The following is a 144,179-nucleotide window of genomic DNA, read 5'->3' as shown; positions in this document are numbered from 1 at the left end:
ATCCATTCAGAGATTGCAGTGACAGCAGGGCAACCCTTAGAGAAGGCAGGGACAGTGCCCAGGTGTCCCTACCTTCTAGATCGCTGTATACACAGCGCTCACCTGATCTGTCCGGACCTGCTGGAACTCTATGAGGAGTGGTGGAGGGTAGGATGCCCCCATCGTTGAGGGAAGGAATGATCACGATCCTGTATAAGCAGAAGGGGGAGAAATGCGACCTGAAAAACTGCCGTCCCGTCTCTCTCCTGAACGTGGACTACAAGATCTTCGCAAAGGTGCTAGCCAACCGGCTGAAGGTCGTCATCGGCGGAATCATCCAACCGGATCAGACTGGCCGCAGGATCGCAGACAGTCTCGCTCTCGTGAGAGACACGGTGCACTACATCCAGGACCGCCGTGTTCATGCCGCCCTGGTCAGCCTGGACCAGGAGAAGGCATTCGACCGGGTCTCTCATGAGTTTATGGGCAAGGCGCTGCGCAGGCTGGGTCTAGGCAGGAGGTTCTGTTCCTTTGTTGACCTAATGTACCTTGACATTTGCAGCACGGTGTTGGTGAACGGTTGGAAGACTGACCCCTTCCCTGTCCTCTCTGGGGTCAGGCAGGGCTGCCCTCCTTCACCTCTCCTGTTTGTTTGTGTTATAGAATCCTTTGCGGAGGCTATCCGGCAGAATGGGGTGATCAGAGGGATCACCGCACCAGGACCAGGACATTACGAGGTCAAGTGCTCACTGTACATGGACAACATGACCGTCTTCTGCGCTGACCGGCGTTCGGTGACTGCACTCGTCCAGACCTGCGAAGAGTTCGGACAAGCTTCAGGGGCCAAAGTCAACTGCGGCAAGTCAGAAGCCATGCTCTTCGGGGACTGGCAACTGGCTTCTTCTGCCCCCTTTCCATTTAACATCAAATCAGACTTCATCAAAATCCTCGGAGTCTGGTTCGGGAAGGAAGGCGCAGCCCTCAAGTCTTGGGAAGAACGCTTGGCCAAAGTGAACCAAAGGATCGGACTGTGGAGCCTCAGACTCCTCACGATCGAAGGGAAAGCACTCGTCCTGCGTAATGAAGTTTTGCCTGAGCTACAATACACCGCACAGACATGGCCCCCTCTTGTCACTGTTTCCAGGGCCATCACCAGGACCGTGTTTCACTTCATCTTGGGATCTAAGATGGACAGAGTGAAGCGAGCCATCATGTACAAAGAGCCCCGCAAGGACGGAAAGGGCATACCGGACCTGCGCACCTTACTGCGAATCGCCTTTGTTTGTGACAGCGTTCGTCGGACTCTGAGAACTGCCAACGGCTCTGCGGGCAAGGCTATGTCTCGCTTTTTCCTCCTGCCCCTCTGGAGGGGTCTGGGCTGGGAAAAGTGGGACAGCTCCATCCCTTACAACTGGCACGCTCTCTGGTTCTACGGGGAAGTCGTCAGGTTTGTGAGGGAACACCAGCTGGAGGGCCTCAAACCCAACTTGTGGAAGCCAAAAACGATCCACAAACTCATCAGAGCAAAGGACGTGGTGGAGTCAATTCCAGGGATCCATGACGACACCGTAGAGACAGTTTGGACTAATGTATCGTCAAACAGGTTGACCAATGGGCATAAGGACTTATCTTGGATGGCCATTCAGGGCGGACTGCCAATCCGGTCATTCATGTATGCCCGCAATCTGTGCAAAACCCGGTACTGTCCCAGGTGCCCTTTCGTGGAGGAAACATTTTATCACCTGTTTTGGGAGTGCCCCTTTGCACAGCGCCTCACCTAGAGAGAGTGGAAATCCACACTGCACTATAGGAAATGTGGAAAATCAGAAGGATAACAATATCTATGCTAACCTCGTTTACCCCTACGCTAACAGCAAGTACATTTACGGCGCTGGAGCCATGTGTAAACATGGCGCCTGCTCGCACGTGCAGTGGGCGCCATGGCCGGCAGATCTCTGCTGTTTCAAACAGCAGAAACCTGCCGCTAATTACGTGACTGGCAATAATGCTGATCGCAGTAATTAAATGCCTTAGATGCCGTGACCAAGTGTGGTAATGGCATCTAAATGAGCTTGCTACCGATGCCCCTGGTGGCCAATGTGGGCATCGGTAGTTGCGCTGAATACTTTCAGCCTCACTGACGAGGCTGAAAGCATTCATGCTGCAATTATTATTTTGGCCACCAGGTGGCAGGCCAGGATAAGAAATGAGCAAAATGGGGTTTCAATGTAAAATTTAAAATCCCTGATAGAATAAAATCTAAATTTAAAAAACATTGTTTATAGGCTCATATAAGACCTTCAAAATGATCAAAAATACAATACAAAAAAAAATAAGTTTCTGTATAATTAAAAAATAAATGCATAAATAACAATAAATATAAACATCATGGGTAGAGATGAGCGGACACCTGGACGTTTGGGTTCGACCGAACTTCACAAAGAAGTTCGAGTTAGGGACTCGAACTTGACCTCGAACTTTTGAGCACTAAAATGGCTGTTAAAAATGTCATGGAAAGGGCTGGAGGGCTGCAAATGGCAGCAACATGTGGTTAAGAGCATGGCAAGTGCTCTGCAAACAAATGTGGATAGGGAAAGGACTTAAAATAACATAAAATACGTAAAAATAAAAAATAACAATCTTGATCTAGGAGTATGAGGTTGAGGAGGCAGTGGATGTGGAGGTGGAAGCGGTGGTGGAGGAGGAGGTAGCCAACACTGGTTTTTGGTTTTGTTTTTTATTTTATTTTTATTTTAAATTTGGGTAGACCCCAAAACACTGGGAAATATAACCTGTTATAACCCCCTCCAGCCGTGCTAAACACACGTTCAGACAATACACTTGCTGCAGGGCAGGCCAGCACCTCCAAGGGGTAAAGGCTAAGCTCAGGCCATGTGCCCAATTTGGAGACCCAGAAGTTGAAGGGGGCAGACCCGTCATTCAGTACGTGTAGGTGTGTGCACACATACTGCTCCACCATGTTGCACGTCCCCGTGACGTCCACGATCCAATTGGATATCTTCTCTATCAACTTTCGATGTTCTTTTCTGCGCCTACCATGGTGGTCACCGGAGAGGGAGTCTGAGAAAGAGAGACCACATCCAAGGGAGGCCAATGGATGAAATTAAATGTGATCGACAAATGTGGGACAAAGTATTGAAGCCGAAGCTTCCAAGTAAAGGAGGGGGCGCGCGCCAATTACCCACTCCCGACTCGGGGAGGTAGTGACGATAAATAACAATACAGGACTCTTCAGATGCCCTGGTATTGGAATGATTAATGAAAAATTACAGGGAATGTCACTGCGGTATTTTGGATTTGGAAACGTTAGACAGGAGAGGCCCTGCTGCCGCTTTGTTGACTCTAGATAACGTCTGCCTGATCGCACGTCCCTGTGACGTCCACCATCCATTTGGATATCTTCTCTATCAACTTTCGATGTTCTTTTCTGCGCCTACCATGTTTATCACAGTTAGCGGCGAATCAGGGTTCCACGCCGGAGAGGGAGCGTGAGAAAGACAGAGACCACATCACAGGGAGGGGTTATTAAAGTGGAAGAATCAAATAAAAAAAAGGAGGGGGCGCGCGTCAATTAAAGACGAATTTTAGAAATTTAAGTCCCTGTCACCTATGCAGAGCAGGGGTTTTTCATCCGCAAAAATGGGCTAATGTCACCCACCAATGGAACAGATGATTTTGCAAAAATTAGGTCCCTGTCACCTATGCAGAGCAGGGGTTTGTATACGGCAAAATTTGTAAAATGTCACCTGACAATGTAACAGACAATTTGTTTAAATTTATGTCCCTGTCACCTATGCAGAGCAGGGTTTTTTTCACGGCAAAAATGTCTCCCAAGAATGTAACAAACACTTTTGCACCCTGCTCCCTCTTTTGCTGTGCTGGTGCCTCTGTGCGACCATCGCCTTTTCCTCCGAACTAGACAGGTCACTCGCATGACCTTGATTCCATGTGGGGTCTAGTATCTCATCATCCTCCACATCATCTTACACGCACTCTTCACCCCTGACCTCCTTGTCAGTCAGCACACTGCAGAAAGCCCCAGCAGTTGGCACCTGTGTTTCGTCATCATCTGACGTGCTGCGATGGTCCTCCCATGTACTCATCCTGAAACATAAGTGGTTGGGCATCGGTGCCCTCAATCTCTTCCACTTCTGGGGCAGGGCTAGGTGGATGGCCCTGGGAAACCCTGCTAGCAGAGTCATCAAAAAGCATAACAGACTGCTGCATAACTTGGGGCTCAGGCTGCTTGGCTGATTGGCAAGGGGGTGAGGTGAAAGACAGATTGCCATGGGCTGTAGGTGCCAACGCTGATCTTTCAGCAGGGGACTCGGTGGGAGACAATGTGAAGGAACTGGAGGCACTGTCAGCAACCCAATCTACTATCGCCTGTACTTGTTCTGGCCTCACCATTCGTACTGTCCTAAATGCAGTGTAGGCCGCAAATGTATTTTCTAGCGCAAAAGATGAGCATTTGTCATCCAACAACGTAACAGACGAATTAGTAAAATTTACTTCCCTGTCCACTAGGTATAGCAGGGGTATATCACAGCCAAAAATTTGGGAATTTCACCCGACAAGGTAACAGACAAATTAGTGAAATGTATTTCCCTATCTACTAGGTAGAGCAGGGGTATATCACAGCCAAAAATTGGGGAGATGTAACCCAACAATGTATCAGACAAATTAGTGAAATGACTTTAAATAAAATACGTAAAAATTAAAAATTATAATCTTGATCTATGAGGTGGAGGTCCATATGGAGTAGGAGTTTGACGTAGCGGTGTAGGTGGAAGCGGCGGTGGAGGAGGATGAGGCAGCCAACATTGGTTTTTGTTTTTAATAATTTTTTTGTTTAAATTAGGGTACACCCAAAAAGAGTAGGAAATATCAAAAATACAACAATGAGCAATTGCGCTGGAGTATAACAATGGCTGCTTAGTGCCGGTATACATGTCTATTCTGCACAAGGTAAGGACAAGTCCTGTGGAATCCATGCTTGGTTCATTTTAATGAACGTGAGCTTGTCCACATTGGCTTTGGACAGGCGGCTGCGCTTGTCTGTGATGACGCCCCCTGCCGGGCTAAACACACGTTCAGATAATACACGGGCTGCAGGGCAGGCCAGCACCTCAAGGCGTAAAGGGCAAGATCAGGCCATGTGCCCAATTTGGAGACCCAGAAGTTGAAGGCGTGCTGACAAAGCTTTTCCACATTCCAAATGTGCCTTCTGAGGTGCTGGTGGTACCCTAGCTGCGTTGGCGACATCTTCTTCCTCCTCTACCTTCGCCTTGTGCTTCCACTGTGCCCCTGCTGTCAGGTGGGAATGCCACTATCAGTGCGTCTACCAGCGTGCACTTGTACTCGTGCATCTTACGATCTCGCTCCAGTGACGGAATTAAGGGCCAGGGATCGCGGGTGGGTAGGGGGGTACTTTCTCTTTCGCTCCAGTGTTTGGGAGATAGACAGCTGAACGCTTCCGTGGGACATTGTGGAGATGCTTGGTGACCTAGGTGTTGGTGTTGCTGGCAGATCCTCTGTTTGTGGGGTGGCAGGTGGCACTGTCACTCTAGAGGTGGATGAAGAGGCCGCGACTGCAGCAGAAGAGGAAGCAGGAGGAGCCAGAGACCTTTCTTGGTTTTTGAGGTGTCTACTCCACTGCAGCTCGTGCTTTGCACTTAGATGCCCGGTCATGCAGGTTGTGCTCAGGTTGAGAACATTTATGCCTCTCTTCAGGCTCTGATTGCACAGAGTGCAAACCACTCGTGTCTTGTCATCAGCACATTGTCTGAAGAACTGCCACGCCAGGGAACTCCTTGGAGCTGGTTCTGGTGTGCTCGGTCCCTTGCTGCGGTGGGCAGTAGCAGGCGTACTGGCTAGGGGAAGGCCGCTCCACTTTTGCACCCTGCTCCCTCTTCTGCTGTGCTGGAGGCTCTATGCGACCACCGCCTTTTCCTCCGAACTAGTCAGTTCACTCGCAAGACCTTGATTCCATGTGGGGTCGAGGACCTCATCGTCCTCCACATCATCTTCCACCCAGTCTTCACCCCTGCCCTCATTGTCGGTCTGCACACTGCAGAAAGCCCCAGCAGTTGGCACCTGTGTTTCGTCCTCATCCGAGACGTGCTGCGATGGTCCTCCCATGTACTCATCTTGAAAGATAAGTGGTTGGGCATCGGTGCACTCAATCTCTTCCACTTCTGGGGCAGGGCTAGGTGGATGGCCCTGGGAAACCCTGCTAGCAGAGTCATCAAAAATCAGAAGAGACTGCTGCATGACTTGGGGCTCAGACTGCTTGGCTGATTTGCAAGGGGGTGAGGTGAAAGACTGATGGACATCGGCTGCAGGTGCCAACTGTGGTCTTTAAGCAGGAGACTGGGTGGAGACAATGTGAAGGAACTGGATCCACTGTCAGCAACCCAATCTACTATCGCCTGTACTTGTTCAGGCCTCACCATTCGTAGAGCCGCATTAGGCCCGACCAGATACCGCTGCAGGTTCTGTCGCCTACTCGCACCTGAGGAAGGGGTTTCAATTGTGCGTGTAGCTGGCACAGATCGACCACGTCCTCTCCATGCAACAGGAGCTCCACCAGCAGCACCACGACCAGGGCCACGTCCCTTATTTGACACTCTCCTCATTCTTTGCGTTCACCCACCAAACTAACAGTTGGTTTATGTCAGGCGACAATGTAACCGTCAATAGTCAACAATTAAGTTTACTGAGAACGGTGTCATAAAGAGGAAAAAATTCTTGAGGTCACACAACGAATTTTATACAATGACTTCACGGTCACAACATTTTTTAATTTGTCAACCAACAATGTAACAGAAGTATTGACTGGTTGTATTTTACTGTGACAAATGCAACAAAGGCCCCAGATGTAGGGTTTTGCAAAAAATAGGTGTTTTTTAAAATACCAGAATATAACAGCAGTATCTAACGCTTGTATTGGACTGTCAGAAATGCAGCAAAGGCCGCAAATGTATTATCTTGCCCAAAATGGGTGGGTTTTTTAAATACCAGAATATAACAGCAGTATCTAACACTTGTATTTGACTGTGACAAATGCAGCAAAGGCCCCAGATGTAGGGTTTTGGAAAAAAAAAAAGGGTGTGTTTTTTAAACCCAGAATATAACTGCAGTATTTAAACCTTGTATTTCACAAATGCACATACACTGTGCTGGTGCACTGAACTTGCACAAAATGGCCGCCGACGCCCACCTAACTAACAGACGGATAAAAGTTATTTTTCTCTGTCACTGGGCTCAGGGCAGGGTAAAAAAAAATCACTGCACCAGGGCCGATCCTAGGGTCACAGGCGCCTGGGTGCAGAAATATTTCTGGCGCCCCCACATGGGCGTGGTTATCTTACTAACTCCTCCCCTTTACAATGTTTCTATGGCAACAACTTCAGCCCCACCCCCTTGCAGTCTAGGGGCGGAGCCAAACCCGGAAGCACAATTGAGGGGCAGGGCCAGCCACCAGTAAGATAGGAAGGCTTCAGCCAACACACAAGCTTTGCAACAATATAGGAAGCTACAGAAAAGTCTTATAATATCCTCAGTGGATCTCAACCTCCCAATCCTCCACACCCTGTACAGGTCAGTGCCCCCGAAATTGCACTCACAGTTCTCCAGCAACTCTGGCAAATACCACCTATTCCGTACAGGGTGGGTTTACATCTGCGTTATGCCATTCCGTTATAGGTTCCGTTTCAAACGGAATATAACAGAATGGCCAGATGGAATGCAAAACGGAAACCTTTAAGGGTCCATTCACACGTCCGTTGTTTCTTTCCTGATCTGTTCCGTTTTTTGCGGAACAGATCTGGACCAGTTCTGTACCCATTCATTTTCAATGGGTCCTGAAAAAAAATCTGAAATTGAGCTGTCCGATTTTTTTCAGGACCCATTGAAAATGAATGGGTCCAGATCTGTTCCGCAAAAAACGTAACAGATCAGGAAAGAAACAACGGACGTGTGAATGGACCCTAAGAGGCATTCCGTTTTACTCTGTCCTAATAGAAGTTTATGAGAAAGCATAACGGAGCCGTCTGGGTCCCCTTATGCAAGACGGACTTTGTTTTCAGTCTTGCATAACAGGAACCAGATGGATCCGTTTTGATTCCCATAGACTTTTAAGAGGACGGAGAGCAAACGGAAAGCCTCTTGCAGAGTCCGCACTGTACGAGAGAGAGAGAGCAGTGGCTGTGAAGGGAAAAGTACCAGAGCACAATGACAGCCCCAGAGCCTCTCTGCTGCCTGACCGACCGTATGCTGCCACAGCGCCAGCCCGGCCTGCAGGACATCAGAGAGGCCGGGGGTCCACATTATAGCACCACTACATTTACTTATTATCAAAAAGCATCATACATAACCAAGCAAAAGCCAGAATATAATAAAAGACAAAAACATTAAACTACATTTATAATAAAACAATTTACTTACAAAAGAAACGATTCAGTCGTCTGCTGTACCGTCCTCTGCTTGCTTCCACTGATTATGTGCCCTCCTTTCTGTCTCTCCTCAGTGCGCAGGCGCACTGTTATGGGGGATCTGTGGATGACAGTATGACACACTGTTATGGGGGATCTGTGGATGACGCACTGTTATGGGGGATCTGTGGATGACAGTATGACACACTGTTATGGGGGATCTGTGGATGACAGTATGACGCACTGTTATGGGGGATCTGTGGATGACGCACTGTTATGGGGGATCTGTGGATGACAGTATGACACACTGTTATGGGGGATCTGTGGATGACAGTATGACACACTGTTATGGGGGATCTGTGGATGACAGTATGACACACTGTTATGGGGGATCTGTGGATGACAGTATGACGCACTGTTATGGGGGATCTGTGGATGACACACTGTTATGGGGGATCTGTGGATGACGCACTGTTAGGGGGCATCTGTGGATGACGCACTGTTAGGGGGCATCTGTGGATGACGCACTGTTATGGGGGATCTGTGGATGACACACTGTTATGGGCATCAGTGGATGACGCACTGTTATGGGGGATCTGTGTATGACGCACTGTTAGGGGGCATCTGTGGATGACGCACTGTTATGGGGGATCTGTGGATGACACACTGTTATGGGCATCAGTGGATTACACACGGTTATGGGGGCATCTGTGGATGACACTGTTATGGAACTTATGGGGACATCTGTGGGTGACACACTGTTATGGGGCATCTGTGGATGACACTGTTATAGGTGGCCGGGGGGATCTGTGGATGACACACATATATGGCAGGCAGCGCAAGCATCTTGTGCTATATAAATGTGTCATCATCCACATATCACTTCTCCTCCCCCCCCCCCCCCATAACAGTGTCCCACCCTATTGTAAGACGTCCGTTCCTTTATGTAAGTGAGCTATTGAGCTTGTAAATAAACTTGTGCAAAGTATATGAGTAGTTAGTAACTACTCATATAGTTTGCAGTTTGCACAAGTTTATTTACAAGCTCAATAGCTCACTTAGGGCTCTTTCACACCTGCGTTATAGTCTTCCGGCATAGAGTTCCGTCGTCGGGGCTCTATGCCTGAAGAATACTGATCAGGATTTTCCTAATGCATTCTGAATGGACAGTCCGTCCTTCAGGATGCATCAGGATGTCTTCCGTTCCGGAACGGAACGTTTTTTGGCCGCAGCAAATAGCGCAGCATGCTGCGCTTTTTGCTCCGGCCAAAAATCCGGAACACTTGCCGCAAGGCCGGATCCGGAATGAATGCCCATTGAAAGGCATTGATCCGGATCCGGCCTTAAGCTAAACGTCGTTTCGGCGCATTGCCGGATGCGACGTTTAGCTTTTTCTCAATGGTTACCATGGCTGCCGGGACGCTAAAGTCCTGGCAGCCATGGTAAAGTGTAGTGGGGAGCGGGGAGCAGCATACTTACCGTCCGTGCGGCTCCCGGGGCGCTCCAGAGTGACGTCAGGGCGCCCCAAGCGCATGGATCACGTGATCGCATGTACACGTCATCCGTGCGCCTGGGGCGCTCTGACGTCATTCTGGAGCGCCCCGGGAGCCGCACGGATGGTAAGTATGCCGCTCCCCCGCTCCCCACTACTACTATGGCAACCAGGACTTTAATAGCGTCCTGGCTGCCATAGTAACACTGAAAGCATTTTGAAGACGGATCCGTCTTCAAATGCTTTCAGTACACTTGCGTTTTTCCGGATCCGGCGTGTAATTCCGGCAAGTGGAGTACACGCCGGATCCGGACAACGCAAGTGTGAAAGAGCCCTTACATAAGTTACTATCTTATCTAATATAATCTATCACTAATCATCACTATTCAGTATTCACTAACTTACTGCCTGGGACAGTCAGGAGTCAGGACTCAGTCAGGAGGACTCCAAATGTATTCTCATCACAACTTAGTACAAGCCAGTTGGCACTACTAGGGCGCAGGGGCGGGCACTGGCAGGCAGAAGCTGGTGGCGTGACTGGCGTGGCACTGGCAGCAGTGCTCCAGTCCCGCTCTTCAATATTCAAAATTGGCGGCCGGCGGCAGTGTAACTGTAACGTGACGTGACGTCACTCACTACGTTACGTCGCAGTGAGCGACGTTACGCTGCCGGCCGCCGGAAGATGGGAGGCAGTCAGGCAGAGCACGGAGGCGGAGCACAGGAGGCGGAGCACGGAGGCGGAGCACAGGAGGCAGAGCACAGGAGGCGGAGCACAGGAGGCAGAGCACAGGAGGCAGAGCACAGGAGGCAGAGCACAGGAGGCAGAGCACAGGAGGCGGACTACAGGAGGCGGTCTCAGTCTCACACGTGAGTCACGTCAGTATATGTGTCGTGTGTCTGTTCTTTGTGTCACAGTGGGCTGGCAGGAGGCGGAGCGGAGCAGTCACAGACAGTGACAGGGGTGTGATGTGAATTGATTAGGCCATACCCGGCCGGCCGGCGGCACACACCCGGCCCCACTCGAACCCTGAGGCTGAGGCGGCCCGGCCCACCGGGCGGTCTGGAGGTGGTTAAAAAAAAAAAAAAAGTCAAAAAAAAAAAAAGTCCCGGCGGCTCGCTCGGCGCCTTTCGGGTGACAGCGCTGGGGTGCGGGGCACCCACTGCACCCCGTGTAGGATCGGCCCTGCACTGCACCCACACAACTAAATGTATGTATGTAGTTAACAAGCACTTCTGGTAACAGATTCTGTCCTATTCTCTCCCTCACAGCAGCAGCATCCTCTCCCTACACTAGTAACAGCAGAGTGACGTGCGGCGCTACCTGACTCCAGCTTATATAGAGGCCGGGTCACATGCTGCACTGGCCAATCACAGCCATGCCATTAGTAGGCATGGCTGTGATGGCTTCTAAGGGCACACGAGTTAAACGCTTGTTGATTGGCTGCTCTGCAGCCTTTCAAAAAGCGCCACTAACTCGCCGAACACCGAATTCGGGTTTGCTCAACCCTAGAGAAGTTACATTGACTTACGTGCTGTTCTCAGGATTTCCCCTCAGTGACTACATTCTGGTCAGTGCCCCTGAACCAGGGCCTCCAGGCCGGTCAGCAGCTGAGGTCAGCCTTTTAAGGAATTCAGCATTCCCTTAGAAATTCAGGTGCCTGTGCTCCTACAGGTGATGAGACTGAGGAGATGCTTAGAATTGGTGCAATTAGGGAAACTGACCATATAGTAAGGGTATGGCGGATACTACCAGCTACTATACGCTCTCATTAACTATAATGTGGTCCACGCCATCTGGCCATGTTCCGGCATACATGCTGGGTATCATCCAAACAAAATAAGCTACTTGAAGTTTTTTTTTTTTGTCTGTCCAAAACTCAGCTGTAACAAGGCCGGACCCCGTTACAGTCAATCGGCGCAGCAGCCGGCAGTATCCAGCTATACCCGATCCAGTACATTCTGGCCGGCTGTTCTTCTGACAGAATGGACATTGCAGCTGTGAAAGAAACCTTATGGGTGTGCAATTATTTGCTATACCACTGTAAGAAATAAAAATATTGTTTTTATAAAGCAATGTTATTTTAAGAATGCTTTTCTTATTAGAGTACTCAATTAATCGTTGGAATACTTGATTACTAAAATAATCGATAGCTGCAGCCCTAATTCCGTCCATGAGCTCTTCTGTGGCGGACTACTGCACAGAGAAGATGGTTAGGCTCATCAAGTGTACACCCGCTGGTTGGGAGCATGCGCTTGGAGCTTTTCCAGCTCCTGTGGCCTCTCCTTGTCCACACTAGGACAGTGATGCTTGGCAGAGACTTCAACTGCCCCATCAAAGAAGATGGGCGCACCTCAGCAACAGTGGCGTCGCCAGGGGGGGGCCAGAGGGGGCCAGGGCCCCCCCTACATCACGCTGTGCCCCCCCAACTAAAAGGCCCCCCTCCCAAGTGAGCCGCCGCCGCCGCACTGCTGCAGCCTGGCACAGGGAGATGAGCGCTTCCATTGCGCTCATCTCCATTGTAATCTGCCTGTGCCAGCGGAGGTGCAGGGGAGGGAGAGGTGTGTCCCTTCCCCTTCCTCTGATAGGCTGCAGGCACTAGGCCGGCAGCCTATCAGAGGCCGGCGCAGGCGGCGCGATGACGTCATCGCGCCGCCTGAGCCATACAGAGCGGGACACAGGCCGGAAGAGGCTGCATCGCTGACATGGAGGTAAGTATAAGTTTTTTTTTTTGTTTTTTTGTTACAGGCACAATAAGGGGGGCTCTTGTTACAGGCACAATAAGGGGGGCTCGTTACTGGCACAATAAGGGGGGCTCATTACTGGCACAATAAGGGGGGCTCATTACTGGCACAATAAGGGGGGGCTCATTACTGGCACAATAAGGGGGGCTCATTACTGGCACAATAAGGGGGCTCATTACTGGCACAATAAGGGGGGCTCATTACTGGCACAATAAGGGAGGCTCATTACTGGCACAATAAGGGGGGCTCATTACTGGCACAATAAGGGGGGCTCATTACTGGCACAATAAGGGGGGCTCATTACTGGCACAATAAGGGGGGCTCATTACTGGCACAATAAGGGGTGCTCATTACTGGCACAATAAGGGGGGCTCATTACTGGCACAATAAGGGGGGCTCATTACTGGCACAATAAGGGAGGCTCATTACTGGCACAATAAGGGGGGCTCATTACTGGCACAATTTGGGGGGCTCATTACTGGCACAATTTGGGGGGCTCATTACTGGCACAATTTGGGGGGCTCATTACTGGCCCAATAAGGAGGGCTCATTACTGGCACAATAAGGGGGGGCTCATTACTGGCACATTGGGGGGCTCATTACTGGCACATTGGGGGGCATATTACTGGCACATGATGGGGGGCTTATTACTGGCACATGATGGGGGGCTTATTACTGGCACATGATGGGGGGTTTATTACAATACTGGCACATGATGGGGGGCTCTTATTACTGGCACGTGATGAGGGGCTGGGCTCTTATTACTGGCACGTGATGGGGGGCTCTTGTTACTGGCACGTTATTGGTGGGCACTATAGGGGCATCTACTGAGGCCACAAAGCAGGGGTATTTTATATGGGGGGCTCTGTACAGTAGCATTTTATACTGGGACACATGGTGGGTACTATGGGGAAGGGCGAGAGGAGTACTATGGAGTCATCTATGGGGGGGACTAAGAAGGGGAATTTCATACTTGCAAATTATGGTGGCACATTAGCTCAATTGGGGGTATTTTTTGCAATGTCACCTTATAAGGAGAATTATTTCTACTGGGGGGGCATAATGGTGGGCTTTATTACTCCCCCATGGTATGACCCCCTAGTAGCAGCACCAGCCTCTCCTTGCTCTGCTATCCCTCTGCCCCTTCTCCAAATCCTTATTATGAAATCTTTTTCATTAGGATAAGGGTCCATTCACACGTCCGTTGTTTCTTTCCTGATCTGTTCCGTTTTTTGCGGAACAGATCAGGACCAGTTCTGGACCCATTCATTTTCAATGGGTCCTGGAAAAAATCAAACAACACAATGTGTGCTGTCCGTTTCTGTTGTTCCGTTCCGCATGTCCGATTAAATATAAAACTTGTCCTATTCTTTTCCGCAAAAATCGGATCCTGGTACAATACAAAGTCAATGGTTCCGCAAAAAACGGATGACATTCATATGTCATTACATATGTCATCCGTTTTATGCGGAATCCGTTCCTGGAAATTAAATCCTGCCCACAGAAATCACTTATTCACTTTTTTTTTTTTTCAATTTTTTTTCAAAGAAATCCAAACAACTTTATTTGCTTTGTGAAATTTATACATGTTTCCGTTTTTTGCGGATCCGCAAAAAACGGATGCTACACGGATGACATACGGAAACATTTTCAGGAACAACGGATCCGGAAAAAAATGACCGAAATTCGGGATATAGAAAAATACTGACGTGTGAATGTAGCCTAAAGCACAACATCAGCTCCGCAGAGCCCCCGGCCAAAGTGTTGAAGTGGCGTCCGAGATCCCCAAGGACCAAGCCTAGTAACTGTAAGTTTTCATGTAAAATATGTTTGTTATACACATATAGCCTACACTGTGCCCCACAATGTACAGTATACCTCTACACTGTGCCACACAATGTACAGTATACCGCTACACTGTGCCACACAATATACAGTATACCTCTACACTGTGCCACACAATGTACAGTATACCTCTACACTGTGCCACACAATATACAGTATACCTCTACACTGTGCCACACAATATACAGTATACCTCTACACTGTGCCACACAATATACAGTATACCTCTACACTGTGCCACACAATATACAGTATACCTCTACACTGTGCCCCACAATATACAGTATACCTCTACACTGTGCCCCACAATATACAGTATACCTCTACACTGTGCCACACAATATACAGTATACCTCTACACTGTGCCACACAATATACAGTATACCTCTACACTGTGCCACACAATATACAGTATACCTCTACACTGTGCCCCACAATATACAGTATACCTCTACACTGTGCCACACAATATACAGTATACCTCTACACTGTGCCCCACAATATACAGTATACCGCTACACTGTGCCCCACAATATACAGTATACCGCTACACTGTGCCCCACAATATACAGTATACCTCTACACTGTGCCCCACAATATACAGTATACCTCTACACTGTGCCACACAATATACAGTATACCGCTACACTGTGCCACACAATATACAGTATACCTCTACACTGTGCCACACAATATACAGTATACCGCTACACTGTGCCACACAATATACAGTATACCTCTACACTGTGCCACACAATGTACAGTATACCGCTACACTGTGCCACACAATATACAGTATACCTCTACACTGTGCCCCACAATATACAGTATACCGCTACACTGTGCCACACAATATACAGTATACCTCTACACTGTGCCACACAATGTACAGTATACCGCTACACTGTGCCCCACAATATACAGTATACCTCTACACTGTGCCCCACAATATACAGTATACCGCTACACTGTGCCACACAATATACAGTATACCTCTACACTGTGCCACACAATGTACAGTATACCGCTACACTGTGCCACACAATATACAGTATACCTCTACACTGTGCCACACAATATACAGTATACCGCTACACTGTGCCACACAATATACAGTATACCTCTACACTGTGCCACACAATGTACAGTATACCGCTACACTGTGCCACACAATATACAGTATACCTCTACACTGTGGAGTCTGTTCTATAAGCACCCTTGTTCTGTGGCGGCGGACAGAAAACAATCTGGAAGTGCCCCTCCCAAGACCAGGCTCTGGATCCGTCACAGTTTAGAAATGTTAAATGTACACTCCTGTGAGAGGCGGGGAGGGAGATCTGTGGATGACACTGTTATAGAGGGGGAAATGGGGATGACACTGTCATAGGGTGGATCTGTGGATGACACATATAGCATAAGATGGTATATACGGTATGTGGCATCCACAGATCCCCCTCCCAATAAAAGTGTCATCCACAGGCAGCTAGGACATGTTGAACTGTGAGTGATTTTTTTTTTAAACCACAGACAGCAAGACTTTTCTTCCCTGTTGCGGTTTTAGGTATTGGGTAAAGTATCGCAGCATTTCTAAGCGTACTTGTGTAAATGTATCATTGTTATAGCTGCCGCCCCCCCCCTACTTTTGTCCTGGCCCCCAGTGTGCCCCCCCAAAATTTGAAAGCTAGAGACGCCACTGCTCAGCAACAACCAACCTGGATGCTTCCTCAAAACTGCTCACGGTGATGGTGACTCGGGTATCCTTGCAGGATGCTGTGGGCTCCATGGGGGATAGCTCCATTAAATACAGTTGGAGCCGCCCAATGGCTCATAGCAGTCTTGCATCAACTTTGTGTTCACATCTCAGGTGGAGAAATACCTCAGAGATTCCATGGTCCACCGTTTCTTTCATTAGGCTACAGATGGTCCTGGGCAAAGTTTTCCTCCTGGCTTAATTGTGCCCAGCTGCAAAGAGATGAGGTGATGGAAGAACTGAGGAATGCCTACATTTGGTGAAGGATAAATGTATTTTTAATGAATCAGCTAAATTGTAGGATTATGTTAGTAATTTTTGTAGCAAAAAGGGACTTAAGGGATCTTTACAGATGCGTTCCTCGCAGGACCTCCACCGGTGCAGCTGGTACATAAGGGATGAGCAGGAGGAGACCAAGAAGGGCCTGAAAAGACCCTTTAAGAGGGAGTCTATGCACATAATTTTCAGTTCCAAAGCAGGCCCTCATTGGCCTGGATCTGTTGGAGCTATATGAGATGATGGTGGTGGTGGGCAGAATGCCTCTGTCGTTGAGGGGGGTGAATGATTGCGATCTTGTTTAAGCAGAAAGGGATTTAAAAAACTGGCGTCCCATCTCTCTCCTGAACGTGGGCTACAAGATCTTAGCCAAGGTACTGGCCAACCGGCTGAAGGTTGTTGTTGGATGGATTATCCACCCAGCTCAGTCCAGCATTCCTGGCCGCAGGATCGCAGACAGCCTCGCCCTCATTAGAGACATGTGCAATACATCAAAGCCCGCCGCATGTCCGTGGTCCTGGTCTGCCTTAACCAAGAAAAAGCATTTGATCGTGTTTCATACGTCTTTATCGGTGAGGTCCTGCGAAGTTTCGGGCTGGGGGAAATGTTTCTACTCCTATGTTAAACCTTGACATGATGTACCTTGACATTTTCAGCAAGGTGCTGATGAATGGCTGTAAGACTGACCCCTTCTCGGTCCCTTCTGTGGTCAGACAAGGCTGCCCTCTATCACACCTTCTTTTTGTTTGTGTTATAGAGCTCCTCGCAGAGTCTATCCAGCAAAATCCAGAGGTCAGAGGGATCACTGCACCAGGACCAGACCGACAAATAATCAAGTGCTTGCTGTACATGGATGACTTGACCGTCTTTTGTGCAGACAGGCGTTCGGTGACAGCGCTCGTCCAGACCTGCAAGGAATTTGACTGGGCTTCGGGAGCAAAGGTCAACTGCGGGAAGTCGGAAGATGCTGTGCGAGAAGCAGGCCCTGATATTCTGTGCCCACTTCTCTATCTAGCTGGACTTCATCAAGATCCTGGGAGTCTGGTTCAGGAAGGAAGAAGCAGCCCTGAAGTCCTGGCAAGATCGTTTGGCAAAGGTCAATCAATAGATTGGACTGTGGAGCCTCAGACAACTGACCATCAAAGGGAAGACTCTTGTGCTGCGGAACGAGTTCCTGCTGTTTTTCAGTACACGGCACAAGCCTGGCCTCCTTACATCACCTTGCGGCAGGCCATTACGAGGACTGTCTTCCGCTTCATCTGGGGCTTCAAAATGGAAAAAGTTAAATAGTCAAGGAGCCCCACAACTGCAAGGATGGCAAAGGCCTTTGTGTGCGACTGTGTTTCTTTCTCCTGCCTCTCTGGAGAAGGCTGGGTTGGGACAAGTGGGGCAGCTCCTACCTCTACAACTGGGATATCCCCTGGTATTACCAGGACCTTCTCAAGTTTGTAAGAGAACACCAGCTGGAGAGACTGAAGCTCGACTTGTGGAAACCAAAGACTATCCACAAGCTGATCCGAGCAAAGGACTTAATGGAGTCTATTCCAGGGCTTCCTGCTGCAACTGCTGAGACTGTTTGGAAGAACGTGGCTTCTAGCAGGTTAACCAACGGGCACAAAGACCTGGCATGGATGGCCATTCAGTGGGACCTGCCCCTGAGAACTTTCATGTATACCCGTGGACTATGCAACACCAGGTTCAGCCCCAGGTGCCCTTTCTAGGAAGAAACACCTTTGCACCTTTTTTGCCAGTGCCCATTCGCACAGGCCTGTTGGACGCCCTGGAAAATCAACTTGGAGACATTATTCCCAGGAGCATTACATGGGACCCATTCAGTTGAGGCTATCCAGGAGGCCTGACGCCTTATGAACTGTTTTAAGGACGCTGTGTCTTGCCAGGAAACGCCTAGTGATGAACTGGAAGAGGATGTCCATCCAGGAATGCCACAGGCTGGTTCTCAGACTGCTCAGAAACTACTCCATCGTGGACGTTCCGGACGTCCGGGGTCAGCAACCTCTGGCACACCAGCTGTTGTGAAACTACAACTCCCAGCATGCTCCATTCACTTCTATGAGAGTTCTGAGAACAGCCAAACAAGTGTGCATGCTGGGAGTCATAGTTTCTCCACACCTGGAGTGCCCAAGGCTGCTCAGCCAAACTGCTGTTCGGCTCAAGCATCGCTATGCTCGGCACATCCGAGTGCTCGGCCGAATACTGTGGGTGCTCGAGTAAAATTTTATACAATGGAAGTTAATGGGAGACCCGAGCATCAAACCAGGCACCCCCCACTCTGAAAAGGAGAGGGTGTCTGGTTCACAAAAAAAGGTTAGAAATTGATGGAAACCCCATCAAAATGGTTCGGAAACAGCATTAAGAGGATGGCTGGATGCGTCTTGGACTCCCATTATCTACTACATACAATAGACAACCACACAAAGGCTATATGCCAAAAGCAAGGTATATGCAAGCCAACAACCTATCCATGAGACAGATGACAGGCATACCTTACAATTGCAGCCTTGTGCACTACGAGACATTCCAAACCAGCTTAAATTTTTATTATAAAACTAAAAAACTTACAATCAAACTATTTAATCAAAAGTTACTCAAGAAGCACATTCTCACTCCTCTGCCAAACTCCCTGGGCTCTACCATCTTTCTCTCTCATCTCTCTTTTATTTTTATAGATAAGCTCTTTATTGGAGTTTATACACTTAAATTTCTATATAATAGCAATGTATTACAGTAATTTCCTGTACAATGTAGTACACGTTATTTAGTACAATATGATGATTGTTATACATAAATTAACAAACAGGTTAACCCCCATTAATCAACAAGAAAGTTTTCCTCCCTCCCTTAGGTGCCTATTCTGTTTGCTCGCTTTCCAATTTCCATTAGTCAACCTGTAGCCTTCCTAGCTGGTTTGCAATCTTTCTCTTCAGGTACCATTCAGAGTTTATAAATGGTGTCATTACTGCCTTCATTTCATTGTCTGTACAGACAATTCTAATAAAATCTTCCCATCTGTGAAAGAGTGTGCTTATGTGTTTTCCTTTTAATCTTTCCGCTTCTATTTTCTCCTACTCAAAACATAATTTGACCTGCGTGAACACCTCGTTTTGTGAAGGTACTCTAGAGTTTAGCCATTCTCTAAAGACTGTCAAGGTTCTCATTTATCCAGGTCATGGTATATCTGTAAAGAATAAATCAAGGCAACTGGACGTACTGTAGATTTCTTGAAAACGTTTCACTCGTTTTTAAGAAATCTACAGTAAGTCCAGTTGCCTTGATTTATTCTTTACAGATACATTCTCGAAAGAGGCACCTCTATCAGTAAATGTATTAGAGGAGAGATCTTGGACCCCTCTGGAGCCTTATGAAATAATAGAAGATCAGGATTCGGAGCTACCGACACCTTAACATGGTATTTCATTTGGTGTCTGATCGTCCTCCAATATTTCCCAGTTTCCGGACAAGACCAACTGCCATGTAATAGATCAGAGCCCTTTAAGGACATTTGTTTAATCTGTGATGGAGTGTGTGAAGTAAATTGGAACCAATAAATAGCTTTGTGTATCATCCTAAAATTAGTTTCCCTCCACATCTCATTAGGAGTTACTTGTCTTTATTTAGGATGGTATTCCTAATATCTATGGATGGAAAATCCTTCTTCGATTGGGAAAATAATTGTTCTGCAGAGTGGACATGTTTTTTGTCTCTAATTCCCACATAAAACTCTGAAAGAGATTTTTTCCTCCTATCGTGGCCTATTAGAGAGTCAAAGTCATTATTGTTCATCTCTTTAGAAAGATTTAATACTCTTTGATCGAGAAACCCCCGGACCTGAAAATATGCCAGCAAATGTTTAGCCTTCTCCAAATGGTATTTTTATGTGATCTCTGAGTAAGAGTAATATCTTTTGTCCTGTGTGTTCCACATATCACTCACCGTTTTAATCTTCCTGTTTTTTCCAATGTGTGAAATGTTTAGTGTCTATACCTGGTGGAAATTCTGGGTGTCCCCAAATGTCCATATACTTTGAAAGCATAAAAGTAATATCAAAGATTTTGCGAGTCGCCTTCCAAGCCACAACAGTAACTCTAACCAATAGACTATGTTTTACGGGAAGGGGAATTAAACTATATTTGGTATGCAGCAAAGCAGATAAGCTCCAAGGATGTACCAATTGTGCTTCTAAGGAGATATTCAAATAGTACTCCATTCCGAATATCCAATCCGAACATTGCCTCATAAGGCTGTCCAGGTTATAACATCTCAAGTCTGGGAAATTTAGCCCCCCCATATTTTTGGGCAATTGAAGCTTAGTTAGCGAGATCCTGACCTTTTTTCCACCGCATAGAAAGGACCTAAATGCTGACTCTAAAGCTGCTATGTCAGAGTGTCAGTAGGACAGGGATGGTTTGCATGGGATAAAGAAGCTTTGAAATGCTCATCATTTTTAACAATTGGCTTCTACCACCTAATGAAAGTGGAAATTTCATCCATCTTTCTATTTCAGTTAGGATTTTCTCGAACAAAGGAGGGTAAATTAACATATACAAGAATTCAGGATTTCTACCTATGTGGATGCCCAAGTATTTTATGGATTTGGAAGCAATTTGGATGGGTATTCCCAGGCTTTGTCCGGCTGATCCCGGAGTCCTCCTTTCCAGGAACAGAATCTAACACTTATCTGTGTTAACCTTAAAACTCACTACCAAACTCAGGAGTTGGAACAGGTGTTTTATATCCCTAAGTGGGCGTTCTAGAAAGACCAATAAGTCATCCGTAAAAAGAGCGTGCTTGACTTTCCGTTTCCCTATGGTTATACCTTCCATATCATTGTCTTGTTCGATCTTTCGGGATAGAGGTTCTATGGCCAAGTTAAAGATGAGTGGAGATAGTGGACTGTCTTATCCCTTTATTCATGATGATGGGGCTATAAATTAAACCAGGGGTATGCACTCTCGCTTGAGGAGTAAATTGCCTTAAGGTATTGTCTGAATGGACCTATAAATCCTATTGCATTCAATACCTCATTCATCCATGCCCAGTCTATATTATCAAAAGCTTTTTCAGCATCAATGGTGACAATATCTGGGGAAGGATGTGATTTAGGTCTCAACTTGACCTCGTCAAGTACTGCTAGGACTTTCCTTATATTGGTGACTGCTGCCCTCCCCTGAACAAAATCCACCTGAGCAGTGGATATTAGCCGCGGCAGAATGTTAGCTAATCTATCAGCTAGTATTTTGGACGCTATTTTAATATCAGTGTTGATTAGTGAAATTGGTCAGTAAGAGGCTGCCAATGTTGGATCTTTACCGGGTTTCGACAATACTTTGATATATGCTGTATTAGTAAGAGTAGGTATGTTCGAGCCTTGCATGTAACCAGAGTATAATTGGGATAGTAATGGAGCTATTTCCATTGCCAAAATGCGGAAGAATTCCCTACTGAACCCATCGGGGCCAGGACCTTTACCTAACGCCAGTTTAATAATAACACTTGTGACTTCACCCACCATAATAGGGGAGTTTAACAAAAAAATTTCCTCCTCCGTCAACACCGTTAACTGTATTGTTTTTAACCAGTCTGCTTTATTAACATCTGGTTTAGAATGGGGCTAGTATAAATTGTGATACTAGTCCCTCAGGATCTCATTTATTTATTTTGGGTGAGATTTCATCTCCTCCCTGCTTATCTTCAAGTGATAAAACGTTGGTAAGAGGTCTTTGTCCCTTAGCTAATCTAGCCAGTAATTTACCTGCTTTATTTCCATGTCTATATAGGTGTGATTCCCAAAGCGATTGGGCAAGAGCTTCCCCTTTCTGCAGCCATATCTTGTAGTCCTGTTTAGCTCGTCTCAAGATTTGTTGTAACAAAGGAGAAGGAGTTACTGGACATGACGTATAAGCTTCTCTCAGCTTCTAGCTTAAGCTAGTATATTTTTTGTTTAACAGTTTTCTTTTTATTGAACATATATGCCATTATTTTTCCCCTTAACACCGTCTTCACCGCATCCCAAAGAAGTTGTAGATTATCTGTGACCTCATTATCTTGTTTGTACTCTAACCACCATCCTCGTAACTGTTCTTTAAAATCCTCATCTTGTATATGAGTTGATGGGAATCGCCACAAGAAATCGCTTCCCCTAGGGATATTATTTGTAAATTGGATTGAGACTGGGGAGTGGTCAGATATAATCATGTCTTATATGTTAGGGTCTGAAATTCAGCCTATTCCCCCTGTATTAATAAAAATTTAATCTATGTGTGACCAAGATTGAAGCGCGTGCGAAATAAAAGTGTATTCCCTGCCTTCTGAATTAAGGGAGCACCAAGTGTCTGTTAGATTTGTGTCTTTCATATATTGTCATAGATTTAGGTCATGGTGGTCCTGTTTTATCCCTATTCCTCTTCCTCGTTTCCTATCCTCCTTCTAATCCACTACTGCATTCATATCCCCAGCTATAATTCTGTTTTCTGTGTTGTCGCTTGCTTCTGTTCCACTGAGTGTTTTAAAGAAATCTGAGATGATTCATTGGGGCCATATATGTTATAAATACTAACATCACCCCCTGGGGTGGATAAACATGTGTGAGATTCTGCCCCGAGTATCGTGTGAGTGCCCCAGTACCACAAAATGGAGGCCTCATTTTAATAACATTATTACTCCGGCTTTTTTTTCATTAGCTCCTGACCCATAAATATCCCCCACCCAACCATCTTTTAGCCTAGTGAAATCTTCTTGCGACAGGTGAGTTTCCTGTAGGAGAGCTATATCTGCCCCTAGCCGTTTCAGAACCATCCTGCGTTTGTTAGGGGATCGTAAGCTTTGGATATTCCAGGACACTATTTTTATATGGCTAGCCATTAAGGAAGACTTGTGTTGATTTATAATAGTTTGCAAACAGGACCATTAGAGCACCTAATTTTCCCCAAAACCCCAAACTTTCCCCAGTTTTAACCCCAACTACTGGAGGAATCCCTTTAACCTTAATGGTTCTGACTTCTCTTTTTTCCAACTGAGAGAAAGTCATGTTCTAAAAGCGAAAGATTCAGTTTCCCGCATTGCATTATTGAACAAATAAAACTAACTGTTAAGAATAACTTGACCTGTTATAGCGAAAGGTCTACCTTGATCAATCATTTGATACCCTCTTAGAATTCCAACATCATAAAGGATCTCTCTAATAATAGCTATACTATTATCATAAGTGTAAGATTAACTTGTTTCAACCCCATAGAGGATCTCCCCAACAATAGCCAGACCACCATCATAAGTGTAAGATTAACTTGTCTATGAAAACAACCAATAACTATCTTCGCCCTGTGGGCTATAATAAAATGCTTATCGTCCCACTAGCTTGAATAGCCTGAATGTCAACCCAATTCTTTCGTCGATGGTGACCCTTGTTCATAATTAGATGGCAGTCTCTTGCCGGGGAGGTCCGCCCCAGGCCCAATCTTCATAGATGCGACTAGATCCTCTTTGTGAGAGCTGGCAGCAAAACGAGTCTGTTTTTGAAAGAGCATGGAACAGATGGGTGTGAACGCTCTCCTGCGCTGTCACCTCCGCGGAGAAGTCTCCAAACAGTAGGACCCTGTGGTCTCTTACAGTGATTGCGTTGCCTCCTTGTTTGTAGGCTCTTAAGATTGCTGCTTTATCTGTGTAGTCTAAGTACTTGACAATGACTTGGCGCGGTCTGTTTTTGCGAGTTGGAGACGCAGATGGCCCCGGTCATCTGGAGATGGTGTCAGAGATCTTGGCAGAACCCACTCGATGCGCCCTTTCCACTTTGCAGCTCAAAGATATTCCCAGAGCAGAAGGTATTTCTTGTTCGCAGATGGAGATTAGCTCTCGAGACGGAATATTTTCCGGTAATCCCACTATGCGGAGATTGCTCCTTCCGGAGCGATTTTCCAGATCATCTAGTTTTTCCCATAATCTGGCATTTTCTTCCATAGTCGCTTTGAGACGTGAGTGCATCGATTCATTTTCCGCTTTTACTATCACAATCCTTTGTTCGAGGTCATCTAAGCGAGTGGTATAATGTGCCACCTTGGAGTGTAGTGCAGCGTAGTATTCTGCAACTGTAGAAGACAGTGCTTCTTGGAGGTCCGGGAGGATACGAGATGCCACCTCTAAAGCAAGGTGTTTGTAGTCGATGTCTCTCTTTTCCTCTCCTGTACTCTGGCTATCCGCCTTGCCCTCCGATAACGAGGAAGGGAGCTTGATTTATTCTGCTTCAGGGTTTCCCGACATATTTTCCTCCATAGGCGCCTTTCCCTGCTTCGCTGGAAGAGCCTTTGTTTTTCTCCCCATTTGTATGACAAAACGGTCCATAGACAGATGGATGTCAGTTGTATATATTGTCCCGATCCTGTACGGAGCTAGGGCAGTAGGTATACTGGAGATTTTTCTAGTGCATGCTTCGAACCATGTTGGTGCCGGAACCGGAAGTCCACCTCTCCTTTTTGTTTGTTATAGAATCCTTTTCGGAGTCTATCTGGCAGAATGGAGAGATCAGAGGGTTCACCGCACCAGGACCTGGACACTATGAGGTCAAGTGCTCGCTGTACATGGACGACGTGACCGTCTTCTGCGCTGACCGGCGTTTGGTGACTGCACTCGTCCAGAGCCAACTGCGGCAAGTCAGAAGCCATGCTCTTCGGGGACTGGCAACTGGCTTCTTATGCCCCCTTCCCATTTACCATCAAATCGGGCTTCATCAAGATTCTGGGAGTCTGGTTCAGGAAGGAAGGGGCAGCCCTCAAGTCTTGGCAAAAACGCTTGGCCAAAGTCAAAGAATTGGACTGTGGAGCCTCAGACACCTCACGATTGAAGGGAAGGTGTCTGCCCACTTTACTGTGGATCGCCTTTGTGACAGTGTTAGTCGGACTCTGAGAACTGCCAAGGGCTCTGTGGGCAAGGCTATATCTCGCTTTTTCCTCCTGCCCCTCTGGAGGGGCCTGGGCTGGGACAAATGGCACGCTCCCTGGTTCTACAGAGACGTCAGGTTTGTGGGGGAACATCATCTGGAGGGCCTCAAGCCTGACTTGTGGAAACCAAAGACTATCTACAAACTCATCCATGACGACACTGCAGAGACAGTTTGGACTAATGTGTTGTCAGACAGGTTAAACAACAGGCACAAGGACTTGTCAGGGATGGCCATACAGGGAGGACTGCCAATTCGGTCATTCATGCACGCCCGCAACCTGTGCAAAACCCAGTACTGCCCCAGGTGCCCCTTCGTGTAGGAAACATCGTGCCACCTGTTTTGGGAGTGCCCCTTTGCGCAGGGCCTGTTAGATGCCCTGGAACATGAACTCAAAGACTCTGTGCCCAGAAACAGCCTGCAAAACACGTCGGTGCTGTACGGACTATTTCCTGGGATTCATACTGTTGAGGCCATCCAGGAGGCCTGGCGCCTTATTAACTGTGCTGCCTCGTGGCCTGAGCTGTCACAGTACTAAAGTATGTCTCTATAACGCCTCGTGGCCTGAGCTGTCACAGTACTAAAGTATGTCTCTATAACGCCTCGTGGCCGGAGCTGTCACAGTACTAAAGTATGTATCTATAACGCCTCGTGGCCTGAGCTGTCACAGTACTAAAGTATGTATCTATAACGCCTCGTGGCCTGAGCTGTCACAGTACTAAAGTATGTATCTATAACGCCTCGTGGCCTGAGCTGTCACAGTACTAAAGTATGTATCTATAACGCCTCGTGGCCTGAGCTGTCACAGTACTAAAGTATGTATCTATAACAATTGATTATAATAAAGATGATTTCAATAAAATAAACTCCCAAATTAGTGGCAGCCACTATCCACAGTCAGGACCTCATAATGTCATCTCCATAGAGGTGATGGTACTGCTCCTGGTACTGCTCAGTGTAAGGCGCACAAGAAGGAATTGTTTTAGGTCTCCTATAGCAGTTGTCTAGTCTGAGTCCCTGGTCTCACCCTTAGGAGAACTGGGTGGAGTCTTGCTCCGTTAGAAGGTTATAATAGATGTTCCTTTAATCCTAATTTCCATATTTCCCATAGTGCACTGCCTGAAAGTCTCCCTAGGTTAAATGATTATTGCAGTGAAGGTACCGCTGTGTGTACAGGGTTTTACAGTGTTTTGTGCTTATGGTGTCTATGTTGGTGGAGGACTGAGCTGTTTCCCTATAATGCCCCCCCTCCCCGTGTGATAGACTTCCTGATTAATATTGGAGGCTGCCCACTATGAACAGTGTTTTATGTCTGTAGTATTTGATGATGAGTGGAGTATAGTTTAATATAAACTGTAATGAATATAGAATTTTTTTTTTTTTTGACATTTAAGTTAATTAAACTTTATGATACCCTTCAGGACCATAACATAGGGACTGAGGGGTTTGGAGGAGTACTGCTCTGCAGGATGGTTTGATAGCATTTCCCCTTTAGTCATCTGATTATTAGTCCCCACCCCTGCAGGGTTATGGTAGTTGTAGTCACACCTTCAATTTCCATATTTCCCATAGTGCACTGCCTAAAAGTCTCCTTAGGTTAAATGATCATTGCAGTGAAGGTACCGCTGTGTGTACACGGGCTTACATAATGAGTACATCTATGCTCATGAGGGCTGCTCCATGGTGGAGGCCTGAACTACTGCAGTGTGAACAGTGCACCCTGGTGAAGGCCTCAGCTACTGTAGTGGGAGGCTGACCAATGTAAACAGCGCTTCCTGGTGGAGGCCTAAGCTACTACGGTGTGTGGTGGTGGGAGTTTTACTAATTACTCAGTTTTCTACTTTATTGCATCTAAATAATTTTTTATTTATATTTCTTATAAGTAGTATCCCTCTTAAGTCTATACCGTGTGCTCCTATAGTTTAAAGATGGAGTTTTACTTTAGCCTAAATAGGATTCACCTACTTTGTCCCAAAGGTACATTTTCTACGTCCACTTTGGGATTTAATATACTCTTTCTAACTTTTATTTAACTTAGGGAGACTTTCTGCAATGCATTGTGTGTTTGTGTTCTGCTCTCCTGGAAGACAATGACTAGAGATGGCCTCATCGCTCTCTGATCTGCATATTCCCCACAGTGCATCGCTTCCTCTCCTTAGGTGTAATAGACGTCTCAGTGATGGAGGCTCCTGGGTTCTGCCATTGTGTTGTCCTATGTAGTGATAACACAGGTGGCTTGTGGCTACTGGGCAGGCCATAGTTTGTGGACATCAGGTTTATGTAGCTTTGTTTAAGCCCAGACTCCATGAAATAGGGTGAGGACGGAGTGTGATAACCCACTGTCATGTGGTCATTAGCCTCGCGCCTCCTCCCATGGTACAGATCAGGATGCTCAGAGTATAGGACCTGGGAGGGAGTATTTGTGAATCCTCCTTTATCTGCATATCTCACACAGTGCATTGCCTTCTCCTCTCCTTAGGTGTAATAGGTGACTCAGTGATGGAGGCTCCTGGGCTCTGTGGGTGTCCATGAGGTGACTAAGATGGTTGGAGGCGCCTGGGTTCTAGATGTCAGCGCTATGTACAGGGGGTTTGTCCAGAAAAGTAATGGAGACGACTTCTTCTGCTGTTCATGTGTCGCATTCAATCTATCATCTAATTATTAGCTCACAGCTGGGATTATACCTACAAATGATTCATTCGCATATTTCCCATAGTGCAATACCAGAAAGTCTCCTTAGGTTAAATGATCATTGCAGTGAAGGTTCCGCTGTGTGTACAGGGTCTTACATAGCGAGCGTGTCTGTGCTCATGATGGCCCGGGAGGTCTGCTCCCTGGTGGAGGCCTGAGCTACTGCAGTGTGTGGTGGCGGGAGGCTGACCAGTGTGCAGTGCTCCCTGGTGCAGGCCTGAGCTACTGCAGTGTGTGGTGGCAGGAGGCTGACCAGTGTGCAGTGCTCCCTGGTGGAGGCCTGAGCTACTGCAGTGTGCAGTGGTGGGAGGCTGACCAGTGTGAACACTGCTCCCTAGTGGAGGCCTGAGCTATTGCAGAGTGCGGTGGCAGGAGGCTGAACACTGCTCACTGGTGGAGGCCAGAGCTACTGCAGTGTGTGCTGGGCGGAGGCTGCCCAGTGTGAAGTGCACTCTGTGTGTGATGTTTGTTACTCCACGGAGAGAATCTTTGTTATTTACTCACTTTTCCAGTGTAGGAAATGTTCAGTCACCAAAAATTATAAAATAAACTTTATTCATGGCTTTTTTTTTTTTTTGGACCGAAACTTTTGACCCATATCTATACCGTGCATCCGGGAGCTCCTCTGTAGGGTCCGGCTGGCGCTGAAATCGTAGCCCTGATAGGCCCCGCCCACTTTGGCCTAAAAATCTGTTTTCTAACTCCAATTTTGGATTTAATATATTATTTTCGATATTCGTTTAACTTAGGGAGACTTTTTGCAATGCATTATGGGTAATTATGCAAATTAGATCCATTTCTATTGGTTGACATTTTAATTATTCAAAATGGCTGCCAAAGAGGCAGGGTTTATCTCAGGAGAAGGCAGATCAGCACCAGGAGCATGAGCTTCTCCTCACCTCAGACCCCACTGACCATCAGGAAGCCATCGACCTGTTCACCGGCCGGAGAGGAGACGTGGAGGACAGAGCGGAGGGAGGACTGATTGCAGGAATGTGATGGCACTGACCGTCGTCTGAAGAGATGAGAGGTGGATCACTTGAATCAAGATAATGCTTAAAAAAAATACGTGGTTCAGCCGCACCACAAAGAGCAAAGCAGAAGTCAAAACTTCATAAAATGACACACACACCTGTAGCAGTCAGCCCTGATCCGGAGGCTCGTGCTCCCCGCTGTTCACACTGTGCAGATCCGCAGGTGACGCAGCTTTCTCCCTCTTTACTGCACCTTTCCTGACAGCTCCCACCACCACGCTGTCTCCGCTGCATAAATAGTGCATTACGCTCACATGTGGTATAACAAATCATACCACGCCGATGCTGTTTTTGGCTCAGGCTCAGAATTTATGCACGTCACAGATGAAGACGATGAGTCTGGTAATACCACCATTAGCCTCTCTGTACCGACACAGCGCTGCACCTTTATGATAAACAGTAGCAGGCAGATTTACTAAGGGCACCACGCTCTGCGCCGTCTAAGCATAGCAGCCTTAATGACACACATTTACCGTTCTGGTATTACACTTTAGGACAGCACAGGTACGCTGCTGACATCTTGTGCAGTACTGAAGTGTAATACCACAGTGTGAGCACAGGATGTCAGCAGCGTCCCTGGGCTGTACTGAAGTGTAATACCACAGTGTGACCACAGGATGTCAGCAGCGTCCCTGGGCTGTACTGAAGTGTAATACCACAGTGTGACCACAGGATGTCAGCAGCGTCCCTGGGCTGTACTGAAGTGTAATACCACAGTGTGACCACAGGATGTCAGCAGCGTCCCTGGGCTGTACTGAAGTGTAATACCACAGTGTGACCACAGGATGTCAGCAGCGTACCTGGGCTGTACTGAAGTGTAATACCACAGTGTGACCACAGGATGTCAGCAGCGTCCCTGGGCTGTACTGAAGTGTAATACCACAGTGTGACCACAGGATGTCAGCAGCGTCCCTGGGCTGTACTGAAGTGTAATACCACAGTGTGACCACAGGATGTCAGCAGCGTCCCTGGGCTGTACTGAAGTGTAATACCACAGTGTGACCACAGGATGTCAGCAGCGTACCTGGGCTGTACTGAAGTGTAATACCACAGTGTGACCACAGGATGTCAGCAGCGTCCCTGGGCTGTACTGAAGTGTAATACCACAGTGTGACCACAGGATGTCAGCAGCGTCCCTGGGCTGTACTGAAGTGTAATACCACAGTGTGACCACAGGATGTCAGCAGCGTCCCTGGGCTGTACTGAAGTGTAATACCACAGTGTGACCACAGGATGTCAGCAGCGTACCTGGGCTGTACTGAAGTGTAATACCACAGTGTGACCACAGGATGTCAGCAGCGTACCTGGGCTGTACTGAAGTGTAATACCACAGTGTGACCACAGGATGTCAGCAGCGTACCTGGGCTGTACTGAAGTGTAATACCACAGTGTGACCACAGGATGTCAGCAGCGTACCTGTGCTGTACTGAAGTGTAATACCACAGTGTGACCACAGGATGTCAGCAGCGTACCTGGGGTGTACTGAAGTGTAATACCACAGTGTGACCACAGGATGTCAGCAGCGTCCCTGGGCTGTACTGAAGTGTAATACCACAGTGTGACCACAGGATGTCAGCAGCGTACCTGGGCTGTACTGAAGTGTAATACCACAGTGTGACCACAGGATGTCGCGATATTTATGCCAAAAAACGGAGGCTGCAAAATTTAGAAAAACTCAGTGGCGGTATTGCTGTTTTGTACAATTCCCCCCAAGAAAGAGATAATCAGTAAGTTATGTGGACCCAAAATGGCGCCATTAAAAATTTCAAGTTGTCCTGCAAAAAAAAACAAACGCCCATACGGCTACACTGGCGGAATAAATAAAAGCGTGCTTGGAAGGAGAGGACCAGAAACAACTAAGGGGTTAACTGCTCCTGGCCGCTCGCTCCTCAGACCTCTGGCGTCATGTAGTCACGAGTTTTATCCTGTCCACCTCCTTCCTCAGGATGCCATCTGGCTGACGGATCCTCTGATGTCTTCCTGTCCCGCTCTGGTCTCAGCAGTCCCGGGCCAGTCATGCACACGTCCAAGCTGAGGCCAGGCATGCGTGTGAACATCAGAGAAAGTGGGAACCGGGACACTGTGAAAGGTGGACGTGCACAGCATATTCTGGGAAGGAACACTGCTAACCGGCAGTGAACGTGTGTCTCTAAGGAGAGGCGGCCTGTGGGACATTAGCACTGGTTGAGTATTGGCCACCTACTCATTTTATGTAGGACTATACGCCATTACGCGTATGCAGGGTATAGCGCAGACTTCTCTGTGGGCACAGAATGTGGCGGCATTACCCGTGTGCACAGTTTACTGCAGTACTACAGGTGCTATTATTGGTAAATGTTATTTGTATGTGTACTGTGGCACAGGGTAGCATCATTTACTGTATACATACAGTGCCGTGGGCTAACTAGAACTGACTGGGCCCCACAGCAGATTTTTGAAACTTCTTTGCACTTCATGTGCACTCACCTCCGCTCCCGGTACTGGGTCGGCTCGCCTCCGCTCCCGGGACTGGGTCGGCCCGCCTCCGCTCCCGGGACTGGGTCGGCTCGCCTCCGCTCCCGGGACTGGGTCGGCCCGCCTCCGCTCCCGGGACTGGGTCGGCTCGCCTCCGCTCCCGGGACTGGGTCGGCTCGCCTCCGCTCCCGGGACTGGGTCGGCTCGCCTCCGCTCCCGGGACTGGGTCGGCCCGCCTCCGCTCCCGGGACTGGGTCGGCCCGCCTCCGCTCCCGGGACTGGGTCGGCTCGCCTCCGCTCCCGGGACTGGGTCGGCTCCCCTCCGCTCCCGGGACTGGGTCGGCTCGCCTCCGCTCCCGGGACTGGGTCGGCTCGCCTCCGCTCCCGGGACTGGGTCGGCTCGCCTCCGCTCCCGGGACTGGGTCGGCTCGCCTCCGCTCCCGGGACTGGGTCGGCTCGCCTCCGCTCCCGGGACTGGGTCGGCTCGCCTCCGCTCCCGGGACTGGGTCGGCTCGCCTCCGCTCCCAGGACAGGTCGGACGAGGCCCAGCAGCCGCTCCGTCCATTTCCTACAGTGTCACTGTATATAATGTCATTGTATAATACTGACGAGGGGGCTCTGACAATATCATCTTTTAGTCCTCCTCCTGAGGGGGCCCTTTGTGCGTTCAGGCCCCAAAACAGCAGCTTCCCCTATAGCTAAGTTTTTGTGCTGATTGAGGGGGGCCCATTGTACCCCAGTCCCACACTGGGTACATGGCGGGAGGATAAGACTACTTTCACATCTGCGTTTTGGTTTCCTGTTTTGAGTTTCGGCAGAGGATCTCAAAACCGGACAAAAACGGTTCTGTTGCGTTTGATGCATCCGTTCTGTTCGCATGCTGTTAATGTGAAACGGAAAACAAACCGGATCCGTCCCGAAAAACATTGTAAGTCAATGAGTGATGGATCTGCTTTTTTCGGATCAGAAAAGAAATGCATCTGGCACCAATGACTTCCGGTTTGTTCCACTTCGATAACTGGACACAAAACCGCAGCTTGCTGCTACCATAACGGAAGGCATCCTGAAGCCAGCATACCCCATTCACAATACATCGGCCCAAAACAGAAACCCAAAGCACTGATGGGAAAGATAGTCAGAGGTGTAGATAAGGGTCAGCACGGGGGTGGGGCACACATCTGAGTGGGCAACAACGCACGACCACTACGGCTAAACACTGGTTAACAGGACACATTGATCCATGTGGACTGGAATCCATCACTTTTTCTGTCTGGCCCGGACCACCATGATAACTTCTCCGGCCTGACTTGTGTCTGCAGAGAATGTAACAGAGACATCGTATAAGGTTTCTATCCACCCTATTACCACCCCGCCGACACCCCCAATACTGTGCCTGCTGCTGCCCCGTCCACCCGTTACCGTACCTTATCGGTCAAACACTGCCAGGCGGACTGGTCATAGACCTTACAGGGAAATACCTCGGGGAGGAGAGGCCACACTCAGAGAGCCGCCCGAGCCCTCTTCATGCTGGCCGGGGACATGACGATCTGATGCTCTCAGCATTAACCTCTTTAGGACACAGGGCCTACAGGTAAGCCCTGATGTCCTGACGTACCTGTACGCCCTGTGTATTTCCGATCACCGCCGCGTCCTGTGACCCCCCCCCCCCGTGTAGGCGATCGCAGCAAACCGCAGGTCAATTCAGACCCACGGTTTGCTGCGTTTCCAGGTTATTCAGGTCTCTGAGGACCCGATAACCCAGAACAGGATGGTGATCGGTGGTGTGTTTTTACCCCACCAATCACCATCCTGCGATCCTGAGAGGTGATGTGACATCACCTCTCAGGACCGCCTCTGATCAGGATCGCCTCTGATTTTAGATAGGTATTACTATGTATTATAGAAGTAGAGAAATTGAAACTTGGAAATTAGCAATTTTTTACAAATTTTTGGTAAATTTGGTATTTTTTTTTATAAATACATTTTTTTATTTTTATTAATTTTACCAGTGTCATAAAGTAAAATATGTGACGGAAAAACAATCTCAGAACGGCCTGGATAAGTCAAAGGGCCAGATTTATCATGACTCTGACGGCTCGCTCCACTGTCACACATGGCTAAAGTCAGATTTATGATCGGCCCTTTAAGACTGTGATAAATGTGGTTTGACGGTAGCAGTTTATCCGTCAGTAAGCAGCTTTACAAAAGTCGCACATCTTTACGAAAAAGTCGCACGTTTCTTATGAAAAAGTCGCATGTTCTATTTAAAAGTCTCATAAGATAAGCATGGTCCTCACTGGAGTGAAATTGCGACTTTTTAAATAGTCCCAATAGTAAATCTGTCTAGAGATTCATTTACATAAGAAAACACGCCCACTTTCAGAAAACTGGGGAAAAAGTCGCAAATTTGAGCGCAGTTTTAGAGTTTGGGACTTTTTCACTCCATTATTCTGACCTGAGCTAATGATAAATCCGGCCCAAAGTGTTTTACAGTTATCACCACTTAAAGTGACTCTGGTCAGATTTGCAAAAAATGGCCGAGTCCTGAAGGAGTTAATTAATGTAGGCGCATCAGGTACTTGTGCCCCTGACGAGAGGCTGCAGGTGCCCCCCTGAATACAACTGTATGGCCAGTATATTGTGCTGCACTGTGGTATCTGGTTCTGCTGGGCAGTATATTGTGCTGCACTGTGGTATCTGGTTCTGCTGGGGCGGTATATTGTGCTGCACTGTGGTATCTGGTTCTGCTGGGGCGGTATATTGTGCTGCTCTGTGGTATCTGGTTCTGCTGGGGCGGTATATTGTGCTGCACTGTGGTATCTGGTTCTGCTGGGGCGGTATATTGTGCTGCACTGTGGTATCTGGTTCTGCTGGGGCGGTATATTGTGCTGCACTGTGGTATCTGGTTCTGCTGGGGCGGTATATTGTGCTGCACTGTGGTATCTGGTCTGCTGGGCGGTATATTGTGCTGCCTGTGGTATCTGGTTCTGCTGGGGCGGTATATTGTGCTGCACTGTGGTATCTGGTTCTGCTGGGGCGGTATATTGTGCTGCACTGTGGTATCTGGTTCTGCTGGGGCGGTATATTGTGCTGCACTGTGGTATCTGGTTCTGCTGGGGCGGTATATTGTGCTGCACTGTGGTATCTGGTTCTGCTGGGGCGGTATATTGTGCTGCACTGTGGTATCTGGTTCTGCTGGGGCGGTATATTGTGCTGCCTGTGGTATCTGTTCTGCTGGGGCGGTATATTGTGCTGCACTGTGGTACTGGTTCTGCTGGGGCGGTATATACTGCTGCACTGTGGTATCTGGGTTCTGCTGGGGCAGTATATTGTGCTGCACTGTGGTACTGGTTCTGCTGGGGCGGTATATTGCTGCTGCACTGTGGTATCTGGTTCTGCTGGGGCGGATATTGTGCTTGCTACTGTGGTATCTGGTTCTGCTGGGGCGGTATATTGTGCTGCACTGTGGTATCTGGTTCTGCGGGGGCGGGTATATTGTGCTGCACTGTGGTATCTGGTCTGCTGGGGCGGTATATTGTGCTGCACTGTGGTATTGGTTCTGCTGGGGAGGTATATTGTGCTGCACTGTGGTATCTGGTTATGCTGGGGCGGGTATATTGTGCTGCACTGTGGTATCTGGTTATGCTGGGGCGGGATATTGTGCTGCACTGTGGTATCTGGTTCTGCTGGGGCGGTATATTGTGCTGCTCTGTGGTATCTGGTCTGCTGGGGCGGTTATATGTCTGCACTGGTATCTGGTTCCTGCTGGGGCGGTATATTGTGCTGCACTGTGGTATCTGGTTCTGCTGGGGCTATATTGTGCTGCACTGTGGTATCTGGTTCTGCTGGGGCGGTATATTGTGCTGCACTGTGGTATCTGGTTCTGCTGGGGCGTATATTGTGCTGCACTGTGGTATCTGGTTCTGCTGGGGCAGTATATTGTGCTGCACTGTGGTATCTGGTTCTGCTGGGGCGGTATATTGTGCTGCACTGTGGTATCTGGTTCTGCTGGGGCGTATATTGTGCTGCACTGTGGTATCTGGTTCTGCTGGGGCGGTATATTGTGCTGCACTGTGGTATCTGGTTCTGCTGGGGCGTATATTGTGCTGCACTGTGGTATCTGGTTCTGCTGGGGCGTATATTGTGCTGCACTGTGGTATCTGGTTCTGCTGGGGCGTATATTGTGCTGCACTGTGGTATCTGGTTCTGCTGGGGCGGTATATTGTGCTGCACTGTGGTATCTGGTTCTGCTGGGGCATATTGTGCTGCACTGTGGTATCTGGTTCTGCTGGGGCTATATTGTGCTGCACTGGTGGTATCTGGTTCTGCTGGGGCAGTATATTGTGCTGCACTGTGGTATCTGGTTCTGCTGGGGCGGTATATTGTGCTGCACTGTGGTATCTGGTTCTGCTGGGGTAGTATATTGTGCTGCACTGTGGTATCTGGTTCTGCTGGGGCAGTATATTGTGCTGCATCTGTGGTATCTGGTTCTGCTGGGGCCGGTATATTGTGCTGCACTGTGGTATCTGGTTCTGCTGGGGCGGTATATTGTGCTGCACGGTGGTATCTGGTTCTGCTGGGGCGGTATATTGTGCTGCACTGTGGTATCTGGTTTCTGCTGGGGCGGTATATTGTGCTGCACTGTGGTATCTGGTTCTGCTGGGGCGGTATATTGTGCTGCACTGTGGTATCTGTTCTGCTGGGGCGGGTATATTGTGCTGCACTGTGGTATCTGGTTCTGCTGGGGCGGTATATTGTGCTGCACTGTGGTATCTGGTTCTGCTGGGCAGTATATTGTGCTGCACTGTGGTATCTAGGTTCTGCTGGGGCGGTATATTGTGCTGCACTGTGGTATCTGGTTCTGCTGGGGCAGTATATTGTGCTGCACTGTGGTATCTGGTTCTGCTGGGGCGGTATATTGTGCTGCACATGTGGTATCTGGTTCTGCTGGGGCCGGTATATGTGCTGCACTGTGGTATCTGTTTCTGCTGGGGCGGTATATTGTGCTGCACTGGTGTATCTGGTTCTGCTGGGCCGTATATATTGTGCTGCACTGTGGTATCTGGTTCTGCTGGGGCCGTATATTGTGCTGCACTGTGGTATCTGGTTCTGCTGGGGCGGTATATTGTGCTGCACTGTGGTATCTGGTTCTGCTGGGGCAGTATATTGTGCTGCACTGTGGTATCTGTTCCTGCTGAGGTGCGGTATATTGTGCTGCACCTGTGGTATCCTGGTTCTGCTGGGGCGGTATTATATTGTGCTGCACTGTGGTATCTGGTTCTGCTGGGGCGGGGTATATTGTGCTGCACTGTGGTATCTGGTTCTGCTGGGGCATATATTGTGCACTGTGGTATCTGGTTCTGCTGGGGCAGTATATTGTGCTGCACTGTGGTATCTGGTTCTGCTGGGGCGTATATTGTGCTGCACTGTGGTATCTGGTTCTGCTGGGGCGTATATTGTGCTGCACTGTGGTATCTGGTTCTGCTGGGGCAGTATATTGTGCTGCACTGTGGTATCTGGTTCTGCTGGGGCAGTATATTGTGCTGCACTGTGGTATCTGGTTCTGCTGGGGCAGTATATTGTGCTGCACTGTGGTATCTGGTTCTGCTGGGGCGTATATTGTGCTGCACTGTGGTATCTGGTTCTGCTGGGGCAGTATATTGTGCTGCACTGTGGTATCTGGTTCTGCTGGGGCGTATATTGTGCTGCACTGTGGTATCTGGTTCTGCTGGGGCAGTATATTGTGCTGCACTGTGGTATCTGGTTCTGCTGGGGGTATATTGTGCTGCACTGTGGTATCTGGTTCTGCTGGGGCGGTATATTGTGCTGCACTGTGGTATCTGGTTCTGCTGGGCAGTATATTGTGCTGCACTGTGGTATCTGGTTCTGCTGGGGCAGTATATTGTGCTGCACTGTGTATCTGGTTCTGCTGGGGCAGTATATTGTGCTGCACTGTGGTATCTGGTTCTGCTGGGGCGGTATATTGTGCTGCACTGTGGTATCTGGTTCTGCTGGGGCGGTATATTGTGCTGCTATGTGGTATCTGGTTTCTGCTGGGCAGTATATTGTGCTGCACTGTGGTATCTGGTTCTGCTGGGGCGGTATATTGTGCTGCACTGTGGTATCTGGTTCTGCTGGGGCGGTATATTGTGCTGCACTGTGGTATCTGGTTCTGCTGGGGCAGTATATTGTGCTGCACTGTGGTATCTGGTTCTGCTGGGGCAGGTATATTGTGCTGCACTGTGGTATCTGGTTCTGCTGGGCGAGTATATTGTGCTGCACTGTGGTATCTGGTTCTGCTGGGGCAGGTATATTGTGCTGCACTGTGGTATCTGGTTCTGCTGGGGCAGTATATTGTGCTGCACTGTGGTATCTGGTTCTGCTGGGGCGTATATTGTGCTGCACTGTGGTATCTGGTTCTGCTGGGGCGTATATTGTGCTGCACTGTGGTATCTGGTTCTGCTGGGGCAGTATATTGTGCTGCACTGTGGTATCTGGTTCTGCTGGGGGTATATTGTGCTGCACTGTGGTATCTGGTTCTGCTGGGGCAGTATTTGCTGCACTGTGGTATCTGGTTCTGCTGGGGCGTATATTGTGCTGCACTGTGGTATCTGGTTCTGCTGGGCAGTATATTGTGCTGCACTGTGGTATCTGGTTTGCTGGGGCGTATATTGTGCTGCACTGTGGTATCTGGTTCTGCTGGGGCAGTATATTGTGCTGCACTGTGGTATCTGGTTCTGCTGGGGCAGTATTGTGCTGCACTGTGGTATCTGGTTCTGCTGGGGCAGTATATTGTGCTGCACTGTGGTATCTGGTTCTGCTGGGGCGTATATTGTGCTGCACTGTGGTATCTGGTTCTGCTGGGGCGTATATTGTGCTGCACTGTGGTATCTGGTTCTGCTGGGCAGTATATTGTGCTGCACTGTGGTATCTGGTTCTGCTGGGGCTATATTGTGCTGCACTGTGGTATCTGGTTCTGCTGGGGCAGTATATTGTGCTGCACTGTGGTATCTGGTTCTGCTGGGGCAGTATATTGTGCTGCACTGTGGTATCTGGTTCTGCTGGGGCAGTATATTGTGCTGCACTGTGGTATCTGGTTCTGCTGGGGCAGTATATTGTGCTGCACTGTGGTATCTGGTTCTGCTGGGGCGGTATATTGTGCTGCACTGTGGTATCTGGTTCTGCTGGGGCAGTATATTGTGCTGCACTGTGGTATCTGGTTCTGCTGGGGCAGTATATTGTGCTGCACTGTGGTATCTGGTTCTGCTGGGGCAGTATATTGTGCTGCACTGTGGTATCTGGTTCTGCTGGGGCGGTATATTGTGCTGCACTGTGGTATTGCAGGCCCCGCCTACTGTTGGCCCCGCCTACTTGCATTGCCCTGCCTTCTGTCAGTTTGAACCTGTCTACAACTTGGGGCCACTTTAAAGAGGACCTCTCCCCGCTCCTGACGGGTCTGTAGTAATAGCTCCATGCATCCCCTAACACTTCTGGAGCCTCTATTCCTATGGCTCTATGTTGTGCCGTTCCTTTACTACTACTAGAAGTTATGAATGAATTGCTATTAGCCTTCAGTAAGGGTACAGAGGGGGGTAACCAGCTGGGGGTGTCCCTGCCGTCTCACTCTATCCAATGAGTGCTGCCATTGTCAGACTGTGCAGGTACATCCCCCCCAACTGGTTACCCCCCTCTGTACCCTTACTGCAGACTGCTAGAAATTCATTCATAACTTCTAGTAGTAATAACAGAGGAACGGCACAACATAGAGCCATAGGAATAGAGGCTCCAGAAGTGTTATTACATGGGGGGTGCATGGAGCCATTACTACAGACCTGTCAGGAGCGGGGAGAGGTCCTCCTTACCTTCCCAGTGCGCCCCTGAACAATCCCCCAAATACTACACTTCATAATAGCGTCATATAGCTACATAGACAGCGGCAGATAGTACCCCCTAAAATAATACTGTGCCCACATAGTGCCCCACAGCAAAGGGCCATCCTGTGGAACCACAAAGTAATAGTGATTCTCGATGCCCCAAAAATAATAACGCCCAACACTGTGCCCCTTACAAAGTATTCATGCCCTCCCGAAAGTAATACTGCCCCTAAGTGTCCCCTTAATAAGTAATACTGCTGATAAGTGCCCCTTAATAAGTAATACTGCCCCTAAGTGCCCCCTTAATAAGTAATACTGCCCCTAAGTGTCCCCTTAATAAGTAATACTGCCCCTAAGTGTCCTCTTAATAAGTAATACTGCCCCTAAGTGTCCCCTTAAGAAGTAATACTGCTGATAAGTGCCCCTTAATAAGTAATACTGCCCCTAAGTGCCCTCTTAATAAGTAATACTGCCCCTAAGTGTCCCCTTAATAAGTAATACCGCCCCTAAGTGCCCCTTAATAAGTAATACCGCCCCTAAGTGCCCCCTTAATAAGTAATACCGCCCCTAAGTGCCCCCTTAATAAGTAATACCGCCCCTAAGTGCCCCCTTAATAAGTAATACTGCCCCTAAGTGCCCCATTAATAAGTAATACTGCCCCTAAGTGTCCTCTTAATAAGTAATACTGCCCCTAAGTGCCCCCTTAATAAGTAATACTGCTGATAAGTGCCCCTTAATAAGTAATACCGCCCCTAAGTGCCCCCTTAATAAGTAATACTGCTGATAAGTGCCCCTTAATAAGTAATACTGCCCCTAAGTGCCCCCTTAATAAGTAATACTGCTGATAAGTGCCCCATTAATAAGTAATACTGCCCCTAAGTGTCCTCTTAATAAGTAATACTGCCCCTAAGTGCCCCCTTAATAAGTAATACTGCCCCTAAGTGCCCCCTTAATAAGTAATACTGCTGATAAGTGCCCCTAATAAGTAATACTGCCCCTAAGTGCCCCCTTAATAAGTAATACTGCCCCTAAGTGCCCCATTAATAAGTAATACTGCCCCTAAGTGTCCTCTTAATAAGTAATACTGCCCCTAAGTGCCCCCTTAATAAGTAATACTGCTGATAAGTGCCCCTTAATAAGTAATACTGCCCCTAAGTGTCCCCTTAATAAGTAATACTGCCCCTAAGTGTCCCCTTAATAAGTAATACTGCCCCTAAGTGTCCTCTTAATAAGTAATACTGCCCCTAAGTGTCCCCTTAATAAGTAATACTGCCCCTAAGTGTCCCCTTAAGAAGTAATACTGCTGATAAGGGCCCCTTAATAAGTAATACTGCCCCTAAGTGCCCTCTTAATAAGTAATACTGCCCCTAAGTGCCCCCTTAATAAGTAATACTGCCCCTAAGTGCCCCTTAATAAGTAATACTGCCCCTAAGTGTCCCCTTAATAAGTAATACTGCCCCTAAGTGCCCTCTTAATAAGTAATACTGCCCCTAAGTGTCCCCTTAATAAGTAATACCGCCCCTAAGTGCCCCTTAATAAGTAATACCGCCCCTAAGTGCCCCCTTAATAAGTAATACTGCCCCTAAGTGCCCCATTAATAAGTAATACTGCCCCTAAGTGCCCTCTTAATAAGTAATACTGCCCCTAAGTGTCCCCTTAATAAGTAATACCGCCCCTAAGTGCCCCTTAATAAGTAATACTGCCCCTAAGTGCCCCCTTAATAAGTAATACCGCCCCTAAGTGCCCCCTTAATAAGTAATACTGCCCCTAAGTGCCCCATTAATAAGTAATACTGCCCCTAAGTGCCCCTTTAATCTTGTACTCACCTCCTCATGACCCCCAGACAGGCGCGGTGGTGATGATGTCATCAGGCGGCGTCCTGCAGATGTGGTGTGCGGCCTACAAGATGGTGAATGGCAGGGACGGGGCGTAAGGTCATGTGGTCGCCAATACCGCCGAGAGTGGCCCTCACCCAGGGATCACCAATACCCCCAGAGGGGCCCCACCATGTGAGTGGGCCCGGGGCCACCACCCCACCTGACCCCGCTAGCTACACCCCTATATGTAGTGGTGGATACTTCCATTGTACCTCCCTCCCCCACAGAACCTCCATTATACCTCCCCCCTCCCCCAAAGAACCTCCATTATACCTACCTCCCCCCTCCCCCAAAGAACCTCCATTATACCTACCTCCCCCCTCCCCCAAAGAACCTCCATTATACCTACCTCCCCCTCCCCCAAAGAACCTCCATTATACCTACCTCCCCCTCCCCCACAGACCTTCCATTATACCTACCTCCCCCACAGAACCTCTATTATACCTACCTATCCCTTCCCCCACAGAACCTCCATTATACCTACCTCCCCCACAGAACCTCCATTACACCTACCTCCCCCACAGAACCTCTATTATACCTACCTATCCCTTCCCCCACAGAACCTCCATTATACCTACCTCCCCCACAGAACCTCCATTTTACCTACCTCCCCCACAGAACCTCAATTTTACCTACCTCCCCTACAGAACCTCCATTGTACCTACCTCCCCCTCCCCCTCCCCCACAGACCTTCCATTATACCTACCTGACTCATTCCCCCCACAGAACCTCCATTATACCTACCTCCCCCACAGAACCTCCATTATACCTACCTCCCCCACAGAACCTCCATTATACCTACCTCCCCCACAGAACCTCCATTTTACCTACCTCCCCCACAGAACCTCCATTATACCTCCCTCCCCCACAGAACCTCCATTATACCTACCTCCCCCACAGAACCTCCATTATACCTACCTCCCCCACAGAACCTCAATTTTACCTACCTCCCCCACAGAACCTCCATTACACCTCCCCCACAGAACCTCCATTTTACCTACCTCCCCCACAGAACCTCTATTACACCTACCTCCCCCACAGAACCTCCATTATACCTCCCTCCCCCACAGAACCTCCATTATACCTACCTCCCCCACAGAACCTCCATTATACCTACCTCCCCCACAGAACCTCAATTTTACCTACCTCCCCCACAGAACCTCCATTACACCTACCTCCCCCACAGAACCTCCATTACACCTACCTCCCCCACAGAACCTCTATTATACCTCCCTCCCCCACAGAACCTCAATTTTACCTACCTCCCCCACAGAACCTCTATTATACCTCCCTCCCCCACAGAACCTCCATTATACCTACCTCCCCCACAGAACCTCCATTTTACCTACCTCCCCCACAGAACCTCCATTTTACCTACCTCCCCCACAGAACTTCCATTTTACCTACCTCCCCCACAGAACCTCCATTTTACCTACCTCCCCCACAGAACCTCCATTTTACCTACCTCCCCCACAGAACCTCCATTATACCTCCTTCCCCCACAGAACCTCCATTTTACCTACCTCCCCCACAGAACCTCTATTACACCTACCTCCCCCACAGAACCTCCATTTTACCTACCTCCCCCACAGAACCTCCATTACACCTACCTCCCCCACAGAACCTCAATTTTACCTACCTCCCCCACAGAACCTCCATTACACCTACCTCCCCCACAGAACCTCTATTATACCTCCCTCCCCCACAGAACCTCCATTACACCTACCTCCCCCACAGAACCTCTATTATACCTACCTCCCCCACAGAACCTCCATTATACCTACCTCCCCCACAGAACCTCAATTTTACCTACCTCCCCCACAGAACCTCCATTTTACCTACCTCCCCCACAGAACCTCCATTATACCTCCCTCCCCCACAGAACCTCCATTATACCTACCTCCCCCACAGAACCTCAATTTTACCTACCTCCCCCACAGAACCTCCATTTTACCTACCTCCCCCACAGAACCTCCATTATACCTCCCTCCCCCACAGAACCTCCATTATACCTACCTCCCCCACAGAACCTCCATTTTACCTACCTCCCCCACAGAACCTCCATTTTACCTACCTCCCCCACAGAACCTCCATTATACCTACCTCCCCCACAGAACCTCAATTTTACCTACCTCCCCCACAGAACCTCCATTTTACCTACCTCCCCCACAGAACCTCCATTATACCTCCCTCCCCCACAGAACCTCCATTATACCTACCTCCCCCACAGAACCTCCATTTTACCTACCTCCCCCACAGAACCTCCATTTTACCTACCTCCCCCACAGAACCTCCATTTTACCTACCTCCCCCACAGAACCTCCATTATACCTACCTCCCCCACAGAACCTCCATTTTACCTACCTCCCCACAGAACTTCCATTTACCTACCTCCCCCACAGAACCTCAATTTTACCTACCTCCCCCACAGAACCTCCATTATACCTCCCTCCCCCACAGAACCTCCATTATACCTACCTCCCCCACAGAACCTCCATTTTACCTACCTCCCCCACAGAACCTCTATTACACCTACCTCCCCCACAGAACCTCAATTTTACCTACCTCCCCTATAGACCCTCCATTATACCTACCTCCCCTACAGACCTTTCATTATACCTACCTCCCCCCTCCCCCAAAGAACCTCCATTATACCTACCTCCCCCAAAGAACCTCCATTATACCTACCTATCCCTTCCCCCACAGAACCTCCATTTTACCTACCTCCCCTACAGACCCTCCATTATACCTACCTCCCCCACAGAACCTCCATTATACCTACCTCCCCACAGAACTTCCATTACACCTACCTCCCCCACAGAACTTCCATTACACCTACCTCCCCCCCAGACCTTCCATTACACCTACCTCCCCCCCAGACCTTCCATTATACCTACCTCCCCCACAGAACCTCCATTATACCTACCTCCCCCACAGAACCTCCATTACACCTACCTCCCCCACAGAACCCCCATTTTACCTACCTCCATTACACCTACCTCCCCCACAGAACCTCTATTACACCTACCTCCCCCACAGAACCTCCATTTTACCTACCTCCATTACACCTACCTCCCCCACAGAACCTCTATTACACCTACCTCCCCCACAGAACCTCCATTTTACCTACCTCCATTACACCTACCTCCCCCACAAAACCTCTATTACACCTACCTCCCCCACAGACCTTTCATTATACCTACCTCCCCCCTCCCCCAAAGAACCTCCATTATACCTACCTCCCCCAAAGAACCTCCATTATACCTACCTATCCCTTCCCCCACAGAACCTCCATTTTACCTACCTCCCCTACAGACCCTCCATTATACCTACCTCCCCCACAGAACTTCCATTACACCTACCTCCCCCCCAGACCTTCCATTACACCTACCTCCCCCCCAGACCTTCCATTATACCTACCTCCCCCACAGAACCTCCATTATACCTACCTCCCCCACAGAACCTCCATTACACCTACCTCCCCCACAGAACCTCCATTTTACCTACCTCCCCCACAGAACCTCTATTACACCTACCTCCCCCCCAGACCTTCCATTATACCTACCTCCCCCACAGAACCTCCATTATACCTACCTCCCCCACAGAACCTCCATTACACCTACCTCCCCCACAGAACCTCCATTTTACCTACCTCCCCCACAGAACCTCTATTACACCTACCTCCCCCCCAGACCTTCCATTATACCTACCTCCCCCACAGAACCTCCATTATACCTACCTCCCCCACAGAACCTCCATTACACCTACCTCCCCCACAGAACCTCCATTTTACCTACCTCCCCCACAGAACCTCTATTACACCTACCTCCCCCACAGAACCTCCATTATACCTACCTCCCCCACAGAACCTCCATTACACCTACCTCCCCCACAGAACCTCCATTTTACCTACCTCCCCCACAGAACCTCTATTACACCTACCTCCCCCACAGAACCTCCATTATACCTACCTCCCCCACAGAACCTCCATTATACCTACCTCCCCCACAGAACCTCTATTATATCTATCCTCCCCACAGAACCTCCATTTTACCTATCTGCCCCCTCCCCCACAGAACCTTCATTATACCTACCCGCACAACCCCCCCCCCCCCCAGGACCTCCATTTTACCTTCATCGTCCCTTTCTAAACTGAACATGTTTGAGATACGTATTAGCTCCACCCCTTAGCAATCTGATTGGCTGCCCTTCCTGTCAATCACTCACCAAGCCAACCCTCTTCACCTTTGCCGGTCGGCATTCCCGGTGCTGGTTGGCTGTGTTATATCATGTGACCTCGCCCCTGCCGAGTTCCTGGGAGGAGCTGGGAACTACGAGCCGCCTGCTCAGTCACCGGTCATATAGTTCTGTGACAAAATGGCGGCTGCTGAGCAGGGCGAGGTGTTCGTCCTGTGCGGAGGCTGCAGTGCCGCTGAGCACGGAGGGGGGCGCTGCTTTCCTCTTCTTACCTTCCTCCTCTGCTGCACAGATGGCGGCCACACGGGACTGCTGTGAGGAGCGGCTTAGAAAATGGCGGGAATCTCCTCACCACAGAGTCCTGCAGTGACGTCACCAGAAGAGGTCAGGTGTGTGGCACTGGCTAGCCCTTCTACATTACAGGAAGACATTAACCCCTTCACCACCTCCGCTTTTTGTTTTTTTCCTCCGTCTTCCCGGTGCCGTAACGTTATTATTTTTTAAATTTTTGGTTTACAAGGCGTGTGGGGGAAAAAATCCATACAAATCCACATTGATGGGCCTGGTGTTTATGGTTTTCCCTATGACTCTCTGGGTCCAGACGCTCACAGCGATAACCGCGTTTATATCGTTTTTCTTGTATTTTAATACCCCAAAAAATTTGAGCCGCCCTATTCCTTTTTATGGAACTTTTTTAGGGGTGAGCTGTCAATTTTATTGATACCATTTTGGGATTGTGTTTTTTTAATTGTTTATTTTTTACTTTTAATATGAGGAAAGAAGGGGTGATTTTAATTTTTATATAAAAAAATATATATATATATATTTCTTTTTGAGCCTCATCCCCCTATGGGGGAGCTGTTGGGGCCCGGGGTTTCCCTGACCTGGAGCCTCTATTCCTATGTCTGTATGTTGTGCCGTTCCCTTATTATTATTACTACTAGAAGTTATGAATGACTTGCTAGCAGTCTGCAGTAAGGGTACAGAGGGGGGTAACCAGTTGGGGGGATGGGTGTCCCTGCACAGACTCACTCTATCCAATCAGTGCTGCCATTTTCAGACTGTGCAGGGACACCCCCCCAGCTGGTTACCCCCCTCTGTACCCTTACTGCAGACTGCTAGCAAGTCATTCATAACTTCTAGTAGTAATAATAAGGGAACGGCACAACATAGAGCCATAGGAATAGAGGCTCCAGAACCGTTAATACATGGAGAGTGCATGGAGCCATTACTACAGACCTGTCAGGAGCGGGGAGAGGTCCTCTTTAAAAGGTCTATCATTGGCGTTATTGCCGATCGTGGACATTGCCTTCAAGTGTCTGCCTGGCGGCTACGGGGCTGAGCGGGCGCAATGTCGAAAGAATAGATTTCCACCTTACATGCCTGGCTGAGGTCCTTAAGGGGTTAACATACTGCGGCGTGTGCCTGCTATTAATGTGTTTTCTTAGGGGGGACATATAACACGTATGTAGAGCGCCCACCTTATGAAGTGTTATTTTTTCCTTGTCAGTTGGGTTTCCGTGGTCGTCACCCGTCCCGCCGCCGGCACAGATCTGAAGGTAATAACTTACAGATACACGCACCGTTGGTCACCGCAGATGGTTGTGGCGGGTACATTGTTATGGGGGCCCGGTCATTATGGTACCAGCATTATTATGGGGGTTCCATCATTATGATCCTACTACTGTTATGGGGGCCCTATCATATTGGTCTTACTATTATTACGGGGCCCCTTTAATTATGGTGCTGCCATTATTAGAGGGGCCACATCATTATGGTGCGGCCATTATTAGAGGGGCCACATCATTATGGTGCGGCCATTATTAGAGGGGCCACATCATTATGGTGCTGCCATTATTAGAGGGGCCCTATCATTATGGTGCTGCCATTATTATGGGGTCACATCACTATGGTGCTGCCATTATTAGAGGGGCCTATCATTATGGTGCGGCCATTATTAGAGGGGCCCATCATTATGGTGCGGCCATTATTATGGGGTCACATCATTATGGTGCTGCCATTATTAGAGGGGCCCATCATTATGGTGCGGCCATTATTATGGGGTCACATCATTATGGTGCTGCCATTATTATGGGGTCCCATCATTATGGTGCTGCCATTATTGGAGGGGCCCATCATTATGGTGCGGCCATTATTATGGGGTCACATCATTATGGTGCGGACATTATTATGGGGTCACATCATTATGGTGCGGCCATTATTAGAGGGGCCCATCATTATGGTGCTGCCATTATTATGGGGCCACATCATTATGGTGCGGCCATTATTATGGGGTCACATCATTATGGTGCTGCCATTATTATGGGGTCACATCATTATGGTGCTGCCATTATTATGGGGCCACATCACTATGGTGCTGCCATTATTATGGGGCCACATCACTATGGTGCTGCCATTATTATGGGGCCACATCACTATGGTGCTGCCATTATTATGGGGCCCTATCATTATGGTGCTGCCATTATTAGAGGGGCCCTATCATTATGGTGCTGCCATTATTAGAGGGGCCACATCATTATGGTGCTGCCATTATTAGAGGGGCCACATCATTATGGTGCTGCCATTATTAGAGGGGCCACATCATTATGGTGCTGCCATTATTATGGGGTCCTGTCAATGAACTAGAAGCAAGGGTGACCCTGTTGTGGGAGGGGACAGTGGCCTCATGTAATGTTGGGGTGCTCCTTGGCTGAAATGGGTGTGGCCAGGCAGTGTGGGAGGCGTGGCCTGGGGTGGCAGCAGTGACACACACACACACACACAGACACAATAAAAGACAGAAGGTATTTCATAGCAAACATCTTCTAGTTTATTTACCATGGATAAGAGCAGCGGCGCCTGAATGAGCGGCAACCCCAGCATTATGTCTATATAGAAAGAGTAAAAAATAGCTCGCTCGGATAAGGATATCTTTGTTATAAAATATAAAAAAATACGCTAAAGGAAGATACATATCATAATAAAATAAAAGGAGATGAACCAGTGACCATCGGCACGCCGGCCGAGGAGAGCAATGGAGACAAGGTGGGAACAGTCTACATTCTGCAAGACAAATATGGCGGAATTCTACACAGTCTCCAAGACTGGGGTCAGTCCCAACATTTCACCACGACCGTGCGGTGGGAGAGGTAAGCAGTCTGGTCCAGCTCCATAGGGCTTTTTGGCCCAAAATGCACTCAAGTATGCCCACTAGAAATGAAACTTGCTTCCTGAACTAGGGTGCCCGGAAGAGGGCTCAGGACCGGAACTAGTGGCGCCATGAGTGGCATGGAAAGAATTTTCACCTGCCATAGACAGAGGTCCACTATTGGGCCATAGAAAAGGTCAAGAGTAGAGATGAGCGAACTTCTGTTTTAAGTTCGGCGTCTAAAGTTCGGGGGCGGGTTAGCGGAGAATCCCGATCTGGAACCGGATATGGATTCCGACTTCCGTTGTGGTCCGTGGTAGCGGAATCAATAATCGGCCATTATTGATTCCGCTACCACGGACCACAACGGAAGTCGGAATCCATATCCGGTTCCAGATCGGGATTCTCCGCTAACCCGCCCCCGAACTTTAGACGCCGAACTTAAAACAGAAGTTCGCTCATCTCTAGTCAAGAGCAGAAATCATAATGGAACACCTTCCATTAAGGGGGAGTATAAAGGTTATGTTTGACCACAGCCTGGTGGCTGCTCGTCGCTCACCATCATGACCATGTCTTTGGCTCGGTACAATATCAGATGAATGACTCACGCCCCATCTCTGCAGAATGACCAGTAAAAAGGACGGTCACTTCTAGGTGCCACGTGGTCACCCACTACATACCAAGATCACATCCAGAACTCCCCGACTCTGACTGATCCCTAAAAACGGACTGATGGATGTGGAACGTCATACAGGGCAGCCTCCTCTAATGTCTAAGCATCTACCCACAGGGGGCGCAATGCCCGCATATATGAATCTACAGCCCCATCTGCACATCAAGACAAAGTCTTCATGTGGAGAATCACTGGATGTATGGCGAGTCCACAACAAACCAGTCATCCGAACCAACGCGGTTTTATTCATCGGCGTAAAAGAAGGGAGACGCGAACGAGATCTGTGACTAATGTCACGCAGCACAGGGTCTAATCAGTGACTGTGGCTATACCGAGGGTACCACAGTGTTAGTAAATACCCCGCTCCTCTGCTCAGATAGTCTGCAGGATCTTACATGTCCACAGTCTCATCTACATAACATTTACCTGCTTGGTACATTCGTTCGTTAAACTGATATATTTGCTTTATCACTGGTGACATCACTGAGAATGCCGCCTATCCATCACTAGAGAGCAGCGGTGACATCACTGAGAATGCAGCCTATCCATCACTAGAGAGCAGCGGTGACATCACTGAGAATGCAGCCTATCCATCACTAGAGATCAGCGGTGACATCACTGAGAATGCAGCCTATCCATCACTAGAGATCAGTGGTGACATCACTGAGAATGCAGCCTATCCATCACTAGAGATCAGCGGTGACATCACTAAGAATGCCGCCTATCCATCACTAGAGAGCAGCGGTGACATCACTGAGAATGCCGCCTATCCATTCACTAGAGATCAGCTGTGACATCACTGAGAATGCCGCCTATCCATCACTAGAGATCAGCGGTGACATCACTGAGTATGCAGCCTATCCATCACTAGAGATCAGCGGTGACATCACTGAGAATGCAGCCTATCCATCACTAGAGATCAGCGGTTACTAGATACTTGCAACATCAGTGTCATAGATGATGTCATCAGATATAGTCTCAGCAAATCCCACCAGTTGCTTCACTAGACACTTAAAAGATCACAGATGATGTCTTTAGAAATGAACCCAATGGGAATCTGCCATTAAGCCAGACCCCATTAATCAAAACATTACTGATGATGTCACCAGATACAGTCTCTGTAGAGACAATTTGTTCACTAGACACTTGAACCGCCACTGATGATGTCACTGGATATTAACCCAATGGGAATCTCCATTAAGCCAGGCCCCATTTGTAAATCAAACCAATAAAAGTGGTGCATACACACCCAGTAATGCCCCCAAATCAGAGTCCGTCCTGAGCCTTTTTATGGGTGTATCTTCATTAGTTCATGCCCTAATTTAAAGGGTTTTGTCCTGGTGACTCCCTTTAAATGAATATGGTCAGGCACATAGTGTAAACATGCATGCCGCCATTACGTGTTCCCTCTCTGGACTAGAAAGGTGCCCTAGTGACAGAATTATCAGCTTCCTAATTTATGCAAATATCGGCTTTCAGGGAAGTTTGAGGAGGGAGCGGATGCTCGGCTTTGATTGTTTTTAGCATAAATATATATATATTACTTTTTGCGTTTTACTTTTCTTTGTAAACGGAGGGGAAGGCGGATTGTAGCTCCATAGCCTCCTGAGCTACTTTCCATAGTCTACAGCCCAACTGTAGAGAGATACACAGTGATTCATACACCACACCCCAGTCGTCTGTCATCTCTTCGACGTCTGGACCTGTTTGGGTCTCTAGTCGTAGTATCATTATTATTATTATTGGTTTTGTTTTGTTTTTTTGGTTGTGTCTTGGTGCAAAAATACATACAGAAGTGGTGAGCGCCCACATGTTTGGCAGGTAGATGTACGTTGCGCAGTGAGTAACTGATTATTTGCCGTCACCACTCCGAAGCTATTCAGGTACGGCTCGGTACCACCGTTTGCCTCTCCTTTGACTCAGCAGTTCGTTTGTTGAATATAAGTGTAGCATATACATGCCAAGCACAGGAATTCAGTGTGTGAAAGCACAAGGACTCCACTGCAAGATCAACTGATGTCAACCATCTGGGCAATCGACTTAAAACATTGAGGGCAAGACCTTAAGCAGGCCTTACCACCAGGGAGTGCACTCTTGCTTTGGACAGTAATGACCTTCAATGTGCAGGCACTTATAAAGACGTCTGTAAGAATAGGATGAGGCCAAGATTTCGGAACTGATTGCGCGCACTGGCTTTAGCCTCCATGGAAGTGCCGGGACATTGGAGGGCAGTGTTAGAAGAAAAAAGGACAATAGTAGGAAGATCAGGAAAGGTATTCGCAGGAGGAAGTGGGGTTGTAATAGATCCTTCTCCGCTAAGCAGGTTACTTGGCAGTGAATGAGAAGGTGCGCAATAGTGTCTTAACCTTCAAGTAGTTCCTCATGTTGAGTGCCAACTGACTTTCCTACAAGACGTCCTACTCAAGGTTAGCTGAGATTACATGATATTTAGTTAGCCAGCATTCCCAAAGTCTCCTAAATAATCCTACTCTAGGAGTTGAAGGTCTACCGTCCACAACACAAGTCTGGCCTGTCAGCAGCTACTGGAGCTGGTGTGTGGTGTTGGAAAAGATGCCGAACTTATGCCCATAGGACTGTCAGATTGTGAAGTCCCAACAGCCACTCCCAGTGCCCGTGACTCCAGTACCACAGAAATAAGGTGTTGCTGCTGCTGTCGCAGGGTGTCTACGATCAGGACAGGAAGAGTATTGAAAGTCGAAGTGATCTGGTCCAGCTTAGCTTCTAGATTTCCAATCTGTTTCTCGAGATCCTCACTGCGGTCATTGAGCTCAGTTATAAGATCATACATCACACTCTGCATCTGTGGGCAATAAAAATAAAAAGCATTCATTTAGAGTGAAAATTGTAATTTATATAAGATGCAGTCTTACATCGTGAGATATCTGCCATCTCCACATGGTGGATTGTGAGCTAGAAAATGCTTGAACGAACCCATTCAACCTAAGTAAATTCCAAAGTATAGCCTACACTAGTGACTGTGAAGCTTTTAGAGGATGAGTGCCCAAACTGTAACCTAAAACCCACATATTTATTGCAAAGTGCCAACACGGCAATTTACCCTGAATACTACAGTACCATATATTATATCTTCCATGTAGCTATAATACCCTGCCTACATTCAGTGCACTGCCTGCGCTGTTCATAGTGCGCCCTGCGCTGATGGGTGGCAGGAAAAGTCTAAAGCATATTGGTACACCGTAGACTTTTTCCAGGGTGCGGGTGCCCACAGAGAGGGCTCTGAGTGCCACCTCTGGCACCCGTGCCATAGGTTTGCCAACACTGGCCTACACCAACCTCAGGAGAAAGGAATGGCGCTTTGTGGTATTACCAGTTCTATTGTCAGTCCTAACCACTCATGCTACAATCTAGCATTGGCCAAAGATTAACACATGGATACCACCAACCTGACCATCAGAAACAATTACGTTTGTAAGTTCGGCAAGTGTACTGCATGTTAGTGATCTGTTCATTTTCCTCTTGTGTGGTTCCTCCATAACCAAGAATAAAGCTTGCTCTGGATGGACGTTTCCACCCGTGTCCTATTGGCTGGGGAGTGCTACTCAACAGATTGATAGTGATATGCTATACTTACTTTGGAGAGATCTACCAAGGTATTGGCTTGGTCACTCAGTTTCCGTTGCTCCATCTTCACGTTCCGTAATCTGCAAAACAAACCAGTGGGGATCGATCATGGAGACATCAGTGACATCCACCTGAGGTAAAAGGTTGTGAATGTTTGTATAGACAGAATAATTTATGAGAAGCTCCTGGGAAAACCAGTTGTGCTTGGAAGAGTTAATGGGAAAAGAAGAAGAGGACAATCAGTAGTGAGATGAACGGGGAACAGCAAGGCACCAGCCTTCTTAGAAGATTTTTCTTCTACTCTGGAATAAAGAGGAGGCATAAGGTGGGAAAGTACTGTGACACCGGCAGTCCGGGTCTGCCGGCATTCCCTATTTCTAGCAGGCATGGCTGGTGGAATGCTCACCTGGCCCCCTGCTCTAGTGCTCCGGCAATATGTACTTGCTGTTCTAGCTTCTTGTGAAGGTCCACGATATTCCATTCTGACTTCCTGTGCTGGACCTCTGCCTGTTAGATAGATCTGATCACTGCTTGACTATTGTCCTGACCTTGACTTTTCCACTTAAGCCTCATTCACACATCAGTGTTTTAGTCAGTGATTGTGAGCCAAAACCAGAATTGGAGCCTCCACAGAGATAAGGTAAGTGAAAGATCTGCACCTATTCTGTGTTTAGCGCCGCGCGCAAAATCACTGAGGTGTGAATGAGGCCTTACTATGATTTTGCCTGCACCCTCAGTACCGCGCACCAGGGTATTTTCTGAACAGAGACTACTTCATTAAGTAGTTGCCTGGTGGTTCCCCTGCAACGGAGTACAGATTCCTATATAAGAGGTTTTAAAAGTGAAGATGGGTGAGGCCAGTCCGATAACGCCCTTAGAAGTAGCTGTGAGCCAATTCTGTTCTGTGACAATGTCTCCACACCCGCTTCACGACATGCAGTGTTACAGTTTTGCAGTGCAGAGGCATAAATGTTTTTAATAAAACTTTTGGCAATTTAATCTCTCCCCGTAATCTTGTGTCCACTGTCAACTTACTGATGAATAGCCTGCAAAAACTTCCTCTGGTGCTTGCGGACTTTAGCATGGTCAATCTTCTTTAGTAGCTTTGTGTGCTTGTAAATCAGCCATGTTTCCCGGAGGACGTTGGCTGCTGCGTTTTTTATCTGTAATAATATGTAGAGGCCTGCATTACCATAAGCAAATAGTGACCAGGTGACCAGATTGCTGTACATCTCATCTACAGCATGTCATCATGTATGATTAATCTTGTCTATGCAGCAATTTCCGTGATTAACCATTTCACCTGCCCTATATCCTCTATTTTATCTTGGCTACATCATCATCTATGATATCTGATCAGTGTAATTTTATATCTCATGTACACCGGTTGTTGTCCGCCACATCTACACCACATTGTAGTCCGGCATGTCATTGCGCATGTCATCTACGCCATGTCATCGAGCGTCTCGTCTAATCCACGTCATCATGTATGTTCTCTACATCACCTCATTGTGCATGTCATCTACACCACGTTGTCTGCCACATCATCACGCATGTCATCTAAGCCACGTCATTGTGGTTGTCATCTAAACCTCGTCATTGTGCATGTCATCTACGCGCCATGTCTTCATCTCTCACATCTACACTACATCGTCGTCCGTCACATCTACAACATGTCATCCTCCACCTCATCTACACCACATCATTGTCCGTCTCATCTACACCACGTCATTGTCCGTCTCATCTACACCACGTCATTGTCCGTCTCATCTATGCCATGTCTTCGGCCATCTCAACTACACCACATCATTGTCCGCCTCATCTACACCACATCATTGTCCGCCTCATCTACACCACATCATTGTCCGCCTCATCTACAACACATCGTTGTCCGCCTCATCTACAACACATCGTTGTCTGTCTCATCTACACCACATCGTTGTCTCTCTCATCTACACCACATCATTGTCTGCCTCATCTACACCACATCATTGTCCGTCTCATCTACACCACATCATTGTCCGTCTCATCTACACCACATCATTGTCCGTCTCATCTACACCACATCATTGTCCGTCTCATCTACACCACATCATTGTCCGTCTCATCTACACCACATCATTGTCCGTCTCATCTACACCACATCATTGTCCGTCTCATCTACACCACATCATTGTCCGTCTCATCTACACCACATCATTGTCTGTCTCATCTATGCCATGTCTTCGGCCATCTCAACTACACCACGTCACTGTGCATCTAATCTACACCATGTCATCATCCATCTCATCTATGCCACATCTTCGTCCATCCCCACTACACCATGTCAGCATCCATCGCATCTACACCAAGTCATCATCCATCTCATCATCCATCTCATTAACCCTCTATCATCATCAACCTTATGTACCATGGTGGACGTCATGACTGTAAAAAGACAGGGGTTAGGAGCCTCTCTTATATCCAATGCTCATACCGGTGGAGTCTGATATTAGACCTTTGAACAGTTAATTTTGATAAATGAAATCTCAGGAGGCTCTGCTGTTGTGTTACGTATCTGAGGCCCCATGTAGCAGATTCTTCTGGTCCTACCAGCAGAGCGCAGCAAAGCACTGACAACAGGAGAAGAAATGGATGCTTGGATATTTTACTCTTTTCTAGGCAATACGTTTTCTTTCTGTTTTTGTGATGATCTCTTTAATGATGCTTCTTCATTGCTGTGTCACATAGCCCGGAGCCATCACTAGCTTATCTCAGAGCATCAGAGGACTCCACTTTAGGTTTCACATGCAGAATCGTTTATTTGCATGTGGCCTGCAAATAAGTCCTGACACCTGAATGTGTAGACCAGGGCTTCATTGATTGGTGAGAATGTGAGGCAGCCATCATTACCTGGTACTCTTCTGGGGTACCACCACAACCATGACCAGACATTTGTATAGAAGGTCAACAAGCGTGCCTGCTCCATACAAATGTGTGACAATAAATCCCTAATAATATCTGTACTGAATTACTGATGCATTTTGGAGGTCCAAAATACATTGACAATTTGGTTTGGTGTTGGGCGTCCATTGATGATTGCGTCAGTCCTGCTGCACACAATAACCCCTCCATTTTGGCTATTTGTAGCTTGCTTACCCGTTTTGTTAGCTGTGTATCCATCATGAAGTTGTGGACGTGCTTTTCAGCTTTGGTAAGCTCCAGCTTTCGAGCGACCACAGCCACCACTAAGGCAGTACAACCAGCACCCTGCAGGGGGACAATCGGATAGGAGACCGCTTTAATGCATTCACCATTTTTCTCCCTGGCTGAGCTCAGACCAACCCACCCAATTTTCTGCTTTTACTGAAAGGGAGAACAGCAGGTTCCAGGTCCCGGGGGAGCCCCGCTCTATAACACTTCATTGTCTCGCCCTTACAGCTGCTCGGACTGAGATTTGTCTGCTTCTTTCAATTACAAAAGCCCATTCGGTCCCTCTCCCGCAGCATGTGACCAACCATATTAACAGACCAAGAAAAACGATATGTCATATTATCAGCAGTTGTCAGAAACACCGGCTGTGAATTACGTATGGGATGATGTGAGACATCATCTGATTTACTGTGGCATTCCACCGGACTCACATAACGATTATTATTACAACTGGATGAGAGAGTCACTTAGAGAGTCACTTCAGCACAGACCCTGACGCTACCAGATCGGGTCTTCTGCCCGACCATATGGAAGTGGCAGCCGGCACTCGAGTACCAGGAAGGCAGGATCAGTCAATCAAACCGTGGACCTGCTCTATACATTAGACTTGGGAGCCCGCAAATTCCAAAATTTAGTAGAGGGTTTGAAGGGGACAAGGTGGGAATGGTGGACAATACAGACCAGCAGGAAGGGGGGGCATTCTGATTTGGTGGTATATCCAGATTCCTTTGAGTGGATGCCGGCTGTTGGCGCTGGTCATTTCTACGGTAACTTTCCCATGGGAAGTAGAAAGAGACACAACAGTCGGTCTTTGTCCTGGTCCGAGGTGATGTCATGAACTGATCGTGTTTTGGCGTTGTATGGGGAACACTCATGATAGAAAGCAGCTCAGACCCGAGCGCCGTACTCCTTTAAATAGACTCTTACAGACTGGCTGCTTCTGTCTGAATCTGCCAAGTATTTTCTATGTCCCACTGAAAGGCTTCCGTCTGGTTCCCCTCCTTCTCATTAAGCTCCATTCTTGTGTGCTCCTAATTACGGGAACGTCAAGCGCCAAGTTGTCATGTTATATTGTCTCTGGATCATCTGCCCCTCCCCCGCTTTATTATCTATTTGTATACTGTACCTGCACCCACCACCCAGTCCTATAATACATTAGCGTTCCGCAAACCCATCCAGATGAACAGTTTTATTGGGGCGTACATGGGACGAGAACGTCGCAGCAATCTTTGGGGCCCTGATGGATCCGTAACGTGCTGGTGCTACGTGAAGAAAGGATATCATTATTATTATTATTATTTTATTACGGCGGAGGCGGAAGGCCTCCGTTCTGGGCCCTGCTTTTATACTGTGTGGTCTCCATAATTGTTAAATGGAGGGAAGAACGCCTGAACGCATGTCCGCAGCCAGCAGCGTAATGAGATTTCTTCCCAGGCCTGGTCGCAGAGTATCTCGTGTGCACGTCCGACAATCAGAGCATCTCTGCAGAATTCCCTCCACTCTCTGCAGCAAAGCAATAAGTAGGTCAGGAAATCAGAGGGGTGACAAATCATACAAAATTTATACCACCTCCAATTAGAGGGATGTAACTGCATGAGGATGTTCCCTCTGAAGGACTGAATTCTACTCGTCCCAGGTGGCGGGCGGGGCTTCAGACATACAGACGTCCGGTTATACCGCGCAACGATTAATGAGGATCAGTACAGAATAAGGCTACACAACTGACATTTTTAACAGACGTTTATTTCACTGATATCTTTCTGATAAACGGACGTTAAAAATAGACCCATTCAAGTGTTATGGGGGCAGTCAGTGAAAAACGGACAAGATAGAACAGGTAAAAAAAAAGTGTCGTGTGAATAACACCATAGACGACCATTGGTCCTAAAGCAGACTTGTGATGGCCGTTAAAAAATGTATGTACACAGTGACTGCACCAGCAGAATAGTGAGTGCAGCTCTGGAGTATAATACAGGATGTAACTCAGGATCAGTACAGGATAGGTAATGTATGTACACAGTGACTGCACCAGCAGAATAGTGAGTGCAGCTCTGGAGTATAATACAGGATGTAACTCAGGATCAGTCCAGGATAAGTAATGTATGTACACAGTGACTGCACCAGCAGAATAGTGAGTGCAGCTCTGGAGTATAATACAGGATGTAACTCAGGATCAGTACAGGATAAGTAATGTATGTACACAGTGACTGCACCAGCAGAATAGTGAGTGCAGCTCTGGAGTATAATACAGGATGTAACTCAGGATCAGTACAGGATAAGTAATGTATGTACACAGTGACTCCACCAGCAGAATAGTGAGTGCAGCTCTGGAGTATAATACAGGATGTAACTCAGGATCAGTACAGGATAAGTAATGCATGTACACAGTGACTGCACCAGCAGAATAGTGAGTGCAGCTCTGGAGTATAATACAGGATGTAACTCAGGATCAGTACAGGATAAGTAATGTATGTACACAGTGACTGCACCAGCAGAATAGTGAGTGCAGCTCTGGAGTATAATGCAGGATGTAACTCAGGATCAGTCAAGGATAAGTAATGTATGTACACAGTGACTGCACCAGCAGAATAGTGAGTGCAGCTCTGGAGTATAATACAGGATGTAACTCAGGATCAGTACAGGATAAGTAATGTATGTACACAGTGACTGCACCAGCAGAATAGTGAGTGCAGCTCTGGAGTATAATACAGGATGTAACTCAGGATCAGTACAGGATAAGTAATGTATGTGCACAGTGACTGCACCAGCAGAATAGTGAGTGCAGCTCTGGAGTATAATACAGGATGTAACTCAGGATCAGTCCAGGATAAGTAATGTATGTACACAGTGACTGCACCAGCAGAATAGTGAGTGCAGCTCTGGAGTATAATACAGGATGTAACTCAGGATCAGTACAGGATAAGTAATGTATGTACACAGTGACTGCACCAGCAGAATAGTGAGTGCAGCTCTGGAGTATAATGCAGGATGTAACTCAGGATCAGTCCAGGATAAGTAATGTATGTACACAGTGACTGCACCAGCAGAATAGTGAGTGCAGCTCTGGAGTATAATACAGGATGTAACTCAGGATCAGCACAGGATAAGTAATGTATGTACACAGTGACTGCACCAGCAGAATAGTGAGTGCAGCTCTGGAGTATAATGCAGGATGTAACTCAGGATCAGTCAAGGATAAGTAATGTATGTACACAGTGACTGCACCAGCAGAATAGTGAGTGCAGCTCTGGAGTATAATACAGGATGTAACTCAGGATCAGTACAGGATAAGTAATGTATGTACACAGTGACTGCACCAGCAGAATAGTGAGTGCAGCTCTGGAGTATAATACAGGATGTAACTCAGGATCAGTACAGGATAAGTAATGTAATGTACACAGTGACTGCACCAGCAGAATAGTGAGTGCAGCTCTGGAGTATAATACAGGATGTAACTCAGGATCAGTACAGGATAAGTAATGTATGTGCACAGTGACTGCACCAGCAGAACAGTGAGTGCAGCTCTGGAGTATAATACAGGATGTAACTCAGGATCAGTCCAGGATAAGTAATGTATGTACACAGTGACTGCACCAGCAGAATAGTGAGTGCAGCTCTGGAGTATAATACAGGATGTAACTCAGGATCAGTACAGGATAAGTAATGTATGTACACAGTGACTGCACCAGCAGAATAGTGAGTGCAGCTCTGGAGTATAATACAGGATGTAACTCAGGATAAGTAATGTATGTACACAGTGACTCCACCAGCAGAATAGTGAGTGCAGCTCTGGAGTATAATACAGGATGTAACTCAGGATCAGTACAGGATAAGTAATGCATGTACACAGTGACTGCACCAGCAGAATAGTGAGTGCAGCTCTGGAGTATAATACAGGATGTAACTCAGGATCAGTACAGGATAAGTAATGTATGTACACAGTGACTGCACCAGCAGAATAGTGAGTGCAGCTCTGGAGTATAATACAGGATGTAACTCAGGATCAGTACAGGATAAGTAATGTATGTACACAGTGACTGCACCAGCAGAATAGTGAGTGCAGCTCTGGAGTATAATACAGGATGTAACTCAGGATCAGTACAGGATAAGTAATGTATGTACACAGTGACTGCACCAGCAGAATAGTGAGTGCAGCTCTGGAGTATAATACAGGATGTAACTCAGGATCAGTACAGGATAAGTAATGTATGTACACAGTGACTGCACCAGCAGAATAGTGAGTGCAGCTCTGGAGTATAATACAGGATGTAACTCAGGATCAGTACAGGATAAGTAATGTATGTACACAGTGACTGCACCAGCAGAATAGTGAGTGCAGCTCTGGAGTATAATACAGGATGTAACTCAGGATCAGTACAGGATAAGTAATGCATGTACACAGTGACTGCACCAGCAGAATAGTGAGTGCAGCTCTGGAGTATAATACAGGAGGTAACTCAGGGTCAGTACAGGATAAGTAATGTATGTACACTGTGACTGCACCAGCAGAATAGTGAGTGCAGCTCTGGAGTATAATACAGGATGTAACTCAGGATCAGTACAGGATAAGTAATGTATGTACACAGTGACTGCACCAGCAGAATAGTGAGTGCAGCTCTGGAGTATAATACAGGATGTAACTCAGGATCAGTACAGGGTAAGTAATGTATGTACACAGTGACTGCACCAGCAGAATAGTGAGTGCAGCTCTGGAGTATAATACAGGATGTAACTCAGGATCAGTACAGATAAGTAATGCATGTGCACAGTGACTGCACCAGCAGAATAGTGAGTGCAGCTCCGGAGTATAATACAGGATGTAACTCAGGATCAGTACAGGATAAGTAATGCATGTACACAGTGACTGCACCAGCAGAACAGTGAGTGCAGCTCTGGAGTATAATACAGGATGTAACTCAGGATCAGTACAGATAAGTAATGTATGTGCACAGTGACTGCACCAGCAGAATAGTGAGTGCAGCTCTGGAGTATAATACAGGATGTAACTCAGGATCAGTACAGATAAGTAATGCATGTGCACAGTGACTGCACCAGCAGAATAGTGAGTGCAGCTCCGGAGTATAATACAGGATGTAACTCAGGATCAGTACAGGATAAGTAATGCATGTACACAGTGACTGCACCAGCAGAATAGTGAGTGCAGCTCTGGAGTATAATACAGGATGTAACTCAGGATCAGTACAGATAAGTAATGCATGTGCACAGTGACTGCACCAGCAGAATAGTGAGTGCAGCTCCGGAGTATAATACAGGATGTAACTCAGGATCAGTACAGGATAAGTAATGCATGTACACAGTGACTGCACCAGCAGAACAGTGAGTGCAGCTCTGGAGTATAATACAGGATGTAACTCAGGATCAGTACAGGATAAGTAATGTAATGTACACAGTGACAGCACCAGCAGAAGGTTAGTGGCACTGTCGTATAGCAGCGTTAATTATATTTCTAGTGAAAATTGGAAAGAAAGCAGTTATTAAGCCTATTTACAATTTGACAAACAAAATATGTTCCACTCCGGACAGGGATAGATACCAGAGGCGACGCTGTGGCCTGCTCTGTTACCATGGCAACACAGCTGTATGGCCTACCACTAAGGGCTCATTACCAACCAAACAATAATAATAAATCCGTGAGAGGGAAGCCACCAGAGGAAAGAAGGTTGAAAGGAAGGGAAAACCCTCACATGAAATGACTCAGCTACAAAATGACATTAATTATACTATAAAAAAGAAAGACACGGGGCATTTCCAGGGCCGGGAATTCGAGAAAAACAATCGGTGAGCGAGATACGGTGAAAAGGAGAGAGAGAGCGAGGGAAAAATACAAGTTCCGAAAGCTGCAAAAATAATTACTGCTGGAATCCGGAGGGAAGATAATTGGAGGCCTGGAATTAGAACAAGATATTTTAATCAACGGGAGGCTGATTATATACTGCAGGCTCTGCTGAGACCGCTAATACCGAAAAAGAGGGACGCCTTCGAAGAGACACTATATGTATAGCCAAAGAACTGCTTATATATGGCACGACAGAGTCATCACTGCTCTGCTGCCGTCTACCGAAGAATAGAAACCAGAAAACAACCGTTAATGAATACGGCATGCACTTGTTTCGAGATCGTACATGTAACCCCAATTTTCTTATTTAAAGGGTTATTTTTAAAGAAAGGGGTAAAAAAAAATGTTAAAAACAAAAGCATCACTCGCCTCCAGCAGCCCCCCGCCGCTGCTGCTGCTCCAGTCTCTTCCTGGTCCCTGCTCGACAGGAAAGGCCTCCTCAGCCAATGGCTAGCTCAGGCACATCTCCACTAAGGCCAGCGATTGGCTGAGGCACATCTCCACTAAGGCCAATGACTAGCGGAGGCACATCTCCACTAAGGCCAGCGATTGGCTGAGGCACATCTCCACTAAGGCCAATGACTAGCTGAGGCACATCGCCACTAAGGCCAATGACTAGCTGAGGCACATCGCCACTAAGGCCAATGACTAGCTGAGGCACATCTCCACTAAGGCCAATGACTAGCTGAGGCACATCTCCACTAAGGCCAATGACTAGCTGAGGCACATCTCCACTAAGGCCAATGACTAGCTGAGGCACATCTCCACTAAGGCCAATGACTAGCGGAGGCACATCTCCACTAAGGCCAGCGATTGGCTGAGTGGACCTTTCCCTGTACTTCCGCCGTTTCAAGACGGGATCAGGAAGTGGAGAGCTGTGAGGATAGGAGTGTCGGGGGGTGGGGGGGAATCCCTGGTGGTTAGTAATGCTTTATTATTTTCAGCATTTTCTGGCCAAAAAGAAAAGTTATTTTTACAAATTTTCTTACTAAATATTGCTGAGTTTTGGTAACTGCCGATCAACAGGTGCTGCTGCCATGGAGTTACAGGTGTGAGCAAGTCTAGGGACCTGCAGCCCAGGAGCATGGATTGGGGACCGACATGGGAGGCATGGTCACCCTGCTTGAGTTTTTCTTGGACACCTAAGTTCAGCTCCTCGAAGGATACTTTCTCTGGAGGATGGTGAAGAAAAATCTTAAGAATCTCCCATCGAAAATCCAGCATAATGGTTTGATTTCTCATGAGAGCTTAAGTCCAAGGGGGTTTGGCAGACCCCATGGCAGTTCCTCACATCGATCTTTGACGTGTGGGTATCTGCAGTCTCAGTATGGCAACCCTTCTTTCTTACTCACCATGATGCCAGTTAGCAGGCAGACCCCCTTCCCACAGTAGGTGTTTGGCACCATGTCACCATAGCCAATGGAGAGGAACGTTATGGAAATCAACCACATGGCACCTAGGAAGTTGCTGGTGACGTCCTGCTGGTCATGATACCTGCACATGAGACAGACGAGGTCCGTTAGAACATGGCATCCGACCACCCAATATAACCTGCACTTACAATAGTGTCTGCTCAAGGATTCAGCCATTATTACTGACATCATCATTTAGAGGGGATGTTCATACCAAGGGAACTAATCTCTACAGACCCAGTCAAATCTTTTATATTATTATTTATTCCCCATTTGTCGCATTTTTTCACCATTTTTCGTAGTCTGGGTACTGTAGGGTACTAGTAAATGTCACATTGAAGGATTTACCGGTATATAGTGCAGACTTTTCCAACAAGTGTGGATTTCCCCAGCGGAGATCATTTTCACACCATCTGCTAATCCGTTTTTTTTTATCACGTGATCGGTCGCAGGCAATATTGCAGATGTGAAGACATGCTGCGAATACCGAATGGGCCTCTCATTGCCCTAGAGGATTTCAAAGATCATTTTCCGCCCGGCTGGTTCGCCAGTGACGCTGTGGGTAATCCGTAATCTTGTTTACAACCATTTTCATGCTCTGGGAAATCATTTTGGATTTAAAGGGCTTCTGCTTGAAATAAACAAATACGTCTTAGCCGTTTAGTCGCAGCGATGTCGCTCTCTGGATCAACTAGGGTTCGGAATTATTCTGGTGGCGGTAACAGCAGCGGTCTATCTGTAATATTACACACGTCTCATACTTATTCCTGCTTTACTAATAACTGGTTGTGATGTATCAGGCAATATGGCGACTGGGGGGCCACACCCTATGAGTGCAGAAGATAGAGATGAAGAGGCTTTTTTTATTTTATTTTTTTAAACTTACAGCATGTGCTGACTATTTCTTTACCTGCCCTCCCTGGCATTATATAGGCACTACTATGAGGGCTGGCATTATAATAGGCACTACTATTAGGGCTGGCATAATAGGCACTACTATTAGGGCTGGCATTATATAGGCACTACTATGAGGGCTGGCATTATAATAGGCACTACTATGAGGGCTGGCATTATATAGGCACTACTATGAGGACTGGCATTATATAGGCACTGCTATGAGGGCTGGCATTATAATAGGCACTACTATGAGGGCTGGCATTATAATAGGCACTACTATGAGGGCTGGCATTATATAGGCACTACTATGAGGGCTGGCATTATATAGGCACTACTATGAGGGCTGGTATTATATAGGCACTACTATGAGGGCTGGCATTATATAGGCACTACTATGAGGGCTGGCATTATATAGGCACTACTATGAGGGCTGGTATTATATAGGCACTACTATGAGGGCTGGCATTATAATAGGCACTACTATTAGGGCTGGCATTATAATAGGCACTACTATGAGGGCTGGTATTATATAGACACTACTATTAGGGCTGGTATTATATAGGCACTGCTATGAGGGCTGGCATTATAATAGGCACTACTATTAGGGCTGGCATTATATAGGCACCACTATGAGGGCTGGCATTATATAGACACTACTATTAGGGCTGGTATTATATAGGCACTACTATGAGGGCTGGCATTATATAGACACTACTATTAGGGCTGGTATTATATAGGCACTACTATGAGGGCTGGCATTATATAGGCACTACTATGAGGGCTGGCATTATATAGGCACTACTATTAGGGCTAGATTGTATTATAGGCACTATTGTGTCGCTGGCATTATACCACCCACACCTGGCAACAGTTGGGTGTGACCTGGATGATGTTACCCGCCCCGTTCTGCACAACCACGTTCCATCCCAATCCACCCTGGGGCACAATATTCCTGCAGACGTGGCATCCTCTGCACAGACATAAATCAGCAATTTTCATATCTCCGCTCCTAATCACCATCAATCCATTAAACATATTGGATGGGGTGATACACGGGGGACGCCTGCTCTTAACTACCGCCAGTTGGGAGCTCCTAATGGTCTTACTATAATTGCTCCCGCTAAACAGCTTTTACAAAAAAAGGAATTATTTTATTAATGCCATTATTACCGCTGATGACGACTACATCTCCGGGTGCCCGGTGGAAGTGCCGCAATCCATAATTACACTTTAATCGGCAGAAATTATGGTAGCATTATGCCTCTGACAGCCTACGCAGCTCTGGATGTGACTGGAGTATAGAATATAACAGCAGAATTGTGAATGCAGCTCTGGATGCGATGGAAATATAGAACGCAACACAACTAAATTGTAAATGCAGCTCGAGACTTGACGGTAGTATACCTCACCTCTCGCAGACTCGCACAGTCCAGGCAGCGATAATCCACAAAGAGATGCTGAAGACCAGTAACACAGTGCCCGGGCAGATGGTCATCAGCGTCTTCATGACGAAGCGAGTGTTAAAGTTGATCTTGTTGAGCGCCCCGATACTACGGGACGAAGCGTCTGTGAAAAGTTTACTGTGCAAGAGCATGACCCGGGCAATCAAGTACAGCCGCAGGAACATGGGAATGGAGAGGATAATGTCCACGTCGGCCTCGGCCTGTGATGGCGTGTAGGAAAAGGCCAGGCGGGCATTCCAAAAGAACTTGTACTCGCCAGGGATGGGATGAATGGCACAGATGAGCAGCTCCAAGCTGATGTAGAAAATCCGCTCGTAGGTCATGGCGATCCTCCAGTCATCTGCTCCATTGTCAATGACAAACAACTAGAGGAAAAGCATACAGAGAAAGGTCCAGTGAGAGTCACCAACCATACAACTGTACATCATAGGAGGCAGCATTATAGTAGTTATATTCTTGTACATAGGAGGCAGCATTATAGTAGTTATATTCTTGTACATAGGAGGCAGTATTATAGTAGTTATATCCTTGTATATAGGAGGCAGCATTATAGTAGTTATATTCTTGTACATAGGAGCAGTATTATAGTAGTTATATTCTTGTACATAGGAGGCAGTATTATAGTAGTTATATTCTTGTACATAGGAGCAGTATTATAGCAGTTATATTATTGTACATAGGAGCAGTATTATAGTAGTTATATTCTTGTACATAGGAGCAGTATTATAGCAGTTATATTCTTGTACGTAGGAGCAGTATTATAGCATTATATTATTGTACATAGGAGCAGTATTATAGTAGTTATATTCTTGTACATAGGAGCAGTATTATAGTAGTTATATTCTGTACATAGGAGCAGTATTATAGTAGTTATATTCTTGTACATAGGAGCAGTATTATAGCAGTTATATTCTTGTACATAGGAGGCAGTATTATAGTAGTTATATTTTTGTACATAGGAGCAGTATTATAGTAGTTATATTCTTGTACATAGGAGCAGTATTATAGTAGTTATATTCTTGTACATAGGAGCAGTATTATAGTAGTTATATTCTTGTACATAGGAGCAGTATTATAGTAGTTATATTCTTGTACATAGGAGGCAGTATTATAGTAGTTATATTCCTGTACATAGGAGGCAGTATTATAATAGTTATATTCTTGTACATAGGAGCAGTATTATAGTAGTTATATTCTTGTACATAGGAGGCAGTATTATAGTAGTTATATTCTTGTACATAGGAGGCAGTATTATAGTAGTTATATTCTTGTACATAGGAGCAGTATTATAGTAGTTATATTCCTGTACATAGGAGGCAGCATTATAGTAGTTATATTCTTGTACATAGGAGGCAGCATTATAGTAGTTATATTCTTGTACATAGGAGGCAGTATTATAGTAGTTATATTCTTGTACATAGGAGCAGTATTATAGCAGTTATATTCTTGTACGTAGGAGCAGTATTATAGCATTATATTATTGTACATAGGAGCAGTATTATAGTAGTTATATTCTTGTACATAGGAGCAGTATTATAGTAGTTATATTCTTGTACATAGGAGAAGTATTATAGTAGTTATATTCTTGTACATAGGAGCAGTATTATAGTAGTTATATTCCTGTACATAGGAGCAGTATTATAGCATTATATTCTTGTACATAGGAGGCAGTATTATAGTAGTTATATTCTTGTACATAGGAGCAGTATTATAGTAGTTATATTCTGTACATAGGAGCAGTATTATAGTAGTTATATTCTTGTACATAGGAGCAGTATTATAGCAGTTATATTCTTGTACATAGGAGGCAGTATTATAGTAGTTATATTCTTGTACATAGGAGCAGTATTATAGTAGTTATATTCTGTACATAGGAGCAGTATTATAGTAGTTATATTCTGTACATAGGAGCAGTATTATAGCAGTTATATTCTTGTACATAGGAGGCAGTATTATAGTAGTTATAGTCTTGTACATAGGAGCAGTATTATAGTAGTTATATTCTTAACCATATTTATTTTTATTGAAAGAAAGCAAAAGATCAGGGCCAAGACCCACACATGACATTACAATGGCGGCAATAAGGTTTCACATGGTCATCAAGCATACACGTCATGTTTAAACAATACAAGTAATCTTGCCATAATCAGTAACAAATGTTAAAGAAAAAAGGAAAAAAGGGAAGGGACAGCCAGGAGGGAGGAAAGGGAGGAGGGGGGGAAACGAGGAAGTGAGATAACTTCTGCTCTATCATATAAAATTTCTATGGACTTTCCATGGGGACCACAATTTTAAGAAGCGAGCACGTGAGTTGGTCTCCCAATGCGCAAGCTCCTCGAAGCGGTAAATCTGGTCCACCTTGTCAGTCCACATATGTAGAGTCGGTGGGGAGTCATTCTTCCACAGAAAGGGGATGAGTAACTTAGCCGCTGTAAGCAGCATCGTAGGGAGATCATGTTTAGAGGGAGTGAGAGAGCTGTTAGGGCACCATAACAGTACGAGCTTAGCATCTATTGATATCTTAGTGTTGCATATTTGGTTAACTAATGCCTCAATTGACTTCCAAAACGGTTGAATCTTGTGACAAAGCCACCAAATATGCGACAAAGACCCAGTACCTGTGCCACATCTCCAACACAATTCAGGAACCTCCGGGTTTAGTTTATGCAAGAACTCAGGTGTCTTGTACCACCTACTGAGAAGCTTAAAGGAATTTTCCTGGATCCTAACACATCGACTGAAGCCGTGTGAATGGGACAGGATGAACGCCTTCTCCGGCTCCGTAAGGGACAGGGAGAGCTCCCGTTCCCAGGAGATCACATAATTTAGCTCCGGGGGTAATGAAGAGAGTATTTCTTTATACATCTGAGATAATGGTCTAAGGGGAGGCTTGGTAGCTAAAACCTTCTTTTCAAGCCAAGAGGGGGAACTATTGCCTGCAAAAGGTCCAATACACTTTTTAGTGTCCCTTTTAAAATTTGCTAAGTGGAAAAAAGGTGCAGCTTTAACCTCAGGAAGGTCCACCACTGAATCCCAGTTCAAACTGCCATCCGGAAGGAGGACATCTCGCAGAGGAATGTCGGCGAGCTGAGACCAAATCCCGGAGGGGTTTAACACAGAAGGGTGAATGTGGCTTTGTAGTAAGTTAAGTGGCATACTAGGATTAGGGAAATTAAAAATGCGAAACTGAACCATTTTGGACCACTCAACCAACATACCTTTCCAAACCGGAGAGGAGTAGTAGTGATTGGCCGAAATAGGCCTAATACCCCACAAAGTAAGTAGCTCTTGGTTCGTAAATAGTACATTCTCAAGACGGGAGCAAAGGGAGTTTGATTGTCGAGACATAATAGCTACACATCTACAGAGCTGTACAGCAGTATAATATAACTTCACATCTGGCATCCCAAAACCTCCAAACCTCCTATCCCTTGTGAGAACAGAATAAGCTATACGAGGCGATTTGCCATTCCACAAGAAGCGTGTGAACACTCTCCGAATTTCAGTAAAATATGAGTTTGGCAACCAAATAGGGAGTGCTTGTAGCAGATACAGAAATTTGGGAAGAATAAAGGTCTTAACATAGTTCTTTCTCCCTACCCAGGAGACAAATGGAAGTTTCAAATTTTGTAGATGCGTACGTACGGTTTTCAGAAGCGGCATATAGTTAAGGGAAGCCAGATCCTGGACATTGGCCGATATATGAGTATATATATATATAATAGGAGCAGTATTATAGTAGTTATAGTCTTGTACATAGGAGCAGTATTATAGTAGTTATAGTCTTGTACATAGGAGCAGTATTATAGTAGTTATAGTCTTGTACATAGGAGCAGTATTATAGTAGTTATATTCTTGTACATAGGAGCAGTATTATAGCAGTTATATTCTTGTACATAGGAGCAGTATTATAGTAGTTATATTCTTGTACATAGGGGCAGTATTATAGTAGTTATATTCTTGTACATAGGAGCAGTATTATAGCAGTTATATTCTTGTACATAGGAGCAGTATTATAGTAGCTATATTCTTGTACAGAGGAGCAGTATTATAGTAGTTATATTCTTGTACATAGGAGCAGTATTATAGTAGTTATATTCTTGTACAGAGGAGCAGTATTATAGTAGTTATATTCTTGTACATAGGAGCAGTATTATAGTAGTTATATTCCTGTACATAGGAGCAGTATTATAGTAGTTATATTCCTGTACATAGGAGCAGTATTATAGTAGTTATATTCTTGTACATAGGAGCAGTATTATAGTAGTTATAGTCTTGTACATAGGAGCAGTATTATAGTAGTTATATTCTTGTACATAGGAGCAGTATTATAGCAGTTATATTCTTGTACATAGGAGGCAGTATTATAGCAGTTATATCCCTGTACATAGGAGCAGTATTATAGTAGTTATATTCTTGTACATAGGAGGCAGTATTATAGTAGTTATATTCTTGTACATAGGAGCAGTATTATAGTAGTTATATTCCTGTACATAGGATCAGTATTATAGTAGTTATATTCTTGTACATAGGAGGCAGTATTATAGTAGTTATATTCTTGTACATAGGAGGCAGTATTATAGTAGTTATATTCTTGTACATAGGAGCAGTATTATAGTAGTTATATTCCTGTACATAGGATCAGTATTATAGTAGTTATATCCTTGTACATAGGAGGCAGTATTATAGTAGTTATATTCTTGTACATAGGAGGCAGTATTATAGCAGTTATATTCTTGTATATAGGAGCAGTATTATAGTGGTTATATTCTTGTATATAGGAGGCAGTATTATAGTAGTTATATTCTTGTACATAGGGGCAGTATTATAGTAGTTATATTCTTGTACATAGGAGCAGTATTATAGTAGTTATATTCTTGTACATAGGAGGCAGTATTATAGTAGTTATATTCTTGTACATAGGAGGCAGTATTATAGTAGTTATATTCTTGTACATAGGAGGCAGTATTATAGCAGTTATATCCCTGTACATAGGAGCAGTATTATAGTAGTTATATTCTTGTACATAGGAGCAGTATTATAGTAGTTATATTCTTGTACATAGGAGGCGGTATTATAGTAGTTATATTCCTGTACATAGGAGCAGTATTATAGTAGTTATATTCTTGTACATAGGAGGCAGTATTATAGTAGTTATATTCTTGTACATAGGAGGCAGTATTATAGTAGGTATATTCTTGTACATAGGAGCAGTATTATTGTAGTTATATTCTTGTACATAGGAGCAGTATTATAGTAGGTATATTCTTAACCAATTCTCTTTTTATTGGTCACATCATGTGCAAACAGAAATGTACTGATACAAGATCCCTTTTACATCAATACACATTCAGGGAGATTCAAAAATAGCAGAAGTAAAATACATCTTCTCAGATACATTCAGCAATCTGCTCAAAGCAGTGGTGAAAAAAAACAAAAAAAACATCATCATAATGTGAGCACATGGACCATAATCCAAATATCGCAAAAGATATAAGTCAAAATAAATGAGAGTGAACTGGACTGGGAGACAAACAAGAGGAAAGAGGGGGGAAAGGGGAAAGGGGAAGGGGGGGGGGGATGCTCTAACCGGCCGGATATTTAAAGTTTTCCCAGGGGCGCCATGTTTTCAGAAACTTTGCACGGGTATGTGATTCCCAATGGGCCAACTCCTCAAACCTGTATAACTGATCTATTTTCCCCATCCACCTCAGAACAGTAGGAGGCTCGGTTTGTCTCCATAGAAGGGGGATTAAGAGCTTGGCTGCCGTGATAAGTATAGTAGGTAAATCTGATTTAGCTGGGGTGAGCGACGCGTTTGGGCACCAGAGTAAGATCAATTTGTGATCCAGGACAATGGAGGTAGAACAAATCTTGTTCAGTTCGTTTTCTATCTGTCTCCAATAGGGGCGAATATTGGGGCAACTCCACCATATGTGCGAGAGAGAGCCGATGCCCGCTCCACACCTCCAGCAGACCTCAGGAATCTCCGGATTAAGTCTATGTAGGAACTCAGGTGTCTTATACCAGCGGGTGAGCAACTTATACGAGTTCTCCTGAATTTTAATGCAACGGCTAAAGCCGTGTGAGTGGGTCAGTATAAAGGCTTTCTCTGGGTCAGACAGTGTAAGGGATAATTCTTTTTCCCAGGAGCCTATGAAGTGAGGTTCAGAATACGCAGAAGACAGTAATTCTTTATACATCACCGAGAAGGGTCTGCTGGAGGGTCGAGCCGACCTCAGCCTCTGCTCCAACCAAGTGGGTGAAGTAAGATGAGAGGTCTGTAGCTTCAAAAGCTTAATATCTCTCTTAAAGCTATGAAGATGAAGAAAAGCTATTGATTTAACCCTAGGCAATCCAAGTATCCCCTCCCAATCCAGCCCTCCCCCTGTGGACAGCACCTCCTGTAAAGTGTGATTTCTGAGCAAGGCCCATACTCCCGTAGCATTCGATACCGTAGGATTGATAAAGAACTGCAGGAGATGAAGCGGAAGATCGGGGCTGGGGAAGTTAAGCGTCTTGGAGCTATACAACATGGACCAGGTGAGTAGCACCCCTCTCCACAACAATGGTAATTTAGAGGCTGTAGGAGGACATGATCGAACACCCCACAGTATTAACCTTTCACGGTCGGTCAGTAAAGCTCGTTCCAAGCGTGAACAAATACTTCCAGAATGGTCTGAAAGGAGGCCCAGACCTCTGCACATTAGATTGGCTTTATAGTACCCATGGACATCAGGCAGCCCAAATCCCCCAAACCTCCTCTCCCTAGTCAGAATGGTATAGGTTATTCTAGGGGACCGACCTCTCCAAAGAAAGAGGGACAACATCCGGCGGACTTCTATGAAGTAGGACTGTGGAATCCATATAGGTAATGTCTGTATAAGGTACAAAAACCTGGGAATTATATAAGTTTTTAAGTAATTTTTTCTTCCAATCCAGGAAATAAATGGCATTTTTAAGGATTGTAGCTGCTCCTTGACAGACTTCAGTAAATGCAGGTAATTAGATGGGAACAGCTCCTTGGGATCCGCTGTTACACGAACGCCAAGAAATGGTATTTCTTTCGGGGCCCATTTGAAGGGGGTGGAGTTTTTCAGGTGTTGCACCACATTAGCAGGGCAGGAAATATTAAGGGCCACGGATTTGGAGTAATTAATCTCAAAATTGGAAACAAAACCAAACTCTTCAAAAATAGCAAGCAGTTTGGGGAAAGACGCCCTAGGGTTTGAGGTTATCACCAGGAGGTCGTCCGCAAAGGCAGCAGTCAGGTGTCTCTGAGATCCTATGGAGATTCCCTCAATCCCAGATGATTGGCGAATTTTACTTAAAAGTGTCTCCATCACCATTACAAATAGTGCTGGAGAGAGTGGGCATCCCTGACGCGTGCCATTTGTGATGCCAAATGATGGGGAAAGGGTCCCATTGACTTTGACCCTGGCAGAGGGGGCCAAATATAGTGAGAAAACGGCAGAGATAAATTGCTCTGGTATTCCAAATTTTGACATTGTTTTGGACATGAAGGGCCAGCTCACCCTGTCAAAAGCTTTTTCTGCATCAGTGCTCAGCAATGCTACCGGCACCGCCTTAGTTCTCGTCCAAGACATCAAATGCAGTAGACGGATGGTGTTCTCTGTGCCCCGTCTGCCAGGGACAAAGCCAACCTGCTCTCCATGGATTATATCTGGAAGTATCTGTTGAAGACGCTGGGCCAATATTTTCGCCCACCACTTGACATCCACATTCAATAAGGAAATGGGCCTGTAACTGCCGCATTCAAGGGGATCTTTATTTTCTTTAGGGAGAATGGTCACATGGGCCATCAAGGATTGCGAGGGCAAAGAACCACCCTTTAGTAAATAGTTGCATAAAGAGTTAAAGTAGGGGAGCAGCGTGTCCTTGAAAGTCTTATAGTATGAGATAGGTAGGCCATCGGGGCCAGGGCTTTTCCCAGATGGGATAGAAGATAATACTGTCAATATCTCTTAGTCTGTGATCGGGGAGGTGAGCTGGGAGACCTGAGAGGAGTTCAGTGACGGGAGGTTAATTGAGCTAAGGAAAGCATCTGACGCCTTGGCAATCATATCAGGAGTCGCCTGGTTAGGGGGAGGCAAGTTGTATAAACCGGAATAAAAGGCGCAAAAAGCCTTCGCTATCTCCGGTGTGGTCTTTCGTTTAATACCCGCTGCGTCCTTAATGGCAGGAATAAAGGAGTCTGCCTGTTGCTTCTTACTGAGCGCTGTCATTAGCTTATTTCCTTTGTCACCATGAGCGTAAGCTTTAAACTTCGCTCTAAACAGCAATTTGGCAGAAGTGACATTTAAAAGATTCTTTAAATAATTTCTAGCTTCATATAGTTCAGTAGCTACCTGGGAGGCCTGGGACTGCTTGTGTGAGAGCTCAAGGGCCGAGATTCGGGACACTAACAGGTTCTGGGCCTGGGAACGCTTCTTCCTGACACGAGAGCCGAGTGCAATCAGCTCACCCCTAATCACAGCTTTGTGCGTCTCCCAAATAATGGGAATAGATGGAGCAGACGGGCCAGATGCATTTATCTTAAAAAACTCTGCCAGTAAGGCTGACAATTTGGAAACACTATCAGGGTCCTGAATAAGAGTGTCATTCAGTCGCCATGTCCAGTCTTTCTTTGGGAGGTCGGTCAGAGAGAGGGTCAAGGAGATTGGCGCATGATCAGATAATACAATGTTCCCAATTTTAGCACCAGAGACAAGTGGGGCATTAACTGATGAGAGAAAAAGGTAGTCAATCCTATGGTACGATGTTTTGGCATGAGAATAAAAAGAATAATCCCTTCCAGAGGGATTCAATGTGCGCCACACATCCATTACCCCCAGTCTCCTCAAAGAGATCTTGAGACGTCTCAAGAGTCTGTGCGTAATGGATGACCTGCCTGCAGATGAGTCTAGAGACGGTTCCAGGGCCACATTAAAATCCCCTCCTAAAATAAGCATTCCCTCCTTAAAGGAGCTCAACTGCCTAAGGGTCCGAACGAGCCATGGGACCTGACCCCTATTAGGGGCATAAACATTCGCCAGGGTAACAGAGGTGCCAGCAATCAGGCCTTTGAGGAATAAAAAGCGCCCCTCAGGATCCGTGGAGGTCGCAGTAAGCTTGAACGGAAGACTCTTGTGCACTGCAATGCTGACCCCCCTGCTAGCCGACGAATGGGTGCTGTGATACCACTGGGATAATCTCGCAGTAGATAACTTTGGGATCTTCCCGGTTTTAAAATGTGTTTCCTGCAAGTAAGCTATAGAAGTTTTATCTTTTTGCAAAAGCGACAATACCTGAGATCTCTTACATGGCTCGTTCAGACCCCGGGCATTCAGTGAGGATACGACAAAGGTAGTCATGACAACCTAGTATAAAGTGTAAAAAAGAGCATATGCCACCTGAAAAACACATACTGCGAATATGTAGTAAATCTTGATAGAGCATGGAAGGAGAACAAAAGGGAAAAGATAGACGGACAGACAGGGGAAGACAACAAATGGGTGAGAAAGCAAATCAAGGACAAATAAACGAACAGTTGGATCAAGCAATCAAGCTCGCATTGTGGAAGTCCCATGAAACATCTGATGCATGTTGGACCCTTTCTCATTACGACGTTAAGCCGGGATCTGACATCAGAGGGGGGCTTCAATGGGACAACTGAGAGCCGCTGAGAGGCTTTCAGGAGGGGGGTGAACCTCATATGATGAGGAGCTGGTGAAACCCCATAACTGGACTAACTGGGGTAGAACATAACATAGCCAAACGAACAGTCCGAACCAGGACATAGCTACACGGACTCAAGTGGACAGTAGGCCACACAGACAGCCATAATCTTCAGCCAGATAGCTAGGCCACTATGAACCGCAAAACAGGATAGCGTCCATAACTTAGAACAGAACTTCTCCATTCGGATGCGATCACAGGATCTGGAGATAGGGGCATACAGCCCGGTATCTTGCTGCACAGCTGCATCTGCTGTACAAGAGGAGATGAAGAGCCCTATGCGGATAGCAGGAGGCTAAGACTTGCTGCTCAGGTAACTTGGCGGCTTTTCTTGCTTCTCTCAGCTTTCCCTGGTGAGACGTCAGACCAGGTCTCAACGCTTGGAGGGGCAGGTAAGGGTTCTCCTTGGTCTGCGGGCATCCAAGACGGGACATCAATAGGCGTCAGGCCCAGCGGACCCCAAATGGATTTCAGATCTGCCGGTGTGCGGACCGTAAGCTGCCTGCCATTCTTTAAAATGGCTAGGCCAAATGGGTATAGCCACCGGAACTGTGTGGCAGATGCCTTTAAGGCCTCTAGTAATGGCCTGAGTACACGCCGCTTTGCCAGCGTAGTGGGCGCCAGATCTTGAAAGAATAATATGGAGGAATCTGCATACCTCAGGTCTTCAGCTTCTCTGCCGGATCGGAGCAGGTCTGCCGTATCCACATAACTCAGCAGACCGCAGATCACATCCCGCGGTGGGTCTGATGGCTTTGGCCGCAATGCGCGGTGAATGCGCTCCACCACCACCGTGGCTGCCCGGTCTGGGCCTAGTAGCTGGGCGAAAATTTCAGACGCCACCTTTCGGAGGGCCTCGTGCGCAATGGATTCCGGTAAGCCTCTAATTCTCAGGTTCCGACGTCTGCTCCGGTTCTCCTGGTCCTCTATCCGGAGTAAGGCTTCATTAAGCATATCCCGGTGCGCCTGTAGAGCCTGGCAGGTCTTTCCTTCATGCAGAAGGATCGCTTCTTGTGAATTTTCCAGCGCCATTACTCTGTGGCCCAGGCCCCGAAGGTCTTCTTTAATATCCTCTAGATCCCTCTTCAGGGGGGCCAGAGCCGCATCCAGAAGCTCTTTAAGAACTTCTTTAGACAGATTTGAGCGCCTCCGCGGTAGTCTGCATACCGATGCCTCCGATGCGTTTCCCGCTTCAGACGGGTCTTCAGCGTCTGATGGCTGTGGCGCGCGCGGCGCCATCTTGGAGCTCTCGGTGGGACGCAGTTTTGCCTGCTTTGTGAGGTACTGCTCCATATCAGGCTGCTTCGAACGAGCGGGTGTCAGCTCAAGATGTTCCTTGGGTCGGTCTTTGCCTGATTTCCCCATTAGTGTGCGTATTATAGCAGATAAAGGGGTTTAATAACCAGCAGAAGTGAGGAGCTCAGGAAGCTGCTGCCATTCAGCTTCAAGGTCAAGCTCCGCCCCCCATAGTAGTTATATTCTTGTACATAGGAGCAGTATTATAGTAGGTATATTCTTGTACATAGGGGCAGTATTATAGTAGTTATATTCTTGTACATAGGAGCAGTATTATAGTAGGTATATTCTTGTACATAGGAGCAGTATTATAGTAGGTATATTCTTGTACATAGGAGCAGTATTATAGTAGTTATATTCTTGTACATAGGAGCAGTATTATAGTAGTTATATTCTTGTACATAGGAGACAGTATTATAGCAGTTATATTCTTGTACATAGGAGCAGTATTATAGTAGTTATATTCTTGTACATAGGAGCAGTATTATAGTAGTTATATTCTTGTACATAGGAGCAGTATTATAGTAGGTATATTCTTGTACATAGGAGCAGTATTATAGTAGTTATATTCTTGTACATAGGAGCAGTATTATAGTAGTTATATTCTTGTACATAGGAGACAGTATTATAGCAGTTATATTCCTGTACATAGGAGCAGTATTATAGTAGTTATATTCTTGTACATAGGAGGCAGTATTCTAGTAGTTATATTCTTGTACATAGGAGCAGTATATAGTAGTTATATTCTCTTGTACATAGGAGCAGTATTATAGTAGTTATATTCTTGTACATAGGAGCAGTATTATAGTAGTATATTCTTGTACATCGGAGGCAGTATTATAGTAGTTATATTCTTGTACATAGGAAGCAGGTATTAATAGTTAGTTATTATATTCCTTGTACATCCAGAGACAGTATTATAAGCTAGTTATATTCCTGTTACCATAGAGGCAGTATATAGTAGTTATATTCTGCTACATAGGAGGCAGTATTATAGTAGATTATTTCCTGGCACATAGGAGCAGTATTATAGTAGTATATTCTTGTACATAGGAGGCAGTATTATATATAGTTATACTTCATTGTACATAGGAGCAGTATTATAGTAGTTATATTCTTCGTACATAGGAGTCAGTATTATAGTAGGTATATTCTTGTACATAGGAGCAGTATTATAGTAGTTATATTCTTGTACATAGGAGCAGTATTATAGTAGTTATATTCTTGTACATAGGAGCAGTATTATAGTAGTTATATTCTTGTACATAGGAGGTATTATAGTAGTTATATTCTTGTACATAGGAGCAGTATTATAGTAGTTATATTCTTGTACATAGGAGGCAGTATTATAGTAGTTATATTCTTGTACATAGGAGGTAGTATTATAGTAGTTATATTCTTGTACATAGGAGCAGTATTATAGTAGTTATATTCTTGTACATAGGAGCAGTATTATAGTAGTTATATTCTTGTACATAGGAGGCAGTAGTATAGTAGTTATATTCTTGTACATAGGAGCAGTATTATAGTAGTTATATTCCTGTACATAGGAGCAGTATTATAGTAGTTATATTCTTGTACATAGGGGCAGTATTATAGTAGTTATATTCTTGTACATATAGGGCAGTATTATAGCAGTTATATTCTTGTACATAGGAGCAGTATTATAGTGTCTATTCTGTACACAGGAGCAGTATTATAGTAGTTATATTCCTGTACATAGGAGCAGTATTATAGTAGTTATATTCTTGTACATAGGAGCAGTATTATAGTAGTTATATTCTTGTACACAGGAGCAGTATTATAGTAGTTATACTCTTGTACATAGGAGCAGTATTATAGTAGTTTATATTCTTGTACATAGGAGCCGGTATTATAGCAGTTATCTTCTTGTACATAGGAGCAGTATTATAGTAGTTATATTCCTGTACACAGGAGCAGTACTATAGTAGTTATATTCTTGTACATAGGGGCAGTATTATAGTAGTTATATTCTTGTACATAGGAGCAGTATTATAGTAGTTATATTCTTGTACATAGGAGCAGTATTATAGTAGTTATATTCTTGTACATAGGAGACAGTATTATAGTAGTTATATTCTTGTACATAGGAGGCAGTATTATAGTAGTTATATTCTTGTACTTTTTTGTCATTGTTATAATAGTTTTAGCCTTTATTATAGGCAGGGACGTGCAGGCTATATGTAGCATCACTGTGGATATAGGAGTGTATTAGGCGGAGAAGATGTGTTATAGCTCCATTGTCAGGGTCCCCTTCATTCTCATTATTTCAGGTGCTCCATGAATCCCAGATCAGTAAGCCACCTGTTCCTGATGTAAATTATTTGCATCTATCATTCCTGGGAAATGATCTAAGTGACAGATTCATCAAAGTCGGATTGATTAAAATGAGCATAATTGAGTGAAATAGTGTAGGAATTTTCCCACCTGCTCCTGTATAATGATGGCGGATGGCATTAAATGTAATGTGTTTCCTTGTAGTCTCCTAATACCCAAAGACCGCTCAATCCCTGCCATGGGCAATGGAAATATGGGGTTCCTGGAGACCGTATCACACAGGATAGGCTGAGATAAACGAGTCTGTAGGGATTGTCGGGAGGCTCAGGATAAGTGGAGGAGGTAAGTGATGAGGTGCTCTGTCCGTGTAATGGTTCATCCCTGACATAATGTACCTCAGTCTGCGCTCGCAGCTAATGCACCATTTATACCGCAGTCCTGGCAGCAATCACACTTGGCAGGATCTCTGATGTTCAGACATTTCTATAAAGAGGTTTTGTCGTCCTAAGAATCTCGAGGTCCTCTGTTCTCTATACACACCAAGATATTCAGTCCAAGACCATATCATATACCACAATGCAAAAATAGTAACAGAACCGGAAATACTAGCTCCCTATATGCAAAAACACAACATGAGTCCCAATCACAACCCCAGTGCCCCATTAATGCTACAGTGCCATGGTGGGGTCTAGATTGGTTTCTTCGTGGCGGCTACGACCACCGCTCACGTCTCTTCCTGCCAGACTCTGACTATGACAGAGCAATACAAGAGAGGCCGGCTGCAGAGAGCACTTCACATGCTGCAGCTTCTCAGACCTGAGGACAATAGAAGACATGGCAGCACCCTGCATTATTCAGGATTTTATGCCTGGTTCCCTTTAAGCCAAGTAAATTGCTGGTTGCAAGGCTTTCCTGAGAGAAAGTTCATTCAACATGGACAGATCCGGCCAGATGGAGTTACCATGGGAACTGCCTCAAAGTCCAAGACTTGTCTAATTATGTTCCCAGGAGGTACAAGGACAGAGCATTCATTCCTAGTGGCCACACAGGATGCCACAATGGGAGGGGGGGGGGGGCACCCTCATTTTCTAAGAATAACTGGGTTTTCTGCCCATCCAGTTGTAGTGCGACAAATCTGACTGGCATTGGCGCAAAAATGATGTCACTTCCTACAGCACCTCGTATGTAAGATTGTGGTGACCTCTGGCGACCGTATTCATCACGTACGTGTAGTTCACAAAGTTGTGTTCATATTCAGTGCATGTAGTAATGATGTGTGTATGTCCATGGCCGACCCTCAGATGTGCAGGAGCGACCCCTCCGACATCAACACCTCCACTCCATGAGTTATATCTGCATGCATGTGAGGAGTATACATAGTATACACAGGTCTTTGTAGTTGTACTGATTGGGAATGTATATGTGCATGAAACTAGTGAGTGTATAATTGTGCATGTGTGTGTGACTGTAAATACCTATGTAAGAAGTGAGTGCCAGACTGCAAGTATGAATGTAGTGAGCGGGCATACACCTGTGGGCACATAGTAAGCAGGCATACACCCGTGTGCACATAGTGAGCAGGCATACACCCGTGTGCATATAGTGAGCAGGCATACACCTGTGTATACATAGTGAGCAGGCATACACCTGTGTATACATAGTGAGCGGGCATACACCCGTGTGCACATAGTGAGCGGGCATACACCCGTGTGCATATAGTGAGCAGGCATACACCTGTGTATACATAGTGAGCAGGCATACACCTGTGTATACATAGTGAGCGGGCATACACCCGTGTGCACATAGTGAGCGGGCATACACCCGTGTGCATATAGTGAGCGGGCATACACCCGTGAGCACATAGTGAGCAGGCATACACCCGTGTGCACATAGTGAGTGGGCATACACCTGTGTATACATAGTGAGCGGGCATACACCCGTGTGCACATAGTGAGTGGGCATACACCCATGTGCATATAGTGAGCAGGCATACACCTGTGTATACATAGTGAGCGGGCATACACCCGTGTGCACATAGTGAGCGGGCATACACCCGTGTGCACATAGTGAGCGGGCATACACCTGTGGGCACATAGTAAGCAGGCATACACCTGTGGGCACAAAGAGAGCAGGCATACACCCGTGTGCATATAGTGAGAAGGCATACACCTGTGTATACATAGTGAGCAGGCATACACCTGTGTATACATAGTGAGCAGGCATACACCTGTGTATACATAGTGAGCGGGCATACACCCGTGTGCACATAGTGAGCGGGCATACACCCGTGTGCATATAGTGAGCGGGCATACACCCGTGAGCACATAGTGAGCAGGCATACACCCGTGTGCACATAGTGAGTGGGCATACACCCATGTGCATATAGTGAGCAGGCATACACCTGTGTATACATAGTGAGCGGGCATACACCTGTGTATACATAGTGAGCGGGCATACACCCGTGTGCACATAGTGAGCGGGCATACACCCGTGTGCACATAGTGAGCGGGCATACACCCGTGTGCACATAGTGAGCGGGCATACACCCGTGTGCACATAGTGAGCGGGCATACACCCGTGGGCACATAGTGAGCGGGCATACACCTGTGGGCACATAGTAAGCAGGCATACACCTGTGGGCACATAGTAAGCAGGCATACACCTGTGGGCACAAAGTGAGCAGGCATACACCCATAGGCACATAGTGAGCGGGCATACACCCATAGGCACATAGTGAGCGGGCATACACCCATAGGCACATAGTGAGCAGGCATACACCTGTGGGCACAGTTAGCAGGCATACACCTGTGGGCACATAGTTAGCAGGCATACACCTGTGGGCACATAGTGAGCGGGCATACACCCATAGGCACATAGTGAGCAGGCATACACCTGTGGACACATAGTGAGCAGGCATACACCAGTGGGCACATAGTGAGCGTGCATACACCCATGTTCACATAGTGAGCAGGCATACACCCCTGGGCACATAGTGAGCGGGCATACACCTGTGTGTATGTAATATGTATATACACTATATCTGTGCATCTAGTGAGTGTGTATATACATTATATCTTAAAGTGCTGTGTATATATCTATGTAGTTAGTGTGTAAATATCTGTATGCATGGTCTATATACAAGTCTGTAAGACCACCTCCAAACAGCCAGATGTTCCTGTGGCCAACCTCCCTGGACGTGACTGCAAGAGGAAAATTGATGACAAATTGAAGAGATTGATAATACAAATGGTAACCTAAGAGCCCAAAACCACTTCTAAAGAGATTAGAGGTGTCAGATCGCACCATCTGTTGCAGTCTTAACTGAAGTGGGCTTAATGGAAGACAACCGAGGAGGAGACCACTGTTGAGAGCAAATCATAAAAAAGCGAGACTGGAATCTGCCAAAATGCATATTGACAAGCAATAAGTCACATCAGCTCTATGTTCATAGACGTAAATGAAGCATAGAAAGAAAAGAACATTTGGGGTAATTTATCAAACTGCTGTAAAGTAGAACTGGCAGATTCCACCTTTTTATTTTCCAAAAGAGCTGTCAAAAATGAAAGGTAGTATCTAGTTGCTATGGGCATTTAACCCAGTTCTACTTTACACCAGTTTGATAAATTACCCCATTGGTCTCTATTCATTGCCAGCCAGCACCCTGCAGTCTACCTTTAGCACCTCCCTGACACGTACACTAAGGGTGTTCCTCAGCTGTATGACCACACTGAGCTGACAGCTCAGTGTTGGTCAGCCTTGGAGCCAGACTATCCAGCACTGGGAAGATCCCGCTGATGTAGAAGCATGATGGCAACGGAAACCTCAGAAAGATGTCCTCATGGAAGGAGATCCTCCACAGAAGTATTCTCTTCACAATGTCCTCACGCACAATGGTCTGTCATGGAAGCAGAGTCTCCACAGAAGTGCTGTGTGGAACATAATGAAGAAGTTTACAACCCATGGCACTGTAGCTAATCTCCCTGGACTTGGACAGACGAGAAAAATTGATGATAGGTTTCAACGCAACATAGTCCGGTTGATGGATAAGCAGCCCCAATCAAGTCCCAAAGATATTCAAGCTGTCCTGCAGGCTCAGGGTGCATCAGCATCAGTGCAATCTATCTGTCAACATTGGAATGAAATGAAATGCTATGGCAGGAGACCCAGGAGGACCCCACTGCTGATGCAGAGACAAAAAGAGGCTATACTGCAGTTTGCCAAAATGTACATGAGTGAGCCAAAATCCTTCTGAGACAGATGAGACCAATATAGAGCTTTTTGGTAAAGCACATCATTCTACTGTTTACCGAAAACAGAATAAAGCCTACAAAGAAAATAATCCGGTACCTACAATCTAATATGGTGGAGGTTCGAAGATGTTTTGCTGCCTCTGGCACTGGGTGCCTTGACTATGTACAAGACATCATGAAATGTTAAGTTTAGTAAAGGATTTTGGTTCGCAATGTAGGGCCGAGTGTCAGAAAGCTGGGTTTGCGTCTTAGGTCATGGGCCTTCCAGCAGGACAATGATCCCAAACATTCTTCAAGAAGCCCCCAGAAATGGATGGGAACAAAGCACTGGAGAGTTTTGAAGTGGCCAGCAATGAGTCCGGATCTAAATCCTATTGAACACCTGTGGAGAGATCTTAAAACTGCTGTTGGGAGAAGGCACCCATCAAATATTAGAGACCAGGAGCAGTGTGCAAAAGAAGAGTGGTCCAAAACACAATTTTAGGGGTGTAAGAGGCTTGTTGATGGTTATAGGAAGCAAATTATTTAAGTTATTTCTTTCAAAGGATGTGCAACCAAATATAAAGTTGAGGGTGCCAGTAACTTTGGCTGGCCCATTTTTGGAGTTTTGCGTGAAATTATATAATTTTTGGCCCTTTTTCAGTTTTTTTTCTGTTGTTCCAGTACACACAAATATGTGTATAACAAAATATGTGTAATTAATTGCAATCATTTTCTGGAAAGATTTGACAGGTGCCAACACTTACAGCCATGACTGTATATCTATACCTCCTAACTGTTCTGGATCGGACGGGACAGTCCCGGATTTGGAAGGCTGAGGTTTGACCCACTTTCTACTCAGAACTCAGAGACAGCTGAGTACAGTGGGGAAGCAGGGAGCAGTCATCTCCCTGCTCCACTGTTCACCTGGCCGGTACTCTACCCGGCATCACGCCTGCAGAGCAGAATAACCCAGCGCAATAATAATTCCCAGCCTATGTGCTCTGGCAGTGATGTCACTTCATCATGCCTGCTGCAACGGAGAGCAGGATGAGCAACATTCATCGGGGGAACGGGGCAAGGTTACTGTTATTTTTTTTAACTTTATTACCAAAACAGGCTTTACTGCCTTAAGGGGTATAATTACTGTGTGGGGGCATAAGTATTGTTTGGGGGGCACTAAGGTGGCATAACTACTGTGTGGAGGTACAGAGAGGACTGGGCGGGATTTGACAGGTATAAATAGGTATTGGGCTGAGTTAGAGGTGTAGCTCATACTGCAACTTGATAAACATATATCTGTGTATATAGTGTGTATATCTCAGTGTGTTTATGTGGTGTGTATATAACCATGTGTATGTAGTGTGTACATCTGTGTATATGTGTGTATGTAGTGTGTATATCTCGGTGTGTGTATATGTGTGTATGTAGTGTGTATATCTGTGTGTATGTAGTGTGTATATGTGTGTATGTACAGTTGTGGCCAAAAGTTTTGAGAATTACATAAATATTGGAAATTGGAAAGGTTGCTGCTTAAGTTTTTATAATAGCAATTTGCATATACTCCAGAATGTTATGAAGAGGGATCAGATGAATTGTATAGTCCTTCTTTGCAATTAAATTGACTTAATCCCCCAAAAAACTTTCCACTGCATTTCATTGCTGTCATTAAAGGACCTGCCGATATAATTTCAGTAATCGTCTTGTTAACCCTGTTTAAAAGGAGGGTGATGCTTGAAATCATTGTTCTTCTATCGTTAACCATGGTGACCTGCAAAGAAACGCATGCAGCCATCATTGTGTTGCATAAAAATGGCTTCACAGGCAAGGATATTGTGGCTACTAAGATTGCACCTCAATCAACAATTTATAGGATCATCAAGAACTTCAAGGAAAGAGGTTGAATTCTTGTTAAGAAGGCTTCAGGGCGTCAAAGAAAGTCCAGCAAACGCCAGGATCGTCTCCTAAAGAGGATTCAGCTGCGGGATCGGAGTGCCACCAGTGTAGAGCTTGCTCAGGAATGGCAGCAGGCAGGTGTGAGCGCATCTGCACGCACAGTGAGGAGAAGACTTTTGGAAGATGGCCTGGTGTCAAGAAGGGCAGCAAAGAAGCCACTTCTCTCCAAAAAAACCATCAGGAACAGATTGATCTTCTGCAGAAAATATGGTGAATGGACGGCTGAGGACTGGGGCAAAGTCATATTCTCCGATGAAGCCTCTTTCCGATTGTTTGGGGCATCAGGAAAAAGGCTTGTCCGGAGAAGAAAAGGTGAGCGCTACCATCAGTCCTGTGTCATGCCAACAGTAAAGCCTCCTGAGACCATTCATGTGTGGGGTTGCTTCTCATCCAAGGGAGTGGGCTCACTCACAATTCTGCCCAAAAACACAGCCATGAATAAAGAATGGAACCAAAACACCCTCCAACAGCAACTTCTTCCAACAATCCAACAACAGTTTGGTGAAGAACAATGCATTTTCCAGCACAATGGAGCACCGTGCCATAAGGCAAACGTGATAATTATGTGGCTCGGGGACCAAAACGTTGACATTTTGGGTCCATGGCCTGGAAACTCCCCAGATCTTAATCCCATTGAGAACTTGTGGTCAATCCTCAAGAGGCGGGTGGACAAACAAAAACCCACTAATCAGGGGCGTACATAGAAATCATTGGGCCCCATAGCAAGAATCTGAATTGGGCCCCTTAACCCCGCCCACTACCTTGGCCCATCCCACCTCCTGCCCTGGCTCCTCCCCTGCCACACCCCCATTTGCCAATAAAGAAATGTATACATGACCTACTGAGGACTCCAGCATAACGCAAACCGGACGGATCCGTTATGCAGGCCCTAGACTTCTATTATGACAGAATGAATAATGGAATGCCTATAAAGCTGCCTATAAAGGCATTCAGTTATGCATTCCGTCATGGAATTGCATTATGGTCCATGGTAACGCAATTCACTATTTACCACCAAACGAAGCGTGAACGAATTTTAAAATATGAAATTTGCTCATCTCTAATTATGAACAGACTGGGGACGACTAATGCTGGCGGTTTTATTTGTGTTTTTGAGGTGACAGGTTCCCTTTAACAGCAAGCAGAGTTCATGGGGGGGCGAGGGGGGGGGGCACATTTCTGAGTCCTCTATGAGCCTACAGTACCGCCCACCCCCACAGGAACTCTGCTTGCTGCTGCCCTCAGAAAGTCCCATACATGAAGTTCTGGAACTGGAACGTTTTATACAGTCTCTATTAGCACTAGCGTAATTAGAAATGACTGGGCCCCACAGGAAATTTTTGAATTGCCCCCCTCCCAGCTGTCCGGCACCTCTGACCAGCAGAGACACTTGACTTCCCTAATACAGTCCAATTATCGTCCAATAGACAAGTCATGGAAATATAGAAAGTATACTGTACTAACCAGAAGACCTTTATTCTTACCTTTACTGTCAAAATATCATACTACACAGTATACATATATTTCCATGACTTGTCTTTTGGACGATAATTAGAATTTGGACTGTATTAGGGAAGAAGTCAAGTGTCTCTGCCGGTCAGAGGTGCCAAACAGCTGGGGGGGGGCCCGTTCAAAAATTTACTGTGGGGCCCACTGCCCAGTCATTTCTAGTTACGCCAGTGCTAGGAGACTGTTATTAGTACAGACTGTTATTAGTACACTACAGACATTTTTTTCATTAATGATCCCGGTTGTAAAGATAGTCCTACTGTGTGGACGACAGCTGGCAGTGGCACAGGTCCGGACTGGCTGAAAGATGATGGTTTTGGCTTTTGGGTGGCACTGGCGTCTGTCGCGGCCGGGCAGCACAACTCACTCTAAAGTTCTTCCATGCACTGGCTGGGCCAATCAGCAGCAGGATCTTAACACACTGCTAATGCTGATTGGCCCAGTATGTGAAGCAGTGCAGGCGCAGCAGACGCACGAGCCGAGGGAGCGCGGCTGGGTCCTAGGGAGCGCACAGTGAGTCAATGAGAAGTCAGACGGGGGGGGGGGCGTGTATTATTATCGGCGGCGCTGGGAGACAATTATAAGTGTGCAAACCGGCCCTGCAGTGAGCGCAGTTGCAGGGGGCGGGGCCTTCCGAGCGCTCCGGGCCCCCCGGTGCCACGGGCCCCATAGCAGTGGCGTACCCTGCCTCTATTGGCGGTACGCCACTGCCACTAATCCTGACAAACCCCAAGAAGTGATTATGAAAGAATAGGTTGCTATCAGTCAGGAATTGGCCCAGAAGTTGATTGAGAGCATGCCCAGTCGGATTGCAGAGGTCCTGAAAAAGAAGGGCCAACACTGCAAATAGTGACTTTTGCGGAGCTTCAAGGTATACCCTCAATACCTTTACTTAAATCCCCTTGTAGCTGAAGAAGCAGGTCAATATCTAAGAGACAATTTCCCCAGTAACTGGACGACACACAGTTTGGGAGTCAACTGACTTTACTAGGCATGTGCACCTAGTTTCAAACCTCCAACAGCCTCATTTACATACAATACATAGATTACTATGGTACAAGGAAAAGTGGGGTCAGACAATAGCAAGGGCTGATGGGAGGTTGAGGGGGGAGGGGAAGAGGTACAGACAAGAAAGACATTCGATAAGTGGCGATGTTTGCCACACTGACTCTTTGCATAAATGTCATGTAATTGTCGATAAACGTATGAAGTGCGTGCAATTATATTTCACTACATCACAGAAACAACAGAAACAAAGATCTAAAAGCAGTTTAGCAGCAAACTTTGTGAAAACTAATATTTGTGTCATTCTCAAAACTTTTGGCCACGACTGTAGTGTGTATATCTCGGTGTGTGTATGTAGTGAGTATATCTTGGTGTATATACACTCACCTAAAGAATTATTAGGAACACCTGTTCTATTTCTCATTAATGCGATTATCTAGTCAACCAATCACATGGCAGTTGCTTCAATGCATGTAGGGTTGTGGTCCTGGTCAAGACAATCTCCTGAACTCCAAACTGAATGTCAGAATGGGAAAGAAAGGTGATTTAAGCAATTTTGAGCGTGGCATGGTTGTTGGTGCCAGACGGGCCGGTCTGAGTATTTCACAATCTGCTCAGTTACTGGGATTTTCACGCACAACCATTTCTAGGGTTTACAAAGAATGGTGTGAAAAGGGAAAAACATCCAGTATGCGGCCGTCCTGTGGGCGAAAATGCCTTGTTGATGCTAGAGGTCAGAGGACAATGGGCCGACTGATTCAAGCTGATAGAAGAGCAACGTTGACTGAAATAACCACTCGTTACAACCGAGGTCTGCAGCAAAGCATTTGTGAAGCCACAACACGCACAACCTTGAGGTGGATGGGCTACAACAGCAGAAGACCCCACCGGGTACCACTCATCTCCACTACAAATAGGAAAAAGAGGCTACAATTTGCACAAGCTCACCAAAATTGGACTGTTTAAGACTGGAAAAATGGTTTCTTGAACATGACAATGAGTTCACTGTACTAAAATGGCCCCACAGTCACCAGATCTCAACCCAATAGAGCATCTTTGGGATGTGGTGGAACGGGAGCTTTGTGCCCTGGATGTGCATCCCTCAAATATCCATCAACTGCAAGATGCTATCCTATCAATATGGGCCAACATTTCTAAAGAATGCTATCAGCACCTTGTTGAATCAATGCCACGTGGAATTAAGGCAGTTCTGACACCATATTAGTATGGTGTTCCTAATAATTCTTTAGGCGAGTGTATGTAGTATATACAGTGCGGAACAGAAGTATTTGAACACCCTACGATTTTACAAGTTCTCCCACTTAGAAAACATAAAGGGGTCTGAAATTCACATTGTAGGTGCATTCCCACTCTGAAAGACAGAATAAAAAAATAAAAATATCAGGAAATCACAGAAAATAATTTGTCTTGCACTGCTGACCACAAGTATTTGAACACCTGAAAAACAGCAGGAATTCAGACTCTCAAAGACCTGTTATTGTGCCTTTAAAAAAGTCCACCTCTACTCCACTCATTAGTCTAACTTAGTAGCACCTGTCTGAGCTCTTTGAAGACCCCTGTCCACCCCACAGTCAGTCAGACACCAACTACTACCATGGGCAAGACCAAAGAGCTGTCAAAAGACACCAGAGACAACATTGCGGACCTCCACAAGGCTGGAAAGGGCTACGGGGCAATTGCCAAGCAGCTCTGTGAAAATAGATCAACTGTTGGAGCAATTGTTAGAAAGCGGAAGAGGCTAAAGACGACTGTCAGTCTCCCTCGGACTGGGGCTCCATGCAAGATCTCACCTCGTGGGGTATCACTGATGATAAGAAAGGTGAGGAATCAGCCCAGAACTACAAGGGAGGAGCTGGTCAAGGAGATAAAAAGAGATGGGACCACAGTGTCAAAGGTCACTATCGGTAGAACACTACGCCATCATGGTTTCAAATCATGCATTGCACTGAAGGTTTCCTGCTCAAGTCAGGCTCGTCTGAAGTTTACCAATGACCATCTGGATGATCCAGAGCAAGCATGGGAGAAAGTCATATGGTCAGATGAGACCAAAGTAGAACTTTTTGGTCTAAACTTCCCTAGTTGTGTTTGGATGAAAAAGATGAGATAAGTTGCATCCCAAGAACACCATCCCTACTGTGAAGCATGGGGGGTAACATCATGCTTTGGGGGGCTTTTCTGCAAAGGGGACAGGACGACTGCACTGTATTAAGGAGAGGATGAATGGGGCCATTTATTGTGAGATTTTGAGCAACAACCTCCTTCCCTCAGTCAGAGCATTGAAGATGGGTCGTGGCTGGGTCTTCCAACATGACAATGACCCGAAGCACACAGCCAGGATAACCAAGGAGCAGCTCCGTAAGAAGCATATCAAGGTTCTGGAGTGGCCTAGCCAGTCTCCAGACCTAAATCCAATAGAACATCTTTGGAGGGAGCTGAAACTCTGTGTTGCTCAGCGACAGCCCTGAAACCTGACGGATCTAGAGGAGATCTGTGTGGAGGAGTCGGCCAAAAACCCCTGCTGCACTGTGTGCAAACCTGGTCAAGAACTACAGGAGGTGTCTGACCAAAGGCTTCTGGACCAAATATTAACACAGATTTTCTCAGGTGTTCAAATACTTATGTTCAGCAGTGCAAGACAAAGAAATTCTTTAAAAATCATACAATGTGATTTCCTGAGTTTTTATTTACTTATTCTGTCTCTCAGATGGGAATGCACCTACAATGTGAATTTCAGACCCCTCCATGATTTCTAAGTGGGAGAACTTGCAAAATCGCAGGGTGTTCAAATACTTCTGTTCCTGCCCCAGGATTATTGCTGGTCCTTCCTGGCGTCTCCCATGCCTGCACCGGCCACCCAGTGGGCACCTCTTCCCCTTACTATCAAGAAGGGTCCATCGGGCACAGTTGGTATCAGTCATGCATCATACATTGCAGCTTACGTTATAAATGGCAACCACACCGCTAATGTTAACAAGCCGACCACTGCAGATCCACGCTTCTGTTAAACCCCAGCTCATCCTCACCTGCCCCCGATACCAGGACCCCGCTGCACTCTTGGCTGGAGGCCCCTGCAGGCAGAAGAAGATTCTCTCAGAGCATTTAACAATCCATTTAAGAAATTAGCGCGTCTCTGCCCAGGATTATTTACGACTCTCCTCCGAGTTAACCATCTGAATTATCTAATAGTAGATCTCATAATGCACCTGCATGGATCGGGCAGCAGAAATGGGGTATAGCTGAGAAGCTCTATCAGGGCAGCGAGGTGGCTGGAGATCAGGTTTATTGGCGGCCGGATGGCGGCGGCTTATTCTGTCACAGGTCTAATTAACTTCTGGACATGGCCTGCTAAATGTCTGCAGATGGTTCCCATTACGTCCGGTCTGAACCTTCTGTTATCTACTTCTCTGACTACCTCCCTGCTGTACACTACCATGGTATATGACTAAAGGCCAACTCTTCCCAAACTCAAAGTGACTGCGGTTCACCTCAATATCTCACTCCCCCAAGTTACGCTTGTGGAAACTGAGATACGGGTTGTTGTTTAGGGGGTCCTCACACTGGAGAGTAGTCCTTCTGACTCCTTGTGACATGGACAGGACACGGTGGTCACTATTTATTTGCTTTATGTAACAAAACTTTAGTCGTGAGGGGTAAAAAAATAATCCAGTTCAACCCAGAAAGACTGGCAGAGAGATCTAGGCAGAAAGATGGCTGGTGAGGTTCTAACACCTGAAAACATGTAGATTGTAGGCCCCATTGCAAAATCTTTGCCCTCCACCCAATATTCTGTAGTCAGTCCATTCACTTTTAAGAGATTTTGGTGAAATCTCCTTCCCAATCCGGTTGACACAAGTATTTCTTTTAAGGGTTTTTTCATTCCAGCAAAATCACATCTTCCAGTCGCTGGCGGGCGATACATTGATCATCAGTTGTTTTGTTGAGGACTGTGTTGAGTTTACAAGTTACGGAAAAACCTGAGCTGTAAAAAGAATTACTTAATTAAAGCAAACAGCGGGCGTCCTAAGGAAGAACGGCACAATCAATATCACAGGGAAAATCGACCCACATAATAAACATTCCTAAGTCACAGAGGAAATACACAACAATTGCATTAACATCTCATATCACACTCCCATCAGACTGCAGGATAAAGCAGATCTCATCCTGGGAGCAAGTGTATCCTATATATATTATTACCCAATGTACAAGAATATAACTACTTTAATACTACTTCTATATACAAGAATATAACTACTATAATACTGCTCCTATGTACAAGAATATAACTACTATAATACTGCTCCTATGTACAGGAATATAACTGCTATAATACTGCTCCTATGTACAAGAATATATCTACTATAATACTGCCTCCTATGTACAAGAATATAACTACTATAATACTGCTCCTATGTACAAGAATATACCTACTATAATACTGCTCCTATGTACAAGAATATAACTACTATAATACTGCTCCTATGTACAAGAATATAACTACTATAATACTGCCTCCTATGTACAAGAATATACCTACTATAATACTGCTCCTATGTACAAGAATATACCTACTATATTACTGCCTCCTATGTACAAGAATATAACTACTATATGACTGCTCTTATGTACAACAATATAACTACTATATTACTGCCTCCTATGTACAAGAATATAACTACTATAATACTGCTCCTATGTACATGACAATAACTACTATAGTACTGCCTCCTATGTAGAATAATATAACTACTATGATACTGCCTTCTACTCACAAGAGTATACTATCATACTACCCGCTATGCAGTAGAATATGCAATTGTACTGCCCTCTATGGTGACAGCATATGTGGGCTGTTATATTTGTGCACATAAATATTGTGGGTGGAATATATGGATACTTGTACCTAATGGACTACACCATAAAAATATTTTATATTACGCTAGCTGAAGGACCCGTCTTTGCACGGCTATATTTAATCTATTTCATTTAATGTTTGTGTGTGTCGTTAAAAGATATCAACACTATCCACTATAACAGTGACCTCCACAGCCCCCCAACCCTTAACACTGACACCCCCCAGTGCCCCATCCCTTAAAATTGGCAGCCTACCCCCTTAAATTTGACCTTTACAGCAGCCTTCCCCCTTGGCAGTGACCTGCACAAGGGCCCGCCCTCTTAACAGTGGCCTTTATTGGATCGGGGGCGTGTCCTTTTGAACAGCTCACTCTAAGACAGTAGCACTGTACTGTCTGAGTTTGAGCTGCAGGGAGAAAGTCACCCTCCCTCCCACCCCTGCAGCTGACAAAAGAAGATTTTTACCTTCATTTTTTCAATCCCCGTTGGCTCAGAAGTGGTAGGGGGCATGGCCTAACCAGATCAGGGCATGGCTTAGCGTGACCTGGGGGCGTGGTTTTAAATATTTTGAGGGTGGCCACATTGTGGCAGGGGGCGTGTCTGGGCTCCTTCCTGCAAGAGTGACGCCCCTCTGGGTACATTATTGGCTCATTTGCATAACAAATAAACTGGATTTTCAGAGGATACAAAACATCTATTGCTGGAACAAAGGCACATCTAGAAATAAGGCACTAAGTGCTATTAGGCCAGGGCTTTACTTCAATAGCGATTATCCCGGTGACAGATTTCCTTTAACTCGTTCAGGACCTTGGACGAGTATACTCGTCCTGGAACACCGGTACTTAGCGCTCCAGGACGAGTATACTCATCCTGGCATTAAACTGTCACCATGTCTGCAGACATGATGACAGCGCTGAGTGCCGGCTGTTACACACAGCCAGGCACCCCTTGTATCGGCGATCGCTGAAAACCGCAGGTCAATTCAGACCTGCGGTTTGCATCGCTTTCTGTAGTTTCTGATCCACAGGTAAAAAAAAATGTAAACCCCCCTGCACCCCTGAATGATTTTATGTCGGCGGGGTGCAGGGGGGCGGGTTGTGGGCAGTGCGGGTGATCCCCCGCCCGCCTCCCCCTGAATTTTCATTGGTGGTTAGTGGTATACCAGAGTGTCAGCACATTGCTAACACTCTGGTATAAACGGCTGACATCGCTGCGATGTCAGCCGTTTCACCCTTTCCATACAGCGGTCCGTACGGACCGCTGTATGTAAAGGGTTAAGTCAGGGAGCTCCCTCCCTCTGCCATCGGGGGGGGCTGCTGTGCCTTTGCAGCCCCCAGATGGATGGGGTGACAGAGGGAGCGAGCTCCTCTCCTTCCCTTTCCCCGTCTGCTCAGCTGTGGCAGACGGGGAAGGTTCCCATGGCAACAGGACGACTTCTCTGGCGTCCTACTGTCCATGGTGCTGAACAGATCTATGCTAAAGGCATAGATCTGTTCAGACAGTGTAAGTAAAATACAGTACAGTACCCTATATATTGTACTGTACTGTATTATACAGACATCAGACCCACTGGATCTTCAAAAACCAAGTGGGTCTGGGTCCCAAAAATGTAAAAAAAAAGTGAAAAAAAGTAAAGATAATAAAAACACATTTATCACTGAATAAAAATAAAAAAAATAAAATACACTACACATATTAGGTATCGCCGCGTCCGTAACGACCTGATCTATAAAACGGTCATGTTACTTTCCCCGCACGGAGAACGCCCTGAAAATAAAAAAATAAAAACTATCAGGAAATTGAAATTTTGCTCACCTTACTTCCCAAAAAAGGTAATAAAAGTGATCAAAAAAGAGTCGCATGTACGCCGAAATAGTACCAATCAAACCGTCACCTCATCCCGCAAAAAATTTGCCCCTATATGAGACAATGGCCCAAAAAATAAAAAAAACTATGTGGACACTATAACATTTTTTTTGTTTCAAAAATGATATTATTGCGTAAAAAATTAAAAATAAAAACTATGCTAAATAAACAATTTTTTGTCACCTTACATCACAAAAAGTGTAATAGCAAGCGATCAAAAAGTCATATGCACCCCAAAATAGCGCCAATCAAACCGTCATCTCATCCCGCAAAAATCATACCCTACCCAAGATAATCGCCCAAAAACTGGAAAAACTTTGGCTCTTAGACTATGGAAACACTAAAACATGATTTTTTGGTTTCAAAAATGAAATCATTGTGTAAAACCTACATAAATTTAAAAAAAGTATACATATTAGGTATCGCCGCGTCAGTATCGACCGGCTCTATAAAAATATCACATGACCTAACACCTCAGGTGAACACCGTATAAAAATAAAAACGGTGTAAAAAAAGCTATTTTTTGTCATCTTATGTCACAAAAAGTGTAATAGCAAGCGATCAAAAAGTCATATGCACCCAAAATAGTGCCAATAAAACCGTCATCTCATCCCACAAAAAATGAGACCCTACTTTAGATATTCGCCCAAAAACTGAAAAAACTATGGCTCTCAGACTATGGAGACACTAAAACATATTCTTTTTGTTTCAAAAATGAAATCATTGTGTAAAACTTACATAAATAAAAAAATTGTATACATATTAGGTATCGCTGCGTCCGTGACAACCTGGTCTATAAAAATACCACATGATCTAACCTGTCAGATGAATGTTGTAAATAACAAAAAAAAAACTGTGCCAAAAAAGCAATTTCTTGTTACCTTGCCTCACAAAAAGTGTAATATAGAGCAACCAAAAATCATATGTACCCTAAACTAGTACCAACAATACTGCCACCGTAGTTTCTAAAATAGGGGTAATTTTTTTTGGAGTTTCTACTCTAGGGGTGCCTCAGGGAGGCTTCAAATGGGACATGGTGTCCAAAAAAACTGTCTAGCAAAATCTGCCTTCCAAAAACCGTATGGCATTCCTTTCCTTCTGCGCCCTGCCGTGTGCCTGTACAGCGGTTTACGGCCACATATGGGGTGTTTCTGTAAACTACAGCATCAGGGCCATAAATAATGAGTTTTGTTTGGCTGTTAACCCTTGCTTTGTAACTGGAAAGAAAAATAGTAAAATGGAAAATTTGCCCAAAAATTTTAATTCTGAAATTTCATCTCTATTTGCCAATAACTCTTGTGGAACACCTAGAGGGTTAACGACGTTTGTAAAATCAGTTTTGAATACCTTGAGGGGTGTAGTTTTTTAGATGGAGTCACTTTTATGGAGTTTCTACTCTAGGGGTGCATCAGGGGGGCTTCAAATGGGACATGGTGTCCAAAAAAACTGTCTAGCAAAATCTGCCTTATAAAAATGTATGGCATTCCTTTCCCTCTGTGTCCTACCGTGTGCCCGTACAGCGGTTTACGACCACAGATGGGGTGTTTCTGTAAACTACAGAATCAGAGCCATAAATATTGAGTCTTGTTTGGCTGTTAACCCTTGCTTTGTAACTGGAAAAAAAATTATTACAATGGAAAATCTGCCAAAAAAGTGAAATTTTGAAATTGTATCTCTATTTTCCATTAATTCTTGTGGAACACCTAAAGGGTTAACAAAGTTTGTAAAATCAGTTTTGAATACCTTGAGGGGTGTAGTATCTAGAATGGGGTCATTTTTGGGTGGTTTCTATTATATAAGCCTCACAAAGTGACTTCAGACCTGAACTGGTCCCTAAAAATTGGGTTTTTGAAAAGTTCAGAACAATTTCAAGATTTGCTTCCAAACTTCTAAGCCTTGTAACGTCCCCAAAATATAAAACATCATCCCAAAATGATGCAAACATGAAGTAGACATATGGGGAATGTAAAGTAATAACTATGTTTGGAGGTATTACTATGTATTATAGAAGTAGAGAAATTGAAACTTCGAAATTTGCAATTTTTTTCAAATTTTTGGTAAATTTGGTATTTTTTTATAAATACTTTTTATTTTTATTTTTTTACTTAACTTTACCAGTGTCATTAAGTACAATATGTGCCGAAAAAACAATCTCAGAATGGCCTGGATAAGTCAAAGCGTTTTAAAGTTATCACCACATAAAGCGACACTGGTCAGATTTGCAAAAAATGGCCTGGTCCTTAAGGTGAAAATGAGCTCGGTCCTTAAGGTGTTAAAGCTCTCCTACAGCAGTGAAGATAAATGGCTGGATTGTTATGGAAACCTGGAGTAAAACTGAGTATGTGCAGGCTGGAGGACCTGCAAGCTTCTATTGGCTGATAAGGGCCATGTGACCAAGCTTCTATTGGCTGATAAGGGCCATGTGACCAAGCTTCTATTGGCTGATAAGGGCCATGTGACCAAGCTTCTATTGGCTGATAAGGGCCATGTGACCAAGCTTCTATTGGCTAATGCATTTTTTGAGAATATCTCAGGAACGGTACGCCCTAGAGAGCTGAGACCTGCTCAAAACCTGGACAACTGACGTACCTGTGTGCCAAATTTCATGATTGTAAATGCGACGGTACCGATTCCTTTAGCGGACAGACATACATACACACACACTCAGCTTTATATATTAGATTATTGATTTTGGCGCCCATGTGTGTTTTCTTTTTGCTATGTATACTGCTGGTTGTGTCTGCTGTATCAGATGTTAGTGGGGGTCATTCACTGTGAGCTGTTGTCAGCCATGTATTACATTTTTTAATTAACAGGAGTCTTTCACCTAAAATCACCATTATATTACACTGACATCAGGATCTCCATTACAGTCCCCATATTACAATGCTACCATATTGCTGGCCATCGCCGATTTTCTCAGAAAAACACTTTTATTCAATATGTTAATTAAGTTCTGAAGGTGCCCTGGGGCGGCGTTCATGCGGCCGGTGCCCAGGCCCCTCGTCGCTTTTCATACGAACCCCCTTCCCTTTTCACCCCTCTGGCCCGCCCTAGGTTCTTCTGATCACGTCCTCCTCTTAGTGAGAAATCCAGCGCCAGCGCCGTTCAAGAAATTCGCCGCGCCTGCGCACTTCATTCTTCTTTATGGGCAGAGGCACAAGGCCGGCTAGATCGGGATGTACGGGCTGACACATGCGCATTAAACGCTCTTGTGCCTCGGCCCATAATGGGGAATGAAGTGCGCAGGCGCGGCGAATCTCTGATATAAGCAGCACCAGTATTCACACCACCATGCTACGACTAAGGGTGTTATATACATCCAAAACGCGTCACAGGAGGTGCGTTTTTCTGTGCAATACCTGGATTTTATGACTATTTCTCAATAAAAGATTCCATCGTTTTATCTGGAGGCTGGAATGAACTTTCTTTTCGAGATGGAATATTTGGGGCCTCCGTGTCTCAGCGGGAGTTTATAGATGAGTAGTGTAATGTAATAATTCCCGGTGACACGGATCATTAGAAGCGTCTCCTCTGGTGATTTCTCTGCTCTGTGTTCTCACTGTAAATACCTTCCATCACATGAAGTTACCGATTGCTCCTTGGCGTCGACGTTTTGTAGTAACCTCAGTTTATTGACTTGTAACTTGTATAATTTAAAGTGTCCTTCTGGGCCTTTAACCCATTCACTCTTCTGCCATCACACAGTCGTTTACCGCCAGATACAACTGCGGAGAGCCTGATATCTAGGGAGCAGCTTTATACCGTCACCATGGGCAAGGACGACCATATCTACCAGAAGCTACAGGAACCAGAATATTTAAGAAGAATTCCAGTCCAGTCCTGACCATTAAAGGGGCTTTTCCAGCTGGAACACATGAATGCATTGTTGTCTAGATTTTGGAACCATGAAGATTTGCGTCAAAGAGCCAACTACTCTACGTCACCTACTATTGGAAAACTTGCCTTAATGAAGGTTAATCGAGTTGTCTCTCTGGGTTGGTGGACCCCCATTGATTAGCTGAATGTCACTAAAAGGATAGCCTGCATAACAGATGTTACAGGGCCCAAAAACTAAGTAGGCCAAATCCTCTCAGAAATATAGTGCAGTTAGTAGTGAGGGTGGAAGGAGGTGTGGACAATGGAGCGTGGGCCCAATCTAAGTTTTACGCTGAAGCCTCATCACTGTTTATTATCTCTGTACTGTGACATCACTGTGTTTATTATGTCTGTACTGTGACATCACTGTGTGTATTATCCCTGTACTGTGACATCACTGTGTGTATTATCCCTGTACTATGACATCACTGTGTTTATTATGTCTGTACTGTGACATCACTGTGTGTATTATCTCTGTACTGTGACATCACTGTGTGTATTATCTCTGTACTGTGACATCACTGTGTGTATTATCTCTGTACTGTGACATCACTGTGTGTATTATCTCTGTACTGTGACATCACTGTGTGTATTATCCCTGTACTGTGACATCACTGTGTTTATTATGTCTGTACTGTGACATCACTGTGTGTATTATCCCTGTACTGTGACATCACTGTGTTTATTATGTCTGTACTGTGACATCACTGTGTGTATTATCCCTGTACTGTGACATCACTGTGTTTATTATCCCTGTACTGTGACATCACTGTGTGTATTATCCCTGTACTGTGACATCACTGTGTTTATTATCCCTGTACTGTGACATCACTGTGTGTATTATCCCTGTACTGTGACATCACTGTGTGTATTATCCCTGTACTATGACATCACTGTGTTTATTATCTCTGTACTGTGACATCACTGTGTGTATTATCCCTGTACTGTGACATCACTGTATGTATTATCCCTGTACTGTGACATCACTGGGTGTATTATCCCTGTACTGTGACATCACTGTGTGTATTATCCCTGTACTGTGACATCACTGTGTGTATTATCCCTGTACTGTGACATCACTGTGTGTATTATCTCTGTACTGTGACATCACTGTGTGTATTATCCCTGTACTGTGACATCACTGTATGTATTATCCCTGTACTGTGACATCACTGTGTGTATTATCCCTGTACTGTGACATCACTGTGTGTATTATCCCTGTACTGTGACATCACTGTGTACATCACTGTGTGTATTCCCTGTACTGTGACATCACTGTGTGTATTATCCCTGTACTGTGACATCACTGTGTTGTATTATCCCTGTACTGTGACATCACTGTGTTTATTATCCCTGTACTGTGACATCACGTGTGTATTATCCCTGTACTGTGACATCACTGTGTGTATTATCTCTGTACTGTGACATCACTGGTGTATTATCCCTGTACTGTGACATCACTGTGTGTATTATCCCTGTACTGTGACATCACTTGTGTATTATCCCGTACTGGTGACATCACTGTGTGTATTATCCCTGTACTGTGACATCACTGTGTGTATTATCTCTGTACTGTGACATCACTGTGTGTATTATCCCTGTACTGTGACATCACTGTGTGTATTATCCTGTACTGTGACATCACTGTGTGTATTATCCCTGTACTGTGACATCACTGTGTGTATTATCCTCTGTACTGTGACATCACTGTGTGTATTATCTCTGTACTGTGACATCACTGTGTGTATTATCTCTGTACTGTGACATCACTGTGTGTATTATCTCTGTACTGTGACATCACTGTGTGTATTATCTCTGTACTGTGACATCACTGTGTGTATTATCTCTGTACTGTGACATCACTGTGTGTATTATCCCTGTACTGTGACATCACTGTGTGTATTATCTCTGTACTGTGACATCACTGTGTGTATTATCCCTGTACTGTGACATCACTGTGTGTATTATCTCTGTACTGTGACATCACTGTGTGTATTATCTCTGTACTGTGACATCACTGTGTGTATTATCTCTGTACTGTGACATCACTGTGTGTATTATCCTGTACTGTGACATCACTGTGTGTATTATCTCTGTACTGTGACATCACTGTGTGTATTATCCCTGTACTGTGACATCACTGTGTGTATTATCCCTGTACTGTGACATCACTGTGTGTATTATCTCTGTACTGTGACATCACTGTGTGTATTATCCCTGTACTGTGACATCACTGTGTGTATTATCTCTGTACTGTGACATCACTGTGTGTATTATCCCTGTACTGTGACATCACTGTGTGTATTATCTCTGTACTGTGACATCACTGTGTGTATTATCCCTGTACTGTGACATCACTGTGTGTATTATCTCTGTACTGTGACATCACTGTGTGTATTATCCCTGTACTGTGACATCACTGTGTGTATTATCCCTGTACTGTGACATCACTGTGTGTATTATCCCTGTACTGTGACATCACTGTGTGTATTATCTCTGTACTGTGACATCACTGTGTGTATTATCCCTGTACTGTGACATCACTGTGTGTATTATCCCTGTACTGTGACATCACTGTGTGTATTATCTCTGTACTGTGACATCACTGTGTGTATTATCCCTGTACTGTGACATCACTGTGTGTATTATCTCTGTACTGTGACATCACTGTGTGTATTATCCCTGTACTGTGACATCACTGTGTGTATTATCTCTGTACTGTGACATCACTGTGTGTATTATCCCTGTACTGTGACATCACTGTGTGTATTATCCCTGTACTGTGACATCACTGTGTGTATTATCCCTGTACTGTGACATCACTGTGTGTATTATCTCTGTACTGTGACATCACTGTGTGTATTATCTCTGTACTGTGACATCACTGTGTGTATTATCCCTGTACTGTGACATCACTGTGTGTATTATCTCTGTACTGTGACATCACTGTGTGTATTATCCCTGTACTGTGACATCACTGTGTGTATTATCCCTGTACTGTGACATCACTGTGTGTATTATCTCTGTACTGTGACATCACTGTGTGTATTATCCTGTACTGTGACATCACTGTGTATTATCCCTGTACTGTGACATCACTGTGTGTATTATCTCTGTACTGTGACATCACTGTGTGTATTATCTCTGTACTGTGACATCACTGTGTATTATCCCTGTACTGTGACATCACTGTGTGTATTATCCCTGTACTGTGACATCACTGTGTGTATTATCCCTGTACTGTGACATCACTGTGTGTATTATCCCTGTACTGTGACATCACTGTGTGTATTATCCCTGTACTGTGACATCACTGTGTGTATTATCTCTGTACTGTGACATCACTGTGTGTATTATCCCTGTACTGTGACATCACTGTGTGTATTATCCCTGTACTGTGACATCACTGTGTGTATTATCCCTGTACTGTGACATCACTGTGTGTATTATCCCTGTACTGTGACATCACTGTGTGTATTATCTCTGTACTGTGACATCACTGTGTGTATTATCTCTGTACTGTGACATCACTGTGTGTATTATCTCTGTACTGTGACATCACTGTGTTATAATCCCTGTACTGTGACATCACTGTGTGTATTATCCCTGTACTGTGACATCACTGTGTGTATTATCTCTGTACTGTGACATCACTGTGTATATTAGCCCCGTACTGTGACATCACTGTGTATTATCCCTGTACTGTGACATCACTGTGTGTATTATCCCTGTACTGTGACATCACTGTGTGTATTATCTCTGTACTGTGACATCACTGTGTGTATTATCTCTGTACTGTGACATCACTGTGTGTATTATCCCTGTACTGTGACATCACTGTGTGTATTATCCCTGTACTGTGACATCACTGTGTGTATTATCCTCTGTACTGTGACATCACTGTGTGTATTATCTCTGTACTGTGACATCACTGTGTGTATTATCCCTGTACTGTGACATCACTGTGTGTATTATCTCTGTACTGTGACATCACTGTGTGTATTATCTCTGTACTGTGACATCACTGTGTGTATTATCCCTGTACTGTGACATCACTGTGTGTATTATCTCTGTACTGTGACATCACTGTGTGTATTATCCCTGTACTGTGACATCACTGTGTGTATTATCCCTGTACTGTGACATCACTGTGTGTATTATCCCTGTACTGTGACATCACTGTGTGTATTATCTCTGTACTGTGACATCACTGTGTGTATTATCCCTGTACTGTGACATCACTGTTTATTATCCCTGTACTGTGACATCACTGTGTGTATTATCTCTGTACTGTGACATCACTGTGTGTATTATCCCTGTACTGTGACATCACTGTGTGTATTATCTCTGTACTGTGACATCACTGTGTGTATTATCTCTGTACTGTGACATCACTGTGTTATTATCCCTGTACTGTGACATCACTGTGTTTATTATCCGTACTGTGACATCACTGTGTTTATTATCCTGTACTGTGACATCACTGTGTATTATCCTGTACTGTGACATCACTGTGTTTATTATCCCTGTACTGTGACATCACTGTGTTATTATCCTGTACTGTGACATCACTGTGTATTATCCTGTACTGTGACATCACTGTGTATTATCTCTGTACTGTGACATCACTGTGTTATTATCCTGTACTGTGACATCACTGTGTATTATCCTGTACTGTGACATCACTGTGTTATTATCCCTGTACTGTGACATCACTGTGTTTATTATCCTGTACTGTGACATCACTGTGTGTATTATCCTGTACTGTGACATCACTGTGTTATTATCCTGTACTGTGACATCACTGTGTTTTATCCTGTACTGTGACATCACTGTGTTTATTATCTCTGTACTGTGACATCACTGTGTGTATTATCCTGTACTGTGACATCACTGTGTATAATCCCCGTACTGTGACATCACTGTGTGTATTATCCCTGTACTGTGACATCACTGTGTGTATTATCTCTGTACTGTGACATCACTGTGTGTATTATCCCTGTGCTGTGACATCACTGTGTATTATCTCTGTACTGTGACATCACTGTGTGTATTATCCCTGTACTGTGACATCACTGTGTGTATTATCCCTGTACGTGCATCACTGTGTGTATTATCTCTGTACTGTGACATCACTGTGTGTATTATCTCTGTACTGGACATCACTGTGTGTATTATCTCTGTACTGTGACATCACTGTGTGTATTATCCTGTACTGTGACATCACTGTGTCGTATATCTCTGTACTGTGACATCACTGTGTGTATTATCCCTGTACTGTGACATCACTGTGTGTATTATCTCTGTACTGTGACATCACTGTGTGTATTATCTCTGTTACTGCGACATCACTGTGTGTATTTCCGTACTGTGACATCACTGTGTGTATTATCCCTGTACTGTGACATCACTGTGTGTATTATCTCTGTACTGTGACATCACTGTGTATTATCTCTGTACTGTGACATCACTGTGTGCTGGTCTTTAGTTGGAGACCTCTCTTATAATGCTTATGGTTCTCATCAGATGGAAGTGCCCACTAAATATCAGCCCCAGAGATTTGCAGATGGGCACTGTGCGTTTGTGACTAATCCACAGAGACAGGCGGATCTCACTGCCGTTGTCTCATCCCCTTTACAACAAAATAAACTCGCTGGATTTCTCACTGAAGTGCTGCAGAGTGACACCGGGGAGAGCCTCTTCCACCAGCTCATGAAGTGGATAATTAGCCTTTTTATAAAACGCACACCCACACGGTATTATACAGGGGTTGGGTACGGAAGGAAATCCTGCTCCCCAGCCGTACTGCAGCGGCAGTATGATCTCGGCAGGCTGGCTTTATCCTCTGAACAATCTAATACTAGAATTACACAGAGGTGTTTGTTAGAAAGCCCTTTGTATAAGCACGCCATTGTGCAGGATGGTGGGCGAGCGCAGTTCAGCGGGGCCTACGCCTGCTCTGTTTTGTAGGAATGAAAGAAAACAGATTTGCAAACACCTTTCGCCAAAAAATGTGACTGATGCAGGAACAGCTGGAAGCGCACCGATCAAAAAGAGAGACCGAGATGTAGATTGATGGACCCAAAATAAGAAGCAGAATTTACAGATTTTCTGTAGTTAATCCTGTGCAGCGTCATGTGATTGGGCTATAAGAACAATAAAACCTCCCCCCGAAATACTAAGGGAAATCCCACCAAGCGCTACAGATCAGCGGTGACATCACGGAGAATGCCTCCTATCCATTACTAGAGATCAGCGGTGACATCACTGAGAATGCAGCCTATCCATCACTAGAGATCAGCGGTGACATCACTGAGAATGCAGCCTATCCATCACTAGAGATCAGCGGTGACATCACTGAGAATGCCTCCTATCCATTAGTAGAGATCAGCGGTGACATCACTGAGAATGCAGCCTATCCATCACTAGAGATCAGTGGTGACATCACTGAGAATGCAGCCTATCCATCACTAGAGATCAGCGGTGACATCACTGAGAATACAGCCTATCCATTCACTAGAGATCAGCGGTGACATCACTGAGAATGTAGCCTATCCATCACTAGAGATCAGCGGTGACATCACTGAGAATACAGCCTATCCATTCACTAGAGATCAGCGGTGACATCACGGAGAATGCCTCCTATCCATTACTAGAGATCAGCGGTGACATCACTGAGAATGCAGCCTATCCATCACTAGAGATCAGCGGTGACATCACTGAGAATGCAGCCTATCCATCACTAGAGATCAGCGGTGACATCACGGAGAATGCCTCCTATCCATTACTAGAGATCAGCGGTGACATCACTGAGAATGCAGCCTATCCATCACTAGAGATCAGCGGTGACATCACTGAGAATGCAGCCTATCCATCACTAGAGATCAGCGGTGACATCACTGAGAATGCAGCCTATCCATCACTAGAGATCAGCGGTGACATCACGGAGAATGCCTCCTATCCATTACTAGAGATCAGCGGTGACATCACTGAGAATGCAGCCTATCCATCACTAGAGATCAGCGGTGACATCACTGAGAATGCAGCCTATCCATCACTAGAGATCAGCGGTGACATCACTGAGAATGCCTCCTATCCATTAGTAGAGATCAGCGGTGACATCACTGAGAATGCAGCCTATCCATCACTAGAGATCAGTGGTGACATCACTGAGAATGCAGCCTATCCATCACTAGAGATCAGCGGTGACATCACTGAGAATACAGCCTATCCATTCACTAGAGATCAGCGGTGACATCACTGAGAATGTAGCCTATCCATCACTAGAGATCAGCGGTGACATCACTGAGAATACAGCCTATCCATTCACTAGAGATCAGCGGTGACATCACTGAGAATGCAGCCTATCCATCACTAGAGATCAGCGGTGACATCACTGAGAATGCAGCCTATTCATCATTAAAGATCAGCGGTGATATCACTGAGAATGCAGCCTATCCATTTACTAGCGATCAGCGGTGACACCACTGAGAATGCAGCCTATCCATCAGTAGATATTATGTCTGTACTGTGACATCACTGTGTTTATTATGTCTGTACTGTGACATCACTGAGAATGCAGCCTATCCATCACTAGAGATCAGCGGTGACATCACTGAGAATGCCGCCTATCCATCAGTAGATATTATGTCTGTACTGTGACATCACTGTGTTTATTATGTCTGTACTGTGACATCACTGAGAATGCAGCCTATCCATCACTAGAGATCAGCGGTGACATCACTGAGAATGCCGCCTATCCATCACTAGAGATCAGTGGTGACATCACTGAGAATGCAGCCTATCCATCACTAGAGATCAGCGGTGACATCACTGAGAATGCAGCCTATCCATCACTAGAGATCAGCGGTGACATCACTGAGAATACAGCCTATCCATTCACTAGAGATCAGCGGTGACATCACTGAGAATGTAGCCTATCCATTCACTAGAGATCAGCAGTGACATCACTGAGAATGTAGCCTATCCATCACTAGAGATCAGTGGTGACATCACTGAGAATGCAGCCTATCCATTCACTAGAGATCAGCGGTGACATCACTGAGAATGCAGCCTATCCAGCACTGGAAATCAGCAGTGACATCACTGAGAATGCAGCCTATCCATCACTAGAGATCAGCGGTGACATCACTGAGAATGCAGCCTATCCATTCCTCTAGAGATCAGCGGTGACATCACTGAGAATGCCGCCTATCCATCACTAGAGCTCAGCGGTGACATCACTGAGAATGCAGCCTATCCATCACTAGAGATCAGCGGTGACATCACTGAGAATGGAGCCTAACCCATTATCTAATATCGGAACCTGCACAGAGTGACAACTGATGATATTACAAACTGATGATATTACAGTGTTAATATGACCCTGGTGTCAGGACCTCCTCTGGTTCTTTGCTCAGTGACTGGTAATCTCCATTGGTGCCCCAGGCACAAGATATTCAGGACTATCCTCCTCGGATTAGATGCTGGTTGGCACATTGTTCTGCCCTGTGGTCTATTTATAGATGTATGAGAATCTCCTGACCACATCTAAGACCTGAATGTCCTGACTCATTTACAGGACCCCAGAGATCTCCGAGCTGAGCCCCTGCCTGCCTATATGCCTCCTGGAAGCTCATTGGGGCATATTCATTTACAGGGGTGATGTTTGCCAGTTCTCAATGTACTATAAATTCCTGCCAAATGTCCTGTACCCATCTCATTCCTCTCAGTGTATCTACAGTCAAAGAAAGCACACTCAGTGCCACCTACTGCATATCACCTTGTCTGAAGATCTAAGAGAAGACTTAATACAGCAATCAGAAGTTACTTTATAAACAGGAGATACCCAGGTTATACCAGCATGGTCCATATCACTATATACAGGAAGATGTATAACTTATACCAGCTGTACATATAGAATTATATACAGGAGATGCCCAGGTTATACCAGCATGGTCCATATCACTATATACAGGAAGATGTATAACTTATACCAACTGTACATATATAATAATATACAGGAGATGCCCAGGTTATACCAGCATGCTCCATATCACTATATACAAGAAGATGTATAACTTATACCGGCTGTACATATATAATAATATACAGGAGATACCCAGGCTATACCAGCATGCTCCATATCACTATATACAAGAAGATGTATAACTTATACCAGCTGTACATATATAATTATATACAGGAGATGCCCAGGTTATACCGGCTGTACATATATAGTTATATACAGGAGATGCCCAGGTTATACCGGCTGTACATATATAATTATATACAGGAGATGCCCAGGTTATACCGGCTGTCCATATATAATTATATACAGGAGATGCCCAGGTTATACCAGCTGTACATATATAATTATATACAGGAGATACCCAGGTTATACCAGCATGCTCCATATCACTATATACAAGAAGATGTATAACTTATACCAACTGTACATATATAATAATATACAGGAGATACCCAGGCTATACCAGCATGCTCCATATCACTATATACAAGAAGATGTATAACTTATACCAACTGTACATATATAATAATATACAGGAGATGCCCAGGTTATACCAGCATGGTCGGTGTTTCACTGTAGGCTTTACTTTCAGTAGCCAAGAGGTATAAGATGAGGATATGCCTGGTAGAAGTGAATTAGTGGGTTGGAGACAGACATGACTAACAATGTACTTCTATATATATCCCGCACACAGCTGTGTGTGATTATTCATACGCTCCATCTATGTGTTCATACGCCACATGACCAACAGCTGCCCATAGTTGAGTACATAAGATGCCGAAATTGTGGCACCGCAGTGGAAGAGGCGTCTCAGTGGGTCACAGTGTCAAAGAAAAGAGTCAAAATATACATGTAGAAATACTTCAAAGCCTACAGTCCAGGGCTTGCATTGGTCCTAAGGTAACATATTTAGGGCCAGGGGCCATCCTGAGTTCACTTACAGAATGGGTTTATTGACAGCACTGAGTAATGACTGGGTCTAAATAATGACGAGGGGTGGACAATCACCTAAAAATACTGCATACATTATAGGGCATATTTTTTTTATGTATTCAGGGCAGGCGTGGAGAGGACAGGATTATGGGATTGGTACAGTTGTTGAGGAGCAGGAGTTTATAGAACAAATACAGTTGGTAAAGGGCAGAAATTACAGGATAGTGCAGACAGGGAGAGGAATATTTATGGGCAAAGTGAAGAAATGGTACAAGTACAGATGGTAAAGGACAGGGAATTATAAGATTACAGGTAAAGGACAGAAATAGGACAAGTACTGGCAATGAAGGATAGGGAGTTATAGGACAAGTGCAGATGGTAAAGGACATGGAACTACATGACAAGTAGAGGTGGTGAAGGACAAGGAACTATAAGACGAATACAGGTGGTGAAGGACAAGGAACTATAAGACGAATACAGGTGGTGAAGGACAAGGAACTATAAGACGAGTACAGGTGGTGAAGGACAAGGAACTATAAGACAAGTACTGGTGGTGAAGGACAAGGAACTATAAGACGAGTACTGGTGGTGAAGGACAAGGAACTATAAGACGAGTACTGGTGGTGAAGGACAAGGAACTATAAGACAAGTACTCGTGGTGAAGGACAGGGAACTATAAGACAAGTACTGGTGGTGAAGTACAAGGAACTATAAGACAAGTACTGGTGGTGAAGGACAAAGAACTATAAGACTAGTACTGGTGGTGAAGGACAAGGAACTATAAGACAAGTACTGGTGGTGAAGGACAAAGAACTATAAGACTAGTACTGGTGGTGAAGGACAAGGAACTATAAGACAGGTACTGGTGATGAAGGACAAAGAACTATAAGACTAGTACTGGTGGTGAAGGACAGGGAACTATAAGACTAGTACTGGTGGTGAAGGACAAGGAACTATAAGACAAGTACTGGTGATGAAGGACAAAGAACTATAAGACAAGTACTGGTGGTGAAGGACAGGGAACTATAAGACTAGTACTGGTGGTGAAGGACAGGGAACTATAAGACAAGTACTGGTGGTGAAGGACAGGGAACTAGAAGACAAGTACTGGTGGTGAAGGACAGGGAACTATAAGACAAGTACGGGTGGTGAAGTACAGGGAACTAGAAGACAAGTACTGGTGGTGAAGGACAGGGAACTATAAGACAAGTACGGGTGGTGAAGTACAGGGAACTATAAGACAAGTACTGGTGGTGAAGGACAGGGAACTATAAGACAAGTACTGGTGGTGAAGGACAAGGAACTATAAGACAAGTACTGGTGGTGAAGAACAGGGAACTATAAGACAAGTACTGGTGGTGAAGAACAGGGAACTATAAGACAAGTACTGGTGGTGAAGGACAGGGAACTATAAGACAAGTACTGGTGGTGAAAGACAAGGAACTATAAGACAAGTACTGGTGGTGAAGAACAGGGAACTATAAGACAAGTACTGGTGGTGAAGAACAGGGAACTATAAGACAAGTACTGGTGGTGAAGGACAGGGAACTATAAGACAAGTACTGGTGGTGAAGAACAACGAACTATAATACAAATACAGGTGGTGAGGAAAGGGGAATTACAGGACAAGTATAGACAGTAAGGGACAGAGAATTATTGTACAAGTACAGACCGTGAAGGAGATGGGATTATTGGACAAGTACTGGTGGTGAGTGACACAGAATTATAAGACAAGTACAGGCAATGAGGGACAAAGAATATAGGACTTGTAACAGTAGTGCGGGACAGGCAGTGGTGTTATTTCAGCACTGTAGGATGATATTATTTGAACACTGTATAGTGGTATTATTAGTATTTGGCCACTCTAGGATGGTATAATTTAGTCACTGTGGTGGTCCTACTTGAGAATTGTACAGTGGTATTGCTACTCAGGCATTGTGTTAGTTTAGCAGTTTGTATTGGTGACACTATTGTATAGCATAATTATTTTGGCACCAATACAGAAGTTTTATTTGGCCAAGACATGTCACTGTTATATAGAATCCATGCTATGTTAGACACTGTATGATATGTATGTTTATACATTGTTTGACTGTACACCATATTGGGGGGGGGGGGGCGCCCCACTAACACACAGCATTGAACCATAAGGCAGTGTAAGGTTGGCCCTGATTACAGGACAGCTACAACCCCCCAGGGGGAGGTTTTAAATGTTACAACAATGTTATGTGATGAAGGGACTGCAATAACAAGACGGGAGCTGTAGAAATATAAGAAGGTCACCTACCTGCACCTCTCGTGCATGATAAGCAATGATCAGTCCCAGCAGAATGATGGATGATAAACTTATAAGGCATTTCAGGGCCAGAGAAAACATTGAGTCCTGTGGGGGGAAAAAGAAAGAGTGAGGCCAAAGAGGAAAGTGTGCCCAGTATGAAGTAGTGGTACATAGGCCTACTGTGTGGACAGGAGGGGGTATCACTGCAGAAAGGAGCATGTGCCCCTCAGGAACTATCAAACGTTGGATGTCAACCTCAGCATATCATCGCCCACATTATATACACCGTACACGTAGCACTGAGCGTCACGTGCCTATACAATTATACAAATATCAGCCGACCTGTCAGTGTAATGAATCTGAGGAGCCACCCCCAACCGCTGCCTCCTATCAAACAATTACACCAAGACAGGCGGCTAATATACATCACCAGCATAAATCCCCATTTCAAGCTGATTACATAGTGCCACTCTGCCAGGATTGTATCAATATATGCCTGCAGTGATGCCCAGGCTATATCAGCACGGCTCATACCACTATACACACGAGTATGAGTTTACAAGTATCACCTGGTCTGTTGTGTTTTCTAACTATAATTCGGCGTGCTCGACAAGACATGTTCGGCTTTTATTGAAAATAGTTTAGCACATTGTGACATTTTTCTCTTAGTTTCACAGGCGATGCTAATTATTTCTACTTTTAGAAAATACTAAAGGGAAAGTATGTGGCATTACCTGTTCTGTTGTGATCTCCAGCCATAACTTGGCGTGCTCGGCGGGACATGTCCGGCTCTAGTCTCTTAATTTATTACATTGTGACATTTGTTGCTCAGTTTTTCAGACACTGCAAATTCTGTTCGGTCTACTCTTAGATATGGAAGACTAAAGTGTTCAGCAGTTAGAATTTACAGATTCCTGGTTATCAAGGTCTAGGAGTTAGGGATAGGGGAGCCAGTAAGCCGAGGCATCTATGCCTTAAGGATGTGTCTGGTGAAAGGAGTAGATCCCTCCTGCCTCTTCTGTGGTGTCAGGTCTGTTTCGATGATGAATTACAGTTTTACCTCTAGCATACAATGAGGTCATAATGCGGTAAGGAAATTAACAAATTGAAGAAATTTTTCCGTAAGCACTAAGGAACTGAAAATCTTACTCACACAGTGTGAATCTGGTCCAAGACCCCATCACAATGACATTTCTAACAGTGAAGCACTATTTAAGACTTTACAGTTTAACTCTATATTACGTATCATTCAAAGGTCTTGTCCTCCAAAGCTGTATTCAAAATGAACTTAACGACGTAAATAACGAGGCGGCACAGCTGTGAACATACACATGCAGCAATCAGAGGACAGCAATCCCACTGACCTCCCGACGTATCACACTCTCGGTGCGTGTAGCTCGTCTGTCTGCCCCATGCCGCATACAATAATGCATCAAGTTTAAACTTCATACTGGTGAGTGCCGCTGAGTGTTCTCTTCTCTGAATCTGTGTATTCAAAAGGAACCTGATGGATTCCCGTTTACACTGAGACTTAAAACTTTACATCTTCCGGCTGCTACAGTGTCTGTGCAGAGCCAGCAATTCTGTGGAGCATTGTGGGAAATGTTGTGATCATATTAGACATATGCAACGGGGAGTTGGCGGCACCGCCGACATCCAACTAATGAAGAGGAGCGAGGACGTGGCCGGCGTCCTGATCTCCATAGCAGCCAAAGGGTGGGGAGGACCCAGCCGCACGCGCTTCCTTTGCGTGGCCGGTGTCCTCCATCCCCTAGGCAACGAGCACGTAGGGAACTGAGCGCCGATATTGATAAGTCGGCCCCCAGCTGTTTTGAGTTGCGGTGGACGGGTCATGTGACGCTGGCCACGTCACATGACCCATCAGGAGGACCTATTTAAACAGGTAACCTGCTGGCCACAGGTTACCTATGATTGGTCTTGCTACCCTCGTCAGCATTTTCCTATTGTGCATTTCTGTGTTCTTGGGCCTCGGCTCTGTTTTTGACCTCAGCCTTGTGACCTCCCTGGATTTGACGTGACCTCTTGGCTTCTGACTCCGGATTGTGTTTTGACCTCGTTACTGCATTGACTTCCTGGCTTTGACCTTGGTTTGCCTGACTCTGTTACGGTATTCCTCTTATCTTCTTAGGCCCCTGCACGTATCTAAGCGAGGGACTGCCGCCAAGTTGTACACCGTCAGTTAGGACAGGCCGTGCAGGTAGGCAGGGACAGAGGTGGGGTGGAGTTTAGTGCAGCACTTATTTCTCCCCTCTGTCGTGACAACATACAGTTGCAAGAAAAAGTATGTGAACCCTTTGGAATGATATGGATTTCTGCACAAATTGGTCATAAAATGTGATCTGATCTTCATCCAAGTCACAACAATAGACAATCACAGTCGGCTTAAACTAATAACACACAAAGGATTAAATGTTACCATGTTTTTATTGAACGCACCATGTAAACATTCACAGTGCAGGTGGAAAAAATATGTGAACCACTAGACTAATGACATCTCCAAGAGCTAATTGGAGTGAGGAGTCAGCCAACTGGAGTCTAATTAATGAGATGAGATTGGAGGTGTTGGTTACATCTGCCCTGCCTTATAAAATACACACCCCAGTTCTGGGTTTGCTTTTCACAAGAAGCCTTGCTGTCCATCAGTCCACGGTAAGACAAATTGTCTATAAATGGAGGACGTTCAGCACTGCTGCTACTCTCCCTAGGAGTGGCCGTCCTGTAAAGATGACTGCAAGAGCGCAGCGCAGACTGCTCAATGAGGTGAAGAAGAATCCTAGAGTGTCAGCTAAAGACTTACAGAAGTCTCTGGCATATGCTGACATCCCTGTTAGCGAATCTACGATATGTAAAACACTAAACAAGAATGGATTTCATGGGAGGATACCACAGAGGAAGCCACTGCTGTCCAAAAAAAAACACTGCTGCACGTTTACAGTTTGCACCAGAGCACCTGGATGTTCCACAGCAGTACTGGCAAAATATTCTGTGGACAGATGAAACCAAAGTTGAGTTGCTTGGAAGAGACACACAACACTATGTGTGGAGAAAAAGAGGCACAGCACACCAACCTAAAAACCTCATCCCAACTGTGAAGTATGGTGGTGGGGGCATCATGGTTTGGGGCTGCTTTGCTGCGTCGGGGCCTGGACGGATTGCTAACATCGAAGGAACAAGGAATTCCCAAGTTTATCAAGACATTTTGCAGGAGAACTTAAGGCCATCTGTCCACCAGCTGAAGCTCAACAGAAGATGGGTGTTGGAACAGGACAACGACCCAAAGCATAGAAGTAAATCAACAACAGAATGGCTTAAACAGAAGAAAATACGCCTTCTGGAGTGGCCCAGTCAGAGTCCTGACCTCAAGACCTCATGCTGTGGCAGGACCTCAAGAAAGAGATTCACACCAGACATCCAAAGAGTATTGCTGAACTGAAACAGTTCTGTAAAGAGGAATGGTGAAGAATTACTCCTGACCGTTGTGCGCGTCTGATCTGCAACTACAGGGAACGTTTGGTGGAAGTTATTGCTGCCAAAGGAGGTTCAACCAGTTATTAAATCCAAGGGTTCACATACTTTTTCCACCTGCACTGTGAATGATTACATGGTGTGTTCAATAAAAACATGGTAACATTTAACTCTTTGTGTGTTATTAGGTTAAGTAGACTGTGATTGTCTATTGTTGTGACTTAGATGAAGATCAGATCACATTTTATGACCAATTTGTGCAGAAATCCATATAATTCCAAAGGGTTCACATACTTTTTCTTGCAACTGTATGTATAAGGTATAGTAGTCTAGAAATAAAACAACGATTTATGGAATGCAATGCAGCAGTCTGGTATGGCAACCCTCCAATGCTTTGGATGTGACTAGAGTATGTCATTGAAAGGGAGTAAAGAAATTAAATGATAATGCAGGGTAAATCCTGGGAGCTGTTTTAGAGAGTTACGAGTTCTTACACAGTGCTCCAGCTGGAGTAGAGGGCTGTGATCTCAGGGGTTAGAGTTAAAAACTTCCCCACTAGATAAATATCCGGATACAATTAATCTCAATGCTATTGCTTGCCTAGGAGAGCATCGCCCTGTCTCCACTGCCAATATGTCCTTCGCCTCACCATGGTGTCATGCCAACTCCACCATTAAGGGACTTCAGCTGTATCTTGCAGCGTCATGGCATAAAAATGGTTATAATTAATTGTAGTTAGATGCTTGCCTCTTGCAGATTGACATTGAGCTGCTTATTAACCCCTTATCTGGTTATCATAGATATTCTGAATACAGTATTTCCATTATATAACAAGGTACTGAGTTATGAGGTTTTTGGTCCTACATAATAGGGCAGTTGTAACTAAACAGCCTCAAAGACTGCCAGTATGGGACTGGAAACTAGCTTATACCTTGTAAAGTACCAGTCATGGACTGGAAACTAGCTTATACCTTGTAAAGTACCAGTCAGGGACAGGAAACTAGCTTATACCTTGTAAAGTACCAGTCAGGGACTGGAAACTAGCTTATACCTTGTAAAGTACCAGTCAGGGACTGGAAACTAGCTTATACCTTGTAAAGTACGAGTCATGGACTGGAAACTAGCTTATACCTTGTAAAGTACCAGTCAGGGACAGGAAACTAGCTTATACCTTGTAAAGTACCAGTCAGGGACTGGAAACTAGCTTATACCTTGTAAAGTACGAGTCATGGACTGGAAACTAGCTTATACCTTGTAAAGTACCAGTCAGGGACTGGAAACTAGCTTATACCTTGTAAAGTACCAGTCAGGGACTGGAAACTAGCTTCTACCTTGTAAAGTACCAGTCAGGGACTGGAAACTAGCTTCTACCTTGTAAAGTACCAGTCAGGGACTGGAAACTAGCTTCTACCTTGTAAAGTACCAGTCAGGGACTGGAAACTAGCTTATACCTTGTAAAGTACCAGTCAGGGACTGGAAACTAGCTTCTACCTTGTAAAGTACCAGTCAGGGACTGGAAACTAGCTTATACCTTGTAAAGTACCAGTCAGGGACTGGAAACTAGCTTATACCTTGTAAAGTACCAGTCAGGGACTGGAAACTAGCTTATACCTTGTAAAGTACCAGTCAGGGACAGGAAACTAGCTTATACCTTGTAAAGTACCAGTCAGGGACTGGAAACTAGCTTATACCTTGTAAAGTACCAGTCAGGGACTGGAAACTAGCTTATACCTTGTAAAGTACCAGTCAGGGACTGGAAACTAGCTTATACCTTGTAAAGTACCAGTCAGGGACAGGAAACTAGCTTATACCTTGTAAAGTACCAGTCAGGGACTGGAAACTAGCTTATACCTTGTAAAGTACCAGTCAGGGACTGGAAACTAGCTTATACCTTGTAAAGTACCAGTCATGGACTGGAAACTAGCTTATACCTTGTAAAGTACCAGTCAGGGACTGGAAACTAGCTTATACCTTGTAAAGTACCAGTCATGGACTGGAAACTAGCTTATACCTTGTAAAGTACCAGTCAGGGACTGCAATCTAGTTTGTGCCTTCCTAAGTACCAGTCAATAACTGGATGCTAACTTGTGTCTCCTTAAGTGCCAATCAGACTGGATACTAGCTTGTACCTTCCAACCTAGCTTGTGCCTTTCTAAGTACCAGTCAAGGACTTGATTCTAGCGTGTGCATCCCAAATTGCCAGTCAGGGGATTGGAAACTCGCTTATGCCCTCTAAAGTACCATTCAGGGACTGAATACTAGCTTGTGCTTTCCCAAGTGCCAGTCAGGGACTGGAAACTAGCTTGTGCCTCCCACAGCGACAGTCATAGGCTGGAAGCTAGACCGGCATATCCAGAGAAAGGGAACCGTGCCAAAAGAACTGTTACAAGAATTTGCATGCTATGTCTCTTTGCCCTGACTGAGCAATAACCCCTGATTGGCACGTTGGGCCTCTGTATTTAGTGATTGACAAGACATTGTCCATTGACCCCCAAGAAGCTGGACTCTTCCGGTCATGCCCTCTTGCTCATGGGCTTAGAGGGGAGGGATATACAGTGGCGATCAAAATTAGAGAACAACACACAATTTCCGAAATGTCAAGGTCATAGTGTAGTCCTATGTGAATATATCCTATTATGAGTAAAATAGCAGTATTAATTGAAAAAGAACACTGATCAAAATTAGAGAACATTTCAGATACCTGCAAGTTATTTGTGTTCATTTGGCAACTGGTGCTAATTTCTTTAATGATCTGACAACCCCTATATAACTGGCAGACTAACTTTCCAGTTTTCACTGACTTTGCCAAAATGGTGTGCCGTTCCAAAGCGACCGAAACCCTCCGGCAGCAGGTTGTCCAGATGAAGGCCAAGGGGGTGACCCTATCAGCAAGAGAATTTGGTCATTCCAAGTCTGTGACTTCTAGAATATTGCATCTTTACAACATCACAAACTCATTCAAGTCCCCCAGGAAGGCTGGTCGCCCTCGAAAGACAAATGCAAGAAAGGACTGGAGAATGTGGAGAATCTCCATGGGTAATCGTTTCAACACTGCAGCTGGAATTGCTCGCCAGTTCAGCACTGAACAGGGTAAGGGTCTGTCTTGTCATACAGTGTCTCGTAGTTTAAGAGCATTCGGACTGAAAGCCCACGCTGCAGGGACCAAACCTCTCATTAGCAGAAAGAATCAGAAGGCTAGACTCACTTTGCTGAGGAGCATGTTGTGTGGACAGAGGAGAAGTTCTCCAGAGTTCATTTTAGTGATGAAAGCAAGTTTAATTTATTTGGGTCTGATGGGAAACATTATGTTCGTCGACAAACTGGGGAAAGACTCAACCAAAAGAGTGTAAAGAAGTCAGTGAACGGTGGAGGAGGACGTGTCATGGTTTGGGGAATGTTTTCTGCAGCAGGAGTTGGACCTCTCATACAGCTACATGGCAGAGTGTATGCAAGTCTGTATCAGAACCTTCTTCAACAACATACGGTTCCTTTCTTGCGTTCATCACTCAATCGGCCAGCAATTTTCATGCAGGACAATGTCCCCTGTCACATAGGAAAATGGGGAAAGCAGTTCCTTGAAACTGAAAACACTGAAACAAAAAAATGGCCGCCCGAGTCCTGATCTAAACCAAATAGAAAACCTCTGGAAAATCCTTGGTGACAAGGTTATGGTCAAAAAACCCACAACAGTCACAGAACTGCTGAAGAGACTGGAAGAAGAGTGGAGCAAAATCCCACCGGAGCAGATGTGCTGAAGTACTCCAAAGCGAGGGCCTGTGCACTTCTACTGATTGCTGACTGTGTAGCCTGCAGAAAATGTATTCAGAAATTTTCTCTGTGCTACAGTCATCGCTGTTCTCCAATTATCATCGTCAGTTTTTTTTTTTTAATAAAGGTTTTAGGTTGATATACTTTGGTTATTTTGAAAAACACTGTTCTTATGGCATGGTGTACCCTTTACAAAAAAAATCCTTCAAATGAGGAACAATGTAGAAAAATTAAAATGTTCATAAATTGTTCTCTAATTTTGATCGCCACTGTACGTTGAATCCTGGTATGGAGCCCCTGATTAGAACTTTGCTCCCTAAGATTGGGCTCAATGACGATACTCTGCTTCTCCAGCCCATCACTCTGCCAACGCGCCATCAAACTGTGATTCATCAGAATAGAAGTCCTGTGGCACCGGGACGTCTGTGCTTGCTTCTAGGTCTTCTGCTTCTCACTTTGTTCTATAATTCTGCATAAAGAATAAAATATGTTTTGTTCCGATCGGTGTTCTGGAAGCCAAGCTGTTCTTTTAAAATCACACAACAATGTGCTGCAATCTCCATACAGGCGCAATTAAAATAAGTTATTAATGACAAATTAAAGGAAAGGTCCCCGGAGAAAAATGCGGAGGCCCAGAGAACAGATCTCGGTGGGGAGAGAAAGATCTCTGCTGTGGCCATCACTTAATCTCTGTACCTACAGGAAACTATTATTTGTGGCTTTATTCCCACCACCTAACCAATAGTACCCCAAAAAGAAAGTCATATAAAACTAATGTCTCCTATATATGCACTGATCAGCCATAAAATTTAAACTGCATGCTGCTTATTGTGTAGCTCTGCCTCCACAAGACCCCTGAGGTGACCTGTAAGCTTTTCTAGCACATCCTACAGATGACAATCAGATGGAGATCTGTCATGTTCCTCAGTCTGGCCAGTGGATGATCTTGCCATGAAGGGGGTATTTGTCTGAAAATGTTAAAGAAATGTGGTACGTGTCAAGTCCACGTGATGCCAGGAACCAAGGTTTCCAGCAGAACACTGGCTAAAGCATCACACTGCCTCCGCTGGCTTGTCTTCTTCCCATAGCGCATCCTGGTGCCATCTCTAGCCCCAGGTGAGTGATACTTATGCACCCAGGCGTCCACATAATGTAACGCGATTTATCAGACCAGGCCGTCTTGTTCTCATAGTGCACCTAGTGCCATCTCTAGCCCCAGGTGAGTGATACTTATGCACCCAGGTGTCCACATAATGTAACGCGATTTATCAGACCAGGCCGTCTTGATCTCATAGTGCACCTAGTGCCATCTCTAGACCCATGTGAGTGATAAATATGCACCCAGGTGTCCACATAATGTAACGCGATTCATCAGACCAGGCCGTCTTGTTCTCATAGTGCACCTAGTGCCATCTCTAGGTGCACTCTAGGTGAATGATACTTATGCACCCAGGTGTCCACATAATGTAACGCGATTCATCAGACCAGGCCGTCTTGTTCTCATAGTGCACCTAGTGCCATCTCTAGCCCCAGGTGAATGATACTTATGCACCCAGGTGTCCACATAATGTAACGCGATTTATCAGACCAGGCCGTCTTAATCTCATAGTGCACCTAGTGCCATCTCTAGACCCATGTGAGTGATAAATATGCACCCAGGTGTCCACATAATGTAACGCGATTCATCAGACCAGGCCGTCTTGATCTCATAGTGCACCTAGTGCCATCTCTAGACCCATGTGAGTGATAAATATGCACCCAGGTGTCCACATAATGTAACGTGATTCATCAGACCAGGCCGTCTTGATCTCATAGTGCACCTGGTGCAATCTTTTCCTCTGGTAAGTGATGCACACGGACCTGGACACAAGCATGTCTTATCAGACCAGGCTGCCTTCTTACTTTAGAACATCGGGTGCCATCTCTTCCCAGCTAAGTAGTGGACAGGGGTCAACATGTGCACTCCCAACCAACCTTTCTGTCATCTCCAGCACAAATGTCAGCAGTTTGGTCTAGCTGTGGATCAGATTTCTACAGCTCAAATCAATAAATTTGATCCCCTAAAATCACTGTTTTAGAAAAATGCATTTCTAAAAATGGCAGCCCACCCCTCTAAGCATTAGATAAAATTGTATTCCATTGATTTAAAGATCAGGTGTCCAGCCTGTATGTTTAGGCCCCATCCGTCCTCAGGAGAAGGGACATGGGGCTTTGTAGCTCTCTACATGCCCGCCATACTATATTATCTCTGTATAACATTCAGCAGATGACTGTAGCTGGAATTCTCTTTTAATTGCATATCCTCCTTGGGAAATTGAGGAGCAATAAAAGTTTCTTGTCTCCTGGTAAAGACTCTGGGCAATACAGGAGAAATGATGGGAGATTTTTATCGGAAACCTTTATGCAAGGAGAATGCCAACTAGGAAGAGCTGACACTTCATCTCGTCTATGCGGCTCTTTGCGCAGCGCTCCACAGACTCGTTTACATTGCAAGAACAGGGTGGATGGATGCGGATGTGACAACATGAATGCGGTTTTGTCAACGTGGGGGGGGGGGGGCGTTTCTTTGCTGTGACCCGTCATGAGTCACCTGCAGTGTTATACAATACATAAGTGATTATTAACACATTCAGCCTTCAACGAAAGGACGGCATACTGTATACACTGGTGCTACTGGGAATACATCGCTCCATGTCTGATCCAATTTCGTTCAACATTCAGAAAACAGACTGAGAAACAGATTAGGGATCTTAAAGGGACAGGTAATGTAAAAAGAAATTTGGGAAACGTTTATCTGCTGCATGCCATACTTCCTGTCTGAAGGAATGGACCTCGAAAAACGTAAAGACCGGCCACACACAAAGGAATTCTTGTTTGGTTGGCAGCTCTCCTGATCCCTCCATGCACATGCACGCCCAGCTCGGGATATGTCCAGATTCAAGTCACTGCCAGAAACCTCTGAGGGTAGTTTATCTCCCCAAGAACAAAATGACCGGACAGTTGTAATCCAAGTGTCTGATACCTATTTCCTTTGACAACTGCTATTGTGAGAGAATTGGGACACATTAAATGATATAGCTAATTAAACTGGTCTCATAGAAAAGACTGAATGGACTGAGCTGGCATCTACCAGCTTCCCGAAAAACTAATATACAGCAATAAAATATTAGATTGTGTAGTCCATGGTGCCCAACCTATAATGATCTACACCCAAAAAGTCAGCTACAAGAAAAAAGCCCTTCTGATCATTTTCATGATTGAGATCAAACTCAAGAACAACCTTCAGTCTCCGACAAATGGTTAAGGAGAACGACCTTGAGGAGCCAATGGTACTTTGAATCGATCTTCCTCTAGATATAATAGAGTAGATAACTCCTCAGACTTCACAGATCTCGTAGATATCAACATTATCGGTGGATTTTGTCAGGAGATAACTGGACGATTAGAGAGATTAACCACTGAGAAGGTGATCATTAGCACATGTGGTGGAAATGAGGATTAATTGACCAGCGGTGCACAGAGGAGGATGGGTGTTGTTGAACAAGGGTCCTTTTACATGGCAAGTACAAGTTGATTGTTGCACATTGGAAGATCTACAATAAGTGGCTACAGCTATTGAAGAAACATGCATACCGAAAGACAAGAGGTAGATTCAAAAGTAATGGATGAATCATTACAAAGGTCAAATATAAGTGGTGGCAATTTAAGGAGTCAGTGACCAGTAGAAGATGCAAAGAAGAAGATGCAACCAGAAGTATATCAACGTAAGAGGATGTTCTCCAATGAGTAGGCCACTAGCGGTGATGAAGAGATGAGGATGAGACCAGATGTCAATAGATTGGTAAAAAAGGGTGGAATCCGGTGAGAAGGTTACGGGAATTTTACAATGATTCAAATAATGGTAGCTAAAGATGCAAATGGTGGCAACTGGGGAGTCAGGGACCAGTGGTAGAAGACCTGATGAGGATAGGACTGGGTCTAGATGGGCTGGAGAAAGATGGTGTGATCCAGTGAAAGACCACCAGAAATGTTGGAATGACTTGAGTAGCAGTAGTTAAAGAAGCAGTGATACACGTGGCAGCGGGGAAGCAGGCACCAGCAGTAGAACTGATCACAATGGGACTAGAAGTAGAAGGACCGGATAAAGATGTTGTAACTCAATGAAAAGACAAATGAAAATGTAGGACCAATAGAAGAGGTGGTTATTGACGAGCAAGTGAACGTCAATATACAGAAGTTGACACCTGACCAGTAACAGAAGCATACAGGGAGGGAGAACCTGGGATGGAGGTGGAAGAAGGAATGGACAGCACTCAAAGAGACATCTCTAAGGGAAAAGCACAAGCAGTCTGTGAGCCAAAGGTCCCTCCGAGACGCAATTCCTGATAGTCTACAGACTGGTATTCAGTATACATCATACACCAGCTGTGTATCTATTATAAGAACTGGGCTGGAGTCAAGGTCATGGGGTTTGACCCATGGACACGTCTGTCACCATTGTCACTGTCATTTTAATCCTGGGATTGCACATAATGTATACATAGGAGCCTCCATCTTCACCACCTGGTGCTCCCTATAAATAGGAACCTGAACACCAACATCGACTAGACATTATATTTAGTGGTGTCTGCAACAGGGGCGGGGTTGTGACAACCTCTCACACATGACATACAGGCAGGTTGTCAGCAGTAATAGCTGAATAGATGTTACTATAGGTGTGTGGCTCTCATGTCTGATCACCTCATTATATCAGTGATGTCATCAGCAGGGGCAGGGCCGAGACTACACAGTTTGTAGATATAATCTCCGAGAATGAGAACCGTCAGAAGTTTCCATGACCCCTATCTGTTTGAGGGGACAGTGACCGATTATAAACGTCCGCTTCATCACCAAGGGGCTGCCCATGTTTGTGATCAGGGGCTCCAGTTGTCAGACCCCCGCTATGCATACATTAAGCTTCAGCACCCGGAAGGATCAGCCATGTGTCGCGTTGCACTGGATTTGTTCTGGCAGTGCACTCTATTGTTCTGTGTTATCGGGCCTTCATGTACACCGACAGATCTAATTAGGATAAGTAGAGGTCGGTGTGATACCCCAGAGCCTAGGCCGAGATACAGCGGACGACGCAGACCTGTTTAATCAGTAACTTCATTGGAGACGATGAGAGCAGAGCGCGATGCATGGAGGGGAGTCTCCCAGAGGGCCGCCAATTCAGAATGTGTGTGATACTCTCTGCTGAGCTGTGTATCTGGTCCTGTAATACTTGTGCACCCAAGCAGTAGTTATACCCCCTGAGTGCCCACACACAGTAGATATGCCCCCTTAGTGCCCCGGTAGTTATGCACCTTAGTACTGTCTCCCAATCGACCCCCTTTCAACAGTGTAGCCCCCTTAGTTTGTGCCCATCTTACAATAGTGAAGCTTGCACTGTTAATAAAAATAAACACTCACCTGGCCCCATTCCCCCTGTGAATGAAGCATATCATATGCTCTTATACTCCAGTCACATCTAAGTTACCACTGGGAATCTGTCAGCGCTGGCAGACCCCTCCCTAACGGCCTAAAGGAATGGTGGAAGATAACAAAAGTATCCCCATACCTCCCACCCGTCCCGAATTTCGGCAGGCCCATGACGGCTAAAGTATGCTCCGTTTTCTACTGTCCCTGCATTTTGAAGACACAGAGACAGTCGAATGCAATGGTGCAGCAGGGAGGTATCAGCTTCTTGCCCCACCATTCACCGGCTGCACCTCTCCCCAGAAGCAGGAGCGATGCTGTGACATCATGGCACCAGCCAGTGGATGGTCATCATTCCCCAGCCTGTGTACTCAGCCCAGCAGGCGAGAGGATGTCACCTCATTGCTCCTGCTACTGGGGGAGTCCAGCTGACGCCTCCCCGTTGCACCATTGCATTCAACTACCTCATCAGACAGTTGAGAATGGGGCACGCCTCAGCAGTCCTGGGACCACGGGACAGCTGCAGAAATCCGGGACGGGTGGGAGACTGTGATTGGCCACAGAGGTCACATGTCTGTGTCATGAGGAACCAGGAAGTACTCGGAGCAGGAGCGGCGGGGGTACGGTAAGGGTGAGTATTACTTGTTTTATCATCTTCCACCGTTCTGAGGGAATATTAAGTGGCCAGGTGACACGTTTACATTTTGTGTGTTGCTTTGGATGTGACTGGAGTATAAAAACCTGTTACTTCTTTTCATGTGAAGAAGTTCCGTGTAACCGGTGTCTCCTAGGCATACGTAGCTGAGTCGCCCGCTGGCCCCATCACTGCTCCTGCCCCGCCATGTGCCTCTCCTGGCAGCAGATTATCACACATCCATTCCCAGCCTCAGCCGCAGACTATTCCATCCTCTCCTTTCATCCTAATTGCTTATAAACAAATTTCCGGTGCTGACAGACATGACGGGAGGCGGGAGCATAACGAATGTGAACCCGAAAAATAGCAATCTATCTCCACATCTAAAGATAAGTCCTTGGCTGAGTGACAACCGTTATCACCACCATTAGAGCAAAGGCGAGGGTAGTCACTAAGCTGATTATAGGGGGACTCTTGTAAACCAGCCCTGGATGACGTCTAAGAGTGCGGCCCGGGTGCTGCATTATCAGACTCCCAACGCACACTGAGGGTGTGCCACTCCGGTACAGAAAGGAGGGTGGGTCCAAAAAGGGGTGTGGTCTGTGAAAAGTGCATGTCACAGGGACAGTAGGCGGGGCCTACAATACCACAGTGCAGCACAAAATACCGCCCCAGCAGAACCAGATACCACAGTGCAGCACAAAATACCGCCCCAGCAGAGCCAAATATTACAGTGCAGCACAATATACTGCCCCAGCAGAGCCAAATATTACAGTGCAGCATAATATACCGCCCCAGCAGAACCAGATACCACAGTGCAGCACAATATACTGCCCCAGCAGAACCAGATACCACAGTGCAGCACAATATACCGCCCCAGCAGAACCAGATACCACAGTGCAGAACAATATACTGCCCCAGTAGAACCAGATACCACAGTGCAGAACAATATACTGCCCCAGCAGAACCAGATACCACAGTGCAGCACAATATACCGCCCCAGCAGAACCAGATACCACAGTGCAGCACAATATACTGCCCCAGCAGAACCAGATACCACAGTGCAGCACAATATACTGCCCCAGCAGAACCAGATACCACAGTGCAGCACAATATACTGCCCCAGCAGAACCAGATACCACAGTGCAGCACAATATACTGCCCCAGCAGAGACAAATATTACAGTGCAGCATAATATACCGCCCCAGCAGAACCAGATACCGCAGTACAGCACAATATACTGCCCCAGCAGAACCAGATACCACAGTGCAGTACAATATACTGCCCCAGCAGAACCAGATACCACAGTGCAGCACAATATACTGCCCCAGCAGAACCAGATGCCACAGTGCAGCACAATATACCGCCCAAGCAGAACCAGATACCACAGTGCAGCACAATATACTGCCCCAGCAGAACCAGATACCACAGTGCAGCACAATATACCGCCCAAGCAGAACCAGATACCACAGTGCCATCTCCGGAGTATTCAACTGTATCACTGTCCTGACGATGGCGATATAGTTGAGTTCAGGAGTGCACCTGCAGCCTCTTGTCAGGTGCACAAGTACCTGATGCTGCTACATTAATTAATGCTGAGAGCATCAAATCGTTATGTACCCAGGGCAGGTGTGAGGAGGGCAAATATCCCTGTTGGATCTATGGCCAGTTAATGTGACTGATACTGTGTATAGTGGGTACTCCATACCTCACACTAACGCGCTCCTGCAACTACCACACCCTACACAGAGATACCCTCCTGCAACTACAGTACCCTGCAGAGAGACAGCCCCCAGTAACTATAGTACCCTACAGAGAGACAGCCCCCTACAACTACATTACCGTACACAGAGACAGCCCCTGCAACTACAGTACCCTACACAGAGACAGCCCCTGCAACTACAGTACCCTACACAGAGACAGCCCCTGCAACTACAGTACCCTACACAGAGACAGCCCCTGCAACTACAGTACCCTACACAGAGACAGATCCCTGCAACTACAGTACCCTACACAGAGACAGCTCCCTGCAACTACAGTACCCTACACAGAGATACCCTCCTACAACTACAGTACCCTACAGAGACATCCCCTGCAACTACAGTACCCTACCACAGAGACATCCCCTGCAACTACAGTACCCTACACAGAGACAGCCCCAGCAACTACAGTACCCTACACAGAGACAGCCCCCTGCAACTATAGTACCCTACACAGAGACAGCACCCTGCAACTACAGTACCCTACACAGAGACAGCCCCCTGCAACTACAGTACCCTACCACAGAGACATCCCCTGCAACTACAGTACCCTACACAGAGACAGCCCCCTGCAACTATAGTACCCACACAGAGATACCCTCCTGCAACTACAGTACCCTACACAGAGACAGCCCCCTGCAGCTACAGTACCCTACACAGAGACAACCCCTGCAACTACAGTACCCTACACAGAGATACCCTACTGCAACTACAGTACCCTACACAGAGACAGATCCCTGCAACTACAGTAACCTACAGTCAGCCCCCTGCAACTACAGTACCCTACACAGAGACAGCTCCCTGCAACTACAGTACCCCGCAGAGACAGCCCCTGCAACTACAGTACCCTACAGAGACAGCCCCTGCAACTACAGTACCCTACACAGAGACAGCCCCCTGCAACTACCACACTCTACACAAAGTCATTCCCCTGCAACTACAGTATCCTACACAGAGATAACCTCCTGCAATTACAATACCCTACACAGAGATACCCTCCTACAACTACAGTACCCTACACAGAGACAGCCCCCTGCAACTACAGTACCCTACCACAGAGAAATCCCTGGCAACTACAGTACCCTACACAGAGACAGCCCCCTGCAACTACAGTACCCTGCACAGAGACAGCCCCCTGCAACTACAGTACCCTACACAGAGACAGCCCCCTGCAACTACAGTACCCTGCAGAGAGACAGCCCCCTGCAACTACAGTACCCTGCACAGAGACAGCCCCCTGCAACTACAGTACCCTGCACAGAGACAACCCCTGCAACTACAGTACCCTGCACAGAGACAACCCCTGCAACTACAGTACCCTACACAGAGACAGCCCCCTGCAACTACAGTACCCTACACAGAGACAGCCCCCTGCAACTACAGTACCCTACACAGAGACAACCCCTGCAACTACAGTACCCTACACAGAGACAGCCCCTGCAACTACAGTACCCTACCACAGAGACAGCCCCTGCAACTACAGTACCCTACACAGAGACAGCCCTCTGCAACTACAGTACCCTACACAGAGATACCCTACTGCAACTACAGTACCCTACACAGAGATACCCTCCTACAACTACAGTACCCTACACAGAGACATCCCCTGCAACTACAGTACCCTACCACAGAGACAGCCCCCTGCAGCTACAGTACCCTACACAGAGACATCCCCCTGCAACTACAGTACCCTACACACAGTCAGCCCCCTGCAACTACAGTACCCTACACAGAGACAGCCCCTGCAACTACCACACCCTACACAGAGACAGCCCCTGCAACTACCACACTCTACACAGAGATACCCTCCTGCAACTACAGTACCCTGCCTAAATACAGCCCCCTGAAACTACAGTACACTACACAGAAACAACCTCCTGCAACTACAGTACTCTACACAGAGACAACCCCGGCAACTACAGTACCCCACAGAGAGACAGCTCCTGCAACTACAGTACCCTACACAGAGACACCCTCCTGCCCTACACAGAGACACCCTCCTGCAACTACAGTACCCTACACAGAGACAGCCCCTGCAACTACAGTACCCTACACAGAGACAGCCCCCTGCAACTACAGTACCATACACAGGGACAGTCCCTGCAGCTACAGTACCCTACACAGAGACATCCCCCTGCAACTACAGTACCCTACACACAGTCAGCCCCCTGCAACTACAGTACCCTGCAGAGAGACAGCTCCCTGCAACTACAGTACCCTGCAGAGACAGCCCCTGCAACTACAGTACCCTGCACAGAGAAAGCACTCTGCAACTACCACACCCTACACAGAGACACCCTGCTGCAACTACAGTACCCTACACAGAGATACCCTCCTGCAACTACAGTACCCTACACAGAGATGCCCTCCTGCAACTAAAGTACCCTGCAGAAAGACAGCCCCCTGCAACTTCAGTACCCTAACCAGAGACAGCCCCCTGCAACTACAGTACCCTACACAGAGACACCCTCTCGCAACTACAGTACCCTGCAGAGAGACAGCCCCCTGCAACTACAGTACCCTGCAGAGAGACAGCCTCCTGCAACTACAGTACCCTACACAGAGACGGCCCCCTGCAACTACAGTACCCTACACAGAGACAGCCCATGCAACTACAGTACCCTGCAGAGACAGCCTCCTGCAACTGCAGTACCCTGCACAGAGACAGCCCCCTGCAACTATAGTACCCTACACAGAGACAGCCCCCTGCAACTGCAGTACCCTACACAGAGACAGCCCCTGCAACTGCAGTACCCTACACAGAGACAGCCCCCTGCAACTATAGTACCCTACACAGAGACAGCCCCCTGCAACTGCAGTACCCTACACAGAGACCGCTCCCTGCAGCTACTGTACCCTACACAGAGACAGCTCCCTGCAAAAACTACAGTACCCTACACGGAGATACCCTCCTGCAACTAAAGTAGCCTGCAGAAAGACAGCCCCCTGCAACTACAGTTTACTACACAGAGACAGCCCCCTGCAACTACAGTACCCTTCAGCTACATTACCCTGCACAGAGACAGCCCCGCTGCAACTATAGTAGCCTACACAGAGACAGCCCCCTGCAACTACAATACCCTACACAGAGACAGCCCCCGCAACTACAATACCCTACACAGAGACAGCCCCCGCAACTACAGTACCATACACAGGGACAGTCCCTGCAGCTACAGTACCCTGCAGAGACAGCCCCTGCAACTACAGTACCCTGCAGAGTGACAGCCCCCATGCAACTACAGTACCCTGCAGAGACAGCGCCCTGCAACTACAGTACCCTTCACAGGGACAGTCCCTTCAGCTACAGTACCCTACACAGAGACAGACCATGCGACTACAGTACCCTGCAGAGAGACAGCTCCTGCAACTACTGTACCCTGCAGAGACAGCCCCTGCAACTAAAATACCCTACACAGAGATACCCTCCTACAACTACAGTACCCTACACAGAGACAGCCCTCTGCAACTACCACACCCTACATAGAGACAGCCCTCTGCAACTACCACACCCTATATAGAGACAGCTCTCTGCAACTAAAATACCCTACACAGAGATACCCTCCTGCAACTACATTACCCTACATAGAGACAGTCCCTGCAACTACAGTACCTAGCACAGAGACAGCCCCCTGCAACTACAGTACCCTACACAGAGACAGCCTCCTGCAACTACATTACCCTACACAGAGACAGCCCCCTGCAACTACAGTACCCTACACAGAGACAGCCCCCTGCAACTACAGTACCCTACACAGAGACAACCCCTGCAACTACAGTACCATACACAGAGGTACGCTCCAGCAACTACAGTACCCTACAGAGACAGCTCCTGCAACTAAAGTACCCTGCAGAGACAGCCCCTGCAACTACAGTACCATACACAGAGACACCCTCCTGCAACGACAGCGCCCTGCAACTACAGTACCCTTCACAGGGACAGTCCCTTCAGCTACAGTACCCTACACAGAGACAGCCCCTGCAACTACAGTACCCTACACAGAGACAGCCCCCTGCAACTACTGTACCCTGCAGAGACAGCCCCTGCAACTACAGTACCCTACACAGAGACAGCCCCCTGCAACTAGAGTACCCTACACTGACACCATGTCACACGTACAGAGATATAAGGGGTTGTAGAAAGATTCTTAGCAGTCTTTGATAGAACATCTCTGGTCATGTTGAAGCTCTAAGGTGACATGTTTCAATGCTGCCCCCTGCTGGTTACCTAGTGCATTGTGGGATATACAGTGTAATATTAGTTTGAAACCTGAGGAGGTCATAAATATAACTATGTAATTTCAAACACTATGTAGCATGTATATAATATATAATACTGTAATACCCAGTACTCCCTGGTTGGATGGTGTAACAGTCAGCACCATGTAAGCCTACTTTTCCGTTACTGATAATACAACCGTCTGCATCCGTTATGAATGGATCCAGTTGTATTATCTTAAACATAGCCAAGACGGATCCGTCATGAACTCCATTGAAAGTCAATGGGGGACGGATCCATTTTCTATTGTGTCAGAGAAAAGTGATCCATCCCCATTGACTTGCATTGTGGGTCATGGCGGATCCGACTTTCTCCGCATCCCAGGACGGAAAGCAAACCGCAGCACGCTGCTCTCCGGTATGAGAACGGAATGCATTTTGGAGCGCTCCGTTCTGTTCAGTTACGTTTTGTCCCGATTCACAATGAATAGGGACAAAACTGAAGCATTTTTTTCTGGTATTGAGCCCCAATGACGGATCTCAATACCGGAAAATATTAATGCTAGTGTGAAAGTGGCCTTATAAGTATATAATGTATAATACTGTTATTCCCAGTATTCTTTGTTGTGATGGTATAATACTCAGCACCATGTAATATGTGTATAATACTGTAATACCCAGTACTCCCTGGTCTGATATTACATGGTGCTGAATATCATACTATGTATATAATATATCATACTGTAATACCAAGTACTCCCTGGTCTGATGGTATGATATTCAGCACTATGTAATATGTATATAATATATAATACTGTAATACCCAGTACTCCCTGGTCTGATGGTATGATATTCAGCACTATGTATTATGTATATAATATATAATACTGTAATACCCAGTACTCCCTGGTCTGATGGTATGATATTCAGCACTATGTATTATGTATATAATATATAATACTGTAATACCCAGTACTCCCTGGTCTGATAGTATGATATTCAGCACCATGTAATATGTGTATAATACTGTATTACCCAGTACTCCCTGGTCTGATAGTATAATATTCAGCACTATGTAATATGTATATAATATATAATACTGTAATACCCAGTACTCCCTGGTCTGATAGTATGATATTCAGCACCATGTAATATGTGTATAATACTGTATTACCCAGTACTCCCTGGTCTGATAGTATAATATTCAGCACTATGTAATATGTATATAATATATAATACTTTAATACCCAGTTCTCCCTGGTCTGGTGTAATACTCAGCAGTATGTAATATGTATATAATACTGTAATACCCAGTACTCCCTGGTCTGAGATATTAATACTCAGCACTATGTAATATGTATATATATTACTATAATACCCAGTACTCCCTGGTCTGAGGAATTAATATTAAGCACTATATAATAAGTATATACTATACAATACTCTAATACCCAATACTCCCTGGTCTGATTGTGTAATACTCAGCACTATTTAATATGTGTAAAATACTGTAATACCCAGTACTCCCTGGTTTGATAGTATAATACTCAGCAGTAGGTAATAAGTATATAATATATAATACTGTAATACCCAGTACTCCCTGGTCTGAGGAATTAATACTAAGTACTTTATAATAAGCATATACTATATAATTTTGTAATACCCAGTACTCCCTGGTCTGATGGTGTAATACTCAGCAGTATGTAATATGTATATAATACTGTAATAGCCAGTACTCCCTGGTCTGATAGTATAATACTCAGCAGTATGTAATATGTATATAGTACTGTAATACCCAATACTCCCTGGTCTGATATATTAATACTTAGCACTATGTAATATGTATATATAATACTGTAATACCCAGTACTCACTGGTCTGAGAAATTAATACTAAACACTATATAATAAGTATATACTATATAATACCCAGTACTCCCTGGTCTGATAGTGTAATACTCATCACTATGTAATATATGTATATAATACTCTAATACCCAGTTCTCCCTGGTCTGATGGTATAATAGTCAGCACTATGTACCGTAATATGTATATATAATACTGTAATACTCCATGCTGTTATGGATGCATTAACCCCTTGCACACCTCGTGCTGGTGTAACATTGGCAATATAAATTCTCCGGGGAGATTAACACATTTTTTGTAAGATGCAACAACTCACAGAGAGGAAAGTATTGATTTCCTTCTGTAGCAGATGACTATATTAGCATATCCCAGATTGGGGATTATAATGCTCATCCTCCACAGACAACACCTCCCAACCCTGCAGACAGCATCTCCTCCTGGGGTGCGTCCCAATGCCACCCCAATACCTGGAGCAGTATGAAGGCTTCCTCCCGTCTACATGGCCGCCCATTACCCAGCGCTGAAAGCCTGAGAAGCCCCTGCAGCTCCAGACCTCTGCCCCGTCTGCGCTGCACTCTGGTGTCTGACAGCAGCAGATGTCTCAAGCCTGCAACAGCTGAAATGGCACCAGCCATCTCCATGCCCCCGGCATTGCCTCTTGTGTTCCTGCAGATCGGCCTGTCCATTAACTATTTACCCCCCTCCTTATGGGGTGTCGTGAAAGTTACCGCAGGCCGGGAAACATGACTGACTGTGGACTCTGGAAAAGCTGGGAGTGAAGCGGCATAATTACTGCCCCCCAGTCTTGAAGACTCCCAGGCCTCCTCATAGTCATTGCACCGCTAGGACTGGATGATCTAATGTTCCCCTACATTCCCAGTCTCAGGGAGATCTGCTCGGCAGATGGTGCTCAGAAGACGCTTCTCCTGACTGCAGATCGGGGGAGTGCTCATTGTACATTCTGCCTGCTTCCCGGGAATATGTGGGGAATGATGCGGAGACATGTCCCTTATCCACGACACTTCATCACAGCAGCATCTAATTCCCCAGCGACAATGCTAGACGTTCACCTCAAGCAGCTGCCTATTGACACCTGTAGCCATTTTTTTCCCAGCATCCTCCGAGATCTCTCCATATAGGATGTGCATGACTATGTATGTCGGTTGCACTGAGGCCTGTTAACTCTTTCGCAGCCTGAGCTACAACAAGCCAAGATGGAGCGGCCGCCTGCTCGGGAAGGAGCCACCGTGATGGTGCCAAAGAGCCGTACTCTAGATGACCCCAACTATGAAACCCCTCTACCCACCCAACCAAACCATCGTCTCCTCAGAGGCATGGATCCTACCTTTTCGTACAAACCCCATGACAGTTCTGTCTCAATGACCATGACAACTATTCCAAACATCCCGAATATCAGCGCGTAGTCACTGAGCCTCTTCCGCTTCTCAAAAAGCGCCCTCCTATGTCCCAATTTGTATCCGATATTTTGATGCTTCCTCTTGTTGGGTTTGGGGTAGTTGGTGGCGGTGGTGCTATTGCCTGAGTGGTTCTGCGTGGCATTGGGATGGTGGTGGTGCAAATTCTGGTTGGAGTGGTGCTCATCCTTGGAAGAGATGACAATCTCAGGAGCGTTGCTGGAGTTGAAGATCTGAAGAGGTTGGCTCTCGGGCTCAGAGTCTATCAGGTTCCTTCTGGAGGCACTTAGTCGGCTGAGGGGCTTCATCACCCCTCCGGTGTATTTACAAGAGCTCATGGCTATTTCGGTGAATGGGTTGCTGTCCCTTCTGTGGACGAGAGGACTGGCTTGTCTGTGCTTGCATCCTCCGCCAGCCCCACTTGTAGACGCTGAAGTTGGAGAGTGTCCAACCAAGTGGTCACTTAAATTGAGCTGGCTGCCCTGCCTGGAGGAAGAAGGGTGGTGGAGGACGGTGGAGTTGTTGGAAGGAGGTGCCCTGAAAGCTGACGGAGAAGATGAGTGCAACAGGCTGTGATGGTGGCTCTGCAGCTGGTTCACAGAGTCGCCCGATAACGGGCAGTAGCATTTGGGTTCTTCTTCCATGTCGCCAACCCCTGAATCATGAAGGTGCCCAGAGGTGTCCATGACGGTGGTGGTGGTGGTGTGGATGTGATGATGAGATGCCTTCAGCCCCCCAATCCTGACACTCTGTGTGCAATATCCTACATGGGGTAGGAAGACAGATTAATGACAAAAGCAAAATGTACCATGCCCACCCCTCCCCCCTAACCCTGCCCAGGTGCCCAGTGCCATGCAATCCTCAGGTGCCACTTCGCCAGCTCTTACATGTCATTGTATGAGAAGGTGCTGAGGACTCGGAGCTGAGATCCTGCTTGTCTTCTCTCTCTATAGCCAGCTCTGTCTCCCTTACCAAGCCAAGCCCATCTCATAGCAGGCGGCTCCTATTGGCCTGTCTGGCAGCTGTGACAATCTGAGCCAGCCCTACAGCGTCTCTTTAACCTCTCCACGGCTACAGAGGTGCCCAGGTGAAGCATCAGGGTATTGTGCTAGCATCCAGACCATTCCCCGTGCCTCAATAATCCTCCTCGCCACACTACTGAATGTGAACAAGCGCACACTAATCATCACTGCAGTACAGGGGCTGGCATGCCAGGGGTTAACCCTGCACACTGCACGTGGCATGCGTTTCACAATTAGATTGCAAGCTCTTCTGCTGCAGACTTGTTGAGGTGCAAATGTTCTCCAGTCCCGGCCCCCGATAGTGCTTACATATGAGGCATGAAGCTAGTGAGGCACAAAATGCACATTTAAGCCAGTGACCACACGGAGACTTGAAGCACCAAGGGAAGAGGTACCTCCCAGGGAAGGAGAACCATGAAGTACTCAGTATATCAGTTCTCTAAGAGGAGGAGGCATTATGGAGGAATGAGGCATGCATGCTGTCGGTTTGCTAGCAGCTAATGGTATGAAGCTCAGAGCAGGTGAGAAATGCCGCATGGCTGGTACCAATCTACATTATTACTGAACTCTGAGGCATATACAGAACCTGAAAATAGGCCAGCGACATCGCAGACTGTGAGGCATGAGGCATACACACCCTGGAAGCAGGTAACATTTTTTAGGAAAAGGGCATGTCATCGATTAGATATTACTGCATGTGAAATGCAATATGCCATCTATCAATTCTAAATAAGCTGAAGCATGAGGCACCCCACACCTTGTGCCTCAAAACTTTCATAAGCTGTTCCTTAAAAAATGTTGTATTTGGCTACCAAGCGACTCGTTCATGAACAGGAGGTCCCTCAGCCGTCCATTTACCAAAGGTGGGAAAGTTTGCGTTTGCATGGTATTCTTACCAGGGACTGTTGCTATGGACACTGCTGGGTTTGTCTTTTCCATGTTATTAAGGGGGAGGGAAAGTCACACGTCTATATTTGTTGGATAGGTGGCATTTCCTTCATGTGCCCCGTCACTTTCGGGTAATTAGTCCTGCCGGGAGAGAATCTGACACTGAACTGATGTCACTGGGGGAACTACAATCCCCACAATGCACACAGGTCACAGCCAGGTGACCGACATCTACATAGTGAAATCTTACTCATGGAATTCAAGAAACAATGTGAAGAATATATGTACAAGAATATAACTGCTATAATACTGCCTCCTATGTACAATAATATAACTACTATAATACTGCCTCCTATATACAAGAATATACCTACTATAATACTGCTCCAATATACAAGAATATAACTACTATAATACTGCCTCCTATGTACAAGAATATAACTACTATAATACTGCCTCCTATATACAAGAATATACCTACTATAATACTGCTCCAATATACAAGAATATAACTACTATAATACTGCCTCCTATGTACAAGAATATAACTACTATAATACTGCTCCTATGTACAAGAATATAACTACTATAATACTGCTCCTATGTACAAGAATATAACTACTATAATACTGCTCCTATGTACAAGAATATAACTACTATAATACTGCTCCTATGTACAAGGATATAACTGCTATAATACTGCCTCCTATGTACAATAATATAACTACTATAATACTGCCTCCTATATACAAGAATATACCTACTATAATACTGCTCCAATATACAAGAATATAACTACTATAATACTGCCTCCTATGTACAAGAATATAACTACTATAATACTGCTCCTATGTACAAGAATATAACTACTATAATACTGCTCCTATGTACAAGAATATAACTACTATAATACTGCTCCTATGTACAAGAATATAACTACTATAATACTGCTCCTATGTACAAGGATATAACTACTATAATACTGCCTCCTATGTACAAGAATATAACTACTATAATACTGCCCCTATGTACAAGAATATAACTACTATAATACTGCTCTTATGTACAAGAATATAACTACTATAATACTGCCTCCTATGTACAGTAATATAACTACTATAATACTGCCTCCTATGTACAGTAATATAACTACTATAATACTGCTCCTATGTACAAGAATATAACTACTATAATACTGCTCCTATGTACAGGAATATTACTGCTATAATACTGCCTCTATGTACAAGAATATAACTACTATAATACTGCTCCTATGTACAAGAATATAACTACTATAATACTGCCTCCTATGTACAAGAATATAACTACTATAATACTGCCCCTATGTACAGGAATATAACTACTATAATACTGCCTCCTATGTACAAGAATATAACTACTATAATACTGCTCCTATGTACAAGAATATACTACTATAATACTGCTCCTAGGTACAAGAATATAACTACTATATACTGCTCCTATGTAACAGAATATAACTACTATAATACTGCTCCTATGTACAAGAAGATAACTACTATAATACTGCCTCCTATGTACAAGAATATACTGCTATATACTGCCTCTATGTACAAGAATAACTACTATATACTGCCTCTATGTACAAGAATAGAACTACTATAATACTGCCTCCTATGTACAAGAATATAACTACTATAATACTGCCTCCTATGTACAAGATATATAACTACTATAATACTGCTCCTATGTACAAGAATATAACTACTATAATACTGCTCCTATGTACAAGAAATATAACTACTATAATACTGCTCCTATGTACAAGATGAACTACTAATACTGCTCCTATGTACAGGAATATTACTGCTATAATACTGCCTCTATGTACAAGAATATAACTACTATAATACTGCTCCTATGTACAAGAATATAACTACTATAATACTGCCTCCTATGTACAAGAATATAACTACTATAATACTGCTCCTATGTACAAGAATATAACTACTATAATACTGCTCCTATGTACAAGAATATAACTACTATAATACTGCTCCTATGTACAGGAATAGATCTACTATAATACTGCTCCTATGTACAAGAATATAACTACTATAATACTGCTCCTATGTACAAGAATATAACTACTATAATACTGCTCCTATGTACAAGAATATAACTACTATAATACTGCCTCCTATGTACAAGAATATAACTGCTATAATACTTCCTCCTATGTACAAGAATATAAATATAACTGCTATAATACTGCTCCTATGTACAAGAATATAACTACTATAATACTGCTCCTATGTACAAGAATATAACTACTATAATACTGCTCCTATGTACAAGAATATAACTACTATAATACTGCCTCCTATGTACAAGAATATAACTACTATAATACTGCTCCTATGTACAAGAATATAACTACTATAATACTGCTCCTATGTACAAGAATATAACTACTATAATACTGCTCCTATGTACAAGAATATAACTACTATAATACTGCTCCTATGTACAAGATATAACTACTATAATACTGCCTCCTATGTACAAGAATATAACTACTATAATACTGCTCCTATGTACAAGAATATAACTACTATAATACTGCTCCTATGTACAAGAATATAACTACTATAATACTGCCTCCTATGTACAAGAATATAACTACTATAATACTGCTCCTATGTACAAGAATATAACTACTATAATACTGCTCCTATGTACAAGAATATAACTACTATAATACTGCTCCTATGTACAAGGAATATAACTACTATAATACTGCCTCCTATGTACAAGAATATAACTACTATAATACTGCTCCTATGTACAAGAATATAACTACTATAATACTGCTCCTATGTACAAGAATATAACTACTATAATACTGCTCCTATGTACAAGGAATATAACTACTATAATACTGCCTCTATGTACAAGAATATAACTACTATAATACTGCTCCTATCGTACAAGAATATAACTACTATAATACTGCTCCTATGTACAAGAATATACTACTATAATACTGCTCCTATGTACAGGAATATAACTACTATAATACTGCTCCTATGTACAAGAATATAACTACTATAATACTGCTCCTATGTACAAGAATATAACTACTATAATACTGCCTCCTATGTACAAGAATATAACTGCTATAATACTTCCTCCTATGTACAAGAATATAACTACTATAATACTGCCCTATGTACAAGAATATAACTACTATAATACTGCTCCTATGTACAAGAATATAACTACTATAATACTGCTCCTATGTACAAGAATATAACTACTATAATACTGCTCCTATGTACAAGAATATAACTACTATAATACTGCCTCCTATGTACAAGAATATAACTACTATAATACTGCTCCTATGTACAAGAATATAACTACTATAATACTGCTCCTATGTACAAGAATATACTACTATAATACTGCTCCTATGTACAAGAATATAACTACTATAATACTGCTCCTATGTACAAGAATATAACTACTATAATACTGCCTCCTATGTACAAGAATATAACTACTATAATACTGCTCCTATGTACAAGAATATAACTACTATAATACTGCCCTATGTACAAGAATATAACTACTATAATACTGCTCCTATGTACAAGAATATAACTACTATAATACTGCTCCTATGTACAAGAATATACTATAATACTGCTCCTATGTACAGAATATAACTACTATAATACTGCTCCTATGTACAAGAATATAACTACTATACTGCTCCTATGTACAAGAATATAACTACTATAATACTGCTCCTATGTACAAGAATATAACCTATAATACTGCTCCTATGTACAAGAATATAACTACTATATACTGCTCCTATGTACAAGAATATAACTACTATAATACTGCCCTATGTACAAGAATATAACTACTATAATACTGCTCCTATGTACAAGAATATAACTACTATAATACTGCTCCTATGTACAAATATAACTACTATAATACTGCTCCTATGTACAGAATATAACTACTATAATACTGCTCCTATGTACAAGAATATAACTACTATAATACTGCTCCTATGTACAAGAATATAACTACTATAATACTGCTCCTATGTACAAGAATATAACTACTATAATACTGCTCCTATGTACAAGATATAACTACTATAACTGCTCCTATGTACAAGAATATAACCTATAATACTGCTCCTATGTACAGAATACTACTATAATACTGCCTCCTATGTACAAGAATATAACTACTATAATACTGCTCCTATGTACAAGAATATAACTACTATAATACTGCTCCTATGTACAAGAATATAACTACTATAATACTGCTCCTATGTACAAGAATATAACTACTATAATACTGCTCCTATGTACAAGAATATAACTACTATAATACTGCCCTATGTACAAGAATATAACTACTATAATACTGCTCCTATGTACAAGAATATAACTACTATAATACTGCCCTCCTATGTACAGAATATAACTACTATAATAGCTGCTCCTATGTACAAGAATATAACTACTATAATACTTCCTCCTATGTACAAGAATATAACTACTATAATGCTGCCTCCTATGTACAAGAATATAACTACTATAATACTGCCTCCTAACTACTATAATACTGCCTCCTATGTACAAGAATATAACTACTATAATACTGCCTCCTATGTACAAGAATATAAATATAACTACTATAATACTGTCCCTATGGGTAAGGATATAGTCCTGTTCTGAAGTAGCTTCTGTTTGTAGATCTGATATTCCTTCTCATCCTCTCATTACTATCCATCATTATTAGATCAGGTATCACTTTGAGCGTGTGTGCCCCCCCAACCCCCTCGCCCTGTGCTATCCCTCTCCCCCCCCCCCCCCCCCCTCGTGCTGAGCTCCTACGTAATAACAGGCGCACAAGACGTGTGAAAACCTCAGAGGTGTAATAACACGAGAGATTGTGAGAAGGCGTCATCTCGGCCCGGGAATAGTGTTGGCTTTTATTGCACAGTATATCCCCTCTGCCGATGGGTGATGGCATGCAGACTGACTCTGAGCACACGTCCTCTTAAAGTTGGACTCCGTAGCTGACCAATCTACATGACTGATTCTACAGCAACATCTATTTCTGCTGAGAACCAGCCTCGTTGTCAGTCTATATCATGTCTGAGAGGTTGTCAATCTTTAACTTTAAGGGGTATTCTGGTTATGTGACGTTATGCCTTACCCACAGGATTGGGGGTAACTATTGTCCTCATTAATAAAGGTCTCTCATGGAAGGAGAGTCTCCCCAGAAGCCAACTTTTCACAATGTCCTCATACACAATGGTTTCTCATGGAAGGAGAGTCTCCCCAGAAACCATCTCTTCACAATGTCCTCACACACAATGGTTTCTCATGGAAGGAGAGTCTCCCCAGAAGCCATATCTTCACAATATCCTCACACACAATGGTCTCTCATGGAAGGAGACTCTCCACAGAAGTCATTTCTTCTTAGTGTCCTTGCACAATAGGCTCTCGTGGAAGGAGAGCCTCCCCAGAAGCCATCTCTTCACAATGTCCTTACGATCAATGATCTCTCATGGAAAGAGAGTCTCCCTAGAAGCCATCTCTTCACAATGTCGTCACACACAATGGTCTCTCATGGAAGGAGAATCTCCTCAGAAGTCATTACTTCTCAGTGCCCTCACACAATAGGCTCTCGTGGAAGGAGAACCTCCCCAGAATCCATATCTTCACAATGTCCTCACAATCAATGATCTCTCATGGAAAGAGAGTTCTCCCCAGAAGCCATCTCTTCTCAGTGTCCTCACACACAGAAGGAGAGTTATCACAGAAGTCATCTCTATAATTTGTCTTTAATTGGGTTAATTTAGTGAGGAACTAGTGACTATTTTACTTTAGTCATAAAAATTGTCAAAAGTCCCTTTTTTGCCATGTTCAGCAGTTGGGTGGGACAGGGGCCTGGAAACAGGCATAAATATTGGCAAGAAACTACTCCAGCCAGGGGCTATCAGTTAGGGTCAGAAGTAGTTTTCCTCTCTAAGCGCATCTAGGCCTTAGATTCACCTAATTTAAGGCAACTCTTAAGGGGGGATCCAAGACCAGTGTAAAAAGTCGGTCTTAGTAAATGACCCCAATGTTCTTCTCCTCCCAATTGTTTTTTCCCTCATTATAACCTTTAACTTTATTATTATATTATAAGTGATAACCAACATGGGTTTACCAAGGACAGAAGTTGTCAGACTAACCTGATTTGTTTTTATGAGGAGGTGAGTAGAAGTCTGGACAGATGGCCGGCTGTGGATATAGTGAGGCAAGTAGTAGCCTGGACAGAGGGGCGGCTGTGGATATAGTGAGGCAAGTAGTAGCCTGGACAGAGGGGCGGCTGTGGATATAGTGAGGCAAGTAGTAGCCTGGACAGAGGGGGCGGCTGTGGATATAGTGAGGCAAGTAGTAGCCTGGACAGAGGGGCGGCTGTGGATATAGTGAGGCAAGTAGTAGCCTGGACAGAGGGGCGGCTGTGGATATAGTGAGGCAAGTAGTAGCCTGGACAGAGGGGCGGCTGTGGATATAGTGAGGCAAGTAGTAGCCTGGACAGAGGGGCGGCTGTGGATATAGTGAGGCAAGTAGTAGCCTGGACAGAGGGGCGGCTGTGGATATAGTGAGGCAAGTAGTAGCCTGGACAGAGGGGCGGCTGTGGATATAGTGAGGCAAGTAGTAGCCTGGACAGAGGGGCGGCTGTGGATATAGTGAGGCAAGTAGTAGCCTGGACAGAGGGGCGGCTGTGGATATAGTGAGGCAAGTAGTAGCCTGGACAGAGGGGCGGCTGTGGATATAGTGAGGCGAGTAGTAACCTGGACAGAGGGGCGGCTGTGGATATAGTGAGGCAAGTAGTAGCCTGGACAGAGGGGCGGCTGTGGATATAGTGAGGCAAGTAGTAGCCAGGACAGAGGGGTGGTTGTGGATATAGTGAGGCAAGTAGTAGCCTGGACAGAGGGGTTGTTGTGGATATAGTGAGGCAAGTAGTAGCCTGGACAGAGGGGTGGTTGTGGATATAGTGAGGCAAGTAATAACCAGGTCAGAGGGGTGGCTGTGGATATAGTGAGGCAAGTAGTAGCCTGGACAGAGGGCCGGCTGTGGATATAGTGAGGCAAGTAGTAGCCTGGACAGAGGGGCGGCTGTGGATATAGTGAGGCAAGTAGTAGCCTGGACAGAGGGGTGGCTGTGGATATAGTGAGGCAAGTAGTAGCCTGGACAGAGGGGTGGTTGTGGATATAGTGAGGCAAGTAATAACCAGGTCAGAGGGGTGGCTGTGGATATAGTAAGGCAAGTAGTAGCCTGGACAGAGGGCCGGTTGTGGATATAGTGAGGCAAGTAGTAGCCTGGACAGAGGGGCGGCTGTGGATATAGTGAGGCAAGTAGTAGCCTGGACAGATGGGTGGCTGTGGATATAGTGAGGCAAGTAGTAGCCTGGACAGAGGGGTGGTTGTGGATATAGTGAGGCAAGTAGTAGCCTGGACAGAGGGGTGGTTGTGGATATAGTGAGGCAAGTAGTAGCCTGGATAGAGGGGTGGTTGTGGATATAGTGAGGCAAGTAATAACTAGGTCAGAGGGGTGGCTGTGGATATAGTGAGGCAAGTAGTAGCCTGGACAGAGGGCCGGCTGTGGATATAGTGAGGCATGTAGTAGCCTGGACAGAGGGGCGGCTGTGGATATAGTGAGGCAAGTAGTAGCCTGGTGTCATGGTCTTACCTTCTCACTGTTCTCCTTCGTTTGACATGTGCTGGCGGCCATCTTGGTTTCTGGGTTTCTTGTAGCCTCCCACCCTGCGGCTTCTCCTTCCCACTGGGAGGAGCTGGATGCCTAGCTCATATATATAGGAGGTCTGTGGCTTCAGTTCCTTGCTTGGTCCTCCTGTGTTCACATGCTTCTAAGACTGCTGCTGCTTCTGGTTCCTGATCCTGGCCTCGTCTGACTACCCCGTTGGTTCCTGATCCTGGCTTCGTCTGACTACCCCGTTGGTTCCTGATCCTGGCTTCGTCTGACTACCCTTCTGGTTCCTGACCTCTGTCTACGCAAGACCCTGCTTCGGTTTAGCCATCCGTTTGGACTTTTGCTTACGGCTTGATTTTCAATAAAGCCTTCTTATTTTCCACTTATCTCTTGTTGTACGTCTGGTTCATGGTTCCTTGACATTAGGACCAAGCCATGAATTCTGACGGTACAGGGCCATCCTCGCTACCTACGCTGGTTGCCAGACTTGATCAGCAGGATCACCTGTTGGGTCGGTTCGCTGTGGCGTTGCAAACCCTGCTTGAACGCACGGCTCATTTCGCTTCCGTTGCCGATGGGTCGGTTGTCGCTCCTGGGCCCGCTCCTACTGCCGCTCCGGTTGTTGCGCCAGAGTCTACCCCGACACCTGTTGCTGCGCCTGGTCCGCGGTCGGTTGCAGTTTTTGGTCCATTGGCGTGGTTATGGTCCAGAGGAGCGTTCCTGGGTTCCCTCCGCAGATGTCCATGCTCCTGCTTTGCTCCGAGCCTTCCACGCACGCTTCCCTCAGAAACCGTTCCTTACTCCGCGGAGGAGGGGCCCTTGAGGGGGAGGTACTGTCATGGTCTTACCTTCTCACTGTTCTCCTTCGTTTGACATGTGCTGGCGGCCATCTTGGTTTCTGGGTTTCTTGTAGCCTCCCACCCTGCGGCTTCTCCTTCCCACTGGGAGGAGCTGGATGCCTAGCTCATATATATAGGAGGTCTGTGGCTTCAGTTCCTTGCTTGGTCCTCCTGTGTTCACATGCTTCTAAGACTGCTGCTGCTTCTGGTTCCTGATCCTGGCCTCGTCTGACTACCCCGTTGGTTCCTGATCCTGGCTTCGTCTGACTACCCCGTTGGTTCCTGATCCTGGCT

At 45.5% G+C, this 144,179-nt stretch overlaps 1 protein-coding gene across 2 annotated transcripts; it reads right to left on the bottom strand.

The window, feature by feature from the left end:
* Positions 1 to 50,273: 50,273 nt before the first annotated feature.
* Positions 50,274 to 134,299, bottom strand: KCNN3 (potassium calcium-activated channel subfamily N member 3). 2 transcript variants are annotated; one of them, XM_044271967.1, is made up of 9 exons: positions 134,240 to 134,299; positions 133,283 to 134,115; positions 110,762 to 110,857; positions 65,806 to 66,224; positions 63,440 to 63,581; positions 56,177 to 56,287; positions 54,074 to 54,201; positions 53,049 to 53,118; positions 50,274 to 52,256 (listed from the first exon to the last, which is right to left on the bottom strand). In XM_044271967.1, exons 2-9 carry the CDS (start codon positions 134,036 to 134,038, stop codon positions 51,969 to 51,971), a joined length of 2,010 nt encoding a protein of 669 aa, XP_044127902.1. In that variant the 5' UTR covers positions 134,039 to 134,115; positions 134,240 to 134,299; the 3' UTR covers positions 50,274 to 51,968. The 2 variants fall into 2 exon arrangements, with proteins under 2 accessions (XP_044127902.1, XP_044127903.1); XM_044271968.1 differs by lacking the exons at positions 133,283 to 134,115; positions 134,240 to 134,299 and adding an exon at positions 132,405 to 132,491.
* Positions 134,300 to 144,179: the final 9,880 nt, after the last annotated feature.

This window comes from Bufo gargarizans, chromosome 11, assembly GCF_014858855.1.
Source record: "Bufo gargarizans isolate SCDJY-AF-19 chromosome 11, ASM1485885v1, whole genome shotgun sequence".
In the NCBI taxonomy this organism is placed as follows: Eukaryota; Metazoa; Chordata; class Amphibia; order Anura; family Bufonidae; genus Bufo; species Bufo gargarizans.
Note: the sequence above shows the minus strand (reverse complement) of the source record. Positions and strands in the feature narration are given on the sequence as shown.

What these genes read in the sequence shown, in the direction of transcription:
- KCNN3 (XM_044271967.1), bottom strand. Translation starts at nt 134,038, where the DNA reads ATGGACACCTCTGGGCACCTTCATGATTCAGGGGTTGGCGACATGGAA. An exon ending in GCCTGCTAACTGGCATCATG is followed by an intron (nt 56,288 to 63,439) that starts GTGAGTAAGAAA and finishes GTCCCCCTGCAG; the next exon opens with GGTGCTGGTTGTACTGCCTT. An exon ending in ATACACAGCTAACAAAACGG is followed by an intron (nt 54,202 to 56,176) that starts GTAAGCAAGCTA and finishes ATATTATTACAG; the next exon opens with ATAAAAAACGCAGCAGCCAA.